Here is a 140507-nt window from a genome sequence, read left to right as displayed (position 1 = left end):
AATTCATTACAAGGGTTTTCATTGGGTTCTATTTTAGGGACTTCGCTTCCCTCTGTTCTTTCTAAATTGTATAAACAAATGGATAACCCAATAGTTAAACGTACTTTACGTATATGGTTTCAATTTCGAAAATTTTTGGGTTGAATCACTTTATTTTGGCAAGTCTTATTATATCTAATTAATTTTTTCAACCCTCTATAATGGATCAAGCATATATGGTTTGGAAAACTAAATGTATAGTATGATTTTGTGATCTCATTTTGGATAATTATTTCATGTCCTTTGAACAATTATCTAATAAATATAATTTGCCTAGATCTCATTTTATTAGATATTTACAGGTTAGAAATTTTTTAAATACTGTTTCTCCTACCTTCCCGAATTTATATTCAATGGATATTTTGGAAAAATTTTTAGATTTAAATCCTTTTCAGAAAGGTGTAATAGCAATTATTTAAAATGTAATTATGAAAATATGTCCAGACATATCTAATAAAGTTAAGACTGATTGGGAAAGGGAACTTAAGATTACTGTGCCGATTGAAAAATGGGAAAAAATTCTTCAATTAGTTAACTCATCCTCTGTATGTGCTAAACATGCGTTGATACAGTTTAAAGTAGTGCTTAGGGCTCATATGTCTAAGGATAAACTAGCTCATTATTATTCTGGTATAAATTCTATATGCAATAGATGTCACTCTGAGATAGCTTCTTTAACTCATATGTTTTGGTCATGTCCTTTTTTGGAAAAATACAGGAAAGGTATTTTTGATAATATCTCAACTGTTTAGAATATTGATTTACAACTCACCTTATTATTGCAATTTTTGGGTTACCAATGATAGAATCAAGTCATTTAACCTTTTCAGCTCGTCAGATGATGGCATTTCTTACATTAATGGCTAGAAGATCCATTTTGCTGAACTGGAAAGAGATTAACCCTCCCACAACATTTCATTGGTTCTCTCAAACTATGTTGTGTTTAAACTTAGAAAAAATTAGAAGTGTTATTTATGATCCCTCTAGTAAATTCGAAAAGACTTGGAGGCCATTTATTCAACATTTCCATATGATGTAATTTGACCTTTTCCAAACTTATTCTATTTCTTTTTTATATGTCGAGAGGAGCGGAGTCGACGACACTAATGGTTCTTCTTTCTTTGATATTACATAACAGCCCATGTCTTTTTTTTCTTAGTTTAGTTGATTAACACTGTTTAGGTTAGTATTTTGGGGGTATTTTTTTTTTCCTTTTTCATGATTTTTTTTGTTTTGTATATTACATCTGTATCCTGTATGATTGGGAGATTTAACACTCATAGAAACATAGAAAATAGGTGCAGGAGTAGGCCATTCGTCCCTTCGAGCCTGCACCACCATTTATTATGATCATGGCTGATCATCCAACTCAGAACCCTGCACCAGAAAATAGGTGCAGGAGTAGGCCATTCGTCCCTTTGAGCCTGCACCACCATTTATTATGATCATGGCTGATCATCCAACTCAGAACCCTCCATACCCCCTGATCCCCGTAGCCACAAGGGCCATATCTAACTCCCTCTTAAATATAGCCAATGAACCGGCCTCAACTGTTTCCTGTGGCAGAGAATTCCACAGATTCACCACTCTCTGTGTGAAGAAGTTTTTCCTAATCTCGGTCCTAAAAGGCTTCCCCTTTATCCTCAAACTGTGACCCCTCGTTCTGGACTGCCCCAACATCAGGAACAATCTTCCTGCATCTAGCCTGTCCAATCCCTTTAGGATTTTATACGCTTCAATCAGATCCCCCCTCAATCTTCTAAATTCCAACGAGTACAAGCCTAGTTCATCCAGTCTTTCTTCATATGAAAGTCCTGCCATCCCAGGAATCAATCTGGTGAACCTTCTTTGTACTCCCTCTATGGCAAGGATGTCTTTCCCCAGATTAGCGGACCAAAACTGCACACAATACTCCAGGTGTGGTCTCACCAAGGCCTTGTACAACTGCAGTAGTACCTCCCTGCTCCAGTACTCGAATCCTCTCGCTATAAATGCCAGCATACTACTCACCTTTTTCACCGCCTGCTGTACCTGCATGCCCACTTTCAATGACTGGTGTATAATGACACCCAGGTCTCGTTGCACCTCCCCTTTTCCTAATCGACCACCATTCAGATAATAATCTGTTTTCCTATTTTTGCCACCAAAGTGGATAACTTCACATTTATCCACATTAAATTGCATCTGCCATGAATTTGCCCACTCACCTAACCTATCCAAGTCACCCTGCATCCTCTTAGCATCCTCCTCACAGCTGATGTGTCAATTGGGCTTATATTTAACAATGTTAACTATTACAATGTATTCCCAATAACTTTGTATCAATCTTATGGTATGTTTATTATTATGAAATTAATAAAAAAGATTGAAAAAGATTTGAGAGAGAGAGGGAGATTAGGAGGCTGTGTGATTTGAGTGAGAGAGAGAGAGGAAGGAGGCTGTGTGTGATTTGAGTGAGAGAGAGAGAGGAAGGAGGCTGTGTGTTATTTGAGTGAGAGAGAGAGAGAGGAAGGAGGCTGTGTGTGATTTGAGTGTGAGAGAGAGGGAGAGGGAGATAAGGAGGCTGTGTGTGATTTGAGAGAGAGAGAGGGAGAGGGAGATAAGGAGGCTGTGTGTGATTTGAGTGAGAGAGGGACAGGGAGATAAGGAGGCTGTGTGTGATTTGAGTGTGAGAGAGAGAGGCAGAGAGAGATAAGGAGGCTGTGTGTGATTTCAGTGTGAGAGAGCGAGAGAGGAATGAGGCTGTGTGTGATTTGAGAGAGAGAGAGGGAGAGGGAGATAAGGAGGCTGTGTGTGATTTGAGTGACAGAGAGAGAGGGAGAGGGAGATAAGGAGACTGTGTGTGATTTGAGTGTGAGAGAGAGAGGGAGATAAGGAGGCTGTGTGTGATTTGAGTGTGAGAGAGAGAGGGAGAGGGAGATAAGGAGGCTGTGTGTGATTTGAGTGTGAGAGAGAGAGGGAGATAAGGAAGCTGTGTGTGATTTGAGTGAGAGAGGGAGAGGGAGATAAGGAAGCTGTGTGTGATTTGAGTGACAGAGAGAGAAGGAGAGGGAGATAAGGAGGCTGTGTGTGATTTGAGTGACAGAGAGAGAGGGAGAGGGAGATAAGGAGGCTGTGTGTGATTTGAGTGTGAGAGAGGGAGAAGGAGATAAGGAGGCTGTGTGTGATTTGAGTGTGAGAGAGAGAGGGAGAGGGAGATAAGGAGGCTGTGTGTGATTTGAGTGACAGAGAGAGAGGGAGAGGGAGATAAGGAGGCTGTGTGTGATTTGAGTGAGAGAGGGAAAGGGAGATAAGGAAGCTGTGTGTGATTTGAGTGACAGAGAGAGAAGGAGAGGGAGATAAGGAGGCTGTGTGTGATTTGAGTGACAGAGAGAGAGGGAGAGGGAGATAAGGAGGCTGTGTGTGATTTGAGTGTGAGAGAGGGAGAGGGAGATAAGGAAGCTGTGTGTGATTTGAGTGTGAGAGAGAGAGGGAGAGGGAGATAAGGAGGCTGTGTGTGATTTGAGTGACAGAGAGAGAGGGAGAGGGAGATAAGGAGGCTGTGTGTGATTTGAGTGTGAGAGAGAGAGGGAGAGGGAGATAAGGAGGCTGTGTGTGATTTGAGTGTGAGAGAGGGAGAGAGGAATGAGGCTGTGTGTGATTTGAGTGACAGAGAGAGAGGGAGAGGGAGATAAGGAGGCTGTGTGTGATTTGAGTGTGAGAGAGAGAGGGAGAGGGAGATAAGGAAGCTGTGTGTGATTTGAGTGTGAGAGAGGGAGAGGGAGATAAGGAGGCTGTGTGTGATTTGAGTGTGAGAGAGAGAGGGAGATAAGGAGGCTGTGTGTGATTTGAGTGTGAGAGAGAGAGGGAGAGGGAGATAAGGAGGCTGTGTGTGATTTGAGTGAGAGGGAGAGAAGAAGGAAGCTGTGTGTGATTTGAGTGAGAGAGAGAGAGAGAGAGGGAGATAAGGAGGCTGTGTGTGATTTGAGTGTGAGAGAGAGAGGGAGAGGGAGATAAGGAGGCTGTGTGTGATTTGAGTGAGAGAGAGAGAAGAAGGAAGCTGTGTGTGATTTGAGTGAGAGAGAGAGAGAGAGGGAGATAAGGAGGCTGTGTGTGATTTGAGTGTGAGAGAGAGAGGGAGAGGGAGATAAGGAGGCTGTGTGTGATTTGAGTGTGAGAGAGAGAGGGAGATAAGGAAGCTGTGTGTGATTTGAGTGACAGAGAGAGAGGGAGAGGGAGATAAGGAGGCTGTGTGTGATTTGAGTGACAGAGAGAGAGGGAGAGGGAGATAAGGAGGCTGTGTGTGATTTGAGTGTGAGAGAGAGAGGGAGAGGGAGAGGGAGATAAGGAGGCTGTGTGTGATTTGAGTGTGAGAGAGGGAGAGAGGAATGAGGCTGTGTGTGATTTGAGAGAGAGGGAGGGAGAGGGAGATAAGGAGGCTGTGTGTGATTTGAGTGTGAGAGAGAGAGGGAGAGGGAGATAAGGAAGTTGTGTGTGATTTGAGTGTGAGAGAGAGAGAGGGAGATAAGGAGGCTGTGTGTGATTTGAGTGTGAGAGAGAGGGAGAGGGAGATAATGAGGCTGTGTGTGATTTGAGTGTGAGAGAGAGAGGGAGATAAGGAAGCTGTGTGTGATTTGAGTGAGAGAGGGAGAGGGAGATAAGGAAGCTGTGTGTGATTTGAGTGACAGAGAGAGAGGGAGAGGGAGATAAGGAGGCTGTGTGTGATTTGAGTGTGAGAGAGGGAGAGGGAGATAAGGAGGCTGTGTGTGATTTGAGAGAGAGAGAGGGAGAGGGAGATAAGGAGGCTGTGTGTGATTTGAGTGACAGAGAGAGAGGGAGAGGGAGATAAGGAGACTGTGTGTGATTTGAGTGTGAGAGAGAGAGGGAGATAAGGAGGCTGTGTGTGATTTGAGTGTGAGAGAGAGAGGGAGAGGGAGATAAGGAGGCTGTGTGTGATTTGAGTGTGAGAGAGAGAGGGAGATAAGGAAGCTGTGTGTGATTTGAGTGAGAGAGGGAGAGGGAGATAAGGAAGCTGTGTGTGATTTGAGTGACAGAGAGAGAAGGAGAGGGAGATAAGGAGGCTGTGTGTGATTTGAGTGACAGAGAGAGAGGGAGAGGGAGATAAGGAGGCTGTGTGTGATTTGAGTGTGAGAGAGGGAGAGGGAGATAAGGAGGCTGTGTGTGATTTGAGTGTGAGAGAGAGAGGGAGAGGGAGATAAGGAGGCTGTGTGTGATTTGAGTGAGAGAGAGAGAGGGAGAGGGAGATAAGGAGGCTGTGTGTGATTTGAGTGTGAGAGAGAGAGGGAGAGGGAGATAAGGAGGCTGTGTGTGATTTGAGTGAGAGAGGGAAAGGGAGATAAGGAAGCTGTGTGTGATTTGAGTGACAGAGAGAGAAGGAGAGGGAGATAAGGAGGCTGTGTGTGATTTGAGTGACAGAGAGAGAGGGAGAGGGAGATAAGGAGGCTGTGTGTGATTTGAGTGTGAGAGAGGGAGAGGGAGATAAGGAAGCTGTGTGTGATTTGAGTGTGAGAGAGAGAGGGAGAGGGAGATAAGGAGGCTGTGTGTGATTTGAGTGACAGAGAGAGAGGGAGAGGGAGATAAGGAGGCTGTGTGTGATTTGAGTGTGAGAGAGAGAGGGAGAGGGAGATAAGGAGGCTGTGTGTGATTTGAGTGTGAGAGAGGGAGAGAGGAATGAGGCTGTGTGTGATTTGAGTGACAGAGAGAGAGGGAGAAGGAGATAAGGAGGCTGTGTGTGATTTGAGTGTGAGAGAGAGAGGGAGAGGGAGATAAGGAAGCTGTGTGTGATTTGAGTGTGAGAGAGGGAGAGGGAGATAAGGAGGCTGTGTGTGATTTGAGTGTGAGAGAGAGAGGGAGATAAGGAGGCTGTGTGTGATTTGAGTGTGAGAGAGAGAGGGAGAGGGAGATAAGGAGGCTGTGTGTGATTTCAGTGAGAGAGAGAGAAGAAGGAAGCTGTGTGTGATTTGAGTGAGAGAGAGAGAGAGAGGGAGATAAGGAGGCTGTGTGTGATTTGAGTGTGAGAGAGAGAGGGAGAGGGAGATAAGGAGGCTGTGTGTGATTTGAGTGTGAGAGAGAGAGGGAGATAAGGAAGCTGTGTGTGATTTGAGTGACAGAGAGAGAGGGAGAGGGAGATAAGGAGGCTGTGTGTGATTTGAGTGACAGAGAGAGAGGGAGAGGGAGATAAGGAGGCTGTGTGTGATTTGAGTGTGAGAGAGAGAGGGAGAGGGAGAGGGAGATAAGGAGGCTGTGTGTGATTTGAGTGTGAGAGAGGGAGAGAGGAATGAGGCTGTGTGTGATTTGAGAGAGAGGGAGGGAGAGGGAGATAAGGAGGCAGTGTGTGATTTGAGTGTGAGAGAGAGAGGGAGAGGGAGATAAGGAAGTTGTGTGTGATTTGAGTGTGAGAGAGAGAGAGGGAGATAAGGAGGCTGTGTGTGATTTGAGTGAGAGAGGGAGAGGGAGATAAGGAAGCTGTGTGTGATTTGAGTGAGAGAGGGAGAGGGAGATAAGGAAGCTGTGTGTGATTTGAGTGACAGAGAGAGAGGGAGAGGGAGATAAGGAGGCTGTGTGTGATTTGAGTGTGAGAGAGGGAGAGGGAGATAAGGAGGCTGTGTGTGATTTGAGTGTGAGAGAGGGAGAGAGGAATGAGGCTGTGTGTGATTTGAGTGACAGAGAGAGAGGGAGAGGGAGATAAGGAGGCTGTGTGTGATTTGAGTGTGAGAGAGAGAGGGAGAGGGAGATAAGGAAGCTGTGTGTGATTTGAGTGTGAGAGAGGGAGAGGGAGATAAGGAGGCTGTGTGTGATTTGAGTGTGAGAGAGAGAGGGAGATAAGGAGGCTGTGTGTGATTTGAGTGTGCGAGAGAGAGGGAGAGGGAGATAAGGAAGTTGTGTGTGATTTGAGTGTGTGAGAGAGAGAGAGAGGGAGATAAGGAGGCTGTGTGTGATTTGAGTGTGAGAGAGAGAGGGAGAGGGAGATAAGGAGGCTGTGTGTGATTTGAGTGTGAGAGAGAGAGGGAGATAAGGAAGCTGTGTGTGATTTGAGTGACAGAGAGAGAGGGAGAGGGAGAGGAAGATAAGGAGGCTGTGTGTGATTTGAGTGTGAGAGACGGAGAGAGGAATGAGGCTGTGTGTGATTTGAGAGAGAGAGAGGGAGAGGGAGATAAGGAGGCTGTGTGTGATTTGAGAGAGAGAGAGGGAGAGGGAGATAAGGAGGCTGTGTGTGATTTGAGTGACAGAGAGAGAGGGAGAGGGAGATAAGGAGGCTGTGTGTGATTTGAGTGTGAGAGAGAGGGAGAGGGAGATAAGGAGGCTGTGTGTGATTTGAGTGTGAGAGAGAGAGGGAGAGGGAGATAAGGAAGTTGTGTGTGATTTCAGTGTGAGAGAGAGAGAGAGGGAGATAAAGAGGCTGTGTGTGATTTGAGTGTGAGAGAGAGAGGGAGATAAGGAAGCTGTGTGTGATTTGAGTGAGAGAGGGAGAGGGAGATAAGGAAGCTGTGTGTGATTTGAGTGACAGAGAGAGAGGGAGAGGGAGATAAGGAGGCTGTGTGTGATTTGAGTGTGAGAGAGCGAGAGGGAGATAAGGAGGCTGTGTGTGATTTGAGTCTGAGAGAGAGAGGGAGAGGGAGATAAGGAGGCTGTGTGTGATTTGAGTGTGAGAGAGAGAGGGAGAGGGAGATAAGGAAGCTGTGTGTGATTTGAGTGTGAGAGAGGGAGAGGGAGATAAGGAGGCTGTGTGTGATTTGAGTGTGAGAGAGGGAGAGAGGAATGAGGCTGTGTGTGATTTGAGAGAGAGAGAGGGAGAGGGAGATAAGGAGGCTCTGTGTGATTTGAGTGACAGAGAGAGAGGGAGAGGGAGATAAGGAGGCTGTGTGTGATTTGAGTGTGAGAGAGAGAGGGAGAGGGAGATAAGGAAGCTGTGTGTGATTTGAGTGTGAGAGAGGGAGAGGGAGATAAGGAGGCTGTGTGTGATTTGAGTGTGAGAGAGAGAGGGAGATAAGGAGGCTGTGTGTGATTTGAGTGTGAGAGAGAGAGGGAGAGCGAGATAAGGAAGCTGTGTGTGATTTGAGTGTGAGAGAGAGAGGGAGAGGGAGATAAGGAGGCTGTGTGTGATTTGAGTGAAAGAGAGAGAGGGAAAGGGAGATAAGGAGGCTGTGTGTGATTTGAGTGAGATAGAGAGGGAGAGGGAGATAAGGAAGCTGTGTGTGATTTGAGTGAGAGAGAGAGGGAGAGGGAGATAAGGAAGCTGTGTGTGATTTGAGTGTGAGAGAGGGAGAGGGAGATAAGGAGGCTGTGTGTGATTTGAGTGACAGAAAGAGAGAGGGAGAGGGAGATAAGGAAGCTGTGTGTGATTTGAGTGTGAGAGAGAGAGGGAGAGGGAGATAAGGAGGCTGTGTGTGATTTGAGTGAGAGAGAGAGAGAGGGAGAGAGGAATGAGGCTGTGTGTGATTTGAGAGTGGGAGAGGGAGATAAGGAAGCTGTGTGTGATTTGAGTGAGAGACTGAGAGGAAGGAGGCTGTGTATGATTTGAGTGAGAGAGAGAGGGAGAGGGAGATAAGGAGGCTGTGTGTGATTTGAGTGAGAGAGAGAGAAGAAGGAAGCTGTGTGTGATTTGAGTGAGAGAGAGAGAGAGAGGGAGATAAGGAGGCTGTGTGTGATTTGAGTGTGAGAGAGAGAGGGAGAGGAGATAAGGAGGCTGTGTGTGATTTGAGTGTGAGAGAGAGAGGGAGATAAGGAAGCTGTGTGTGATTTGAGTGACAGAGGGAGAGGGAGATAAGGAGGCTGTGTGTGATTTGAGTGACAGAGAGAGAGGGAGAGGGAGATAAGGAGGCTGTGTGTGATTTGAGTGTGAGAGAGAGAGGGAGAGGGAGATAAGGAGGCTGTGTGTGATTTGAGTGTGAGAGAGGGAGAGAGGAATGAGGGCTGTGTGTGATTTGAGAGAGAGAGAGAGGGAGAGGGAGATAAGGAGGCTGTGTGTGATTTGAGTGACAGAGAGAGAGGGAGAGGGAGATAAGGAGGTTGTGTGTGATTTGAGTGTGAGAGAGAGAGGGAGAGGGAGATAAGGAGGCTGTGTGTGATTTGAGTGAGAGAGAGAGAGAGGAGAGAGGAATGAGGCTGTGTGTGATTTGAGAGTGGGAGAGGGAGATAAGGAAGCTGTGTGTGATTTGAGTGAGAGACTGAGAGGAAGGAGGCTGTGTATGATTTGAGTGAGAGAGAGAGGGAGAGGGAGATAAGGAGGCTGTGTGTGATTTGAGTGAGAGAGAGAGAAGAAGGAAGCTGTGTGTGATTTGAGTGAGAGAGAGAGAGAGAGGGAGATAAGGAGGCTGTGTGTGATTTGAGTGTGAGAGAGAGAGGGAGAGGGAGATAAGGAGGCTGTGTGTGATTTGAGTGTGAGAGAGAGAGGGAGATAAGGAAGCTGTGTGTGATTTGAGTGACAGAGGGAGAGGGAGATAAGGAGGCTGTGTGTGATTTGAGTGACAGAGAGAGAGGGAGAGGGAGATAAGGAGGCTGTGTGTGATTTGAGTGTGAGAGAGAGAGGGAGAGGGAGATAAGGAGGCTGTGTGTGATTTGAGTGTGAGAGAGGGAGAGAGGAATGAGGCTGTGTGTGATTTGAGAGAGAGAGAGAGGGAGAGGGAGATAAGGAGGCTGTGTGTGATTTGAGTGACAGAGAGAGAGGGAGAGGGAGATAAGGAGGTTGTGTGTGATTTGAGTGTGAGAGAGAGAGGGAGAGGGAGAGGGAGATAAGGAGGCTGTGTGTGATTTGAGTGTGAGAGAGGGAGAGAGGAATGAGGCTGTGTGTGATTTGAGAGAGAGAGAGGGAGAGGGAGATAAGGAGGCTGTGTGTGATTTGAGTGTGAGAGAGAGAGAGGGAGATAAGGAGGCTGTGTGTGATTTGAGTGTGAGAGAGAGGGAGAGGGAGATAATGAGGCTGTGTGATTTGAGTGTGAGAGAGAGAGGGAGATAAGGAAGCTGTGTGTGATTTGAGTGAGAGAGGGAGAGGGAGATAAGGAAGCGGTGTGTGATTTGAGTGACAGAGAGAGAGGGAGAGGGAGATAAGGAGGCTGTGTGTGATTTGAGTGTGAGAGCGGGAGAGGGAGATAAGGAGGCTGTGTGTGATTTGAGTGTGAGAGAGGGAGAGAGGAATGAGGCTGTGTGTGATTTGAGTGACAGAGAGAGAGGGAGAGGGAGATAAGGAGGCTGTGTGTGATTTGAGTGTGAGAGAGAGAGGGAGAGGGAGATAAGGAAGCTGTGTGTGATTTGAGTGTGAGAGAGGGAGAGGGAGATAAGGAGGCTGTGTGTGATTTGAGTGTGAGAGAGAGAGGGAGATAAGGAGGCTGTGTGTGATTTGAGTGTGAGAGAGAGAGGGAGAGGGAGATAAGGAGGCTGTGTGTGATTTGAGTGTGAGAGAGAGAGGGAGAGGGAGATAAGGAGGCTGTGTGTGATTTGAGTGTGAGAGAGAGAGGGAGATAAGGAGGCTGTGTGTGATTTGAGTGTGAGAGAGAGGGAGAGGGAGATAATGAGGCTGTGTGTGATTTGAGTGTGAGAGAGAGAGGGAGATAAGGAAGCTGTGTGTGATTTGAGTGAGAGAGGGAGAGGGAGATAAGGAAGCTGTGTGTGATTTGAGTGACAGAGAGAGAGGGAGAGGGAGATAAGGAGGCTGTGTGTGATTTGAGTGTGAGAGAGGGAGAAGGAGATAAGGAGGCTGTGTGTGATTTGAGTGTGAGAGAGGGAGAGAGGAATGAGGCTGTGTGTGATTTGAGTGACAGAGAGAGAGGGAGAGGGAGATAAGGAGGCTGTGTGTGATTTGAGTATGAGAGAGAGAGGGAGAGGGAGATAAGGAAGCTGTGTGTGATTTGAGTGAGAGAGGGAGAGGGAGATAAGGAAGCTGTGTGTGATTTGAGTGACAGAGAGAGAGGGAGAGGGAGATAAGGAGGCTGTGTGTGATTTGAGTGTGAGAGAGGGAGAGGGAGATAAGGAGGCTGTGTGTGATTTGAGTGTGAGAGAGGGAGAGAGGAATGAGGCTGTGTGTGATTTGAGTGACAGAGAGAGAGGGAGAGGGAGATAAGGAGGCTGTGTGTGATTTGAGTGTGAGAGAGAGAGGGAGAGGGAGATAAGGAAGCTGTGTGTGATTTTAGTGTGAGAGAGGGAGAGGGAGATAAGGAGGCTGTGTGTGATTTGAGTGTGAGAGAGAGAGGGAGATAAGGAGGCTGTGTGTGATTTGAGTGTGCGAGAGAGAGGGAGAGGGAGATAAGGAAGTTGTGTGTGATTTGAGTGTGAGAGAGAGAGAGAGGGAGATAAGGAGGCTGTGTGTGATTTGAGTGTGAGAGAGAGAGGGAGAGGGAGATAAGGAGGCTGTGTGTGATTTGAGTGTGAGAGAGAGAGGGAGATAAGGAAGCTGTGTGTGATTTGAGTGACAGAGAGAGAGGGAGAGGGAGAGGAAGATAAGGAGGCTGTGTGTGATTTGAGTGTGAGAGACGGAGAGAGGAATGAGGCTGTGTGTGATTTGAGAGAGAGAGAGGAGAGGGAGATAAGGAGGCTGTGTGTGATTTGAGTGACAGAGAGAGAGGGAGAGGGAGATAAGGAGGCTGTGTGTGATTTGAGTGTGAGAGAGAGGGAGAGGGAGATAAGGAGGCTGTGTGTGATTTGAGTGTGAGAGAGAGAGGGAGAGGGAGATAAGGAAGTTGTGTGTGATTTCAGTGTGAGAGAGAGAGAGAGGGAGATAAAGAGGCTGTGTGTGATTTGAGTGTGAGAGAGAGAGGGAGATAAGGAAGCTGTGTGTGATTTGAGTGAGAGAGGGAGAGGGAGATAAGGAAGCTGTGTGTGATTTGAGTGACAGAGAGAGAGGGAGAGGGAGATAAGGAGGCTGTGTGTGATTTGAGTGTGAGAGAGCGAGAGGGAGATAAGGAGGCTGTGTGTGATTTGAGTCTGAGAGAGAGAGGGAGAGGGAGATAAGGAGGCTGTGTGTGATTTGAGTGTGAGAGAGAGAGGGAGAGGGAGATAAGGAAGCTGTGTGTGATTTGAGTGTGAGAGAGGGAGAGGGAGATAAGGAGGCTGTGTGTGATTTGAGTGTGAGAGAGGGAGAGAGGAATGAGGCTGTGTGTGATTTGAGAGAGAGAGAGGGAAAGGGAGATAAGGAGGCTCTGTGTGATTTGAGTGACAGAGAGAGAGGGAGAGGGAGATAAGGAGGCTGTGTGTGATTTGAGTGTGAGAGAGAGAGGGAGAGGGAGATAAGGAAGCTGTGTGTGATTTGAGTGTGAGAGAGGGAGAGGGAGATAAGGAGGCTGTGTGTGATTTGAGTGTGAGACAGAGAGGGAGATAAGGAGGCTGTGTGTGATTTGAGTGTGAGAGAGAGAGGGAGAGCGAGATAAGGAAGCTGTGTGTGATTTGAGTGTGAGAGAGAGAGGGAGAGGGAGATAAGGAGGCTGTGTGTGATTTGAGTGAAAGAGAGAGAGGGAAAGGGAGATAAGGAGGCTGTGTGTGATTTGAGTGAGATAGAGAGGGAGAGGGAGATAAGGAAGCTGTGTGTGATTTGAGTGAGAGAGAGAGGGAGAGGGAGATAAGGAAGCTGTGTGTGATTTGAGTGTGAGAGAGGGAGAGGGAGATAAGGAGGCTGTGTGTGATTTGAGTGACAGAAAGAGAGAGGGAGAGGGAGATAAGGAAGCTGTGTGTGATTTGAGTGTGAGAGAGAGGGAGAGGGAGATAAGGAGGCTGTGTGTGATTTGAGTGAGAGAGAGAGAGAGGGAGAGAGGAATGAGGCTGTGTGTGATTTGAGAGTGGGAGAGGGAGATAAGGAAGCTGTGTGTGATTTGAGTGAGAGAGTGAGAGGAAGGAGGCTGTGTATGATTTGAGTGAGAGAGAGAGGGAGAGGGAGATAAGGAGGCTGTGTGTGATTTGAGTGAGAGAGAGAGAAGAAGGAAGCTGTGTGTGATTTGAGTGAGAGAGAGAGAGAGAGGGAGATAAGGAGGCTGTGTGTGATTTGAGTGTGAGAGAGAGAGGGAGAGGGAGATAAGGAGGGCTGTGTGTGATTTGAGTGTGAGAGAGAGAGGGAGATAAGGAAGCTGTGTGTGATTTGAGTGACAGAGGGAGAGGGAGATAAGGAGGCTGTGTGTGATTTGAGTGACAGAGAGAGAGGGAGAGGGAGATAAGGAGGCTGTGTGTGATTTGAGTGTGAGAGAGAGAGGGTGAGGGAGATAAGGAGGCTGTGTGTGATTTGAGTGTGAGAGAGGGAGAGAGGAATGAGGCTGTGTGTGATTTGAGAGAGAGAGAGGGAGAGGGAGATAAGGAGGCTGTGTGTGATTTGAGTGACAGAGAGAGAGGGAGAGGGAGATAAGGAGGTTGTGTGTGATTTGAGTGTGAGAGAGAGAGGGAGAGGGAGAGGGAGATAAGGAGGCTGTGTGTGATTTGAGTGTGAGAGAGGGAGAGAGGAATGAGGCTGTGTGTGATTTGAGAGAGAGAGAGGGAGAGGGAGATAAGGAGGCTGTGTGTGATTTGAGTGTGAGAGAGAGAGAGGGAGATAAGGAGGCTGTGTGTGATTTGAGTGTGAGAGCGGGAGAGGGAGATAAGGAGGCTGTGTGTGATTTGAGTGTGAGAGAGAGAGGGAGATAAGGAGGCTGTGTGTGATTTGAGTGTGAGAGAGAGAGGGAGAGGGAGATAAGGAGGCTGTGTGTGATTTGAGTGTGAGAGAGAGAGGGAGAGGGAGATAAGGAGGCTGTGTGTGATTTGAGTGTGAGAGAGAGAGGGAGGCTGTGTGTGATTTGAGTGTGAGAGAGAGGGAGAGGGAGATAATGAGGCTGTGTGTGATTTGAGTGTGAGAGAGAGAGGGAGATAAGGAAGCTGTGTGTGATTTGAGTGAGAGAGGGAGAGGGAGATAAGGAAGCTGTGTGTGATTTGAGTGACAGAGAGAGAGGGAGAGGGAGATAAGGAGGCTGTGTGTGATTTGAGTGTGAGAGAGGGAGAAGGAGATAAGGAGGCTGTGTGTGATTTGAGTGTGAGAGAGGGAGAGAGGAATGAGGCTGTGTGTGATTTGAGTGACAGAGAGAGAGGGAGAGGGAGATAAGGAGGCTGTGTGTGATTTGAGTATGAGAGAGAGAGGGAGAGGGAGATAAGGAAGCTGTGTGTGATTTGAGTGTGAGAGAGGGAGAGGGAGATAAGGAGGCTGTGTGTGATTTGAGTGTGAGAGAGAGAGGGAGATAAGGAGGCTGTGTGTGATTTGAGTGTGAGAGAGAGAGGGAGAGGGAGATAAGGAGGCTGTGTGTGATTTGAGTGTGAGAGAGAGAGGGAGAGGGAGATAAGGAGGCTGTGTGTGATTTGAGTGTGAGAGAGAGAGGGAGATAAGGAAGCTGTGTGTGATTTGAGTGACAGAGAGAGAGGGAGAGGGGAGGGAGATAAGGAGGCTGTGTGTGATTTGAGTGTGAGAGAGGGAGAGAGGAATGAGGCTGTGTGTGATTTGAGAGAGAGAGAGGGAGAGGGAGATAAGGAGGCTGTGTGTGATTTGAGTGACAGAGAGAGAGGGAGAGGGAGATAAGGAGGCTGTGTGTGATTTGAGTGTGAGAGAGAGAGGGAGAGGGAGATAAGGAAGTTGTGTGTGATTTGAGTGTGAGAGAGAGAGAGGGAGATAAGGAGGCTGTGTGTGATTTGAGTGTGAGAGAGAGGGAGAGGGAGATAAGGAAGCTGTGTGTGATTTGAGTGTGAGTGAGAGAGGGAGATAAGGAAGCTGTGTGTGATTTGAGTGAGAGAGGGAGAGGGAGATAAGGAAGCTGTGTGTGATTTGAGTGACAGAGAGAGAGGGAGAGGGAGATAAGGAGGCTGTGTGTGATTTGAGTGTGAGAGAGGGAGAGGGAGATAAGGAGGCTGTGTGTGATTTGATTGTGAGAGAGAGAGGGAGAGGGAGATAAGGAGGCTGTGTGTGATTTGAGTGTGAGAGAGAGAGGGAGAGGGAGATAAGGAAGCTGTGTGTGATTTGAGTGTGAGAGAGGGAGAGGGAGATAAGGAGGCTGTGTGTGATTTGAGTGTGAGAGAGGGAGAGAGGAATGAGGCTGTGTGTGATTTGAGAGAGAGAGAGGGAGAGGGAGATAAGGAGGCTGTGTGTGATTTGAGTGACAGAGAGAGACGGAGAGGGAGATAAGGAGGCTGTGTGTGATTTGAGTGTGAGAGAGAGAGGGAGAGGGAGATAAGGAAGCTGTGTGTGATTTGAGTGTGAGAGAGGGAGAGGGAGATAAGGAGGCTGTGTGTGATTTGAGTGTGAGAGAGAGAGGGAGATAAGGAGGCTGTATGTGATTTGAGTGTGAGAGAGTGAGGGAGAGCGAGATAAGGAAGTTGTGTGTGATTTGAGTGTGAGAGAGAGAGGGAGAGGGAGATAAGGAGGCTGTGTGTGATTTGAGTGAAAGAGAGAGAGGGAAAGGGAGATAAGGAGGCTGTGTGTGATTTGAGTGAGATAGAGAGGGAGAGGGAGATAAGGAAGCTGTGTGTGATTTGAGTGAGAGAGAGAGGGAGAGGGAGATAAGGAAGCTGTGTGTGATTTGAGTGTGAGAGAGGGAGAGGGAGATAAGGAGGCTGTGTGTGATTTGAGTGACAGAAAGAGAGAGGGAGAGGGAGATAAGGAAGCTGTGTGTGATTTGAGTGTGAGAGAGAGAGGGAGAGGGAGATAACGAGGCTGTGTGTGATTTGAGTGAGAGAGAGAGAGAGGGAGAGAGGAATGAGACTGTGTGTGATTTGAGAGTGGGAGAGGGAGATAAGGAAGCTGTGTGTGATTTGAGTGAGAGAGTGAGAGGAAGGAGGCTGTGTATGATTTGAGTGAGAGAGAGAGGGAGAGGGAGATAAGGAGGCTGTGTGTGATTTGAGTGAGAGAGAGAGGGAGAGGGAGATAAGGAGGCTGTGTGTGATTTGAGTGAGAGAGAGAGAGGGAGAGGGAGATAAGGAGGCTGTGTGTGATTTGAGTGAGAGAGAGAGGGAGAGGGAGATAAGGAGGCTGTGTGTGATTTGAGTGAGAGAGAGAGAGGGAGAGAGGAACGAGGCTGTGTGTGATTTGAGAGAGAGAGAGGGAGAGGGTGATAAGGAGGCTGTGTGTGATTTGAGTGACAGAGAGAGAGAGGGAGAGGGAGATAAGGAGGCTGTGTGTGATTTGAGTGAGAGAGAGAGAGGGAGAGGGAGATAAGGAGGCTGTGTGTGATTTGAGTGAGAGAGAGAGAAGAAGGAAGCTGTGTCTGATTTGAGTGAGAGAGAGAGAAGGAGAGGATGGAGGTTATGTGTGATTTGAGAGAGAGAGAGAGAGAGAGAGAGGACACAATGGGTTCTTAACTGAGTAATAAGCCTCATGTGTGGCACTTTGTCAAAGGCTTTCTGAAAGTCCAAATATACAACATCCACTACATTCCTTTTACCTATCTTTGAGGTAATCTCCTCAAAGAATTCCAACAGGTTTGTCAGGCAAGATTTTCGTCAGGACTAACTGAAAGAAGAGCTAGTAAGAGATTTGAAAGTGGGAGGAGGAGGGGGAGATCCAAACTGATAGGAGAAGACAGGAGGGGGAGGGATGGAGCCAAGAGCTGGACAGGTGATTGGCAAAAGGGATATGAGAGGATCATGGGACAGGAGGCCCAGGGAGAAGGAAAAGGGGGATGGGGGGAGAAAAGCCCAGAGGATGGGCAAGGGGTATAGTGAGAGGGTCAGAGGGAGAAAAAGGAGAGAGAGAGAAAGAATGTGTGTATATAAATAAATAACGGATGGGGTACGAGGGGGAGGTGGGGCACTAGCAGAAGTTAGAGAAGTCAATGTTCATGCCATCAGGTTGGAGGCTACCCAGGCGGAATATAAGGTGTTGTTCCTCCAACCTGAGTGTGGCTTCATCTTTACAGTAGAGGAGGCCGTGGACAGACATATCAGAATGGGAATGGGATGTGGAATTAAAATGTGTGGCCACTGGGAGATTCTGCTTTCTCTGGTGGACAGAGCGTAGGTGTTCAGCAAAGCGATCTCCCAGTCTGCATTGGTGCCCAGGACCCCAGACAGTCCTTCCAGGTGAGGCGACACTTCACCTGTGAGTCGGCTGGGGTGATATACTGCATCCAGTGCTCCCGATGTGGCCTTCTATATATTGGCAAGACCCGACGCAGACTGGGAGATCGTTTTGCTGAATACCTACGCTCTGTCCGCCAGAGAAAGCAGGATCTCCCAGTGGCCACACATTTTAATTCCACATCCCATTCCCATGCTGACATGTCTATCCACAGCCTCCTCTACTGTAAAGATGAAGCCACACTCAGGTTGGAGGAACAACACCTTACATTCCGTCTGGGTAGCCTCCAACCTGATGGCATGAACATTGACTTCTCTAACTTCCGCTAATGCCCCACCTCCCCCTCGTACCCCATCCGTTATTTATTTATATACACACATTCTTTCTCTCTCTCTCCTTTTTCTTCCTCTGTCTCTCTGACTATACCCCTTGCCCATCCTCTGGTTTTTTTTTCTCCCCATCCCCCTTTTCTTTCTCCCTGGGCCCCCCATCCCATGATCTTCTCATATCCCTTTTGCCAATCACCTGTCCAGCTCTTGGCTCCATCCCTCCCCCTCCTGTCTTCTCCTATCAGTTTGGATCTCCCCCTCCTCCTCCCACTTTCAAATCTCTTACTAGCTCTTCTTTCAGTTAGTCCTGACGAAGGGTCTCGGCCCGAAACGTCGACAATATCTTCTGCTACCTCTTTCAGAACCCTAGGGTGCAGTTCATCAGGTCCAGGTGACTTACGTACCCTTATGTCTTTCAGCTTTTTGAGCACCTTCTCCCCTGTAATAGTAACCACACTCACTTCTCTTCCCTCACACCCTTCAACCCCTGGCACACTGCTAGTGTCTTCCGTTGTGAAGACTAATGCAAAATACTCATTTAGATCATCTGCCATCTGCTTGTCTCCAGTTATTGTTTCCCTGGCCTCATTTTCTAGTGGTCCGATATCCAATCTTCTCTTTTTTTTTATATACTTGAAAAATCTTTTATTATCCACCGTGATATTGCTTGCTAGCTTGCTTTCTTATTTCATCTTTTCTCTCCTAATGATTCTTTTAGTTGCTCTCTGTCGGGTTTTATAAGCCTCCCAATCTTCTGTCTTCCTGCTCTGTTTTATGCTCTGTCTTTTGTTTTGTAATGGGAGATAATACTGTATATCCTTCTTTGTCCTCTCTCTCTCTCTGTCCTCTCTCCCTACTCTTCTTTCTCTTTTGCTGCATCTCTCTCTCTCTCTCTCTCTCTCTCTCCCCACCCCCTCTCTTTCTCTGTTTGGAAAATAGTCTGTGCTTTTATTCCATCTACCAGAGTGCACGATTATACACTTCCTAACATTGTATTCCATCTGCCACTTCTTTTCCCATTCTCCTAATCTGCCCAATTCCTTCTGCAGCCTCTCTACTTCCTCAAGACCACCTGCCCCTCCACCTATCTCCGTATCATTGCAAATGTGGCGACAAAGACATCAATTCTATCATCCAAATCATTGACATATAATGTAAAAAGAATCGATGCCAACACAGACACCTGCAGAACACCACTAGTCACCGGCAGCCAAACAGAAAAGGCTCCCTGTATTCCCACACTTTGACTCCTGCCAATCAGCGAATGCTCTATTCATGCTAGATATTCTTCCTGTAATACCATAGGCTTTTATCTTGTTAAGCAGCCTCACATGCAGCACCTTGTCAGAGGTATTCTGAAAAGTCATACGCGATAGCCACTGATTTTCCTTTATCTATCCTGCTTGTCATCTACTGAAAGATTGCTAACAGATTTGCCAGGCAAGATTTTCCATGCTGACCAACCTATTTTATCATTTCCTCTAAGTATCCCAAAATCACATCCTTAATAATTGACTCCAACATCTTTCTAACCACTGAAGTCAGGCTAACTGGCCTATAATTTACTTTCAACACACATCAAAGTTGCTGGTGAATGCAGCAGGCCAGGCAGCATCTCTAGGAGGAGGTACAGTCGACGTTTCAGGCCTAGACCCTTCGTCAGGACTAATTTACTTTCTTCTGCCTCCCTCCTTGAAGAGTGGAGTGACATTTGCAATATTTCAGTTCTCTGGAACCATTCCAGAATCAATTGATGTAACTTGAAAGATCATTACTAATGCCTTCACAATCTCTTCATCAACCTCTTTCAGAACCCTGGGTGTAGTCCATCTAGCCCAGGAGACTTATGTACCTTCAGACCTTTCAGATTCTCAAACATCTTTTCCATAGTAGTAACAACTGCACTCACTTCTGTCCCCTGACACTTTCAAACTTCCACAGTGAAGATTGAAGCAAAATCCTAATCAGTTCATCTTGCACTTCCTCGTTCCCATTATGAGCTCTCCAGCATCATTTTCCAGCGGTCCAATATCTACTCTCGCCACTCTTTGATATTGATGGCTAACTTACTTTCCCCCACCCCGTGTTTTTTTTCTGTTGCCATCTGTTGGTTTTTAAAGTTTTCCCAATCCCCTAACTTCCCACTAACTTTATAACTATTATATGCCCTCTCGTTTGTCTTTATGTTGGCTTTGATTTCCCTTGGCAGCTACAGTTCTGTCATCCTGCCCTTCAAATACTTCTTCTTTTTCTTTGAGATGTATCTTTCCTGTGCCTTCTGAATTGCTCACAGGAACTCCAGCCATTGCCGCTCCGCCGTCATCCCTACTGGTGTCCCTTTCCAATCAATTCTGGCCAGCTCTTCTCTCATGCCTCTGTAATTCCCTTCACTCCACTGTAATACTGATACATCTGACTTTAGCTTCTCCCTCTCAAATTGCAGGATGAATTCTACCATATTATAGAAAAAATAGAAACTACAGCACAGAAACAAGCCTTTTGGCCCTTATGATTACTGTCTCCAAAGGGTTCCCTTACCTTAAGCTCCTGAATCAAATCCAGTTCATTAAACAATTCCCAATCCAGAATAGCTGATCCCCTGGTGGGCTCAACCACAAGCTGCTCTAAAATGCCATTTTGTATGTTTTCCACAAATTCTCTCTCGGGATCAAACAACAACCTGATTTTCCCAATCTAGCTGCATGATGAAATCCCCCATGACTATTGTAACATTGCCCTTTTCACATGCTTTTTCTATGACTCACTGTAATTTGTAGTCCACATCCTGGCTACTGCTCAGTCTGTAAATAACTCCCATCTGGGTATTTTTACCCTCGTTGTTCCTTAACTCTACCTACTCTCATCCTCTACCCCCCGTTTCTTCCCACAGCACCCCATCCCTCCCATCTCCTTTCACCTTTGACCATTTCTGCCAGTGATCACATCTGTTCTCTCTCTCTCTCCCGCAGACAGTGGCTCAGGAACGTTGTTGATCAGGAATGGTACGGACCCATCGTTGTTCGGGACCTACCGATGTCTGGTCCGCAACCTGGTGGGGTTGGAGGACTGTGAGCTCACCTTAGCTGCCCCTGCAGGTCAGTCTGAAGGGACAAGGGTAGGGGAGGCCTGAGACAGAGGGCCAGTAGGCTGGAGGATGAATTTGGAGGTGAGACAGGGAGGGTATTGAAGGTGGATGTGGCGGACAGTGGGCTGGACTGCGGGGGAAAAGGTTGAGGGGTGTGGAGGAAGGTGATAGGGAACAGAGGGGAAGATGCAAAGGAGAAATGGAAGTTAACAAAGGCTTGAAGGGGAGGTGTTAGGAGCAGAGGGAGGCACAGAAAGAGTGTGGTTGAGTGTGAGAAGGAAGGAGTCACAGTTCCCAGCTCAGGCTCTGACCGACCACAGGAGCAACCCCTGCACAGGCTGACCCCACCAGCCCTGCACAAGCTGACTGTGACCCCTCTCCCCGACCCCACCATCCCTGCTCAGGCTGACCCCTCTCCCCCAACCCCACCAACCCTGCACGGGCTGACCCCTCTCCCCAACCCCACCAGCCCTGCACGGGCTGACCCCTCTCCCCGACCCCACCATCTCTGCACAGGCTGACCCCTCTGCCCGACCCCACCATCCCTGCACAGGCTGACCGTGACCCCGACCCCACCATCCCTGTACGGGCTGACCGTGACCCCGACCCCACCATCCCTGTACGGGCTGACCGTGACCCCGACCCCACCATCCTTGCACAGGCTGACCGTGACCCCGACCCCACCATCCCTGTACGGGCTGACCGTGACCCCTCTCCCCGACCCCACCATCCCTGCATGGGCTGATACCTCTCCCTGGCCCCACCATCCCTGCACAGGCTGACCCCTCTGCCCGACCCCACCATCTCTGCACAGACTGACCCCTCTGCCTGACCCCACCATCCCTGCACAGGCTGACCGTGACCCCTCTGCCCGACCCCACCAGCCCTGCACAGGCTGACCATGACCCCGACCCCACCATCCCTGCACGGGCTGATCGTGACCCCTCTCCCCGACCCCACCATCCCTGCATGGGCTCACCCCTCTCCCTGACCCCACCAGCCCTGCTCAGGCTGACCCCTCTCCCCAACCCCACCAGCCCTGCACGGGCTGACCCCTCTCCCCAACCCCACCATCTCTGCACAGTCTGACCCCTCTGCCCGACCCCACCATCCCTGCACAGGTTGACCATGACCCCGACCCCACCATCCCTGTACGGGCTGACCATGACCCCTCTCCCCGACCCCACCATCCCTGCATGGGCTGATACCTCTCCCTGGCCCCACCATCTCTGCACAGGCTGACCCCTCTGCCCGACCCCACCATCTCTGCACAGACTGACCCCTCTGCCCAACCCCACCATCCCTGCACAGGCTGACCCCTCTCCCCAACCCACCAACCCTGCACAGGCTGACCGCGACCCCTCTGCCCGACCCCACCATCCCTGTATGAGCTGATCCCTCTCCCCGACCCCACCAGCCCTGCACAGGCTGACCCCTCTCCCCAACCCCACCATCCCTGCACGGGCTGATCCCTCTCCCTGACCCCACCAGCCCCGCTCAGGCTGATCCCTCTCCCCAACCCCACCAGCCCTGCACGGGCTGACCCCTCTCCCCAACCCCACCAGCCCTGCACAGGCTGACTGTAACCCCTCTCCCCGACCACACCATCCCTGCACGGGCTGACCCCTCTGCCCAACCCCACCAGCCCTGCACAGGCTGACCACCAGCCCCTGATTCTCTCTCTTTCTCTACCCCTCTTTCTCTCTCCTTCCTGGCTTGCCTCTCACTCTCACTGTTTCTCTCTCCACTCATTTCTTCCCTTTGAGATTTCTTCCGTCTTTCTTATTAATCCTTTCTCATTTCCTCTCACTACCTCTCTCTGACACACACTGACTCTCTCTCTCCCCCGTTATATTTCTCTCCCTCCCTCCCTCCTCTCCTCTCTCTCCGTCTCCTTCTCTCTTTTATTCTCTCTCTTTCTCCCTCTCCTTGTCTCTCCCCCTCCTTCTCTCTCTCTCTCCCTTCTTTCTCTTTCCTTCTTTCTCTCTCTCTCCCCCCTCCTCTCTTTCTCTCTCCCCTGTCATTCTCTCTCACTCCCTTTGTTTCCCCTCTGTTTCTTCACTGCACAGCTCGTACAAAGGCACATGGATGATAGAAACGCGGAGTGGTGCATGGGAGGGAAGGTTAGATTGATCTTAGAGTAGGTGAAAGGGTCGGCACAACATTGTGGGCCTGTACTGTTCTGAATGTTTTATGTTCTTTGTTCTCTGTTCGTTCTCACTGTCCCAGAGAGAAGTGAGGCAGGGGTGATAGTTGGAGCAGTTCTCGGTGCTCTCCTCCTCCTGGTCCTCCTCTTCCTCCTCCTGTACTGCTGTTGCCGAAAACGTCACCAGAAGGACCGGCCTCATGATATCAGGTAAATGCCCAAACCTCCACCATCCCCCATCTCACACCAGCGGACGGGTCAGACGCAGAGTGAAACCCCCTCTACACTGTCCCATCACACACTCCCAGGGGTTAGACACAGAGTGAAACTCTCTCCACACTGTCCCATCACACACTCCCAGGGATAGACTCATAGTGAAACCCCCTCCACACCGTCCCATCTCACACTCCCAGGGATCAGACTCATAGTGAAACTCCCTCTTCACTGTCCCATCACACACTCCCAGGGTTAGGCACAGAGTGAAACTCCCTCTACACTGTCCCATCACACAATCCCAGATTTAGACACAGAGTGAAACTCCCTCTACACTGTCCCATCACACACTCCCAGGGTCAGACACAGAGTGAAACTCCCTCTACACTGTCCCATCACACACTCCCAGGGTTAGACACAGAGTGAAACTCCCTCTACACCGTCCCATCACACACTCCCAGGGTTAGACACAGAGTGAAGCTCCCTCCACACTGTCCCATCACACACTCCCGGGGTCAGACACAGAGAGGAGCTGTGCTGACTGAGCTGGGAGAAATCGAGGCAAAACTACTGGATAAAGTTCGTGGAATACTTTGGAGGTGGCTCTAAAAGTCTCTTGAACAATCGAGTGAGTGACGGCGCTGGTGAAGAAACTCGGTGTGCAGTTTTACTGCCGGTTTGGGCTGGGTTTGTTGGCGGCTGCTAACTGCATAGCTCCCAGCTGCGGCCGCTGGCAACTCGCCAGGAAGCCGGTTCGCTCCAAAACCGGAGGCAAACGCCGTCGTTCCCCCCCATTGACAGCGGGGTAACGTTCCTCCTCCATTGTTTTTCCTGATTTTCGTCCGGTGTTGGTGCCGAAGCATCTGGAAGGACGTTTCGGCCTCTCCCGGCCTGGGTCTCTGCAAGTCCGACGGAGCCTTTCCTGGCGTCGAGCCAGCGAGGAACTGTCGACTGCAAACTTTCCCGGCCAGTTATTCGACTCGTTCCAGGACTTCTAACCGGCACCGCTGTAGGATTCTCGGACTGGAAAGAGCGCCAGCATGCCGGACCGGTCTCCAGGGAGTCGCGGGCCTTCGGGGAGTTACGCAAGGGCGGCTGCCTCCCCGGCCTCGGACAACGCCCTTTTTCGGTCGGTGAAGGTGGAACGTGGGGTGCAATGTATTTTGCGCCCTGGAATGACACTAGAAAAGTGTACGGAGGCAATGGAGGACCTTGTGGGGAGAGGTGGTATTCTGGCCACCGAGAAGGAGTTTGGAAAGGCGGTGTTTTATCTGGTGAATGAAGAGCTAGTGCACCGGGCCCTAAGCAGGGGAGTCACGGTAGACAACATCTTTTTACCGATGGAGCTGGTGACGGCCCCCACGCAACGTATCGTGCTTGGGCATGTTAAGCCTTTCATTCCAAATGAGGACTTGCTACCCCCACTGGCCCGTTTAGGGCAAGTAAGGTCGGAGATCACTGCCATCCGACACAAATTTAAGAGACGCACCCTCCGCACCGTAATCTCTTTCCGGCGTCAGGTATTCATGCAGCTGGAAAGGGAGGACGATGTTGAGGGCCGGTTTACTGTCCGGCATGAGGGAGTGGATTATCAGGTGTACTGGAGCTCCGAGCGCCCGCGGTGCCATGCGTGCAGGGGGGTGGGGCACTTTCGGAGGGACTGTCCTGCCGGCCGGAACCCGAGGGAGCCCATTTCGGGCACCAGTGCCCCAGCTACCTCTGCCCCTGATCCTACTCCTGCACGTGCATCTGCGCCTGCATCTGACCCTGCCCCCGCCCGTAATCCTGCCCCAGCCCCTCACCCTGCCCCTGCCCCAACCCCTACCTCTACTCCTACGGTTGGGTCGGTCCCTGCTCCTCTCCCTGTGGTTCGGGTGGGGGACGGGGTGGAGTCTGTGCGGAGTAAGAAGGCAAAGGGGAAATCCAAACACAGTAAGAAGCGGGCCTTTGAGGCTGCAGAGCTCACGCCCATTTCGCCTGAAGTGGAGCGTGGGGCTCGGGGAGGTGCGCTAGCAGACGGGGCGATGGAAACAGAGAGCGCCGCCCCATCGGTGAAGCCTGCACCTGTGTGCTCCTCCGGTGTGAAGAGGAGAAGGGAACGTTCCCGCAAGAGGGCAGGGGATGTAGATGCGGAGGAGTCCCAGGAAGGGGTGGGAATCCGGGTAGGGGTTGGTTCTAAACCTGAGTCCCCAGATGTAGCCACCAGTCCTGGGGAAGATGGTGTGGTTGTGCAAATAGCTTGTGATAGCCCTGTTTGCACCAATGAGGCAGCCCTGGAGGCCTCCACCCAGGACCTACAAGTCAGCGCCTCTCTGGAGGCCAGTGTACCGAATAATGTAAGAGGAGACGAGACAAAGCGCTCTCATTCTCAGCACCAGGCTGCTTGTGAATCCCTTGGACCAAAGGTGCCGGGTTCCCCTCTATGCCTGCCCCCTGGGGAGGGCGTTTTTCTGTGCACGTCGACCCCAGCAATTAATGACTTGCAGGGAGTCCCTGGGGATTGTCCCTCCACTGTCGCAAATGTGGATGAGGCTGATGCGACGGTGGAGCGGGCAGGTAAGAGCGAGGTGCCCGCTGCGCGGTATGGGTCACAAGCGCAGCCATCTTTTGGAACATGCGGGGAGGCCGATGGGGATTCTGTCTGCAGTGACGGGTTGGAGGGGGACTCTTTCGATAGTGAAATAATGGACATCCTCACCCCTCCTGAGAAGTCCCCATTGATACCTGTAGAGGAAATTAAGCATTTTATTCTTACCTCTGAGGGTGCCAAGCACCGGCCTCAACTAGCCTCGCTACGCTGGCCCAGCATGCCGAGGCTGGTGAGGTCCCTGCGAGTCATCCTCGGACGAAAGGGAAAGGGAAAGAGGAATGCGGTGGCGGGGAACGACAGACGGCAACTAAAATCCTTCCTAGATGACCTAGTAAGGGACATTAGAGGGAGAAGCAGCCTCGCTCCTACGGGGGATGGTGGGTCACAGGGTGTCGCTGGTACCGCTCGAGCCCGGAAGGCAAAAAGTAACCTTGCTTTCTTTCCGGACAGTGTGGTGGAGGGCGCCTCCGCTCTCACCGAAATGGGCACAGCTGCTGAGACCTAGTGTGCTCCCGCCATGAAGCTTACCATAGCTAGTCTCAATGTAAACGGCAGCAGGGGTCCTCTTCGCAGGCATAACAATCTCTCAGCCCTCAGGGATGGGCGGTATACGGTGAGTTTCCTGCAGGAAACCCATACCATCCCTGGGGACGAGTCTGCTTGGCTCCTGGAGTGGCGGGGCGGGGTCTACATGAGTCACCTCAGCTCCATTTCTAGCGGGGTGGCGATCCTGTTGGCCCCGACCTTCCAGCCAGTAATTGAAAGAGTCCAGGACGTTGTGCCCGGCCGTCTGCTCCACCTGGTTGTGCGCCTGGATGGCGTACCATTGCATTTTATCAATGTGTATGCTCCCAGGCGCGGTGTGATGCAGACGCGCCTATTCTGCCAGCTGTCCACCCTGCTGAGCTCCGTCGATCCTGGGGATTGCGTCATCCTCGGGGGAGATTTCAATTGTACCCTCGAGGCGGAGGACCGTTCGGGCCTCCAACGCGACCCAGCATCTGCAAAAAAGTTAAAGGAGCTAGTCGGCTCTTTTGACTTGGTGGACAGCTGGCGGAATCTTCACCCCAACTCTAGCGCCTTCTCGAGAAGGTCTAGAGAAGGAGGTTCCAGGATAGACCGCATTTACATCTCTCGGGCCTACGTCTCCCGCGTGTCGGCGTCCTCCATGCAGCCGGTGTCGTGCTCGGATCATCACCTTGTGTGGATGGAATTTATTCCACTACACCCTCGGGTGGGATCCGGGTACTGGCATTTTAACAACCGGCTGCTGGAGGACAGCCGATTCCAGGATTCGTTCCGAGCTTTCTGGGTCTCCTGGAAGGAGAGGCGAAGAGATTTCTGCTCCCTACGGCTATGGTGGGATGTGGGCAAAGCCCACATCCGGTTTTTATGTCGGGAGTACACTAGGGGGTCGACAAAGAGGCGGAGCTCTGAGGTTGAGCGGCTTGAGAGAGCGTTGCTTGACCTGGAGTCCCGCCTCGGTCCAACCGCTGGAGACCAACAGCTGTGGCAGGAATACCAGGAGAAGAAGGACGCACTAAGGAACCTGCAGCTTCAGCAGTCCCGAGGTGCGTACGTGAGGTCACGGATCCAAATGCTGCAGGATTTGGACCGTGGCTCACCCTTCTTCTACTCGTTGGAAAGGTGGCGGGGAGTTCAAAAGCAGCTAGTGGAGCTGCTGGCTGCCGATGGCTCCTCCATCACGGACCCTGATGGAATTAACAACGAGGTCCGTTCATTCTATCGGTCCTTATTCTCGCCTGATCCGTCAAATGCGGAGGCGTGTAATGAGGTCTGGGAGGATTTGCCGAAGGTCAGCCCAGAGGACGCAGTGCGTCTGGATGCCCCCCTGACTCGGGAGGAGCTGTCCACTGCCCTTCGGCAACTCCGGAGGGGCAAGTCCCCTGGTTTGGATGGACTGAGTGTTGAGTTTTATCAGGCTTTTTGGGATGTCCTGGGGGATGATTACAGCCTTGTCCTAGGGGAGAGCCTAGCCACTGGAGAAATGCCCCTCTCATGGCGGAGAGCTGTTGTGGTCCTACTGCCCAAGAAGGGAGACCTCCGCCTGCTAAAGAACTGGCGGCCGGTCTCCCTCTTGTGCGTGGACTACAAGATCTTCGCCCGGGCAATGGCCAACCGTCTGGGTTCGGTAATTGGACAGGTGGTCCATCCTGACCAATCTTATACAGTCCCGGGCCGCTCCATCCAGGACAATGTCCACCTAGTACGGGACCTGATCCACCTACTCCAGGAGACTGGGACCCCGGCAGCGTTTCTTTCTCTTGACCAGGAGAAGGCTTTTGACCGGGTGGACCACAGTTTCCTGGTGGGCACCCTGCAGGCTTTTGGGCTCGGACCACACTTTGTGGCCCGAGTTCGGCTCCTGTACTCTGCCGCAGAGTGCCTAGTTAAAATTAATGGATCATTGACAGGACCTATCCACTTCCGAAGAGGAGTGCGTCAAGGGTGCCCCATGTCCGGTCAACTGTATGCGATCTGTGTCGAGCCATTCCTCGGCCTTCTTCGGCGACGGCTGACAGGTCTGGTTCTGCGCGAACCGGACATGGGGGTCGTCCTCTCGGCCTACGCCGATGACGTACTCCTCATGATGACAGACCCCTGTGACCTGCGGAGGATGCGCGAGTGCCAAGATGTTTTCTCGGCGGCATCCTCCGCCAGGATCAACTGGGCGAAATGTTCCGGACTCTTAGTAGGCCAGTGGCAGGTGGACTCCCTGCCGGAGGAGATGAGAGCTTTTGAGTGGAGCACCAGACGTCTTCTCTATCTGGGAGTCTACCTGAGTCCTTCTGGGGAGACCTGGCTGGCGAACTGGCAGGACCTGGAGACAAAGGTCATGGCCCGGCTAGGGCGCTGGTCAGGCCTTCTCAGGGTGCTTTCCTATCGAGGCAGGGTGGTGGTCATAAACCAGCTGGTGGCCTCCATGTTGTGGTACCGGATGGTCACCTTGGCCCCCCCTGCCCCTTTTGTCGCAAGAATGCAGAGGAAGCTAGTGGACTTCTTCTGGGGAAACAGGAAGCACTGGGTCTCTGCAGCGGTTCTGAGTCTCCCAGAAGGAGAGGGCGGACAGTCGCTGGTGTGTGTACGCACACGACTGGCGGCTCTCCGCCTCAGGACGCTGCAGAGATTCCTGTACGCCGAGCACCCTCCCAGGTGGCACGTGTTGGCGACTTTCTTCCTCCGGAGGGGCTGCTGTCTTGCCGAAGATATGCAGCTACCACCGGCGGGCGTCAGCCGTGCTGCTTTGCAGAGGCTGCCCGGCTTCTATCAGGACCTACTGAGAGTCTGGAACATGGTTGCCTCAGGCCGGGAATCCCCTCCTCTGGCAGAGGGCGGGGTCCTGGCCGACCCTTGCCCTGTCTCAACGGATGTCAGTGCGGCTCAGGTGTGTGGAACGACTCGGGCTGAGCTGCTCGTCGGGCCCAGGCCCCGCAGCCTTACCCGAGAGACGAATCCACACAACTTGAGCCGTCTTTCATCAACACCCACAATCCCATTTAGGGATGCAGGCAGGAGGTACCTTTATGGGCTGCTGCTCCACACCCTCCACTTCCTAGCATTTGTCCACCGTCCCGACACGCCATGGCGGTCGGTCTTTCCACCTGGAGGTGAGGGGGGTCCCCAGTGGAAGTCCCTCTACAAGGGAGTCCTTCCCATGCACCTTGGGGATCTCGGCTGGAGGGTGCTGCATAAAGCGGTGCCCTGCAATAAGTTCTTTAGTTTGTACACGGATCTCCCAGCCGCGTGTCACTTCTGCGGGCTGGAGGAGACCGTGTACCATATGTACGTGGAGTGTGTGAGGCTGCAGCCCCTTTTCGCGTATTTGCGTGGGCTGCTTCTCGCCTTCTGGTTGCATTTCAGTCCCACCCTATTCATATATGGTCATCCAGTAAGGAGGGGGGCACAGAGGGATGAGGATGTCCTTGTCAACTTGCTCCTGGGGCTGGCGAAAATTGCCATCCGTGGCTCCTGGAAAAGGGTGGCAGGAGGTTCTCCCCGGGCGGACTGCCTGGCTATGTTTAGGGGGTATGTTCGAGCCCGGGTGAACATTGAAAAGGAATACGCACAGTCCACGGCGACCGTCGAGATGTTCCGGGACCGTTGGGCTCCGCGGGGTGTAAATGCCATCATTGACGAGGATGGCAATATATTGGTTTAACATGTATTGTCTGTTTGTAGTGTAGTAAATGTGTTATTCACTGGGTTTGTAAATATTGTATGGCACCGACATTTGTAATAAAGAATTTTGTTTTAAAAAAAAAAAAAAAAAAAAAAGGGTTAGACACAGAGTGAAGCTCCCTCCACACTGTCCCATCACACACTCCCGGGGTCAGACACAGAGAGGAGCTGTGCTGACTGAGCTGGGAGAAATCGAGGCAAAACTACTGGATAAAGTTCGTGGAATACTTTGGAGGTGGCTCTAAAAGTCTCTTGGACAACCGAGTGAGTGACGGCGCTGGTGTGGAAACTCGGTGTGGAGTTTTACTGCCGGTTTGGGCTGGGTTTGTTGGCGGCTGCTAACTGCGTAGCTCCCAGCTGCGGCCGCTGGCAACTCGCCAGGAAGCCGGTTCGCTCCAAAACCGGAGGCAAACGCCGTCGTTCCCCCCCCCCCCATTGACAGCGGGGCAACGTTCCTCCTCCATTGTCTTCCTGATCTTCGTTCGGTGTCGGAGCCGGAGCATCTGAAAGGACGTTTTGGCGTCTCCCGGCCTGGGTATCTGCAAGTCCGATGGAGCCTTTCCTGGCGCCGAGCCAGCGAGGAACTGTCGACTGCAAACTTTCCCGGCCAGTTATTCGACTCGTTCCAGGACTTCTAACCGGCACCGCTGTAGGATTCTCGGACTGGAAAGAGCGCCAGCATGCCGGACCGGTCTCCAGGGAGTCGCGGGCCTTCGGGGAGTTACGCAAGGGCGGCTGCCTCCCCGGCCTCGGACAACGCCCTTTTTCGGTCGGTGAAGGTGGAACGTGGGGTGCAATATATTTTGCGCCCTGGAATGACACTAGAAAAGTGTACGGAGGCAATGGAGGACCTTGTTGGGAAAGGTGGTATTCTGGCCACCGAGAAGGAGTTCGGAAAGGCGGTGTCCAGCACGAGGGAGTGGATTATCAGGTGTACTGGAGCTCCGAGCGCCCGCGGTGCCATGCGTGCAGGGGGGTGGGGCACTTTCGGAGGGACTGTCCTGCCGCCCGGAACCCGAGGGAGCCCATTTCGGGCACCAGTGCCCCAGCTACCTCTGCCCCTGATCCTACTCCTGCGCGTGCGTCTGCGCCTGCATCTGACCCTGCCCCCGCCCGTGATCCTGCCCCAGCCCCTCACCCTGCCCCTGCCCCTACCCCTACTCCTACGGTTGGGTCGGTCCCTGCTCCTCTCCCTGTGGTTCAGGTGGGGGACGGGGTGGAGTCTGTGCGGAGTAAGAAGGCAAAGGGGAAATCCAAACACAGTAAGCAGCGGGCCTTTGAGGCTGCAGAGCTCACGCCCATTTCGCCTGAAGTGGAGCGTGGGGCTCGGGGAGGTGCGCAAGCAGACGGGGCGATGGAAACAGAGAGCGCCGCCCCATCGGTGAAGCCTGCACCTGTGTGCTCCTCCGGTGTGAAGAGGAGAAGGGAACGTTCCCGCAAGAGGGCAGGGGATGTAGATGCGGAGAAGTCCCAGGAAGGGGTGGGAATCCGGGTAGGGGTTGGTTCTAAACCTGAGTCCCCAGATGTAGCCACCAGTCCTGGGGAAGATGGTGTGGTTGTGCAAATAGCTTGTGATAGCCCTGTTTGCACAAATGAGGCAGCCCTGGAGGCCTCCACCCAGGACCTACAAGTCAGCGCCTCTCTGGAGGCCAGTGTACCGAATAATGTAAGAGGAGACGAGACAAAGCTCTCTCATTCTCAGCACCAGGCTGCTTGTGAATCCCTTGGACCAAAGGTGCCGGGCTCCCCTCTATGCCTGCCCCCTGGGGAGGGCGTTTTTCTGTGCACGTCGACCCCAGCAATTAATGACTTGCAGGGAGTCCCTGGGGATTGTCCCTCCACTGTCGCAAATGTGGATGAGGCTGATGCGACGGTGGAGCGGGCAGGTAAGAGCGAGGTGCCCGCTGCGCGGTATGGGTCACAAGCGCAGCCATCTTTTGGAACATGCGGGGAGGCCGATGGGGATTCTGTCTGCAGTGACGGGTTGGAGGGGGACTCTTTCGATAGTGAAATAATGGACATCCTCACCCCTCCTGAGAAGTCCCCATTGATACCTGTAGAGGAAATTAAGCATTTTATTCTTACCTCTGAGGGTGCCAAGCACCGGCCTCAACTAGCCTCGCTACGCTGGCCCAGCATGCCGAGGCTGGTGTGGTCCCTGCGAGTCATCCTCGGACGAAAGGGAAAGGGAAAGAGGAATGCGGTGGCGGGGAACGACAGACGGCAACTAAAATCTTTCCTAGATGACCTAGTAAGGGACATTAGAGGGAGAAGCAGCCTCGCTCCTACGGGGGATGGTGGGTCACAGGGTGTCGCTGGTACCGCTCGAGCCCGGAAGGCAAAAAGTAACCTTGCTTTCTTTCCGGACAGTGTGGTGGAGGGCGCCTCCGCTCTCACCGAAATGGGCACAGCTGCTGAGCCCTAGTGTGCTCCCGCCATGAAGCTTACCATAGCTAGTCTCAATGTAAACGGCAGCAGGGGTCCTCTTCGCAGGCATAACAATCTCTCAGCCCTCAGGGATGGGCGGTATACGGTGAGTTTCCTGCAGGAAACCCATACCATCCCTGGGGACGAGTCTGCTTGGCTCCTGGAGTGGCGGGGCGGGGTCCACATGAGCCACCTCAGCTCCATTTCTAGCGGGGTGGCGATCCTGTTGGCCCCGACCTTCCAGCCAGTAATTGAAAGAGTCCAGGACGTTGTGCCCGGCCGTCTGCTCCACCTGGTTGTGCGCCTGGATGGCGTACCATTGCATTTTATCAATGTGTATGCTCCCAGGCGCGGTGTGATGCAGACGCGCCTATTCTGCCAGCTGTCCACCCTGCTGAGCTCCGTCGATCCTGGGGATTGCGTCATCCTCGGGGGAGATTTCAATTGTACCCTCGAGGCGGAGGACCGTTCGGGCCTCCAACGCGACCCAGCATCTGCAAAAAAGTTAAAGGAGCTAGTCGGCTCTTTTGACTTGGTGGACAGCTGGCGGAATCTTCACCCCAACTCTAGCGCCTTCTCGAGAAGGTCTAGAGAAGGAGGTTCCAGGATAGACCGCATTTACATCTCTCGGGCCTACGTCTCCCGCGTGTCGGCGTCCTCCATGCAGCCGGTGTCGTGCTCGGATCATCACCTTGTGTGGATGGAATTTATTCCACTACACCCTCGGGTGGGATCCGGGTACTGGCATTTTAACAACCGGCTGCTGGAGGACAGCCGATTCCAGGATTCGTTCCGAGCTTTCTGGGTCTCCTGGAAGGAGAGGCGAAGAGATTTCTGCTCCCTACGGCTATGGTGGGATGTGGGCAAAGCCCACATCCGGTTTTTATGTCGGGAGTACACTAGGGGGTCGACAAAGAGGCGGAGCTCTGAGGTTGAGCGGCTTGAGAGAGCGTTGCTTGACCTGGAGTCCCGCCTCGGTCCAACCGCTGGAGACCAACAGCTGTGGCAGGAATACCAGGAGAAGAAGGACGCACTAAGGAACCTGCAGCTTCAGCAGTCCCGAGGTGCGTACGTGAGGTCACGGATCCAAATGCTGCAGGATTTGGACCGTGGCTCACCCTTCTTCTACTCGTTGGAAAGGTGGCGGGGAGTTCAAAAGCAGCTAGTGGAGCTGCTGGCTGCCGATGGCTCCTCCATCACGGACCCTGATGGAATTAACAACGAGGTCCGTTCATTCTATCGGTCCTTATTCTCGCCTGATCCGTCAAATGCGGAGGCGTGTAATGAGGTCTGGGAGGATTTGCCGAAGGTCAGCCCAGAGGACGCAGTGCGTCTGGATGCCCCCCTGACTCGGGAGGAGCTGTCCACTGCCCTTCGGCAACTCCGGAGGGGCAAGTCCCCTGGTTTGGATGGACTGAGTGTTGAGTTTTATCAGGCTTTTTGGGATGTCCTGGGGGATGATTACAGCCTTGTCCTAGGGGAGAGCCTAGCCACTGGAGAAATGCCCCTCTCATGGCGGAGAGCTGTTGTGGTCCTACTGCCCAAGAAGGGAGACCTCCGCCTGCTAAAGAACTGGCGGCCGGTCTCCCTCTTGTGCGTGGACTACAAGATCTTCGCCCGGGCAATGGCCAACCGTCTGGGTTCGGTAATTGGACAGGTGGTCCATCCTGACCAATCTTATACAGTCCCGGGCCGCTCCATCCAGGACAATGTCCACCTAGTACGGGACCTGATCCACCTACTCCAGGAGACTGGGACCCCGGCAGCGTTTCTTTCTCTTGACCAGGAGAAGGCTTTTGACCGGGTGGACCACAGTTTCCTGGTGGGCACCCTGCAGGCTTTTGGGCTCGGACCACACTTTGTGGCCCGAGTTCGGCTCCTGTACTCTGCCGCAGAGTGCCTAGTTAAAATTAATGGATCATTGACAGGACCTATCCACTTCCGAAGAGGAGTGCGTCAAGGGTGCCCCATGTCCGGTCAACTGTATGCGATCTGTGTCGAGCCATTCCTCGGCCTTCTTCGGCGACGGCTGACAGGTCTGGTTCTGCGCGAACCGGACATGGGGGTCGTCCTCTCGGCCTACGCCGATGACGTACTCCTCATGATGACAGACCCCTGTGACCTGCGGAGGATGCGCGAGTGCCAAGGTGTTTTCTCGGCGGCATCCTCCGCCAGGATCAACTGGGCGAAATGTTCCGGACTCTTAGTAGGCCAGTGGCAGGTGGACTCCCTGCCGGAGGAGATGAGAGCTTTTGAGTGGAGCACCAGACGTCTTCTCTATCTGGGAGTCTACCTGAGTCCTTCTGGGGAGACCTGGCTGGCGAACTGGCAGGACCTGGAGACAAAGGTCATGGCCCGGCTAGGGCGCTGGTCAGGCCTTCTCAGGGTGCTTTCCTATCGAGGCAGGGTGGTGGTCATAAACCAGCTGGTGGCCTCCATGTTGTGGTACCGGATGGTCACCTTGGCCCCCCCTGCCCCTTTTGTCGCAAGAATGCAGAGGAAGCTAGTGGACTTCTTCTGGGGAAACAGGAAGCACTGGGTCTCTGCAGCGGTTCTGAGTCTCCCAGAAGGAGAGGGCGGACAGTCGCTGGTGTGTGTACGCACACGACTGGCGGCTCTCCGCCTCAGGACGCTGCAGAGATTCCTGTACGCCGAGCACCCTCCCAGGTGGCACGTGTTGGCGACTTTCTTCCTCCGGAGGGGCTGCTGTCTTGCCGAAGATATGCAGCTACCACCGGCGGGCGTCAGCCGTGCTGCTTTGCAGAGGCTGCCCGGCTTCTATCAGGACCTACTGAGAGTCTGGAACATGGTTGCCTCAGGCCGGGAATCCCCTCCTCTGGCAGAGGGCGGGGTCCTGGCCGACCCTTGCCCTGTCTCAACGGATGTCAGTGCGGCTCAGGTGTGTGGAACGACTCGGGCTGAGCTGCTCGTCGGGCCCAGGCCCCGCAGCCTTACCCGAGAGACGAATCCACACAACTTGAGCCGTCTTTCATCAACACCCACAATCCCATTTAGGGATGCAGGCAGGAGGTACCTTTATGGGCTGCTGCTCCACACCCTCCACTTCCTAGCATTTGTCCACCGTCCCGACACGCCATGGCGGTCGGTCTTTCCACCTGGAGGTGAGGGGGGTCCCCAGTGGAAGTCCCTCTACAAGGGAGTCCTTCCCATGCACCTTGGGGATCTCGGCTGGAGGGTGCTGCATAAAGCGGTGCCCTGCAATAAGTTCTTTAGTTTGTACACGGATCTCCCAGCCGCGTGTCACTTCTGCGGGCTGGAGGAGACCGTGTACCATATGTACGTGGAGTGTGTGAGGCTGCAGCCCCTTTTCGCGTATTTGCGTGGGCTGCTTCTCGCCTTCTGGTTGCATTTCAGTCCCACCCTATTCATATATGGTCATCCAGTAAGGAGGGGGGCACAGAGGGATGAGGATGTCCTTGTCAACTTGCTCCTGGGGCTGGCGAAAATTGCCATCCGTGGCTCCTGGAAAAGGGTGGCAGGAGGTTCTCCCCGGGCGGACTGCCTGGCTATGTTTAGGGGGTATGTTCGAGCCCGGGTGAACATTGAAAAGGAATACGCACAGTCCACGGCGACCGTCGAGATGTTCCGGGACCGTTGGGCTCCGCGGGGTGTAAATGCCATCATTGACGAGGATGGCAATATATTGGTTTAACATGTATTGTCTGTTTGTAGTGTAGTAAATGTGTTATTCACTGGGTTTGTAAATATTGTATGGCACCGACATTTGTAATAAAGAATTTTGTTTTAAAAAAAAAAAAAAAAAAAAAAAAAAAGGGTTAGACACAGAGTGAAGCTCCCTCCACACTGTCCCATCACACACTCCCGGGGTCAGACACAGAGAGGAGCTGTGCTGACTGAGCTGGGAGAAATCGAGGCAAAACTACTGGATAAAGTTCGTGGAATACTTTGGAGGTGGCTCTAAAAGTCTCTTGGACAACCGAGTGAGTGACGGCGCTGGTGTGGAAACTCGGTGTGGAGTTTTACTGCCGGTTTGGGCTGGGTTTGTTGGCGGCTGCTAACTGCGTAGCTCCCAGCTGCGGCCGCTGGCAACTCGCCAGGAAGCCGGTTCGCTCCAAAACCGGAGGCAAACGCCGTCGTTCCCCCCCCCCCCATTGACAGCGGGGCAACGTTCCTCCTCCATTGTCTTCCTGATCTTCGTTCGGTGTCGGAGCCGGAGCATCTGAAAGGACGTTTTGGCGTCTCCCGGCCTGGGTATCTGCAAGTCCGATGGAGCCTTTCCTGGCGCCGAGCCAGCGAGGAACTGTCGACTGCAAACTTTCCCGGCCAGTTATTCGACTCGTTCCAGGACTTCTAACCAGCACCGCTGTAGGATTCTCGGACTGGAAAGAGCGCCAGCATGCCGGACCGGTCTCCAGGGAGTCGCGGGCCTTCGGGGAGTTACGCAAGGGCGGCTGCCTCCCCGGCCTCGGACAACGCCCTTTTTCGGTCGGTGAAGGTGGAACGTGGGGTGCAATATATTTTGCGCCCTGGAATGACACTAGAAAAGTGTACGGAGGCAATGGAGGACCTTGTTGGGAAAGGTGGTATTCTGGCCACCGAGAAGGAGTTCGGAAAGGCGGTGTCCAGCACGAGGGAGTGGATTATCAGGTGTACTGGAGCTCCGAGCGCCCGCGGTGCCATGCGTGCAGGGGGGTGGGGCACTTTCGGAGGGACTGTCCTGCCGCCCGGAACCCGAGGGAGCCCATTTCGGGCACCAGTGCCCCAGCTACCTCTGCCCCTGATCCTACTCCTGCGCGTGCGTCTGCGCCTGCATCTGACCCTGCCCCCGCCCGTGATCCTGCCCCAGCCCCTCACCCTGCCCCTGCCCCTACCCCTACTCCTACGGTTGGGTCGGTCCCTGCTCCTCTCCCTGTGGTTCAGGTGGGGGACGGGGTGGAGTCTGTGCGGAGTAAGAAGGCAAAGGGGAAATCCAAACACAGTAAGAAGCGGGCCTTTGAGGCTGCAGAGCTCACGCCCATTTCGCCTGAAGTGGAGCGTGGGGCTCGGGGAGGTGCGCAAGCAGACGGGGCGATGGAAACAGAGAGCGCCGCCCCATCGGTGAAGCCTGCACCTGTGTGCTCCTCCGGTGTGAAGAGGAGAAGGGAACGTTCCCGCAAGAGGGCAGGGGATGTAGATGCGGAGAAGTCCCAGGAAGGGGTGGGAATCCGGGTAGGGGTTGGTTCTAAACCTGAGTCCCCAGATGTAGCCACCAGTCCTGGGGAAGATGGTGTGGTTGTGCAAATAGCTTGTGATAGCCCTGTTTGCACAAATGAGGCAGCCCTGGAGGCCTCCACCCAGGACCTACAAGTCAGCGCCTCTCTGGAGGCCAGTGTACCGAATAATGTAAGAGGAGACGAGACAAAGCTCTCTCATTCTCAGCACCAGGCTGCTTGTGAATCCCTTGGACCAAAGGTGCCGGGCTCCCCTCTATGCCTGCCCCCTGGGGAGGGCGTTTTTCTGTGCACGTCGACCCCAGCAATTAATGACTTGCAGGGAGTCCCTGGGGATTGTCCCTCCACTGTCGCAAATGTGGATGAGGCTGATGCGACGGTGGAGCAGGCAGGTAAGAGCGAGGTGCCCGCTGCGCGGTATGGGTCACAAGCGCAGCCATCTTTTGGAACATGCGGGGAGGCCGATGGGGATTCTGTCTGCAGTGACGGGTTGGAGGGGGACTCTTTCGATAGTGAAATAATGGACATCCTCACCCCTCCTGAGAAGTCCCCATTGATACCTGTAGAGGAAATTAAGCATTTTATTCTTACCTCTGAGGGTGCCAAGCACCGGCCTCAACTAGCCTCGCTACGCTGGCCCAGCATGCCGAGGCTGGTGTGGTCCCTGCGAGTCATCCTCGGACGAAAGGGAAAGGGAAAGAGGAATGCGGTGGCGGGGAACGACAGACGGCAACTAAAATCTTTCCTAGATGACCTAGTAAGGGACATTAGAGGGAGAAGCAGCCTCGCTCCTACGGGGGATGGTGGGTCACAGGGTGTCGCTGGTACCGCTCGAGCCCGGAAGGCAAAAAGTAACCTTGCTTTCTTTCCGGACAGTGTGGTGGAGGGCGCCTCCGCTCTCACCGAAATGGGCACAGCTGCTGAGCCCTAGTGTGCTCCCGCCATGAAGCTTACCATAGCTAGTCTCAATGTAAACGGCAGCAGGGGTCCTCTTCGCAGGCATAACAATCTCTCAGCCCTCAGGGATGGGCGGTATACGGTGAGTTTCCTGCAGGAAACCCATACCATCCCTGGGGACGAGTCTGCTTGGCTCCTGGAGTGGCGGGGCGGGGTCCACATGAGCCACCTCAGCTCCATTTCTAGCGGGGTGGCGATCCTGTTGGCCCCGACCTTCCAGCCAGTAATTGAAAGAGTCCAGGACGTTGTGCCCGGCCGTCTGCTCCACCTGGTTGTGCGCCTGGATGGCGTACCATTGCATTTTATCAATGTGTATGCTCCCAGGCGCGGTGTGATGCAGACGCGCCTATTCTGCCAGCTGTCCACCCTGCTGAGCTCCGTCGATCCTGGGGACTGCGTCATCCTCGGGGGAGATTTCAATTGTACCCTCGAGGCGGAGGACCGTTCGGGCCTCCAACGCGACCCAGCATCTGCAAAAAAGTTAAAGGAGCTAGTCGGCTCTTTTGACTTGGTGGACAGCTGGCGGAATCTTCACCCCAACTCTAGCGCCTTCTCGAGAAGGTCTAGAGAAGGAGGTTCCAGGATAGACCGCATTTACATCTCTCGGGCCTACGTCTCCCGCGTGTCGGCATCCTCCATGCGGCCGGTGTCGTGCTCGGATCATCACCTTGTGTGGATGGAATTTATTCCACTACACCCTCGGGTGGGATCCGGGTATTGGCATTTTAACAACCGGCTGCTGGAGGACAGCCGATTCCGGGATTCGTTCCGAGCTTTCTGGGTCTCTTGGAAGAAGAGGCGGAGAGATTTCTGCTCCCTACGGCTATGGTGGGATGTGGGCAAAGCCCACATGCGGTTTTTATGTCGGGAGTACACTAGGGGGTCGACAAAGAGGCGGAGCTCTGAGGTTGAGCGGCTTGAGAGAGCGTTGCTTGACCTGGAGTCCCGCCTCGGTCCGACCGCTGGAGACCAACAGCTGTGGCAGGAATACCAGGAGAAGAAGGACGCACTAAGGAACCTGCAGCTCCAGCAGTCCCGAGGTGCGTACGTGAGGTCACGGATCCAAATGCTGCAGGATTTGGACCGTGGCTCACCCTTCTTCTACTCGTTGGAAAGGTGGCGGGGAGTTCAAAAGCAGCTAGTGGAGCTGCTGGCTGCCGATGGCTCCTCCATCACGGACCCTGATGGAATTAACAACGAGGTCCGTTCATTCTATCGGTCCTTATTCTCGCCTGATCCGTCAAATGCGGAGGCGTGTAATGAGGTCCGGGAGGATTTGCCGAAGGTCAGCCCAGAGGACGCAGTGCGTCTGGATGCCCCCCTGACTCGGGAGGAGCTGTCCACTGCCCTTCGGCAACTCCGGAGGGGCAAGTCCCCTGGTTTGGATGGACTGAGTGTTGAGTTTTATCAGGCTTTTTGGGATGTCCTGGGGGTTGATTACAGCCTTGTCCTAGGGGAGAGCCTAGCCACCGGAGAAATGCCCCTCTCATGGCGGAGAGCTGTTGTGGTCCTACTGCCCAAGAAGGGAGACCTCCGCCTGCTAAAGAACTGGCGGCCGGTCTCCCTCTTGTGCGCGGACTACAAGATCTTCGCCTGGGCAATGGCCAACCGTCTGGGTTCGGTAATTGGACAGGTGGTCCATCCTGACCAATCTTACACAGTCCCGGGCCGCTCCATCCAGGACAATGTCCACCTAGTACGGGACCTGATCCACCTACTCCAGGAGACTGGGACCCCGGCAGCGTTTCTTTCTCTTGACCAGGAGAAGGCTTTTGACCGGGTGGACCACAGTTTCCTGGTGGGCACCCTGCAGGCTTTTGGGCTCGGACCACACTTTGTGGCCCGAGTTCGGCTCCTGTACTCTGCCGCAGAGTGCCTAGTTAAAATTAATGGATCATTGACAGGACCTATCCACTTCCGAAGAGGAGTGCGTCAAGAGTGCCCCATGTCCGGTCAACTGTATGCGATCTGTGTCGAGCCATTCCTCGGCCTTCTTCGGCGAAGGCTGACAGGTCTGGTTCTGCGCGAACCGGACATGGGGGTCGTCCTCTCGGCCTACGCCGATGACGTACTCCTCATGATGACAGACCCCTGTGACCTGCGGAGGATGCGCGAGTGCCAAGATGTTTTCTCGGCGGCATCCTCCGCCAGGATCAACTGGGTGAAATGTTCCGGACTATTAGTAAGCCAGTGGCAGGTGGACTCCCTGCCGGAGGAGATGAGAGCTTTTGAGTGGTGCACCAGACGTCTTCTCTATCTGGGAGTCTACCTGAGTCCTTCTGGGGAGACCTGGCTGGCAAACTGGCAGGACCTGGAGACAAAGGTCATGGCCCGGCTAGGGCGCTGGTCAGGCCTTCTCAGGGTGCTTTCCTATGGAGGCAGGGTGGTGGTCATAAACCAGCTGGTGGCCTCCATGTTGTGGTACCGGATGGTCACCTTGGCCCCCCCCCCCTGCCCCTTTTGTCGCAAGAATGCAGAGGAAGCTAGTGGACTTCTTCTGGGGAAACAGGGAGCACTGGGTCTCTGCAGCGGTTCTGAGTCTCCCAGAAGGAGAGGGCGGACAGTCGCTGGTGTGTGTATGCACACGACTGGCGGCTCTCCGCCTCGGGACGCTGCAGAGATTCCTGTACGCCGAGCACCCTCCCAGGTGGCACGTGTTGGCGACTTTCTTCCTCCGGAGGGGCTGCTGTCTTGCCGAAGATATGCAGCTACAATCGGCGGGCGTCAGCCGTGCTGCTTTGCAGAGGCTGCCCGGCTTCTATCAGGACCTACTGAGAGTCTGGAACATGGTTGCCTCAGGCCAGGAATCCCCTCCTCTGGCAGAGAGCGGGGTCCTGGCCGACCCTTGCCCTGTCTCAACGGATGTCAGTGCGGCTCAGGTGTGTGGAACGACTTGGGCTGAGCTGCTCGTCGGGCCCAGGCCCTGCAGCCTTACCCGAGAGACGAATCCACACAACTTGAGCCGTCTTTCATCAACACCCACAATCCCATTCAGGGATGCAGGCAGGAGGTACCTTTATGGGCTGCTGCTCCACACCCTCCACTTCCTAGCATTTGTCCACCGTTCCGACACGCCATGGCGGTCGGTCTTTCCACCTGGAGGTGAGGGGGGTCCCCAGTGGAAGTCCCTCTACAAGGGAGTCCTTCCCATGCACCTTGGGGATCTCGGCTGGAGGGTGCTGCATAAAGCGGTGCCCTGCAATAAGTTCTTTAGTTTGTACACGGATCTCCCAGCCGCGTGTCACTTCTGCGGGCTGGAGGAGACCGTGTACCATATGTACGTGGAGTGTGTGAGGCTGCAGCCCCTTTTCGCGTATTTGCGTGGGCTGCTTCTCGCCTTCTGGTTGCATTTCAGTCCCACCCTATTCATATATGGTCATCCAGTAAGGAGGGGGGCACAGAGGGATGAGGATGTCCTTGTCAACTTGCTCCTGGGGCTGGCGAAAATTGCCATCCGTGGCTCCTGGAAAAGGGTGGCAGGAGGTTCTCCCCGGGCGGACTTCCTGGCTATGTTTAGGGGGTATGTTCGAGCCCGGGTGAACATTGAAAAGGAATACGCACAGTCCACGGCGACCGTCGAGATGTTCCGGGACCGTTGGGCTCCGCGGGGTGTAAATGCCATCATTGATGAGGATGGCAATATATTGGTTTAACAAGTATTGTCTGTTTGTAGTGTAGTAAATGTGTTATTCACTGGGTTTGTAAATATTGTATAGCACCGACATTTGTAATAAAGAATTTTGTTATATAAAAAAAAAAGGGTCAGACACAGAGTGAAGCTCCCTCTACACTGTCCCATCACACACTCCCAGGGGTTAGACACAGAGTGAAACTCCCTCTACACTGTCCCATCACACACTCCCAGGGTTAGACACAGAGTGAAACTCCCTCTACACTGTCCCATCACACACTCCCAGAGACAGGTTAGGCACAGAGTGAAACTCCCTCTACACGTCCCATCACATACTCCCAGGGTCAGGCACAGAGTGAAACTCCCTCTACACTGTCCCATCACACACTCCCAGGTTTAGACACAGATTGAAACCCCCTCTACACTGTCCCATCACACACTCCCAGAGACAGGTTAGGCACAGAGTGAAACTCCCTATACACTGTCCCATCACATACTCCCAGGGGACCAGATAGGCACAGAGTGAAACTCATTCCACGCTGTCGCGTCACACATTCCCAGACCTCTGCCTGCTAAAGAACTGGCACCCAGTCTCCCTCTTGTACGCGGACTACAAGATCTTCGCCCGGGCAATGGCCAACCATCTTGGTTCAGTAATGAGACAGGTGATCCGTCCTGACCAATCTTACACAGTCCCGGCCACTCCATCCAGGATAATGTCCACTTATTACGGGACCTGATCCACCTGCTCCAGGAGACTGGGTCCCCAGCAGCGTTTCTTTCTCTTGACCAGGAGAAGGTGTTTGACCAGGTAGACCACAGTTTCCTGCTGGGCACTCTGCAGGCTTTTGGGCTCGGACCACACTTTGTGGCCCAAGTTCAGCTCCTATACTCTGCCGCAGAGTGCCTTGTTAAGATCAATGGATCACTGACCGCGCCCATTCCCTTCAGAAGAGGAGTATGTCAGGGGTGCCCCATGTCCGGTCAGTTGTATGCGATCTGTGTCGAGCCATTCCTGAGCTGCCTTCGGCAAAGGCTGACAGGTCTGGTTCTGCATGAACCGGATATGGAGGTTGTCCTCTCGGCCTATGGCGACGACGTACTCCTCATGGTGACAGATCCCAGTGACCTGCAGAGGATGCGCAAGTGCCAAGAAGTTTTCTCGGCGGCATCCTCCGCAAGGATCAACTGGGTGAAATGTTCTGGACTCTTAGTAGGTCAGTGGCAGGTGGACTCCCTGCCGGAGGAGATGAGAGCTTTTGAGTGGAGCACCAGATGCCTTCTCTATCTGGGAGTCTACCTGAGTCCTTCTGGGGAGACCTGGCTGGCGAACTGGCAGGACCTGGAGACAAAGGTCATGGCCCGGCTAGGGCGCTGGTCAGGCCTTCTCAGGGTGCTTTCCTATGGAGGCAGGGTGGTGGTCATAAACCAGCTGGTGGCCTCCATGTTGTGGTACCGGATGGTCACCTTGACCCTCCTGCCCCTTTGTTGCGAGAATGCAGAGGAAGTTCGTGGACTTCTTCTGGGGTAACAGGAAACACTGTGTCTCTGCAGCGGTCTTGAGTTTCCCAGTGGGAGAGTGCAGACAGTCACTGGTGTGTGTACGTATGCGACTGGCGGCTCTCTGCCTCAGGACTCTGCAGAGATTCCTGTACGCCGAGCACCCTCCTGGGTGGCACGTGTTGGCAACATTCTTCCTCCAGGGGGGCTGCTGTCTTCACAAAGAGATGCAGCTACCACCGGTGGGCGTCAGCCGTGCTGCTTTGTGGAGCCTGTCCGGCTTCTACCAGGACCTACTGAGAGTCTGGAACATGGTTGCCTCCGGCAGAGGGCGGGGTCCTGGCCGACCCTTGCCCTGCCTCAACGGATGTCGGTGCGGCTCAGGTGTGTGGAACGACTCAGGCTGAGCTGGTTGTCGGGCCCAGGCCCCTCAATCTTATCCAAGAGCTGAGCCCACACAACCTGAGCCGTCTCTCCTCGACACCCACAATCCCATTCATGGATGCAAGTAGGAGGTACCTCCGTGGGCTGCTGCTCCACACCCTCCACTTCCTTTCCTTTATCCACCGTCCCAAACCGCCATGGCGGTCCGTCCTTCCACCTGGAGGTGAGGGGGGTCCCCAATGGAAGTCCCTTTACGAGGGGTTCTTCCCATGCACCTTGGGGATCTGGGGTGGAGGCTGCTGCATAGAGTGGTGCCTTGTAATAAATTCATTAGCTTGTACACGGATCTCCCAGCCGCATGTCACTTCTGCGGGCTGGAGACCATGTACCACATGTACATCGACTGTGTGAGGCTGCAGCCCCTTTTCACGTATTTGCGTGGGCTGCTTCTCGCCTGCTGGTTGCATTTTAGCCCCACCCTATTTATATATGACCTTCATGTCTGGTATATTTTTATATATTTGAGAGGGAGAAGGGAGAATTGGAAGTGTTAGTGTTACAGTTGAACAAAGGGGACTATGGAGCCATGAGGGAGGAGCTGGCCAAAGTTGGAAAGATACCGTAGCAGGGATGACAGTGGAACAACAATGACAGGTATTTCTGGGAATAATACAGAAGGTGCCGGATCAGTTCATTCTAAAGAGGAAGAAAGTTTCTAAGGGGAGTAAGGGGAGGCCGTGGCTGACAAGGGAAGTCAAGGACAGTATAAAAACAAAAGAGAAGAAGTATAACATAGCAAAGATGAGCGGGAAGCCAGAGGATTGGGAAACTATTAAAGAGCAACAGAAGATAAATGAAAAGGCAATTCAGGGAGAAAAAATGAGGTACGAAGGTAAGCTAGCCAAGAATATAAAGGAGCATAGTAAAAGCTTCTTTAGGTATGTGAAGAGGAAAAAAATAGTTAAGACCAAAGTTGGGCCCTTGTAGACAGAAGCGGGTGAATTTATTATGGGGAACAAGGAAATGGCAGACGAGTTGAACAGGTACTTTGGATCTGTCTTCACTAGGGAAGACACAAACAATCTCCCAGATGTAATAGTGGCCGGAGGACCTAGGGTAACGGAGGAACTGAAGGGAATTCACATTAGGCAGAAAATGGTGTTGGATAGACTGATGGGACTGAAGGCTGATAAATCCCCAGGGCCTGATGGTCTGCGTCCCAGGGTACTTAAGGAGGTGGTTCTAGAAATCGTGGACACATTGGTAATCATTTTCCAATGTTCTATAAATTCAGGATCAGTTCCTGTGGATTGGAGGGTAGCTAATGTTATCCCACTTTTTAAGAAAGGAGGGAGAGAGAAAACAGGGAATTATAGACCAGTTAGCCTGACATCAGTGGTGGGGAAGATGCTGGAGTCAATTATAAAAGATGAAATAGCAGCATGTTTGGATAGCAGTAATAAGATCAGTCCAAGGCAGCGTGGATTTACGAAAGGGAAATCATGCTTGACTAATCTTCTGGAATTTTTTAAGGTTGTAACTATGAAAATGGACAAGGGAGAGCCAGTGGATGTAGTGTACCTGGACTTTCAGAAAGCCTTTGATAAGGTCCCACATAGGAGATTAGTGGGCAAAATTGGAGCACATGGTATTGGGGGTAGGGTACTGACATGGATAGAAAATTGGTTGGCAGACAGGAAACAAAGAGTAGGGATTAATGGGTCCCTGTCAGAATGGCAGGCAGTGACTAGTGAGGTACCACAAGGCTCGGTGCTGGGACCGCAGCTATTTACAATATACATTAATGATTTAGATGAAGGGATTAAAAGTAACATTAGCAAATTTGCAGATGACACAAAGCTGGGTGGCAGTGTGAAATGTGCGGAGGATGTTATGATAATGCAGGGTGACTTGGTCAGGTTGGGTGAGTGGGCAGATGCATGGCAGATACAGTTTAATGTGGATAGATGTGAGGTTATCCACTTTGGTGGTAAGAACAGGAAGGCAGATTACTATCTGAATGGTGTCAAGTTAGGAAAAGGGGAAGTACAACGAGATCTAGGTGTTCTTGTACATCAGTCACTGAAAGTAAGCATGCAAGTACAGCAGGCAGTGAAGAAAGCTAATGGCATGTGGGCCTTCATAACAAGGGGAGTTGAGTATAGGAGCAAAGGGGTCCTTCTGCAGTTGTACAGAGCCCTGGTGAGACCACATCTGGAGTATTGTGTGCAGTTTTGGTCTCCAAATTTGAGGAAGGACATTCTTGCCGTAGAGAGAGTGCAGCGTAGGTTCATGAGGTTAATTCCCGGGATGGCGGGACTGTCATATGTTGAAAGATTGGAGTGACTGGGGTTGTATACACTAGAATTTAGAAGGATGAGAGGGGATCTGATTGAAACATATAAAATTATTAAGGGATTGGACATGCTAGAGGCAGGAAACATGTTTCCGATGTTGGGTGAGTCCAGAACCAGAGGCCACAGTTTAAGAATAAGGGGTAGGCCATTTAGAACAGAGTTGAGGAAAAACTTTTTCACCCAGAGAGTTGTGGATCTGTAGAATGCTCTGCCTCAGAAGGCAGCGGAGGCCAATTCTCTGGATGCTTTCAAGAAAGAGTTAGACAGAGCTCTTAAAGATAGTGGAGTGAAGGGATATGGGGAGAAGGCAGGAACTGGATACTAATTGTGGATGATCAGCCATGATCACAGTGAATGGCGGTGCTGGCTCGAAGGGCCGAATGGCCTACTCCTGCGCCTATTGTCTGTTGTCTATTGTCTATTGTCTATTATATGGTCACCCAGTAAGGAGGGGGGCATGGAGGGATGAGGATGTGCTTGTCAACTTGCTCCTGGGTCTTGGAAACGGGTGGCGGGAGGATCTGCCCGGACAGACCACCTGGCAATGTTCAAGGGGTATGTTCGTGCCTGGGTAAATATAGAAAAGGAACACCCGCTGTCCACAGCGAACTTAGAGGCGTTCCGGGACCGTTGGGCTCTATGTGGTGTAATTGCCATCATAGATAGAGATGGGAATATTTCAGTTTAATATGTACCGTCTATTTGTACTGAATTAAGTGTGTTAGTCACTGTTTTGTATGTACTGTATAGCAGTGGTCCCCAACCACTGGGCCATGGACTGGTACCCAGCCGCAAAGCATTTGCTACCGGGCCGCAAGGAAACGATGTGAGTCAACTGCATCTTTCCTCATTCTCTGTCATGCCCACTGTTGAAATTGAGGTCATTACCCACACGAGGACATCAGTCGGTCATAAACCTGCAACTACTCGATGAGTAAAAAAAACGTCACTTGAGAGGTTTGGAAGAGATGGTAGGGGACATAAAAGGCCTAACGATGATGATAACGGAGGGACAGCTGAGGCCGAGACTGCAAAAAGAAAGAAAGCTTCCTTCAACAGAAAATATGACGAGTCGTACATAAACTATGACTTTATTGCGACTGGTGACTCGCACGCTCCAAGCCCCCTGTGTGTGATATGTGGAGACAAGCTGTCTAATAATACCATAAGACCATAAGACAAAGGAGCAGAAGTCGGCCATTCGGCCCATCAAGTCTGCTCCGCTATTTTATCATGAGCTGATCCATTCTCCCATTTAGTCCCACTCCCCCATCCTCTCACCATAACCTTTGATGCCCTGGCTACTCAGATACCTATCAATCTCTGCCTTAAATACACCCAATGACTTGGCCTCCACTGTTGCCCATGCAACAAATTCCATAGATTCACCACCCTCTGACTAAAAAAATTTCTTCGCATTTCTGTTCTGAAAGGGCGCCCTTCAATCCTTAAGTCATGCCCTCTCGTACTAGACTCCCCCATCATGGGAAATAACTTTACCACATCCACTCTGTCCATGCCTTTCAACATTCAAAATGTTCCTATGAGGTCTCCCCTCATTCTTCTAAACGTCAAGGAATACAGTCCAAGAGCGGACAAACGTTCCTCATATGTTAACCCTCTCATTCCAGGAATCATTCTAGTGAATCTTCTCTGTACCCTCTCTAACGTCAGCACATCCTTTCTTAAATAAGGAGACCAAGTGAAGCCCTCAAAACTGCTTTGGCACCTTGAGCCCAAGCTCCCTGCACTTAAAGACAAACCCATTGAGTTTTTTGAGCAGAAAAAACATGAGTAAGCGGGACTGAAGCAAGTGCTGAGAGCCACCATCTCCACAAATGCTGCTGCTCTGAGAGCATCATACTTAGTGGCCAGCCTTATTGCTAAGCTGTTGTTGAAGTTATCAATCACATCAAAGCAAAAGCCCTTAGCTCACGTCTGTTTGAGCAGCTTTGCGAGGAAATGGATGCAGAGCACAAATGGCCAGGGTTTTTGTGTTAATAGAGCAGCTACAGAGATTTCTTTCAGGAAAAAAAGTCACCACTGGCAGCACACTTCAGTGACGAGGAGTGGATGGCAAAACTCGCTTATCTGTGTGACATCTTCAACCTGCTCAATGAACTCAATTTATCACTTCAGAGGAAAATGACAACTGTCTTCAAGTTGGCAGATAAAGTGTCTGCTTTCACAGCCAAACTGGAACCTTGGGGACAGCGAGTGGACAGGGGCATATTTGACATGTTCCCAACATTAGCTGGGAATTTGGGAGAGACTGAGGCTCACAGATGGTGCGCAAACACCTTATTCATGCGAGGAAAATATGCGCTGTGTGTTTAATATTAAATTCGTTAGGTAAACTCTTTTAGAAACAAAATTGAGTGTATTAGCCATTGATAAGTGACTTATAGTTGACTTATCACCTGTGTGATGAGGTCCTACAAGGTGAATTTAGGGATTTGGGAGATAAACTAAAAAGTAGGACCACAAAGGTAATAATCTCTGGATTACTACCAGTGCCATGTGCTAGTCAGAGTAGAAATAGGAGGATATTTCAGACGAATACGTGGCTTGAAAAATGGTGCAAGGTGGAGGGATTCAAATTTCTGGGGCATTGGAACCAGTTCTGGAGGAGGTGGGACTGGTACAAGCAGGACGGTCTGCACCTGGGCTGGACTGGAACCAATGTCCTAGGGGGAGCGTTTGCTACTATTGTTCAGGAGGATTTAAACTAATGTGGCAGGGGGATGGGAACAAGTGCAGAGAGACAGAGGGGTGTAAGATGAGGGTAGAAGCAAAAAGTAGTAAGGTGAAAAGTAAAAGTGGCAGGCTGGCAAATCTAAAGCAAAAATCAAAAAAGGCCACTTTTCAACATAATTGTAGAAGGTCTAAAAGTGTTGTAAAGGCAAGCCTGAAGGCTTTGTGTGTCAATGCAAGGAGCATTTGTAACAAGGTGGATGAATTGAAAGTGCAGATAGTTATTAATGAACATGATATAGTTGGGATCACAGAGACATGGCTCCAGGGTGACCAGGGATGGGAGCTCAACATTCAGGGATATTCAATATTCAGGAGGGATAGACATGAAAGAAAAGGAGGTGGGGTGGCATTGCTGGTTAGAGAGGAGATTAACGCAATAGAAAGGAAGGACATTAGCCAGGAAGATGTGGAATTGACATGGGTAGAGCTGCATAACACTGAGGGGCACAAAACACTGGTGAGAGTTGTGTACAGGCCACCAAACAGTAGTAGTGAGGTTGGGAATTGCATTAAACAGGAAATTAGAAATGCGTGCAATAAAGGAATAGCAGTTATAATGGGTGACTTCAATCTACATATAGATTGGGTGAACCAAATTGGTAAGGGTGCTGAGGAAGAGGATTTCTTGGAATGTATGCGGGATGGTTTTCTGAACCGAAATGTCGAGGAACCAACTAGAGAGCAGGCCATTCTAGACTGGGTATTGAGCAATGAGGAAGAGTTAACAATCTTGTCATGCGAGGCTCCTTGCATAAGAGTGACCATAATTTGGTGGAATTCTTCATCAAGATGGAGAGTGACATAGTTAATTCAGAAACAAAGGTTCTGAACTTAAAGAGGGGTAACTTTGAAGGTATGAGACGTAAATTAGCTAAGATAGACTGGCAAATGATACTTCAAGGATTGACGGTGGATATGCAATGGCAAGCATTTAAGGATCGCATGGATGAACTACAACAATTGTTCATCCCAGTTTGGCAAAAGAATAAACCAGGGAAGGTAGTGCACCTGTGGCTGACAAGGGAAATTAGGGATAGTATCAATTCCAAAGAAGAAACACACAAATTAGCCAGAAAAAGCGGCACACCTGAGGACTGGGAGAAATTCAGAGTCCAGCAGAGGAGGACGAAGGGCTTAATTAGGAAAGGGAAAAAAGATTATGAGAGAAAGCTGGCAGGGAACATAAAAACTGACTGTAAAAACTTACATAGATATGTGAAAAGAAAAACATTGGTTAAGACAAATGTCAGAAACAGGTGAATTGATCATAGGGAGCAAGGACATGGCAGACCAATTGAATAATTACTTTGGTTCTGTCTTCACTAAGGAGGACATAAATAATCTTCTGGAAATAGTAGGGGACCAAGGGTCTAGTGAGATGGAAGAACTGAGGGAAATACATGTGAGTAAGGAAGTGGTGTTAGGTAAATTGAAGGGATTAAAGGCAGATAAATCCCTAGTGCCAGATGGTCTGCATTCCAGAGTGCTTAAATAAGTAGCCCAAGAAATAGTGGATGCATTATTAATCAGAGCATTGAGTATAGGAGTTAGGATGTAATGTTGAAATTGTATAAGGCATTGGTGAGGCCAAATTTGGAGTATTGTGTACAGTTCTGGTCACTGAATTATAGGAAAGATGTCAATAAAATTGAGAGAGTGCAGAGAAGGTTTACTAAAATGTTGCTTGGGTTTCATCTCCTAAGTTACAGAGAAAGGTTGAACAGGTTGGGTCTTTATTCTTTGAAGCGTAGAAGGTTGAGGGGGGACTTGATAGAGGTGTTTAAAATTGAGGGGGATAGAGAGAGTTGACGTGGATAGGCTTTTTCCATTGAGAGTAGGGGAGATTCAAACAAGAGGACATGAGTTGAAAGTTAAAGGGCAAAAGTTTAGGGGTAACATGCGGGGGAACTTCTTTACTCAGAGAGTGGTAGCTGTGTGGAACGAGCTTCCAGCAGAAGGTGTTGAGGCAGGTTCGATGTTGTCGTTTAAAGTTAAATTGGATAGATATATGGACAGGAAAGGAATGGAGGGTTATGGGCTGAGTGCAGGTCGGTGGGACTAGGTGAGAGTAAGAGTTCGGCACGGATTACAAGGGCCGAGATGGCCTGTTTCCGTGCTGTAATTGTTATATGGTTATTATATGGTTATTAGTGATAATTTTTCAAAACTCTTTAGATTCTGGATTAGATCCTGAGGATTGGAGGGTGGCAAATGTAACCCTGCCTTTTAAAAAAGGAGCGAGAGAGAAACCGGGGAATTATAGACTGGTTAGCCTGACATTGGTGGTGGGGAAAATGCTGGAGTCAGTTATCAAAGATCTGATAATAGCACATTTGGAAAGCGGTGAAATCATCGGACAAAGTCAGCGTGGATTTATGAAAGGAAAATCATGTCTGACAAATCTCATAGAATTTTTTGAGGATGTAACTAGTAGAGTGGATAGGGGAGAACCAGTGGATGCGGTATATTTGGATTTTCAAAAGGCTTTTGACAAGGTCCCACACAGGAGATTAGTGTGCAAACTTAAAGCACACTGTCTTGGGGGTAAGGTATTGATGTGGATAGAGAATTGGTTGGCAGGCAGGAAGCAAAGAGTGGGAATAAACGGGACCTTTTCGGAATGGCAGGCAGTGACTAGTGGGGTACCACAAGGCTCAGTGCTGGGACCACAGTTGTTTACAATATATACTAATGACTTAAATGAGAGAATTAAATGCAGCGTCTCCAAGTTTGTGGATGACACGAAGCTGGGTGGCAGTGTTAACTGTGAGGAGGATGCTAAGAGGATGCAGGGTGACTTGGATAGGTTAGGTGAGTGGGCAAATTCATGGCAGATGCAATTTAATGTGGATAAATATGAGGTTATCCACTTTGGTGGCAAAAACAGGAAAACAGATTATTATCTGAATGGTGGCCGATTAGGAAAAGGGGAGGTGCAACGAGACCTGGGTGTCATTGTACACCAGTCATTGAAAATGGGCATGCAGGTACAGCAGGCGGTGAAAAAGGCGAATGTATGCTGGCACTTATAGCGAGAGGATTCGAATACAGGAACAGGGAGGTACTACTGCTGTTGTACAAGGCCTTGGTGAGACCACACCTGGAGTATTGTGTGCAGTTTTGGTCCCCTAATCTGAGGAAAGACATTCTTGCCATAGAGGGAGTACAAGAAAGTTCACCAGATTGATTCCTGGGATGGCAGGACTTTCATATGATGAAAGACTGGATTGACTAGGTTTATACTCGTTGGAATTTAGAAGATTGAGGGGGGATCTTATTGAAACATATAAATCCTAAAGGGATTGGACAGGCTAGATGCAGGAAGATTGTTCCCGATGTTGGGGAAGTCCAGAACGAGGGGTCACAGTTTGAGGATAAAGGGGAAGCCTTTTAGGACCGAGATTAGGAAAAACTTCTTCACACAGAGAGTGGTGAATCTGTGGAATTCTCTGCCACAGGAAACAGTTGAGGCCAGTTCATTGGCTATATTTAAGAGGGAGTTAGATATGGCCCTTGTGGCTAAAGGGATCAGGGGGTATGCAGGGGAAAGCCGGTACAGGGTTCTGAGTTGGATGATCAGCCATGATCATAATAAATGGCGGTGCGGGCTCGAAGGGCCGAATGGTCTACTCGTGAACCTATTTTCTATGTTTCTATGTTTCTATATTCTAGTCATGATTAACCCCCACACCCGTCAGCCGGTCCGCAAGAATATTGTCAATATTAATCCGGTCCATGGTGCAAAAAAGGTTGGGGACCCCTGCTATATAGCACCGAATTTGTAATAAAGAAAGTTTTGTATTTAAAAAAAAGACCTCTGCCTGCTAAAGAACTGGCACCCGGTCTCCGTCTTGTGCGCGGACTACAAGATCTTCGCCTGGGCAATGGCCAACCATTTTGGTTCGGTAATGAGACAGGTGATCCGTCCTGACCAATTTTACACAGTCCCGGGCCGCTCCATCCAGGACAATGTCCACTTAGTACGGGACCTGATCCACCTGCTCCAGGAGACTGGGTCCCCGGCAGCGTTTCTTTCTCTTGACCAGGAGAAGGTGTTTGACCAAGTAGACCACAGTTTCCTGATGGGCACTCTGCAGGCTTTTGGGCTCGGTCCACACTTTGTGGCCCAAGTTCAGCTCCCATACTGTGCCGCAGAGTGCCTTGTTAAGATCAATGGATCACTGACCGCGCCCATTCCCTTCAGAAGAGGAGTATATCAGGGGTGCCCATGTCCGGTCAGTTGTATGTGATCTGTGTCGAGCCATTCCTGAGCTGCCTTCGGCAAAGGCTGACAGGTCTGGTTCTGCATGAACCGGACATGGAGGTTGTCCTCTTGGCCTACAGCGACGACGTACTCCTCATGGTGACAGATCCCAGTGACCTGCAGAGGATGCGCGAGTGCCAAGAAGTTTTCTTGGCGGCATCCTCCGCAAGGATCAACTGGGTGAAATGTTCTGGACTCTTAGTAGGCCAGTGGCAGGTGGACTCCCTGCCGGAGGAGATGAGAGCTTTTGGGTGGAGCACCAGACGTCATCTCTATCTGGGAGTCTACCTGAGTCCTTCTGGGGAGACCTGGCTGGCGAACTGGCTGGACCTGGAGACGAAAGTCATGGCCTGGCTGGGGTGCTTTCCTATCGAGGCAGGGTGGTGGTCATAAACCAGCTGGTGGCCTCCATGTTGTGGTACTGGATGTTCACCTTGGCCCCTCCTGCCCCTTCTGTTGCAAGAATGTGGACTTCTTCTAGGGTAACAGGAAACACTGGGTCTCTGCAGCGGTCTTGAGTCTCCCAGTGGGAGAGTGCGGACAGTCACTGGTGTGTGTACGTACGCGACTGGTGGCTCTCTGCCTCAGGGCTCTGCAGAGATTCCTGTATGTGTATTGTCTATTTGTAGTGGAGTAATTGTGTTAGTCACTGTTTTGTATACATAACACTGAACTTGTAATGAAGATATTTTGTATATTAAAAAAAAGGGTTAGACACAGAATGAAACTCCCTCCACACTGTCCCATCACACACTCCCAGGAGATGGGTTAGACACAGAGTGAATCTCCCTCCACACTGTCCCATCACACATGCCCACAGTGCAAATGGACCCCACAGTGGAGGTAATCCCTACAGTTGCCAGGAGTTGCCTTGTGTCAGTCTAACACCCTGTCTCTCTCTCTCTCTCTCAGGGAAGATGCCACACCGCCTCTCAGCACTGCTCCGAGTGTTCGTTCTGTTAAAAGTTACAAGGCTCACCAGACACGTAAATCAGAGAGTGTATATTTCCATAATACTCTCCCAGCTGTTGACAGCACACAGCCTCTGATGTCGGACCAGCCTGTGCCACCTCACCGTTTGCCAGTAATCTTGGATGAGGGGTCAAGGCTGGACTTTGTGGTGTGAGAGCTTTGTCCACACTACCATGGAGAGGTACCTGGCAGAGGGTGTCTCCATGGTGCAATAGTTACTCTCCACAACAGAGGAGGGCACTTTCACAGCACAGCCGTGTATCTCCATGGTGAGGAGGGTATCTCCGCACGGAGGGTAACTCCACAGCAGAGGGGGTGTCCCCCTTGCGGAGGGGTGTTTTCATGGTGGAGGAAGGTTTCCGTGTGGTAGACTTTTGTCTCCATTGAGGTAGTGGTCTCCACAGTGATGGAGGGTATGAGTGTCTCCATTGTACAGGGGGGAACTGTGTACACTGAGGTGAATTGGATATCTCCATAATGGGGGGGGGATGGTAATTGGCATAGTGTGAATGGGGGGGTCCAGGTGAAATAAGAGATCTCAGTCATTGGTCTGGTTTCTCCATTCATGGCTGCTGGCTGAATCCCTGTGATGGCTACATCAGGGAGGGGCACAGGGTGGAAGAGGTCCAATGCAAGAGGTGTTTCCCCATGACCAGGAAGTCTCCTTGGTACTGGATAGCCCCCACAGTGGAGGTAATCCCACAGTGCAAATAGTCCCCACAGTGGAGGTAATCCCTGCAGTGCGAGTAGTCCCCACAGTGGAGGTAATCCCTGCAGTGCAAATAGTCCCCACAATGGAGGTAATCCCTACAGTGCAAATAGTCCCCACAGTGGAGGTAATCCCTGCAGTGCAAATAGTCCCAACAGTGGAGGTAATCCACAGTGCAAATAGTTCCCACAATGGAGGTAATCCCTACAGTGCAAATGGTCCCCACAGTGGAGGAGGGACCAATGCTCAGTGAGGCTCATTGGCACATGGTCCCCACAATGGAAAGAGCACCCAGAGGAGGGCCAACAGTGGGGAAAGATCCCATGGGCTGGAAGGCCCTCACAGGCATGGAGTGTGCCCTATGGCTGGGCAAGCTCCTTGACAGTAAATGCCAGTGGGTGGAGGATTGCCCTCAGAGTGCAGAAGGGATCCATAATGGAAAGATGGTCTTATGATAGAATGCCATTCACACACTGCAGTTAGGCGCAGGCCAGAGGGCAGTCTAGTGGATCTTGATTTAAGAGTGTGGCTGGGGGGGGGGGGGGGGGGGGGGGGGGGTTGCAAGGATTTGCAGTGAAAACAGATCTCCACAACAGAGAAGGGCCCATGGTGGAGGAGGCCTAACAATGGATAATGTTCCACTGCAGAGACAGCCCCACGGTGGAGTGAGGTCTAATAGTGGTTTGACCCTGTGTGGAGACAGCCCCACGGTGGAGTGAGGTCTAATAGTGGTTTGACCCTGTGTGGAGACAGCCCCACGGTGGAGTGAGGTCTAATAGTGGTTTGACCCTGTGTGGAGACAGCCCCACGGTGGAGTGAGGTCTAATAGTGGTTTGACCCTGTGTGGAGACAGCCCCATGGTGGAGTGAGGTCTAAGAGTGGTTTGACCCTGTGTGGAGACAGCCCCATGGTGGAGTGAGGTCTAAGAGTGGTTTGACCCTGTGTGGAGACAGCCCCACGGTGGAGTGAGGTGTAATAGTGGTTTGACCCTGTGTGGAGACAGCCCCACGGTGGAGTGAGGTCTAAGAGTGGTTTGACCCTGTGTGGAGACAGCCCCACGGTGGAGTGAGGTCTAATAGTGGTTTGACCCTGTGTGGAGACAGCCCCATGGTGGAGTGAGGTCTAAGAGTGGTTTGACCCTGTGTGGAGACAGCCCCATGGTGGAGTGAGGTCTAATAGTGGTTTGACCCTGTGTGGAGACAGCCCCACGGTGGAGTGAGGTCTAAGAGTGGTTTGACCCTGTGTGGAGACAGCCCCATGGTGGAGTGAGGTCTAAGAGTGGTTTGACCCTGTGTGGAGACAGCCCCACAGTGGAGAGATCAAATGTTGGATGATGTTCCCTCTGCAGGAAGAGTCCCACTGCAGAGGGAGGTGACTGTGCTGTATCTCTGAAATAAGTAAAAGTCTAACGATGGATAAAGTTCCAACACCAGGGAAAGCCCCATGGTGGAGGGAGATAATCATACTGTTTACCTGAAATAAATAAATAACCTAAATTGGTCCTCTGTAAGGTTACTGTGGTCACCTATGCATGGAGCCAAAAGACATGGAGAAGATCTTAAATGGATCTGTATTCACTCTCAGGGGATGGACACGGAGTTTACAGAAGTGAGGCAAAGCAGCAGAGAGGTCATGGATTGTACAGAGATTACAGAGGAACAGGAGGTGTTTACCGTCCAGGCAAATTAGGCAAACCGATGGTTCAACTTAATTTCAGTGACTGTATACAATATACAATCTGGAATTCTTACTCTTCACAGACATCCACCAAACAGAAAAAAAACATAAAGAATGAATGACAGAAAACATTAGAACCCCAAAAGCCTCCTCCCCCTCCCAAGCACAAGCTGCAGCCAAAGCATCACCCCCTCCCCTCCCACACTTGCTCCAGAAAAAGCATCAACCCCCACCACCCAATTAATAGCAAAGCCCTCAGAGACCGTGATCTAGAGTCCATTCCAACACTTTGATGTCTCAGACAGACTCTCTCTCACTAATGAGGGAGAGGGGGGTATCGATCCTGCAACAGACGAGAGGGGAGAGTAACAGCTCACTGCAATCTGCAGCGTCGAGGACCAGCGGCCTCTCGCTCACCATCAGGACAGAGAGAGACTGCTCGAGGGCAGGGACTGTCTTTCAACTGCAGCATCCTCTGCTATTCTGATGTTTCAGTCTCCCATGATGCTCCAGTTGGCGATATCAGTGAGGATCTGGGACGTCCGCGAGATCACACCCTGAAGCTGCACAGCCTCCAGCCCAGGCTGGAGATTTCAAAATGCCAGGTTGCTCGGCAGGTTCGGTAGGGTTGCTAAATACCCAAAGCCTGACAAGGTGTTCCCTCGGACCCTGTGGGAGGCTAGTGCAAAAATTGCAGGGGTCTAGCAGAGATATTTCAAACTTCCTTAACCACAGGTGAGGTGCTAATGGCTAATATTGCTCCCTTGTTTAAGAAAGGCTCCAAGAATAAACCAGGTAGTTCCAGGCCGGTCAGCCTGACATCAGTTATTGCAAGGTATTCTAAGGGTCTGGATATGTAAGTATTCGGACAGACAGGGTCTGATTAGAAATAGTCAAGATGGCTTTGTGCATGGTAGATTATGTCTAACCAATCTTATAGAGTATTTTGAGGATGTTACCTGGAAAGCTGATGTAGGCAAGGCAGTGGATGTTGTCTACGTGGACCTTAACAGGGCTTTTAACAAAATCCTGTATGAGAGGTTGCTCAAGAAAGTACAATTGTTTGGCATTCAAGATAAGGAAGTAAATTGGTTTTGACATTGGCTTGATGGGAGAAGCCAGAGGGTGGTAGTAGATGATTGCCTCTCTGACTGGAAGCCTGTGACTAGTGGAGTGCCGCAGGGATCGGTGCCACATCTATTGTTGGTTGTCATCTCAGTCAACAATCTGGATGATAGTCTGGTTAACCGGATCAGCAAATTTGCAGTTGACACCAAGGTTGGGGGTGTAGTGGATAGCGAGACAGGCTATCATGGCTTGCAACAGGATCTGGACAAGCTGGAAAAAAGGGCTGAATAATGGCAGATGGAATTTAATGCAGACAAGGGCGAGGTGATGCACTTTGGGAGGACCAACCAGGGTAGGTCTTACACAGTGAAAGGTAGGGTTCTGAGGAGTGTGGTAGAACAGAGGAATCCGGGAATTAAATTCCATAATTAGCAAGTATGATGTTGTAGACATAACTGACTCATGGTTGAAAGAAGATCACTGTTGGGGGCCTAGCCTGCAAGGATATACTTTGTGTCAAAGGACAGGCAAGTAGACAGAGGATATAGGCATCCATTAGTCTCATGAGACCATGGATTTGCGCCTCCGAAAGTTTCCAGGCTCAGGCCTCAGCAAGGTTGTATGGAACACCAGCAGTTGCCCATGCTGCAAGTCTCCCCTCTCCACGCCACTGATGTTGTGCAAGGGAAGGGCATTAGGACCCATACAGCAAGTCGGCAGAGGATATACTTTGTGTCAAAGGACAGGCAAGTAGACAGAGAATACACATTATATCAAAGAACAGGCAAGTAGGCAGAGGGGCAGTGTGGCTCTGCTGGTAAGACATGAAAATTAAATCAAATTCTTAGAAACAGGTGACACAGGATGGGAAGATGTGGAGTCCTTGTGGGTAGAATTAAGACACTGCAAGGGTAAAAAGACCCTGATGGGAGCTATATCCAGGACAGTGGCCAGGATATGGGCTACAAGTTACAACGGGAGTTAGAAAGGATGTAAAAAGGGCAATGTTATGATAGTGATGGGGAATTTCAATACGCAGGTAGATTGGGAAAATTAGATTGGTGCTGAATCTCAAGAGAGGGGACTTGGAGAACGTCTATGAGATGGGATTTTACAGCAGCTTGTGGCTGAGTCCACTAGGGAAAGGCAACTCTGCATTGGGTGTGATTGAATGAATCCCTGCACGGTAAAGGAACCCTGAAAATACAGTGATCATACATGGTAGAATTCACCCTGCAGTTTGAGAGGGAGAAGCTAAAATTAGGTGTATCAGTATTACATTGTAGTAAAGGGAATTACAGAGGCAAGAGAAGGGAGCAGGCCAAAGTTGATTGGAAGAGAACACTAGCTGGGATATTGGCAGAAAAGCAATGGCTAGAGTTTCCAGGAGCAACTTGGAAGCCACGGGATATATACATCGCAAAAGAGAAGCATTCTGAAGGATGACAAAACTAAGGCTGGCAAGGGAAGTCAAAGACAGCATAAAAGGAAGAGAGAGGCTATCATGTCACAAAATTCATGGGAAGTTGGTGTTTTCAAAAACCAAGAGAGGCAACTAAAAAGCCATAAGGAGAGAAAAGATTAAATAATATTAGCCAATAATATCAAAGAGGAGACCAAAGGTTTTTTCCAGATATTTAAAAAAGACAAGAGTGGATATCAGACCATTGGAAAATGAAGCTGGAGAGATAGTAATGGGGGACAAGGAAATGGCAGACAATTTTAATAAATATTTTGTGTCATTCTTCACTGTGGAAGACACTAGCAGTGTGCTAGAAAATGGAGACATCAGGGGGCAGGAATGAGTGTAGCTGCTATTACTAGGGAGAAGGTGGCGGGGAAGCCGAAAAATCTGAAGGTGGATAAGTCACCTGGACCAGATGGACTACAACCCCGGTGTTCTGAAAAAGGTAGCTGAAGAGATTAACTTATGAGAATTGTTTGATGGCTCTGGGCCTGTAATTGTTTGAGTTTAGAAGATTGAGGTGGGGGGAGATCTCATTGAAGCCTATTGAATATTGAAAGGCCTAAATAGAGGATGTTTGCTATAGTGGGGGAGTCTAGGATCAGAGGGCACAGATAGAGTGGATGTGGAGAGGATGTTTCCTATAGTGGGGGAGTCTAGGACCAGAGGGCACAGATAGAGTGGATATGGAGAGGGTAATTCCTATAGTGGGGAGGCTAGGACCAGAGGACACAGCCCTTGGTTGTCCAAGATGAAGAAGAATTTCTTTCTTGACTTTCCAGGTGACTTTCTTGACGGCTCCTCCATAGAGATTGTTAAGAGCACCAAATTTCTTGGTGTTCATCTGGTGGAGAAGCTCACCTGGTCCCTCAACACCAGCTCCATAGCCAAGAAAGCCCAGCAGTGTCTCTACTTTCTGTGAAGGCTGAGAAAAGTCCATCTTCCACCCCCCATCCTCATACATTCTACAGAGGTTGTATTGAGAGCATCCTGAGCAGCTGCATCACTGCCTGGTATAGGAATTGCACTGTCTCGGATTACAAGACCCTGCAGTGGATAGTGATGTCAGCTGAAGGGATCACCGGGATCTCTCTTCCCACCACTACAGACATTTACACCACATGCTGCATCCACAAAGCAAACAGCATTGTGAAGGATCCCATGCACCCCTCATACAGACTCTTCTCCCTCCTGCCATCTGGCAAAAGTTACCGAAGCATTCAGGCTCTCACGACCTTACTGTGTAACAGTTTCTTCCCCCAAGCCATTAGACTCCTCAATTCCCAGAGTTTAGTCTGACACCAGCCTACACACACACACACACACACACACACACACACACACACACACACACTCTCTCTCTCAACTGAACACCACTCCACTCCCTTTGAAATTTTTGCTCATTTCTTTCTCAATTCCTGCTAAAACATTGTTTACATTTACATCATTTATTATTATATTGTAATTTGTCCTTAACTGTGCCTATTGTCTTGTTTATTAATTATTGTACTGTCTTGCACTGTTTTGTGCACTTTATGTAGTCCTGTGTAGGCCTGAAGTCTAATGTAGTTTTGTGTTGTTTCACGTAGTCTAGTGTAGTTTTGTATTGTTTCATATAGCACGATGGTCCTGGAGGAACGTTGTTTCGTTTTTACTGTGAACTGTACCAGCAGTTATGGTTGAAATGACAATAAAAATGACTTGACTTGACTGGAGGATGGTGAATGTGAATTTATTGCCACAAATGGCTGTTTTGGCCAAATCCTTGGTTATACAGTGGATTCTGGTTAATTAGGATATATCAGGACCAGCACATTTTGGCCCAAATTAGCCAAAGTTTTATAGAAATAGTTAATAAGTTGCAAAAAAGACAATCTACTGCTTAAATAAGTAATAGATAATGTATTTAAGTAAAATACTGAACAAATTGGAACACCAGCTACACTACTATTGTACTCTAAAACTGTGTAAATGATCAAAATCAGCGCAGACACTTAGTGCAGACAATGGACTGCCTTCATACAATGCTGTTGACAATTGCATCCTCCAATCTTCAGTTTCATTCTAACATTCAAGATGACTGTCGATACCTTCAAACTCTAGCCACAGGGTAGAGTCTAACGGCCACACAAGTGCACACAATTGATGCTATTTAGAAACTGTTTGGCAACAGACTGCTGTCCCAATTAAGTGACATACTGTCCCAAATGAAGGTAGGGAGTCCTGCCTATTTTCTCAATTAGCTTTTGTTCTTTAAGAGTTGTCCCAAATAAGTGTCTGCCCTGATTAACTAATGGCCCGATTAACCAGAATCCATTGTATTATGTGCGGTTCTGGTCACCTACCTACAGGAAAGATGTCAATAAGATTGAAAGAGCACACAGAAGATTTACAAGGATGTTGCTGGGACTTGAGGACCCGCATTACAGAGAAATGTGGAATAGGTTAGGACTTTATCCCCTGGAGCGTAGGAGAGAGTGCAGACTTGATAGAGCTATCCAAAATTATCAGTGGAATAGTTAAAGTAAATGCAAATAGGCTTTTCCCACTGAGGCAGACTAAGAATAGAACTAGAAGTCATGGGTTAAGGGTGAAAGGTGAATAATTTAAGGGGAACATGAGGGGAAGCTTCTTCACTCAGAGGGTGGTGATAATGTGGAACGAGCTGCCAGTGGAAGTGGTGGATATGGGTTCGATTTCAGCATTCAAGAGCAATTTGGAATGAAGGGTTATGGAGGGCTATGGCCCAGCTGCAGGTCCATGTGAGTAGGCAGATTAACAGTCCAGATGGGCTGAAGAGCCTGTTTCTGCACTGTGCTGTTCTATGACTAACAGTGGGTAAAGTCCCCTCAGCTAACAGAGCAACAAGGCGGAGGAGGAACTGCATTTACGGGAAAGTATTATGACTTAAATAAAGCAAATGTACGGCAAACATTAACCCTTCAGTGTCTGAAACATTGCCTCCTTTTCCCTTTGCAAACTCCGTCTGCACTTTGCTCCGTGCTTTCCAGACTTTGATGGTCAGCTTCAGAAAACTTTCCTCACACATGGACTCTGTGAGGTGACTTTTCTCTCACGCAGCCGAAAGCTTTCTCGCCGCCCGTATTCCAGTGATTCGCAACAGGAAGTGATTGACAGCAGCTTGGCACAGCATCACTGCTTTCTGTACTTCCTGATGTCAGCCTCTGTACATCCTGTGTCACCCTAGAGCGAGAGAGACACTCATTCACATCCAACCAAGGACGCAACATCACTAGGGGGGCTTTCGTCCGTCTGCTCCCATAGACCTGCTTCCACCTGATATTCGCTCTGAGGTTTAGCTGCATTCCATTAAGCAAGGTAGGCTTGTGGTGCCTGGGACAATGCTGGACAGGGACTTTAAACAGCCTGCTGAGCAAACAGCAGGAGGGAAGGCAGCTCCCGACCGAATCAGCCTGGCTTTGGGAATACCAGCCTTCTCTGCATCCTCTTCCTCTCCCTGGGACGTACAGGCCTGACCACCTCTTGCAGGAGGAGGCCTTACTTCTTGAAGGAGGGGGGCGTTTTCCCCTGGCTGGGGATGTTCTCAAACCTGAGGTCATTCGGCGTTTGGAACAGAGCACTTCTGGGGGTGGGGGGAGGGTGAATCTCTGGAATTTCCAATCGTGATTCACTCATGACAGTACTCGGTAGATTTGCGGGTGTGAGATGATTCGAGCAAGCTGGGGGCAGTACAGAAACAATGGTAGTGAGTCAGAATATAAGGTCAGAATTCCGGGCATATATTGTGAAATGTCTTGTTTTGTGGCAGCAGCACATTGTGATACAGAATAATAAAAACTGAATTACTGTAAGTGTATGTATGTTAAGGACACCAACAGTGGAAACAGGGAAAATAAAAGTAATAAGGCTCATGGTTCACTGTCCATTCAGAAATCAGATGGTGGAGGGGAAGGAGCCGTTCATGAATTACTGAGTGTCTGTCTTCAGACTGCGCCTTCTCCCGAGTCTGATGTGGTCAGACTGAAAGAGGCAGCAGGTACGTGGGGCCGATTGCCCTTCGAGCTCCCGACCGGTGGTATCGAGGGTATGTGTTAGGATGTTCAGCATCAGGCCAGTTCTGGGGAGTGAAGGAAGAGAGGGAGGGCGGATGTTTTGCTAAGAGGACAGGCCCGGGCCTATCCCCTCGCGGAGCTGAGCTCTGAGTGCTGTGCAGGCGAGGCAAGCAGTTGGAAGCCAACCACCCCTCGCCTGTTGCCACGATGAGGTCACTGGCCGGGGTGGGGGTGGGAGTGGGGACAGGGGCAAGTAGATGTAAGGTTGGGAGTGGGATTGATATGAGGTGCCTAACTCTCAGTGGACGTGGAGGGTGGGTTTGAAGCCGGGGACAGATGGGGTGGTGAGGGTATATTCAGGAGTGTTGATGTAAAGGAAAGAAGCTACTCGTGGGTCGACGTGGTCCATGAGGTTGTTTCATGCTATTCAATCCATTTAGAGTCGTAACAAAGACGTACCAGATGGAGTGTCATTGGAGCTTGTGCTGTGGTTTAACCCTAGTCTAGTCTGTGATTAGGCTTGGGTTTAACGGGTGGGATGCTGGGCACAGCTCGGTGGTCTGCGTGCATCTCTAAATGAACCACATTAAAAGAACGATGTGAGAGTTGGGGTGGGTGGTCACCGGCCTTCGACAGGGTCACTGCTCCTTCTGTCACGGCACGGGATGGGACAGTGTGAGCTCCTGCATCCCAAACCTCGGGACAGCTAGTCACAGAGGCTGCAAGACAACAAGATATAGGAGCAGTATTAGGCATTTGGCCCATCGAGTCTGCTTCGACTTTCCAATCTCCTGCCTTCTCCCCATATACTTTCATGCCCTGACCAATCAGCAGACACTCAGGATTAGAAGGTGAAGAGTTGTCAAACCCAATTTTTCTGCTTTGGCTGTGGGAGGAGGCTACGATGCAACAGAACAGCAGCAATCAGAAGCAACATTGTTCTTCAGTACACTGCAACCTCCAAATACCAACCAACAGATTTCGCTGGCCCATCTTTGAATTTCAAATTTAAATTATATTGAAACTGTTCAATATCAGCTCCCCCCACCCCGTATGGTAGCGTAGTGGTCAGCATAACACTGTTTCAGCGTCAGCAAACGGGTTCAGATCCGCCTCTGTCTGTGGACCGGGGGCTGCCATTCTTTTTAACGCCATGTACCCCTACCATTAACTGTGGATCCCAGGCTGGGGCACCCCTGCCAAAGGAGTTTGTGTAACCCTCCTGTGACCATGTGGGTTTCCTCCAGTCCCTCATACATCCTACACACCAAAGACAAACAGGTTAATGTTAATTAGTCACACGCATGTAATCCAGGGCGCTGGCCTGTTACCGTGCTGAATCTCCAAATCATACGAATAACTTCCCTCACCTTCTCCAGCTGATCATACGAATAACTTCCCTCACCTTCTCCAGCTGAAGATGCTTCTGAACCACCATCCCTCAAGCAGCCAAAAGAAATCCCCTCTGAAGAGTGTGCACCGGTTCAGCTTTGAAGTTACTCATTTGTGGGTGGGTCCTAGTTTTTATTCAGATAAAATACCATTGGATGATTATAAAGCACAAGGCAAAGAGTCAGAAAATTGGATTGGAATCACAAAAACATGCTGGGATTAACGGTGAATCGAGACCATGCACAGGGTCAGCAGCTCTGATGTGAAATCATCGTGTTATGGAATCTGCTTCAGAGTTGGAGTCAGGTTTATTACAGCTTGTGAAACTTGTTCTTTTCTGGTTGCACAACATTGCAACACATAAAAACATTCTATAAGGAATATAGAAATTATATGGACCATTGAGAACTTTTTTATTTCACTGTGGTACAGCATAGAATAGACTCTGCTGGTCCAAGCTGCACTGCCCAGCAATCCCTCAATGACCCTCACTAATCACAGGATTATTCACACTGACCAACCACTACGTCCTTGGACACTGGGCGGAAACCGAAGCACTCGAAGTCCACACAAACTCCCTATGGGCAGTGGCTGGAACTGAACTGAACTCATCTGTACTGAAAAGCATTGTGCTGACTGCTATGGTACTCTGCCACTCTTGACAAAAGAGAGGGCACACATGCTGCCTCAGCTGATGGGGTCCAGGCACATTCTGGGAATTGATACCAAACACATAACCACAGCATGGGTGGAGGACATTCCTGGTGCCTCCCTTCACTACCGCAGTCCAGAAAGGAGCAGTCTGCTGTCACTAACAATGTAGGGATCTTGGTACCACATGTCCCAGAGAGAGACAGCACTCTGGATGTCTGAGAAATGTCTCGGTCGTATTGATCAAGCAGTTGTGAATGACCCCTCTGACCTCTACACTCCACTTGTTGTAAACACCTCCAGCCACTACACACCTCTGCCTCTCTGTAAACCCCGTCTAGACAATACACACCATCATGTCTCCATAACCCCCTTCATCCCCATAACCCCATCACCCCCATAACCCTGTCAAGCCAATACACACCATCGTGTCTCCATAACCTCCTTCATCCCCATAACCCCATCTAGCCAATACACACCATCATGTCTCCATAACCTCCATCACCCCCATAACCCCGTCAAGCCAATAAATATCATCCTGTCTCCATAAACCCCTTCATCAACATACACCCCATCAACCCCATAACCCCTCCATCCCCGAAAACCCATCAGCCCCCGTAAACCATCGAGTCTCCGTACTCCCTCCATCCCATACACACCACTGCATCTGCGTCTCTGTAAACAGCCGAACTAAGTTCCCACACCCCTCCCTGTCTGCAGAAGCCCCTCTCTTTACTACACGTTGCAGTCTCTATGTATACCACCCCGCCCCCCCCGCCACATTACTACAGTCCTTCCTGCCTCTGTAACTCCCTCTGGCCCCATCATATCACTGAATCCCTGTAACCCCCTCCATTACTGTCTCTGTTATCACCCCCACCCAGCTTCTACACCCCTCCCTGACTCCGTAATCCCCCCCACCCAGCTCCTACAGCCAACCTTCTCTCTGTAATCTCTCCACTGAGCTCCTACACCCATCCCTGTCTCTGCAACCCCCCCCTCCACCCCACCCCAAACCTAAACCTTGTCTCCATAATCCTGTCCGCACCACCCCAATACTACACCCATCCCTGTCTCTGCAACCCCCCCCTCCACCCCACCCCAAACCTAAACCTTGTCTCCATAATCCTGTCCGCACCACCCCAATACTACACCCATCCCTGTCTCTGCAACCCCCCCCTCCACCCCACCCCAAACCTAAACCTTGTCTCCATAATCCTGTCCGCACCACCCCAATACTACACCCATCCCTGTCTCTGCAACCCCCCCCTCCACCCCACCCCAAACCTAAACCTTGTCTCCATAATCCTGTCCGCACCACCCCAATACTACACCCATCCCTGTCTCTGCAACCCCCCCCTCCACCCCACCCCAAACCTAAACCTTGTCTCCATAATCCTGTCCGCACCACCCCAATACTACACCCATCCCTGTCTCTGCAACCCCCCCCCTCCACCCCACCCCAAACCTAAACCTTGTCTCCATAATCCTGTCCGCACCACCCCAATACTACACCCATCCCTGTCTCTGCAACCCCCCCCTCCACCCCACCCCAAACCTAAACCTTGTCTCCATAATCCTGTCCGCACCACCCCAATACTACACCCATCCCTGTCTCTGCAACCCCCCCTCCACCCCACCCCAAACCTAAACCTTGTCTCCATAATCCTGTCCGCACCACCCCAATACTACACCCATCCCTGTCTCTGCAACCCCCCCCTCCACCCCACCCCAAACCTAAACCTTGTCTCCATAATCCTGTCCGCACCACCCCAATACTACACCCATCCCTGTCTCTGCAACCCCCCCCTCCACCCCACCCCAAACCTAAACCTTGTCTCCATAATCCTGTCCGCACCACCCCAATACTACACCCATCCCTGTCTCTGCAACCCCCCCCTCCACCCCACCCCAAACCTAAACCTTGTCTCCATAATCCTGTCCGCACCACCCCAATACTACACCCATCCCTGTCTCTGCAACCCCCCCTCCACCCCACCCCAAACCTAAACCTTGTCTCCATAATCCTGTCCGCACCACCCCAATACTACACCCATCCCTGTCTCTGCAACCCCCCCCTCCACCCCACCCCAAACCTAAACCTTGTCTCCATAATCCTGTCCGCACCACCCCAATACTACACCCATCCCTGTCTCTGCAACCCCCCCCTCCACCCCACCCCAAACCTAAACCTTGTCTCCATAATCCTGTCCGCACCACCCCAATACTACACCCATCCCTGTCTCTGCAACCCCCCCCCTCCACCCCACCCCAAACCTAAACCTTGTCTCCATAATCCTGTCCGCACCACCCCAATACTACACCCATCCCTGTCTCTGCAACCCCCCCCTCCACCCCACCCCAAACCTAAACCTTGTCTCCATAATCCTGTCCGCACCACCCCAATACTACACCCATCCCTGTCTCTGCAACCCCCCCCTCCACCCCACCCCAAACCTAAACCTTGTCTCCATAATCCTGTCCGCACCACCCCAATACTACACCCATCCCTGTCTCTGCAACCCCCCCCTCCACCCCACCCCAAACCTAAACCTTGTCTCCATAATCCTGTCCGCACCACCCCAATACTACACCCATCCCTGTCTCTGCAACCCCCCCTCCACCCCACCCCAAACCTAAACCTTGTCTCCATAATCCTGTCCGCACCACCCCAATACTACACCCATCCCTGTCTCTGCAACCCCCCCTCCACCCCACCCCAAACCTAAACCTTGTCTCCATAATCCTGTCCGCACCACCCCAATACTACACCCATCCCTGTCTCTGCAACCCCCCCGTCCACCCCACCCCAAACCTAAACCTTGTCTCCATAATCCTGTCCGCACCACCCCAATACTACACCCATCCCTGTCTCTGCAACCCCCCCCTCCACCCCACCCCAAACCTAAACCTTGTCTCCATAATCCTGTCCGCACCACCCCAATACTACACCCATCCCTGTCTCTGCAACCCCCCCCTCCACCCCACCCCAAACCTAAACCTTGTCTCCATAATCCTGTCCGCACCACCCCAATACTACACCCATCCCTGTCTCTGCAACCCCCCCCTCCACCCCACCCCAAACCTAAACCTTGTCTCCATAATCCTGTCCGCACCACCCCAATACTACACCCATCCCTGTCTCTGCAACCCCCCCCCTCCACCCCACCCCAAACCTAAACCTTGTCTCCATAATCCTGTCCGCACCACCCCAATACTACACCCATCCCTGTCTCTGCAACCCCCCCTCCACCCCACCCCAAACCTAAACCTTGTCTCCATAATCCTGTCCGCACCACCCCAATACTACACCCATCCCTGTCTCTGCAACCCCCCCCCTCCACCCCACCCCAAACCTAAACCTTGTCTCCATAATCCTGTCCGCACCACCCCAATACTACACCCATTCCTGTCTCTGTAACACCCTCTACACCCCACCCCAATCCTACACCCCATCCTGTCTCCGTAACACCCTCTCCACCCCCACCCCAATCCGAGACACCTTCCTGTTTCTGTAACCCCCTCTCCACCCCAATCCTACACCCCATCCTGTCTCCGTAACACCCTCTCCACCCCCACCCCAATCCGAGACACCTTCCTGTTTCTGTAACCCCCTCTCCACCCCAATCCTACACCCCTTCCTGTCTCTGTAACCCCCTCTCCACCCCAATCCTACACCCATTCCTGTCTCTGTAACCCCCTCTCCACCCCAATCCTACACCCCTTCCTGTCTCTGTAACCCCTCTCCACCCCAATCCTACACACGTTCCTGTCTCTGTAACCCCCTCTCCACCCCAATCCTACACACGTTCCTGTCTCTGTAACCCCCTCTCCACCCCAATCCTACACCCATTCCTGTCTCTGTAATCCTCTCCACTCTCCACCCCAATATTATACACCTTCCTTTCACTGTAACCCCCTCTCCACCCCAATCCTACACCCCTTCCTGTCTCTGTAACCCCCTCTCCACCCCAATCCTACACCCATTCCTGTCTCTGTAACCCCCTCTCCACCCCAATCCTACACACGTTCCTGTCTCTGTAACCCCCTCTCCACCCCAATCCTACACACGTTCCTGTCTCTGTAACCCCCTCTCCACCCCAATCCTACACCCATTCCTGTCTCTGTAATCCTCTCCACTCTCCACCCCAATATTATACACCTTCCTTTCACTGTAACCTCCTCTCCACCCCAATTCTACACCCCATCCTGTCTCTGTAGCCCCCTCACCACAAACCCCAATCCTACACCCTTTCTTGTCTCTGTAAACCCCTCTCCACCCACCTCAATCCTACACTCGTTCCTGTCTCTGCAATGCCCCATCCCAATCCTACACCCCTTCATGTCTCTGTAACCCTGACTCCACCCCAAACATACACCCCTTCCTATCTCTGTAACACCCTGTCCACACCAATCCTACACCCCATCCTGTCTCTGTAACCCCCTGTCCACCCGAATCATACATCACTTCCTGTCCCTGTAACTCCCTCTCCACCCGAATCATACATCACTTCCTGTCCCTGTAACTCCCTCTCCACCCACCACAATCCTACACCCCTTCGTTTCGCTATAACCCCCTCTCCATCCACGCCAATCCTACACCCGTTCCTGCCTCTGTAACCCCCTCTCTGCCTCACCCCAACCCTACACCCGCTCCTGTCTCTGTAACCCCCTCTCCGCCCCACCCCAATCCTAAAATCCCTCCTGTCTCTGTAACGCCCTCTCCACGACAATCCTACACACCTTCCTGTCTCTGTAACTCCTCTCCACCCCAAACCTACAGCCCTTTCTCTCTCTGCAATGCCCCACCTCAATCCTACACCCCTTCCTGTCTCTGTAACACCCTCTCCACCCCAAACCAAACCAAACATGCACTCCTTCCTGTCTCCGTAACCCGCTCTCCACCCACCTCAATCCTACACTCGTTCCTGTCTCTGTAACGTCCCCATCCCAATCCTACACAGCTTCCTATCTCTGTAACATCCTCTCCAACCCATTCCTACACCCCTTCCAGTCTCTTTAACCCCCTCTCCACCCATCCCAACCCTACACCCCTTCCTGTCTCTGTAACCCCCTCTCCACCCACCACAATCCTGCATCCCATCCTGTCTATGTAACCCCCTCTCCAACCCACCCCGATCTTACTCCCATTCTTGTCTCTGTAACCCCCTCTCCACACCACCCCAATCTCACACCCCTTCCTGTCTCTGTAACCCCCTCTCCACCCCAATCTCACACCCCTTCCTGTCTCTGTAATCCTCACCCTCTGCACTCCAATTCTACACCCCTTCCAGTCACTATAACCCCCCTTCACCCCACCCCAATCTCACACCCCTTCCTGTCTCTGTAACCCCCCTCCACCCCACCCCAATCTCACACCCCTTCCTGTCTCTGTAACCCCTCTCCATCCCAACCCTACACCCCTTCCTGTCTCTGTAACCCCCTCTCCACCCACCACAATCCTGCATCCCATCCTGTCTATGTAACCCCCTCTCCAACCCACCCCGATCTTACTCCCATTCTTGTCTCTGTAACCCCCTCTCCACACCACCCCAATCTCACACCCCTTCCTGTCTCTGTAACCCCCTCTCCACCCCAATCTCACACCCCTTCCTGTCTCTGTAATCCTCACCCTCTGCACTCCAATTCTACACCCCTTCCAGTCACTATAACCCCCCTTCACCCCACCCCAATCTCACACCCCTTCCTGTCTCTGTAACCCCCCTCCACCCCACCCCAATCTCACACCCCTTCCTGTCTCTGTAACCCCTCTCCACCCCAATCCTACACCCCTTCCTGTCTCTGTAACCCCCTCTCCACTCCAATCCTACACACGTTCCTATCTCTGTAAACCCCTCTCCACCCCACCCCAATCGTACACCCCTTCCTGTGTCTGTAACCCCCTCTCCACCCCAATCCTACACACGTTCCTATCTCTGTAAACCCCTCTCCACCCCACCCCAATCCTACACTCCTTCCTGTCTCTGTAACCCCCTCTCCACCCCACCCCAATCTTACACCCATTCCTGTCTCTGTAACCCCCTCTCCATCCCAGCCCAATCGTACACCCCTTCCTGTCTCCGTTACCCCGTCTCCACCCCAATCCTATACCCCTTCCTGTCTCTGTATGTCCCTTTCTACCCCATCCCAATCCTACAACCCTTCCTGTCTCTGTAACGCCCCCTCCAACTCAATCCTACACCCGATCCTGTCTCTGTAAACCCCTCTCCACCCCACCCCAATCATACACCCTTTCCTGTCCGCGTAACCCCCCTCCACTCACCTGAATCCTACACCTGTTCCTGTTTCTGTAACCCCCTCTCCACCCCAACCCTACACCCGTTCCTATCTCCATAACCCCATTTTCACCCCTCCGCAATCCTACTCTCCTTCCTGTCTCTGTAACCCCCTCTCCACCCCAATCCTACACACGTTCCTATCTCTGTAACCTCCTCTCCAACCCAATCCCACACCCTTCCTGTCTCTGTAACCCCCTCTCCACCCCCCCAATCCTACACCCCTTCCTGTCTCTATAACCCCCTCTCCGCCCCACCCCAGTCCTACACCCCTTGCTGTCTCTGTAACCCTCTCCCCTTCGCACCCCAATTCTACACCCCTTCCTGTCACTTTAACCCCCTCTCCACCCCACCCCAATCTTACAACCCTTCCTGTCTCTGTAATCCCCTCTCCACCACAATCCTACACCTCTTCCTGTCTCTGTAACCCCCTTCTCCACCCCACCCCAATCCTACACCCCTTCCTGTCTCTGTAACCCCCACTCCTCCCACCCCAGTCTTACACCTCTTCCTGTCTCTGTAACCCCCTTCTCCACCCCACTCCAATCCTACACCCGTTCCTGTCTTGTAACCCCCTCTCCACCCCACCCCAATCCTACACCCTTCCTGTCTCTGTAACCCCCTCTCCACCCCACCACAATCCTACACCCCTTCCTGTCTCTGTAACCCCCTCTCCACCCACCACAATCCTGCATCCCATCCTGTCTATGTAACCCCCTCTCCACCCCACCCCGATCCTACTCCCATTCTTGTCTCTTTAACCCCCTCTCCACCCCACCCCAATCCTACACCCTTCCTGTCTCTGTAACCCCCTCTCCACCCCACCCCAATCCTACACCCCTTCCTGTCTCTGTAACCCCCTCTCCACCCACCACAATCCTGCATCCCATCCTGTCTATGTAACCCCCTCTCCATCCACGCCAATCCTACACCCGTTCCTGCCTCTGTAACCCCCTCCCTGCCCCACTCCAATCTTACAACCGTTCCTGTTTTTGTAACACCCTCTCCACACATCCCAATCCTACACTCCTTGCTGTCTCTAAAACCCACTCCCCACCCCAGTCTTACACCACTTCCTGTCTCTGTAAGCCCCTCTCCACCCCACCCCAATCCTACACCTGTTCCTGTCTCTGTAACCCACTCTCCACCCCAATCCTACACCAGTTCCTATCTCCGTACCCCATCTCCACACACCCCAATCCTACACCCCATCCTGTCTCTGTAACCCCTTCTCCACACCCACCCCAATCCTACACCTGTTCCTGTCTCTGTAACCCTCTCTCCAACTCACCACAATCCTACACTCATTCCTGTCTTTGTAACACCCTCCCCACTGACCCCAATCCTACAATGCTTCCCGTCTCTGTAACCACCTCTCCACCCCAATCCTTCACTCCTTCCTGTCTCTGAAAATGCCTCTCCACCCCACCTCAAAACTACACCCCTTCCTGTCTCTGTAACCCCCTCTCCATCCCAATCCTACACCCCTTCCTGTCTCTGTAACCCCCACTCCACCCACCACAATCCTGCATCCCATCCTGTCTATGTAACCCCCTCTCCACCCCACCCCGATCCTATTCTCATTCTTGTCTCTGTAACCCCCTCTCCACACCACCCCTATCCTACACACCTTCTTGTCCCTGTAATCCCCTCTCCACCCCAGACCAATCCTACACCCATTCCTGTCTCTGTAACCTACCTCTCCAACTCAATCCTACACCCGTTCCTAGCTCAGTAACCCCCTCTCCACCCCAAACCCACACTCACTCCTGTCTCTGTAACCCCCCCTCCACCCCAATCTCACACCCCTTCCTGTCTCTGTAACCCTCACCCTCTGCACTCCAATTCTACACCCCTTCCAGTCACTATAACCCCCCCTCCACCCCACCCCAATCTCACACCCCTTCCTGTCTCTGTAACCCCTCTCCACCCCAATCCTACACCCCTTCCTGTCTCTGTATCCCCCTCTCCACCCAATCCTACACACGTTCCTATCTCTGTAAACCCCTCTCCACCCCACCCCAATCCTACACCCCTTCTTGTCTCTGTAACACCCTCTCTACCCCAAACCTACACCCCTTCCTGTCTCTGTAACCCCCTCTCCACCCCACCCCAATCTTACACCCATTCCTGTCTCTGTAACCCCCTCTCCACCCCACCCCAATCTCACACCCCTTCCTGTCTCTGTAACCCCTCTCCACCCCAATCCTACACCCCTTCCTGTCTCTGTAATCCCCTCTCCACTCCAATCCTACACACGTTCCTTTCTCTGTAAACCCCTCTCCACCCCACCCCAATCGTACACCCCTTCCTGTCTCTGTAACCCCCTCTCCACCCCACCCCAATCTTACACCCATTCCTGTCTCTGTAACCCCCTCTCCATCCCAGCCCAATCCTACACACCTTCCTGTCTCCGTTACCCTGTCTCCACCCCAATCCTACACCCCTTCCTGTTTCTGTATGTCCCTTTCTACCCCATCCCAATCCTACAACCCTTCCTGTCTCTGTAACCCCCCTCCAACTCAATCCTACACCCGATCCTGTCTCTGTAAACCCCTCTCCACCCCACCCCAATCGTACACCCTTTCCTGTCCACGTAACCCCCTCTCCACTCACCTGAATCCTACACCTGTTCCTGTTTCTGTAACCCCCTCTCCACCCCACCCCAATCCTACACCCCTTCCTGTCCATGTAACCCCCTCTCCACCCCACCCTAATCTCACACCCCTTCCTGTCTCTGTAACCCCTCTCCACCCCAATCCTACACCCCTTCCTGTCTCTGTAACCCCCTCTCCACTCCAATCCTCCACACGTTCCTGTCTATGTAACCCCCTCTCCACCCCACCCCGATCCTACTCCCATTCTTGTCTCTTTAACCCCCTCTCCACCCACCCCAATCCTACACCCCTTCCTGTCTCTGTAACCCCCTCTCCACCCACCACAATCCTGCATCCCATCCTGTCTATGTAACCCCCTCTCCATCCACGCCAATCCTACACCCGTTCCTGCCTCTGTAACCCCCTCCCTGCCCCACTCCAATCTTACAACCGTTCCTGTCTTTGTAACACCCTCTCCACACATCCCAATCCTACACTCCTTCCTGTCTCTAAAACCCACTCTCCACCCCAGTCTTACACCACTTCCTGTCTCTGTAAGCCCCTCTCCACCCCACCCCAATCCTACACCTGTTCCTGTCTCTGTAACCCACTCTCCACCCCAATCCTACACCAGTTCCTATCTCCGTACCCCATCTCCACACACCCCAATCCTACACCCCATCCTGTCTCTGTAACCCCTTCTCCACACCCACCCCAATCCTACACCTGTTCCTGTCTCTGTAACCCACTCTCCACTCCAATCCTACACCAGTTCCTATCTCCGTACCCCATCTCCACACACCCCAATCCTACACCCCATCCTGTCTCTGTAACCCCTTCTCCACACCCACCCCAATCCTACACCCCTTCCTGTCTCTGTAACCCTCTCTCCAACTCACCACAATCCTACACTCATTCCTGTCTTTGTAACACCCTCCCCACTGACCCCAATCCTACAATGCTTCCCGTCTCTGTAACCACCTCTCCACCCCAATCCTTCACTCCTTCCTGTCTCTGAAAATGCCTCTCCACCCCACCCCAAAACTACACCCCTTCCTGTCTCTGTAACCCCCTCTCCATCCCAATCCTACACCCCTTCCTGTCTCTGTAACCCCCACTCCACCCACCACAATCCTGCATCCCATCCTGTCTATGTAACCCCCTCTCCACCCCACCCCGATCCTATTCTCATTCTTGTCTCTGTAACCCCCTCTCCACACCACCCCTATCCTACACACCTTCTTGTCCCTGTAATCCCCTCTCCACCCCAGACCAATCCTACACCCATTCCTGTCTCTGTAACCCACCTCTCCAACTCAATCCTACACCCGTTCCTGGCTCAGTAACCCCCTCTCCACCCCAAACCCACACCCACTCCTGTCTCTGTAACCCCCCCTCCACTCCAATCTCACACCCCTTCCTGTCTCTGTAACCCTCACCCTCTGCACTCCAATTCTACACCCCTTCCAGTCACTATAACTCCCCCTCCACCCCACCCCAATCTCACACCCCTTCCTGTCTCTGTAACCCCTCTCCACCCCAATCCTACACCCCTTCCTGTCTCTGTATCCCCCTCTCCACCCAATCCTACACACGTTCCTATCTCTGTAAACCCCTCTCCACCCCACCCCAATCCTACACCCCTTCTTGTCTCTGTAACACCCTCTCTACCCCAAACCTACACCCCTTCCTGTCTCTGTAACCCCCTCTCCACCCCACCCCAATCTTACACCCATTCCTGTCTCTGTAACCCCCTCTCCACCCCACCCCAATCTCACACCCCTTCCTGTCTCTGTAACCCCTCTCCACCCCAATCCTACACCCCTTCCTGTCTCTGTAACCCCCTCTCCACTCCAATCCTACACACGTTCCTATCTCTGTAAACCCCTCTCCACCCCACCCCAATCGTACACCCCTTCCTGTCTCTGTAACCCCCTCTCCACCCCACCCCAATCTTACACCCATTCCTGTCTCTGTAACCCCCTCTCCATCCCAGCCCAATCCTACACACCTTCCTGTCTCCGTTACCCTGTCTCCACCCCAATCCTACACCCCTTCCTGTTTCTGTATCTCCCTTTCTACCCCATCCCAATCCTACAACCCTTCCTGTCTCTGTAACCCCCCTCCAACTCAATCCTACACCCGATCCTGTCTCTGTAAACCCCTCTCCACCCCACCCCAATCGTACACCCTTTCCTGTCCACGTAACCCCCTCTCCACTCACCCGAATCCTACACCTGTTCCTGTTTCTGTAACTCCCTCTCCAGCCCACCCCAATCCTACACCCCTTCTTGTCTCTGTAACACCCTCTCTACCCCAAACCTACACCCCTTCCTGTCTCTGTAACCCCCTCTCCACCCCACCCCAATCTCACACCCCTTCCTGTCTCTGTAACCCCTCTCCACCCCAATCCTACACCCCTTCCTGTCTCTGTAACCCCCTCTCCACCCCAATCCTACACACGTTCCTATCTCTGTAAACCCCTCTCCACCCCACCCCAATCCTACACTCCTTCCTGTCTCTGTAACCCCCTCTCCACCCCACCCCAATCTTACACCCATTCCTGTCTCTTTAACCCCCTCTCCATCCCAGCCCAATCGTACACCCCTTCCTGTCTCCGTTACCCCGTCTCCACCCCAATCCTACACCCCTTCCTGTCTCTGTATGTCCCTTTCTACCCCATCCCAATCCTACAACCCTTCCTGTTTCTGTAACCCCCCCCTCCAACTCAATCCTACACCCGATCCTGTCTCTGTAAACCCCTCTCCACCCCACCCCAATCGTACACCCTTTCCTGTCCACGTAACCCCCTCTCCACTCACCTGAATCCTACACCTGTTCCTGTTTCTGTAACCCCCTCTCCACCCCAACCCTACACCCGTTCCTATCTCCATAACCCCATTTTCACCCCTCCCCAATCCTACTCTCCTTCCTGTCTCTGTAACCCCCTCTCCACCCCAATCCTACACACGTTCCTATCTCTGTAACCCCCTCTCCAACCCAATCCCACACCCTTCCTGTCTCTGTAACCCCCTCTCCACCCCCCCAATCCTACACCCCTTCCTGTCTCTATAACCCCCTCTCCGCCCCACCCCAGTCCTACACCCCTTGCTGTCTCTGTAACCCTCTCCCCTTTGCACCCCAATTCTACACCCCTTCCTGTCACTTTAACCCCCTCTCCACCCCACCCCAATCTTACAACCCTTCCTGTCTCTGTAACCCCCTCTCCACCACAATCCTACACCTCTTCCTGTCTCTGTAACCCCCTTCTCCACCCCACTCCAATCCTACACCCGTTCCTGTCTTGTAACCCCCTCTCCACCCCACCCCAATCCTACACCCTTCCTGTCTCTGTAACCCCCTCTCCACCCCACCACAATCCTACACCCCTTCCTGTCTCTGTAACCCCCTCACCCCCCAATCCTACACCCCTTCCAGTCTCTGTAATCCTCCTCTTCACCCCAATCCTACACCCGTTCCTGTCTCTGTAAACCGCTCTCCTACCCTACCCAACCCACATCCGTTCCTGTCTCTGTAACCCCCCCTCTCCACCCCAACCCAGTCCTACACCCCTTCATGTCTCTGTAACCCCCTCTCCACCCCACCCCAGTCCTACACCCTTTCCTGTCTCTGTAACGCTGTCCCCTCTGCACCCCAATTCTACACCCCTTCCTGTCACTTTAACACCCTCTCCACCCCCCCAATCCTACAACCCTTCCTGTCTCTGTAACCCCCTCTCCACCCACCCCAATCCTACACCTGTTCCTGTCTCTGTAACTCCCTAAAGACCCTACACCTTTCTTCAGCACCTACATCCCTCCGTTTCTCTGCAATCCACTCAGCCCCTACACTTCTCCCTGTCTCTGTAACCCCATCCAGACCCTAAAACACTCCCCGTCTCTGTTGCCCTCTCCTCTGTTAACCCATCCGTAACCCTCTTCTATGATCCGGTGGGCTGCAAGCAGCTTCAGAGGTGGTTTGGTGGGGGGTGACGCAGTGCAAGCTGATAAAGGGTGTCTGGTGCTTTTGGCTCTTTTAGTGCAGGGCCAATATTAAGAAGGGACAAGTAAGTGGAGTGGAGAGTGTTAGAGTGGCTAGGCTTTGGCTCAAAAGGCTTCGATGGGGATAGGTTTCGGCCAGCTCAGGTGGAGGTTTTAAAGAAGTAAGTTTCTGGTATGTTTTCATTTTGTTATTATGTAGCTAGAATAGGTCCAGATTTTGTGGTGTGTTCCTTGCGTGATGCGTGGGAACTCTGGGAGACGTCTAGTCTCATTGATAACTACAGCTGCATGAAGTGTATCAAGCTGCAGCCTCTGTGTGAGGGAACCGAAGCTGCCGCTCGATGACCTTTGGCTCATTCCAGAAAACGAGGAGGTGATGGACGGGGTGGCTACCTCCTTGTAGCTCCTAAGTTGCAGGAGGCAGGTATGTGGGTGGTTGCCAGAAGTTTCGTTCATTATGTACCGTGTCGTACGACATGGGCTGTCACAGTCTTCCATCTGTCTTCAACCTGAGAAGTTCTAATGAGCTCTTCACAGCTTTTGCCTGCCATCCCTCGAGGTAATTCACCAGTGTCGCGCACTTTCTTCCATCAGTTTTCCCCGACACTGCAAGACGTTTGAGGTTCTCTTTCCTTAGTACCTGTCCCAGAAACTCCGACTGCTGTTTCTTGATTGATGATGCCAGTTCTCTTCTTATTCCGGCTTTTGTTATTCTGTCCTTCCACATATTTTCATCGTTCTTCTCAAAAACCATATTTCTGCAGCTTCGAGTCTTCCCTCGATACCGTCCAACATTCAGTTCCATACGTTAACGTGGAATGAACGTAGAACCACAACAGTCGGAGTTTCGTACTGTGCATTTATTGATCTCATCCCTTCTAATTTCAGCATCAGCTCTACTGCCAGATGTTATCGTGCTCCCTAACTAACTGAACTTCCCTGTACCTTTAAATGTTTGGTTGCCCTCTCTCAGTTCGCACTTTGTGACAACCACACATTTGGTCTGCTTGTGAGTGACGGTCAATCCTCTCGGCACTTTCTTTGACAACTTCATCTGGTATTTCTTGAAGCTTCTCGTTAGAAGTAGCGATCAGCACTGTATTGGAAGTTGTTCAGATTATATCCACCTGTGATCTTGCCTGGAATACTGCTAGTTTCTCTTTTAACCTTCTTGCTATAAACGTTGAATAGTTCATTCCAGGTGCTGAAGGATTAAGCTCTTGATATCTCAGCTCATCAAAAGCTTTGATATGATCGATGAAACATCGGTATTGGTCATTTTGAACCTCTATGGCACGCTCACAAATCAATTGAGGGATAAAGATTGCATCTTGTATTCCACCCCCTTCGGTGAAGCCACACTGCTCTTGGTTTCATCTTGACTCATCCACCTGATTGTGGGCGTAACACATTCAAGTTGCTCTGGGTTCTTTTGGCAATAAACCCTGACTTGCTCATTTCATTCCACAAAATATCAACCTTTCAATCCAAACCCTTCCAGTGCTTGAATCATTTCTATCACAATGCCATCTGGCCCTGATACCTTATTCTTTATCATTTTCTTCTACTTTCATAGTCAGTGGGCTGTCCATGTTCCTAGTTATTGGCTTCTCTCCTCTGGTATGGCTCAAAAGGTTCATGTCATGTGCCACACATGAGGTTGCTTACCAAGCTAGGAGTCCATGGCATTACAGGAAGATTACTAACATGATTAGAGCATTGTCTGATTGACAGGAGGCAGCGAGTGGGAATAAAAGGATACTTTTCTAGTTACAGTTGACGTTTCGGGTGGAAACCCTTCGACGGTCCTGCCAAGAGTTTCAGCCCAAAATATCAACTGTAGTCTTTTCCTAGATGCTGCTTGGCCTGCTGAGTTCCTCCAGCATTTTGTGTGTGTTGCCTGGATTTCCAGCATCTGCAGATTTTCTCTTGTCCTTGTCTGGTTGGCTGCCAGTGACCAGTGGTGTTCCGCAGGAGTCGGTGTTGGGACCGCTTCTTTTTATGCTGTATGTAAATTATTTAGATGATGGAATAGATGACTTTGTTTGCAAGTTTGCAGATGATACAAAGATTGGTGGAGTGTTGAGGAAACAGGTAAGATGCAGAAAGACTTAAGCAGATTAGGAGAATGGGCAAGAAAGTGGCAAATGAATTACAATGTTGGAAAATGTATGGTCATGCACTTTGGTAGTAGAAATAAATGTGCGGACTATTTTCAAAACGGAGAAAATCAAAAAATCTGAGTTGCAAAGGGACTTGGGAGACCTTGTGCAGAAAAACCAAAAGGTTAACTTGCAGGTCGAGTCAATGGTGAGGAAGACAAATACACTGTTAGCATTCATTTCAAGAGGTCTAGAATACAAGAGCAGGGATGTGATGCTGAGGCTTTATACGGCACTGGTGAGGCCTCACCTTGAGTATTGTTTTTTTGTAATTTATTTTTTATTGAATTTCATCATCAAACAAACATTTCCATAAGATGTATTTCAGATACTGTACATATATATCATATAATCATATTTGTCACAAATCTCCACATAACATTTACCTGAGGTATACACTTATAGAAAGGAGAGGAAAGAAAGAACAATCGAAAGACGAAAACTATGTACAGAGTAGGGAGTGATCTCTTTTTTTACGACCTATTCATTCACTTATGAGAATAAAATCAGGCCTATGAGGTGTTATGTAGCTAAACCATTTTTTCCAGTATGAATAAAATTGTTCCAACTTATGCTTAATAGATGCTGTTATCTTCTTCATTTTGTAAATGTCCATTGTAATTTCTATCGATACGTTTAGAGTTGGGCTCTCCTGTGATAACCATTTCCTGGTAAGAGTCTTTTTACCAGCCACCAGCAGTACATTCATTAAATGTTTATCTCTTTTCAACCATTCTTGAGGTATATATCCAATATATATGGTCTTACTCTCTAAGGGTATTCCACATTTAAAGATGTCTTGTAGGGCATTATGTATCCTACTCCAATAATCTTCGATAACGGGGCATTCCCAGAAAATATGATAATAGTTTGCATTTTGATTTCCACAATTTCTCCAGCAAACAGTGGGGTTGTTATCACAATGGGATTTCTGAGAGGGTGCAATAAAATATCTTATCAAGGTTTTCCACACGAACTCCCTCCATTTCTGTGAACTGGTACACTTCCATTGATACCTCCATATTATTGTCCAGTCTTCCTCAGATATTATTATCCCTCCTCCTTCTCCCATTTTGTTTTAATGTATGAAGCTGAATATGTTTTAAGATTTCACAAACCCTTATACACGCTTGAAATGATCTTACTACCGTTGTCTGAATTATATGCTTTTCTAAACAGCTCTATCAGACATGCACTTGCCTTGGTTACATTTTTAACCATCTTATTTACATACTGTCACATCTGTAAATACCGGTAAAAGTCTTGTTTCTCTTTGAGTATTTCAAAACTGAACAGTGTTCCTTCTTTCTTATATTGCAAATAGCTGTTATTCCTTTAGCTGTCCAGTCCTTAAATCGAGCATCCAGTTTATTTGGCGTAAAATCCAAGCCATATGCACACCATTTAAGAATTGCAATGTCTCTCTCCAGTTTATATTTTTTTATAATAGTTTTCCATATTTTAAGAGTCCATTTCACCCACGAGTTGTCAATATTATTTATGTAACTTTGTAGGTTGTTATCAGCCAAAATTTCCTGTATGGGGAAGGAAAGTATCCTCTCCTCAATGTTTTTCCATTGAGCGCCATATGATGGATTGCACCAGCATATCACGGCTCTCAACTGTGCTGCAAAATAATAATTTCTAAGAGAAGGTAGGCCCCATCCCCTCTTTTCCTTGGCTAATTGCAAAGTTTTGAGACGAACCCTAGGCCTTTTACCTTGCCATATATATCTTGATAGCATCTTGTTCCATTCATTGAATTGATTTTGGTTAATCTCTATTGGTAAGGTCTGAAAGAGATATAGTAGTCTGGGCAGTATATTCATTTTAATAGATTCAATCCTTGAACTGAGACCAACAAAAGGATTAGGTTCCACCCTGTTATATCTTCCTTAATTTTTTTATATATTGGCTGATAATTGCAATCCGATAATTTTGCCAAATCTTTCGGCATAATGATGCCAAATATTTGACGAACTCTGTTTACCATACCCAAGTATATCTACTTTCAATTTCTCTTGGTAGGCTATAGTTATATGAAAGTAGTTGGGTTTTATCTATGTTGATCTTGTATCCTGATAATTGACCATATTGTTCAAAGGATTGCATCAATTTAGGTAAAGAGTATGTTGGTTGCCCTAGATAGATCAAAATGTCATCCGCATAACAGGCCAATTTATGCTCTGTCTCTTTAATAGTAATTCCCCTGATATGTTCATTTTGTCTGATGTATTGAGCTAATGGTTCCAGATATAATGCGAGGAGTAATGGTGATCATGCACAACCCTGTCTCGTGCCCCTTTCTAGGGTAAAACTATTAGATAAATATCCTTTGAGTTTAAACCTGGCAGTAGGATTGTCGTATAGTGCCTGTATAGTTTTAATAATTGTGTCATGTAGACCAAATCTATGTAAAACTCTATAGAGAAAATTCCAATTAACCGAATCAAATGCCTTTTCAGCATCCACGCTTATCACTATTGTTTCAATCTCATTTTTTTATATGATCCATAATGTGAAGTGTCCTTCGTATATTGTCTTGTGTTTGGAGTTGTTGTATGAAACCTGTCTGATCATTATGTATCAGTGTGGGTAGAAACTCTTCTAATCGTTTGGCCATGATGGAGGTAAATATTCTATAATCCACATTAAGAACAGATATTGGTCTAAATGACCCACAATCCATTTTATCCTTGCCTTCTTTTGGTATGGTTGAGATTATCGCCTTCTTCCAGCTGGGTGGCATTTGTGCCTTTCTCAGGGCCCAGTTCAGTGTGGGGAATAAATCAGGGATTAACTCACTTCTAAACTCTTTATACCGCTCTGCTGTATATCCATCTGATCCCGGTGACTTGTTTAATTTAGGCCTACCAATTACAGTTTTTAGTTCAGCTTCAGTTATGTCAGCAGTCATCTTTCTATTTTGTTCTTTGCTTAAACTGGGTAACTCTAAAGAATTCAGGAAGGTGTCAATTTGGGTTAAGTTTCCCCCTGTAATTTTGGAATATAGTTTTGTAAAACATTTCAAAAGCTTCATGAATTTCACTTAGCTTATTTTTTTATCACTTTTGTTCTTGGATCCCTAATTCTATGAATTGTATTTTCTGCTATTTTTTTTTTCAGTTTCCACGCCAGTATTTTTTTATAGATTTAGCTCCACTTTCGTAGTGTCTCTGTTTCAGAAACATTAATTTTTTTCTAATTTCTTGTGCAGCCAAATTATTAATTTCATTCCTAATTTTTTAAATTTCCTCTAGTATATCCTGTGCCAAACTCAATTTGTGTTTTTTTTTGTTCCTTCAGCTTATTTTGTAATTCCTCTAATGTTCTATTCCTTATTTTCTTCTTATATGAAGATATTGTTATAGTTTTCCCTCTTAAGACAGCCTTCAGAGTATCCCATAGAAAACTCTCCATTATCATTAAATTCTAAGACCAATTTATTTTTTAATTTGTTCCTTAAAATAGGGATCATTGAGTAGACTTGAATTTAGTTTCCAAATAGTATTCTTTGGTTGTAGGTCAAAATCAACAGATAAATATATAGGTGCATGGTCACTTACATTTATTGTCCCAATTCCACAGGTGATTATTTTGTATCTATCTTTTCCAAATGTTACAAAATAGTCTATTCTTATATATACAGAATGGGGGGTAGAATAATGAGTACAATCCCTTCTATCGAGGAAAAGGTCCCTCCATATATCAATTAGTCCAACATCCTCAAAAAGAGTGTTAACTTTCTTATGTAAGGACTTTGTTTCATAAGTTTTCCTACTGGAAGAGTCTAGCTTTGGTTGTAACTGTAAATTTAAATCTCCCCCACATATCAAGAGACCTTCTGTTTCTGTTACCATAATATTAGTAATTTTCTGGAAGAAACTAATATCACTTCCTAGGGGTGCGTATATATTCAATAAAGTAACTGGATTTCCATCTATATTCCCCCTTACCAGAATATATCTGCCCTCCTTATCTCCCATTTCGAATACTTTTTCAAAATTTAGCTTACTTGAGATGAGAATAGCAACTCCTCTTCTATGTCCTGATTTATATGAGGAGAAAAACAAATTAGTGAAGCCCATTCTCTTTAATTTTCCATGCTCATTATCACTTAAGTGAGTTTCCTGTAAATGTACTACAGGGGCTTGTTCTTTTTTCATTCTTGATAGAATTTTAGAACATAGAACAGCACAGTACAGGCCCTTTGGCCCACAATGTGTGCCAACCCTTAAACCCTACCTCCCATATAAGCCCCCACCTCAGATTCCTCCATATACCTGTCTAGTAGCCTCTTAAACTTCACTGGTGTACCTGCCTCCACCACTGACTCAGGCAGTGTATTCCACGCACCAACCACTCTCTGAGTAAAAAACCTTCCTCTAATATCCCCCTTGAACTTCCCACCCCTTATCTTAAAGCCATGTCCTCTTGTATTGAGCAGTGGTACCCTGGGGAAGAGGCGCTGGCTATCCATTCTATCTATTCCTCTTATTATCTTGTACACCTCTATCATGTCTCCTCTCATCCTCCTTCTCTCCAAAGAGTAAAGCCCTAGCTCCCTTAATCGCTGATCATAATCCATACTTTCTAAAGCAGGCAGCATCCTGGTAAATCTCCTCTGTACCCTTTCCAATGCTTCCACATCCTTCCTACAGTGAGGTGACCAGAACTGGACACAGTACTCCAAGTGTGGCCTAACCAGAGTTTTAGAGAGCTGCATCATTACATCGCGACTCTTAAAGTCTATCCCTTGACACCCCATAAGCTTTCTTAACTACCCTATCCACCTGTGAGGCAACTTTCAGGGATCTGTGGACATGTACTCCGAGATCCCTCTGCTCCTCCACACTACCAAGTATCCTGCCATTTACTTTGTACTCTGCCTTGGAGTTTGTCCTTCCAAAGTGTACCACCTCACACTTCTCCGGGTTGAACTCCATCTGCCACTTCTCAGCCCACTTCTGCATCCTATCAATGTCTCTCTGCAATCTTTGACAATCCTCTACACTATCTATGACACCACCAACCTTTGTGTCGTCTGCAAACTTGCCAACCCACCCTTCTACCCCCATATCCAGGTCATTAATAAAAATCATGAAAAGTAGAGGTCCCAGAACAGATCCTTATGGGACACCACTAGTCACAATACTCCAATCTGAATGTACTCCCTCCACCACCACCCTCTGCCTTCTGCAGACAAGCCAATTCTGAATCCACCTGGCCAAACTTCCCTGGATCCCATGCCTTCTAACTTTCTGAATAAGCCTACCGTGTGGAACCTTGTCACATGCCTTACTAAGATCCATATAGATCACATCCACTGCACTACCCTCATCTATATGCCTGGTCACCTCCTCAAAGAACTCTATCAGGCTTGTTAGACACGATCTGCCCTTCACAAAGCCATGCTGACTGTCCCTGATCAGACCATGATTCTCTAAATGCCTATAGATCCTATCTCTAAGAATCTTTTCCAACAGCTTTCCCACCACAGACGTAGGGCTCACTGGTCTATAATTACCCGGACTATCCCTACTACCTTTTTTGAACAAGGGAACAACATTCGCCTCCCTCCAATCCTCCGGTACCATTCCCGTGGACAACAAGGACATAAAGATCCTAGCCAGAGGCTCAGCAATCTCTCCTCTCACCTCGTGGAGCAGCCTGGGGAATATTCCGTCAGGCCCTGGGGACTTACCTGTCCTAATGTATTTTAACAACTCCAACATCTCCTCTCCCTTAATATCAACATGCTCCAGAACATCAACTTCACTCATATTGTCCTCACCATCATCAATTTCCCTCTCATTGGTGAATACCGAAGAGAAGTATTCATTGAGGACCTCGCTCACTTCCAGAGCCTCCAGGCACATCTTCTCACCGTTATCTCTAATCAGTCCTACCTTCACTCCTGTCATCCTTTTTTTCTTCACGTAATTGAAGAATGCCTTGGGGTTTTCCTTTACCCTACTCGCCAAGGCCTTCTCAGCCCCTTCTTAAGCTCCTTTCTTGCTTCCCTATATTCCTCAATAGACCCATCTGATCCTTGCTTCCTAAACCTCATGTATGCTGCCTTCTTCCACCTGACTAGATTTTCCACCTCACTTGTCACCCATGGTTCCTGCACCCTACCATTCTTTATCTTCCTCACCGGGACGAAGCAAGAGATCTCTAAACATCGACCACATGTCCATAGTACATTTCCCTGCAAAAACATCATCCCAATTCACATCCGCAAGTTCTAGCCTTATAGCCTCATAATTTGCCTTTCCCCAAATTAAAAATTTTCCTGTCCTCTTTGATTCTATCCTTTTCTATGATAATTATATTATTGCACTTGACTGGATTCAACAGCCCATTGACATTAAAAGAAATTAATTTTACGTTGTCCTTAGCCATGTGTATTTATCTGTTAGTATATCCTTGAAATTTGCAGAATATAACTTAATCGATCTACTCCCTGAACAAATAAGAGCCAAGAAACACGAATAATAAAAAAAGGTAAAGAAGGTGTGATTCCAAGGCTGGGGTCTCTAGATGACCCTGGGTTGAGCTAGAAGAAACATCTAACCGTGGGGGATAGCCTCTCCTACCTAAACACAGAATAATCTGCAGAAGCAACACTTCGTCATCAGGTTCCGGCCCGAAATGTCGACCGATCTTTTCCACGGATGCTGCCCGACCTGCTGAGTTCCTCCAGCGTGTTGTGAGCCCTTCCTACCTTTGAGTTGAGGGTCCCCGCTGCCCAACCTATAAAAGTAAGTAAAAAAATCTATGTCCATTACACAGAAATGGTTTCCCTGTATACTCCTCCCATGTATATATTCTCATTTAGGTGGTGAAAAAGGAATGAATAAATAAATTTTTAAAAATTGAGTAATACAAAATCCACATTTCTTGAGATAGGTATATCACCGTCTATTTTTGCTTCTGCTTAGTTTATCAGCACTTCTAAAGTTAGCCAAACCTTATGGCTCTTCTGGAGGAGGTGAGGGCTGTCCTCGGAGAACTCTCTTCCTAAAATCCTTCTCTCGTCCTTTTCCGGTCCCCTGCTTTCTCGGTTCTCTTACTATTTCCCAAGCAGATCAGGATAACTGCTCAGCCAGAGTTTCCCTTGGTTTGACCACGCGAATGGGCAGTCCTCTGTTGTTCATGTCTGTGGTCGACTCTTCCATCATCTAATGGAGTCGTATCCCTTCTTGGTAAAATATCCTCAGTTTAGCAGGGTACGGGGTTTGGAATTTAATTTTTTCTTGCTTTAATATTCGTTTCGCTTCGGAATATTCCTTCCGTTTCTGTAGGACCGCCGGGGGGTAATCATGATCGAAGTATATTAACGTCCCGTTCCAAAAAATCCTCTTCTTACCCCAGGCCCTTCGCAGAATCTCCGCCTTGCTCTTGAATCGGAGAAATTTAAGTACAATAAATCGTGGTTTACTTTATGTCTCTGGCATGCCGCTGGGCGAGCGAACGATGTGCCCGTTCTATTGCCATCTCCATATTCGGGGGAATCTCCAGCGCTTCCCGCAGCAGCTTGTCTATAAAGTCTATCATCGACAATCCCTCCGCGCCTTCGGGAACATTATAAATCCTGATATTTTTCCGTCGCGATCTTCCCTCCTGGTCAAGCAATTTACTTTCCTGTTGATTTAGTATTTTTATCGTCTTACTTAGTATCTGTTCCACGTTTTGCACGCCATCTTCCACCTTCTCAATTCGAGTCTCCGCCGTCACTACTTTCTGTCAGTCTGTCTGTCTGTATCTTGTTCTACGGCGGTCGGCATCCAGCTTAATGGTGCATTGCCGCCACTCTCTGCTCCGGAATGTGCACTAGACATATATTCTAAATCCCTATTTCTGATTGACGTTGGCGACCTCTGACTTTATATCATTGAGTTGTTGTTTTATGTCACTTTGGACTTCCCTTATTCTTATCATATTTAAAGTATAAAGTATGTGAAGTATCGTATTTGCCGCTTCGCCTGCACGAGGCCCCGCGTACGTGTAGGAGAGCCGTGTGCTGCACCTCTCTCTTCCGTAGGCTCCGCAGTGGTGCTTTTTTAATCTCCCTTCTTTTTCCCAATTCTTGCCCCCCCCCTTATCAATTCAGACATGTTCGAAAGATCTTAGATTTGATGGATTAACGAGGCAAAATATCAGTTTTTCCAGAGGAGCACTTATTCTTGTAAGCGGAACAAGTGCTACACATGCCCTCACACGTCCTTCCTCACCACCATTCAGGGCCCCAGATAGTCCTTCCAGGTGAGGTGACTCTTCACCTGTCAGTCGGCTGGGGTGATACTGAGTCCGGTGCTCCCGATGCGGCCTTCTATATATTGGCAAGACCCAACGCAGACTGGGAGATTGTTTCGCTGAACACCAGAGAAAGCAGGATCTCCCAGTGGCCACACATTTTAATTCCACGTCCCATTCCCATTCTGATATGTCTATCCACAGCCTCCTCTGCTGTAAAGATGAAGCCCCAGTCAGGTTGGAGGAACAACACCTTATATTCCGTTTGGGTAGCCTCCAACCTGATGGCATGAACATTGACTTCTCAAATTTCCGCTAATGCCCCACCTCCCCCTCGTACCCCATCCATTATTTATTTATATACACACATTCTTTCTCTCTCTCTCCTTTTTCTCCCTCTGTCCCTCTCACTATACCCCTTACCATTCTCTGGGCTCATCCCCTCCCCCTTTTCTTTCTCCCTGGGCCTCCTGTCCCGTGATCCTCTCATATCCCTTTTGCTAATCAACTGTCCAGCTCTTGGCTCCATCCCTCCCCCTCCTGTCTTCTCCTATCATTTTGGATCTCCCCCTCCCCCTCCCACTTTCAATTCTCTTACTAGCTCTTCTTTCAGTTAGTCCTGACGAAGGGTCTCGGCCCGAAACATCGACTGTACCTCTTCCTAGAGATGCTGCCTGGCCTGCTGCGTTCACCAGCAACTTTGACGTGTGTTGCTTGAATTTCCAGCATCTGCAGAATTCCTTGTGTTCATGTGGAGCTGTTGATTTAAGCTGCCATTCTGAACGATGACGTCACCGGAACCTCACCTTGAGTATTGTGAACAGTTTTGGGCTCCTCATGTTAGAAAAGATGTGCTGAGATTGGACAGGGTCCAGAGGAGGTTCACAAGGATGATTCCAGGAATGAAAGGGTTATGATACAGTGGTTTTGGGTCTGTACTCACTGGAGGTCAGAAGGATGCAGGGTGATCTCATTGAAACCTTTCGAATGTTGAAAGGCCTTGACAGAGTAGATGTGGAAAGGATGTTTCCCATGGTGGGGGAGTTTAGGACAAGAGAGCACAGGCTCAGGATAGAAGGGCATCCATTTAAAACAGAGACGTGGAGAAATTTCTTTAGCCAGAAGGCGGTGAATTTGTGGAATTTATTACTACGTGCAGCTGTGGCGGCCAGGTCGTTGCTGTATTTACGGCGGAGCTTGATCAGTTCTTGATTGGACACAGCATCACAGGTTCTGGGGAGAAGGTTGAGGAGTGGAGCATATGAGGAAGACCCTCTTCACGTGTTTTTTTCTGTCATGAGCCCTGCAGCTTGCCAGAGAGCATTGAAATTCATGGGCACCTGTATTCATTGGTTCATGTGCACCTGTATTTACTAATCAATATCTGAAATACTGTTGTTGTTGAGCCCTTGCATTCTTGGTTTAACCATGTTAAGTTAATTGTGGCTGGCACGTGCTTCCCAGATTCTATGAACACCAACAGACGTCTCCCATTCGGTGCCTTTGGTGGGAAGTGGCAGGTGGCGGGTGGCAGGTGGTCAGATCGTGTCTGAGGGGATGAATTACCTCATGGTGTTGCTCGGTCTCCCCTCTGATGCTGTTTTCCGATGTTTAACCTTTGGTTTCGGTCTCTTCATGGGGACCCTCCTGTTCCTCCGCACCGGGACCCAGACCTTCCGGAGCACACCATGACACTTTCCTCTAATCATGCCCATGACTGTTCTTGCAGATTTTTCTACAGCAGGGGTGTGCCATTGATTTCTTTTGGGCAGTGTCTTTACAAGATGGGGGATCCCAGCCATTATCAATATTCTTCAGAGATTGTTTGCCTGGTATCAGTGACCGCATAACCATGTCTTATGTTGTGCACCTGCTGCCTGTACAACCATTCCCCATCTGCTCCCATGGTTCATGTGACCCTGATTTGGAGGAAGGGGGGCTAAGAAGGGGCTACACCCCTCTCCAATTGTGACCAACAGGCTAGTGGAGGGGTGGATGTTCCCCTCAATACTTTGGATACTTTTGTGGGGGAGCGACCTACCAGAGGAAGCCACAGAGACCAGCTCCCTGTGGCCCAGAAGGGCAGGGAGAGGGGTAAGAAGAGGGGTGCAGTAGTGATAGGGGATTCCATAATTAGAGGAGCAGAAAGCAGATTCTGTGGACGTGAAAGAGGCACCAGATGGTATGCTGCCCCCAGACTCCAGGGTCAAGAATGTCTTGGATTGGGCCCACAGTCTTCTAAAGGGGGAGGGTGAACAGCTGGAAGTTGTGGTACATATTGGGAAAAGCAAGGAGATCGTGAAGAAAGAATATAGGGATTTAGGCAGAAAGCTGAAAAGTAGGACCTCCAGGGTAGTTATCTCTGGATTGCTGCCTGTCCCACGTGCCACAGAGAGTAAGAATAGGATGAATGTGTGGCTGAGGAACTGATGCAGGGGGCAGGAGTTCAGATTTATGGATCATTGGGATCTCTTCAGAACAACCCGAGGGGAATCAATAGCCTTGCGGGCAGGTTTGCTAGATTTGTGGGTGAGGGTTTAAACTAATTTGCAGGGGATGGGAAACAGAGTGATAGGGCTGAGGACGGACCAGGTGATAGACAAGTAAATACAGTGTACAGGGAAACTGCGAGGAAGGACAGGCAGGTGACAGGGCAAAATTACAGTCCGTGGAATGACTTGAAGTGATCAAAAAGGGTGATGAATACAGGACTATTTGACTATTTATACAGAGTTATATTTGAAAACACACAGAATTTGGAATAAGGTAGATGATCTTGCTGTACAGTTAGAGATTGACAGGTGTGATGTTATGGGCATCACTAAGTCGTGGCTGAAATAAGATCATAGTTGGGAGCTTACATCCAAGGATACACATTCCATCAAAAGGACAGACAAGTGGGCAGAGAGGGTGGGGTGGGTCTGTCAGTAAAAAAAAAAGGCCATTTGGCCCCTCGAGTCACCTTACCCATTTCATCGTGACTGTTCTATTTTCCACTCAAACTCATTCTCCTGCCTTCTCCCCGTAACCTTTAACATGCTGGCTAATCATAACACCCTTTCCTGTCTGTGTAACACCTTTAGCCCTTGCACCATCCCCGTCTCTGTAATAGCCACACCCCTTCCTGTCTAACACCTTTAACCTTTGCACCATCTCCATCTCTGCACCACCCCCCCAATCAGCCCCTCCTACATTCTCGGTCTCTGTACACCACACTTGACCCTACGTCCCTTTCTGCCTCGAGGCCCAACCTTCTCCTCATCTCTGTAACCCCTCCAGTCCCTACACTTGCCCTCATCTATGTAAACCCTTCATTTCTCCCTGATTCTGTTAACCCCTCTGGCCCTTACACAGCTCCCCTTCTCTATAGACCCCTCCAAATCCGACATACCGGGCTATTACTGTGTCAACCTCTGACCCCTACACCCCTTTCAGTCTGTAAACTGCTCATTGTCTCTGTAACCCCTGCTGCACCACAAACCTCTTCCTGCCCCATACAACATCCCCATCTATAACTCCCTCTGGATCCCTACACCCCTCTCTGGCTCTGTAACCCTATCTGGCCCCTACACATCTCCCCACCTCTGTAACCCCATTCGGCTCCTACACATCTCCCCACCTCTGTAACCCCACTAGCACCTACACATCTCCCCACCTCTGTAACACCCACTAGCACCTACAGCCTTCCAAATGTCTGTAACCCCATCTGGCCCCTACACCCCTCCCCATCTCGGTAACCCCCACCAGCCCCTACACCTCTCCCCACTCTGTAACCCACCTAGCACCTACACCCTTCCAAATGTCTGTAACGTCCACTAGCCCCTACACCCCTCCCCATCTCTGTAGCCCCCACTAGCCCCTGCACCACTCCCAATGTCTGTAACCCCCACTGGCTCCTACACCCCTCCCAGTGTCTGTAACCTCCACTAGATCCTACACCCCTCCCAGTCTCTGTAACCCCCACTAGATCCTACACCCCTCCCAGTGTCTGTAACCCCACTAGATCCTACACCCCTCCCAGTGTCTGTAACCCCCACTAGATCCTACACCCCTCCCAGTGTCTGTAACCCCACTAGATCCTACACCCCTCCCAGTCTCTGTAACCCCCACTAGATCCTACACCCCTCCCAGTCTCTGTAACCCCCACTAGATCCTACACCCCTCCCAGTGTCTGTAGCCCCCACTAGATCCTACACCCCTCCCTGTCTCTGTAACACCCACTGGCCCCTACACCCCTCCCAGTGTCTGTAACCCCCACTAGATCCTACACCCCTCCCAGTCTCTGTAACCCCCACTAGATCCTACACCCCTCCCAGTCTCTGTAACCCCCACTAGATCCTACACCCCTCCCAGTCTCTGTAACCCCCACTGGCCCCTACACCCCTCCCAGTCTCTGTAACCCCCACTGGCTCCTACACCCCTCCCAGTGTCTGTAACCCCCACTGGCCCCTACACCCCTCCCAGTCTCTGTAACCCCCACTGGCTCCTACACCCCTCCCAGTGTCTGTAACCCCCACTGGCCCCTACACCCCTCCCAGTCTCTGTAACCCCCACTAGCCCCTACACCCCTCCCAGTCTCTGTAATCCCCACTGGCCCCTACACCCCTCCCAGTCTCTCTAACCCCCACTGGCCCCTACACCCCTCCCAGTCTCTGTAACCCCCACTAGCCCCTACACCCCTCCCAGTGTCTGTAACCCCCACTAGATCCTACACCCCTCCCAGTGTCTGTAACCCCCACTAGATCCTACACCCCTCCCAGTCTCTGTAACCCCCACTAGATCCTACACCCCTCCCAATGTCTGTAACCCCCACTAGATCCTACACCCCTCCCAGTCTCTGTAACCCCCACTAGATCCTACACCCCTCCCAGTCTCTGTAACCCCCACTAGCTCCTACACCCCTCCCAGTCTCTGTAACCCCCACTAGATCCTACACCCCTCCCAGTGTCTGTAACCCCCACTAGCTCCTACACCCCTCCCAGTGTCTGTAACCCCCACTAGCCCCAACACCCCTCCCAGACCCTGTAACCCCCACTAGCTCCTACACCCCTCCCAGTCTCTGTAACCCCCACTGGCCCCTACACCCCTCCCAGTCTCTCTAACCCCCACTGGCCCCTACACCCCTCCCAGTCTCTGTAACCCCCACTAGCCCCTACACCCCTCCCAGTGTCTGTAACCCCCACTAGATCCTACACCCCTCCCAGTGTCTGTAACCCCCACTGGCTCCTACACCCCTCCCAGTCTCTGTAACCCCCACTAGATCCTACACCCCTCCCAGTCTCTGTAACCCCCACTAGATCCTACACCCCTCCCAGTGTCTGTAACCCCCACTAGCCCCTACACCCCTCCCAGTGTCTGTAACCCCCACTAGATCCTACACCCCTCCCAGTCTCTGTAACCCCCACTAGATCCTACACCCCTCCCAGTCTCTGTAACCCCCACTAGCTCCTACACCCCTCCCAGTCTCTGTAACCCCCACTAGATCCTACACCCCTCCCAGTCTCTGTAACCCCCACTAGATCCTACACCCCTCCCAGTCTCTGTAACCCCCACTAGATCCTACACCCCTCCCAGTCTCTGTAACCCCCACTGGATCCTACACCCCTCCCAGTCTCTGTAACCCCCACTAGATCCTACACCCCTCCCAGTGTCTGTAACCCCCACTAGCTCCTACACCCCTTCCAGTGTCTGTAACCCCCACTAGCCCCTGCACCCCTCCCAGTCTCTGTAACACCCACTAGATCCAACACCCCTCCCAGTCTCTGTAAACCCCACTAGATCCTACACCCCTCCCAGTCTCTGTAACCCCCACCAGCTCTGCACCCCTCCCAGTCTCTGTAACCCCCACTAGCTCCTACATCCCTCCCAGTCTCTGTAACCGCCACTAGCCCCAACACCCCTCCCAGTGTCTGTAACCCCCACTGGCTCCTACACCCCTCCCAGTCTCTGTAACCCCCACTGGCCCCAACACCCCTCCCAGTCTCTGTAACCCCCACTAGCCCCTACACCCCTCCCAGTGTCTGTAACCCCCACTAGCTCCTACACCCCTCCCAGTGTCTGTAACCCCCACTAGATCCTACACCCCTCCCAGTGTCTGTAACCCCCACTAGATCCTACACCCCTCCCAGTGTCTGTAACCCCCACTAGATCCTACACCCCTCCCAGTCTCTGTAACCCCCACTAGCCCCTACACCCCTCCCAGTCTCTGTAACCCCCAACAGCTCCTACACCCCTCCCAGTCTCTGTAACCCCCACTAGCTCCTACACCCCTCCCAGTGTCTGTAACCCCCACTAGCCCCAACACCCCTCCCAGTCTCTGTAACCCCCAACAGCTCCTACACCCCTCCCAGTCTCTGTAACCCCCACTAGCCCCTACACCCCCCCAGTCTCTGTAACCCCCACTAGCTCCTACACCCCTCCCAGTCTCTGTAACCCCCACTGGCCCCTACACCCCTCCCAGTCTCTGTAACCCCCACTAGATCCTACACCCCTCCCAGTCTCTGTAACCCCCACTAGATCCTACACCCCTCCCAGTCTCTGTAACCCCACTAGATCCTACACCCCTCCCAGTGTCTGTAACCCCCACTAGCCCCAACACCCCTCCCAGTGTCTGTAACCCCCACTAGCTCCTACACCCCTCCCAGTCTCTGTAACCCCCACTAGATCCTACACCCCTCCCAGTCTCTGTAACCCCCACTAGCTCCTGCACCCCTCCCAGACCCTGTAACCCCCACTAGCTCCTACACCCCTCCCAGTGTCTGTAACCCCCAACAGCCCCAACACCCCTCCCAGTGTCTGTAACCCCCACTAGATCCTACACCCCTCCCAGTCTCTGTAACCCCCACTAGATCCTACACCCCTCCCAGTCTCTGTAACCCCCACTAGATCCTACACCCCTCACAGTCTCTGTAACACCCACTAGATCCTACACCCCTCCCAGTGTCTGTAACCCCCACTAGCTCCTACACCCCTCCCAGTCTCTGTAACCCCCACTAGATCCTACACCCCCCCCAGTCTCTGTAACCCCCACTAGATCCTACACCCCTCACAGTCTCTGTAACACCCACTAGATCCTACACCCCTCCCAGTCTCTGTAACCCCCACTAGATCCTACACCCCTCCCAGTCTCTGTAACCCCCACTAGCTCCTACACCCCTCCCAGTCTCTGTAACCCCCACTAGATCCTACACCCCTCCCAGTCTCTGTAACCCCCACTAGATCCTACACCCCTCCCAGTCTCTGTAACCCCCACTAGCTCCTACACCCCTCCCAGTGTCTGTAACCCCCACTAGCCCCAACACCCCTCCCAGTCTCTGTAACCCCCACTAGATCCTACACCCCTCCCAGTGTCTGTAACCCCCACTAGATCCTACACCCCTCCCAGTGTCTGTAACCCCCACTAGCTCCTACACCCCTCCCAGTGTCTGTAACCCCCACTAGATCCTACACCCCTCCCAGTCTCTGTAACCCCCACTAGATACTACACCCCTCCCAATGTCTGTAACCCCCACTAGCCCCTACACCCCTCCCAGTCTCTGTAACCCCCACTAGATCCTACACCCCTCCCAGTCTCTGTAACCCCCACTAGCTCCTACACCCCTCCCAGTCTCTGTAACCCCCACTAGATCCTACACCCCCCCCAGTCTCTGTAACCCCCACTAGATCCTACACCCCTCACAGTCTCTGTAACACCCACTAGATCCTACACCCCTCCCAGTCTCTGTAACCCCCACTAGATCCTACACCCCTCCCATTCTCTGTAACCCCCACTAGCTCCTACACCCCTCCCAGTCTCTGTAACCCCCACTAGATCCTACACCCCTCCCAGTCTCTGTAACCCCCACTAGATCCTACACCCCTCCCAGTCTCTGTAACCCCCACTAGCTCCTACACCCCTCCCAGTGTCTGTAACCCCCACTAGCCCCAACACCCCTCCCAGTCTCTGTAACCCCCACTAGATCCTACACCCCTCCCAGTCTCTGTAACCCCCACTAGCCCCTACACCCCTCACAGTCTCTGTAACCCCCACTAGATCCTACACCCCTCCCAGTGTCTGTAACCCCCACTGGATCCTACACCCCTCCCAGTGTCTGTAACCCCCACTGGCTCCTACACCCCTCCCAGTCTCTGTAACCCCCACTGGCCCCTGCACCCCTCCCAGTCTCTGTAACCCCCACTAGATCCTACACCCCTCCCAGTCTCTGTAACCCCCACTAGATCCTACAACCCTCCCAGTCTCTGTAACCCCCACTAGCTCCTACACCCCTCCCAGTGTCTGTAACCCCCACTAGATCCTACACCCCTCCCAGTCTCTGTAACCCCCACTAGCCCCTACACCCCTCCCAGTCTCTGTAACCCCCACTAGCCCCAACACCCCTCCCAGTCTCTGTAACCCCAACTAGATCCTACACCCCTCCCAGTGTCTGTAACCCCCACTAGCCCCAACACCCCTCCCAGTGTCTGTAACCCCCACTAGATCCTACACCCCTCCCAATGTCTGTAACCCCCACTAGATCCTACACCCCTCCCAATGTCTGTAACCCCCACTGGCTCCTACACCCCTCCCAGTCTCTGTAACCCCCACTAGCTCCTACACCCCTCCCAGTGTCTGTAACCCCCACTAGATCCTACACCCCTCCCAGTCTCTGTAACCCCCACTAGATCCTACACCCCTCCCAGACTCTGTAACCCCACTAGATCCTACACCCCTCCCAGTCTCTGTAACCCCCACTGGCCCCTACACCCCTCCCAGTCTCTGTAACCCCCACTAGATCCTACACCCCTCCCAGTGTCTGTAACCCCCACTAGATCCTACACCCCTCCCAGTCTCTGTAACCCCACTAGATCCTACACCCCTCCCAGACCCTGTAACCCCCACTAGATCCTACACCCCTCCCAGTCTCTGTAACCCCCACTAGATCCTACACCCCTCCCAGTCTCTGTAACCCCCACTGGCCCCTACACCCCTCCCAGTCTCTGTAACCCCACTAGATCCTACACCCCTCACAGTCTCTGTAACCCCCACTAGATCCTACACCCCTCCCAGTGTCTGTAACCCCCACTAGATCCTACACCCCTCCCAGTGTCAGTAACCCCCAACAGCCCCAACACCCCTCCCAGTGTCTGTAACCCCCACTAGCCCCTACACCCCTCCCAGTCTCTGTAACCCCCACTAGCTCCTACACCCCTCCCAGTGTCTGTAACCCCCACTAGCTCCTACACCCCTCCCAGTGTCTGTAACCCCCACTAGATCCTACACCCCTCCCAGTCTCTGTAACCCCCACTAGCCCCTACACCCCTCCCAGTGTCTGTAACCCCACTAGATCCTACACCCCTCCCAGTCTCTGTAACCCCCACTAGCCCCTACACCCCTCCCAGTCTCTGTAACACCCACTAGATCCTACACCCCTCCCAGTCTCTGTAACCCCCACTAGATCCTACACCCCTCCCAGTCTCTGTAACCCCCACTAGATCCTACACCCCTCACAGTGTCTGTAACCCCCACTAGATCCTACACCCCTCCCAGTCTCTGTAACCCCCACTGGCTCCTACACCCCTCCCAGTCTCTGTAACCCCCAACAGCCCCTACACCCCTCTCAGTCTCTGTAAAACCCACTAGATCCTACACCCCTCCCAGTCTCTGTAACCCCCAACAGCCCCTACACCCCTCCCAGTGTCTGTAACCCCCACTAGATCCTACACCCCTCCCAGTGTCTGTAACCCCCACTAGATCCTACACCCCTCCCAGTCTCTGTAACCCCCACTAGCTCCTACACCCCTCCCAGTCTCTGTAACCCCCACTAGCCCCTACACCCCTCCCAGTCTCTGTAACCCCCACTAGCTCCTACACCCCTCCCAGTGTCTGTAACCCCCACTATCCCCTACACCCCTCCCAGTCTCTGTAACCCCCACTAGCTCCTACACCCCTCCCAGTCTCTGTAACCCCCACTAGCCCCTACACCCCTCCCAGTCTCTGTAACCCCCACTAGCCCCTGCACCCCTCCCAGTGTCTGTAACCCCCACTAGATCCTACACCCCCCCAGTCTCTGTAACCCCCACTAGATCCTACACCCCTTCCAGTCTCTGTAACCCCCAACAGCCCCTGCACCCCTCCCTGTCTCTGTAACCCCAACAGCCCCTGCACCCCTCCCAGTCTCTGTAACCCCCACTGGCTCCTACACCCCTCCCAGTCTCTGTAACCCCCACTAGCCCCTACACCCCTCCCAGTCTCTGTAACCCCCAACAGCCCCTGCACCCCTCCCAGTCTCTGTAACCCCAACTAGATCCTACACCCCCCCCAGTCTCTGTAACCCCCACTAGATCCTACACCCCTCCCAATGTCTGTAACCCCCACTAGATCCTACACCCCTCCCAGTGTCTGTAACCCCACTAGATCCTACACCCCTCCCAGTCTCTGTAACCCCCACTAGATCCTACACGCCTCCCAGTCTCTGTAACCCCCACTAGCTCCTACACCCCTCCCAGTCTCTGTAACCCCCACTAGATCCTACACCCCTCCCAGTCTCTGTAACCCCCACTAGATCCTACACCCCTCCCAGTCTCTGTAACCCCCACTAGATCCTACACCCCTCCCAGTCTCTGTAACCCCCACTAGCCCCTACACCCCTCCCAGTCTCTGTAACCCCCACTAGATCCTACACCCCTCCCAGTGTCTGTAACCCCCACTAGCTCCTGCACCCCTCCCAGTCTCTGTAACACCCACTAGATCCAACACCCCTCCCAGTCTCTGTAACCCCCACTAGATCCTACACCCCTCCCAGTCTCTGTAACCCCCACCAGCTCTGCACCCCTCCCAGTCTCTGTAACCCCCACTAGCTCCTACACCCCTCCCAGTCTCTGTAACCGCCACTAGCCCCAACACCCCTCCCAGTGTCTGTAACCCCCACTGGCTCCTACACCCCTCCCAGTCTCTGTAACCCCCACTGGCCCCAACACCCCTCCCAGTCTCTGTAACCCCCACTAGCCCCTACACCCCTCCCAGTGTCTGTAACCCCCACTAGCTCCTACACCCCTCCCAGTGTCTGTAACCCCCACTAGATCCTACACCCCTCCCAGTGTCTGTAACCCCCACTAGATCCTACACCCCTCCCAGTCTCTGTAACCCCCACTAGATCCTACACCCCTCCCAGTCTCTGTAACCCCCACTAGCCCCTACACCCCTCCCAGTCTCTGTAACCCCCAACAGCTCCTACACCCCTCCCAGTCTCTGTAACCCCCACTAGCTCCTACACCCCTCCCAGTGTCTGTAACCCCCACTAGCCCCAACACCCCTCCCAGTCTCTGTAACCCCCAACAGCTCCTACACCCCTCCCAGTCTCTGTAACCCCCACTAGCCCCTACACCCCCCCCAGTCTCTGTAACCCCCACTAGCTCCTACACCCCTCCCAGTCTCTGTAACCCCCACTGGCCCCTACACCCCTCCCAGTCTCTGTAACCCCCACTAGATCCTACACCCCTCCCAGTCTCTGTAACCCCCACTAGATCCTACACCCCTCCCAGTCTCTGTAACCCCACTAGATCCTACACCCCTCCCACTGTCTGTAACCCCCACTAGCCCCAACACCCCTCCCAGTGTCTGTAACCCCCACTAGCTCCTACACCCCTCCCAGTCTCTGTAACCCCCACTAGATCCTACACCCCTCCCAGTCTCTGTAACCCCCACTAGCTCCTGCACCCCTCCCAGACCCTGTAACCCCCACTAGCTCCTACACCCCTCCCAGTGTCTGTAACCCCCAACAGCCCCAACACCCCTCCCAGTGTCTGTAACCCCCACTAGATCCTACACCCCTCCCAGTCTCTGTAACCCCCACTAGATCCTACACCCCTCCCAGTCTCTGTAACCCCCACTAGATCCTACACCCCTCACAGTCTCTGTAACACCCACTAGATCCTACACCCCTCCCAGTGTCTGTAACCCCCACTAGCTCCTACACCCCTCCCAGTCTCTGTAACCCCCACTAGATCCTACACCCCCCCCAGTCTCTGTAACCCCCACTAGATCCTACACCCCTCACAGTCTCTGTAACACCCACTAGATCCTACACCCCTCCCAGTCTCTGTAACCCCCACTAGATCCTACACCCCTCCCAGTCTCTGTAACCCCCACTAGCTCCTACACCCCTCCCAGTCTCTGTAACCCCCACTAGATCCTACACCCCTCCCAGTCTCTGTAACCCCCACTAGATCCTACACCCCTCCCAGTCTCTGTAACCCCCACTAGCTCCTACACCCCTCCCAGTGTCTGTAACCCCCACTAGCCCCAACACCCCTCCCAGTCTCTGTAACCCCCACTAGATCCTACACCCCTCCCAGTGTCTGTAACCCCCACTAGATCCTACACCCCTCCCAGTGTCTGTAACCCCCACTAGCTCCTACACCCCTCCCAGTGTCTGTAACCCCCACTAGATCCTACACCCCTCCCAGTCTCTGTAACCCCCACTAGATACTACACCCCTCCCAATGTCTGTAACCCCCACTAGATCCTACACCCCTCCCAGTCTCTGTAACCCCCACTAGCCCCAACACCCCTCCCAGTCTCTGTAACCCCCACTAGCTCCTACACCCCTCCCAGACTCTGTAACCCCCACTAGATCCTACACCCCCCCCAGTCTCTGTAACCCCCACTAGATCCTACACCCCTCACAGTCTCTGTAACACCCACTAGATCCTACACCCCTCCCAGTCTCTGTAACCCCCACTAGATCCTACACCCCTCCCAGTCTCTGTAACCCCCACTAGCTCCTACACCCCTCCCAGTCTCTGTAACCCCCACTAGATCCTACACCCCTCCCAGTCTCTGTAACCCCCACTAGATCCTACACCCCTCCCAGTCTCTGTAACCCCCACTAGCTCCTACACCCCTCCCAGTGTCTGTAACCCCCACTAGCCCCAACACCCCTCCCAGTCTCTGTAACCCCCACTAGATCCTACACCCCTCCCAGTCTCTGTAACCCCCACTGGCCCCTACACCCCTCACAGTCTCTGTAACCCCCACTAGATCCTACACCCCTCCCAGTGTCTGTAACCCCCACTGGATCCTACACCCCTCCCAGTGTCTGTAACCCCCACTGGCTCCTACACCCCTCCCAGTCTCTGTAACCCCCACTGGCCCCTGCACCCCTCCCAGTCTCTGTAACCCCCACTAGATCCTACACCCCTCCCAGTCTCTGTAACCCCCACTAGATCCTACAACCCTCCCAGTCTCTGTAACCCCCACTAGCTCCTACACCCCTCCCAGTGTCTGTAACCCCCACTAGATCCTACACCCCTCCCAGTCTCTGTAACCCCCACTAGCCCCTACACCCCTCCCAGTCTCTGTAACCCCCACTAGCCCCAACACCCCTCCCAGTCTCTGTAACCCCAACTAGATCCTACACCCCTCCCAGTGTCTGTAACCCCCACTAGCCCCAACACCCCTCCCAGTGTCTGTAACCCCCACTAGATCCTACACCCCTCCCAATGTCTGTAACCCCCACTAGATCCTACACCCCTCCCAATGTCTGTAACCCCCACTGGCTCCTACACCCCTCCCAGTCTCTGTAACCCCCACTAGCTCCTACACCCCTCCCAGTGTCTGTAACCCCCACTAGATCCTACACCCCTCCCAGTCTCTGTAACCCCCACTAGATCCTACACCCCTCCCAGACTCTGTAACCCCACTAGATCCTACACCCCTCCCAGTCTCTGTAACCCCCACTGGCCCCTACACCCCTCCCAGTCTCTGTAACCCCCACTAGATCCTACACCCCTCCCAGTGTCTGTAACCCCCACTAGATCCTACACCCCTCCCAGTCTCTGTAACCCCACTAGATCCTACACCCCTCCCAGACCCTGTAACCCCCACTAGATCCTACACCCCTCCCAGTCTCTGTAACCCCCACTAGATCCTACACCCCTCCCAGTCTCTGTAACCCCCACTGGCCCCTACACCCCTCCCAGTCTCTGTAACCCCACTAGATCCTACACCCCTCACAGTCTCTGTAACCCCCACTAGATCCTACACCCCTCCCAGTGTCTGTAACCCCCACTAGATCCTACACCCCTCCCAGTGTCTGTAACCCCCAACAGCCCCAACACCCCTCCCAGTGTCTGTAACCCCCACTAGCCCCTACATCCCTCCCAGTCTCTGTAACCCCCACTAGCTCCTACACCCCTCCCAGTGTCTGTAACCCCCACTAGCTCCTACACCCCTCCCAGTGTCTGTAACCCCCACTAGATCCTACACCCCTCCCAGTCTCTGTAACCCCCACTAGCCCCTACACCCCTCCCAGTGTCTGTAACCCCACTAGATCCTACACCCCTCCCAGTCTCTGTAACCCCCACTAGCCCCTACACCCCTCCCAGTCTCTGTAACACCCACTAGATCCTACACCCCTCCCAGTCTCTGTAACCCCCACTAGATCCTACACCCCTCCCAGTCTCTGTAACCCCCACTAGATCCTACACCCCTCACAGTGTCTGTAACCCCCACTAGATCCTACACCCCTCCCAGTCTCTGTAACCCCCACTGGCTCCTACACCCCTCCCAGTCTCTGTAACCCCCAACAGCCCCTACACCCCTCTCAGTCTCTGTAAAACCCACTAGATCCTACACCCCTCCCAGTCTCTGTAACCCCCAACAGCCCCTACACCCCTCCCAGTGTCTGTAACCCCCACTAGATCCTACACCCCTCCCAGTGTCTGTAACCCCCACTAGATCCTACACCCCTCCCAGTCTCTGTAACCCCCACTAGCTCCTACACCCCTCCCAGTCTCTGTAACCCCCACTAGCCCCTACACCCCTCCCAGTCTCTGTAACCCCCACTAGCTCCTACACCCCTCCCAGTGTCTGTAACCCCCACTATCCCCTACACCCCTCCCAGTCTCTGTAACCCCCACTAGCTCCTACACCCCTCCCAGTCTCTGTAACCCCCACTAGCCCCTACACCCCTCCCAGTCTCTGTAACCCCCACTAGCCCCTGCACCCCTCCCAGTGTCTGTAACCCCCACTAGATCCTACACCCCCCCAGTCTCTGTAACCCCCACTAGATCCTACACCCCTCCCAGTCTCTGTAACCCCCAACAGCCCCTGCACCCCTCCCTGTCTCTGTAACCCCAACAGCCCCTGCACCCCTCCCAGTCTCTGTAACCCCCACTGGCTCCTACACCCCTCCCAGTCTCTGTAACCCCCACTAGCCCCTACACCCCTCCCAGTCTCTGTAACCCCCAACAGCCCCTGCACCCCTCCCAGTCTCTGTAACCCCAACTAGATCCTACACCCCCCCCAGTCTCTGTAACCCCCACTAGATCCTACACCCCTCCCAATGTCTGTAACCCCCACTAGATCCTACACCCCTCCCAGTGTCTGTAACCCCACTAGATCCTACACCCCTCCCAGTCTCTGTAACCCCCACTGGCCCCAACACCCCTCCCAGTCTCTGTAACCCCCACTAGCCCCTGCACCCCTCCCAGTCTCTGTAACCCCCACTAGCTCCTACACCCCTCCCAGTCTCTGTAACCCCCACTAGCTCCTGCACCCCTCCCAGTCTCTGTAACCCCCACTAGATCCTACACCCCTCCCAGTCTCTGTAACCCCCAACAGCCCCAACACCCCTCCCAGTGTCTGTAACCCCCACTAGATCCTACACCCCTCCCAGTCTCTGTAACCCCCACTAGCCCCTACACCCCTCCCAGTCTCTGTAACCCCCACTAGCTCCTACACCCCTCCCAGTCTCTGTAACCCCCACTAGCTCCTGCACCCCTCCCAGTCTCTGTAACCCCCACTAGATCCTACACCCCTCCCAGTCTCTGTAACCCCCACTAGCCCCTACACCCCTCCCAGTCTCTGTAACCCCCACTAGATCCTACACCCCTCCCAGTGTCTGTAACCCCCACTAGATCCTACACCCCTCCCAGTGTCTGTAACCCCCACTAGCCCCAACACCCCTCCCAGTCTCTGTAACCCCCACTAGATCCTACACCCCTCCCAGTGTCTGTAACCCCCACTAGATCCTACACCCCTCCCAGTGTCTGTAACCCCCACTAGCTCCTACACCCCTCCCAGTGTCTGTAACCCCCACTAGATCCTACACCCCTCCCAGTCTCTGTAACCCCCACTAGATACTACACCCCTCCCAATGTCTGTAACCCCCACTAGATCCTACACCCCTCCCAGTCTCTGTAACCCCCACTAGCCCCAACACCCCTCCCAGTCTCTGTAACCCCCACTAGCTCCTACACCCCTCCCAGTCTCTGTAACCCCCACTAGATCCTACACCCCCCCCAGTCTCTGTAACCCCCACTAGATCCTACACCCCTCACAGTCTCTGTAACACCCACTAGATCCTACACCCCTCCCAGTCTCTGTAACCCCCACTAGATCCTACACCCCTCCCAGTCTCTGTAACCCCCACTAGCTCCTACACCCCTCCCAGTCTCTGTAACCCCCACTAGATCCTACACCCCTCCCAGTCTCTGTAACCCCCACTAGATCCTACACCCCTCCCAGTCTCTGTAACCCCCACTAGCTCCTACACCCCTCCCAGTGTCTGTAACCCCCACTAGCCCCAACACCCCTCCCAGTCTCTGTAACCCCCACTAGATCCTACACCCCTCCCAGTCTCTGTAACCCCCACTGGCCCCTACACCCCTCACAGTCTCTGTAACCCCCACTAGATCCTACACCCCTCCCAGTGTCTGTAACCCCCACTGGATCCTACACCCCTCCCAGTGTCTGTAACCCCCACTGGCTCCTACACCCCTCCCAGTCTCTGTAACCCCCACTGGCCCCTGCACCCCTCCCAGTCTCTGTAACCCCCACTAGATCCTACACCCCTCCCAGTCTCTGTAACCCCCACTAGATCCTACAACCCTCCCAGTCTCTGTAACCCCCACTAGCTCCTACACCCCTCCCAGTGTCTGTAACCCCCACTAGATCCTACACCCTTCCCAGTCTCTGTAACCCCCACTAGCCCCTATACCCCTCCCAGTCTCTGTAACCCCCACTAGCCCCAACACCCCTCCCAGTCTCTGTAACCCCCACTAGATCCTACACCCCTCCCAGTGTCTGTAACCCCCACTAGCCCCAACACCCCTCCCAGTGTCTGTAACCCCCACTAGATCCTACACCCCTCCCAATGTCTGTAACCCCCACTAGATCCTACACCCCTCCCAATGTCTGTAACCCCCACTGGCTCCTACACCCCTCCCAGTCTCTGTAACCCCCACTAGCTCCTACACCCCTCCCAGTGTCTGTAACCCCCACTAGATCCTACACCCCTCCCAGTCTCTGTAACCCCCACTAGATCCTACACCCCTCCCAGACTCTGTAACCCCACTAGATCCTACACCCCTCCCAGTCTCTGTAACCCCCACTGGCCCCTACACCCCTCCCAGTCTCTGTAACCCCCACTAGATCCTACACCCCTCCCAGTGTCTGTAACCCCCACTAGATCCTACACCCCTCCCAGTCTCTGTAACCCCACTAGATCCTACACCCCTCCCAGACCCTGTAACCCCCACTAGATCCTACACCCCTCCCAGTCTCTGTAACTCCCACTAGATCCTACACCCCTCCCAGTCTCTGTAACCCCCACTGGCCCCTACACCCCTCCCAGTCTCTGTAACCCCACTAGATCCTACACCCCTCACAGTCTCTGTAACCCCCACTAGATCCTACACCCCTCCCAGTGTCTGTAACCCCCACTAGATCCTGCACCCCTCCCAGTGTCTGTAACCCCCAACAGCCCCAACACCCCTCCCAGTGTCTGTAACCCCCACTAGCCCCTACACCCCTCCCAGTCTCTGTAACCCCCACTAGCTCCTACACCCCTCCCAGTGTCTGTAACCCCCACTAGCTCCTACACCCCTCCCAGTGTCTGTAACCCCCACTAGATCCTACACCCCTCCCAGTCTCTGTAACCCCCACTAGCCCCTACACCCCTCCCAGTGTCTGTAACCCCACTAGATCCTACACCCCTCCCAGTCTCTGTAACCCCCACTAGCCCCTACACCCCTCCCAGTCTCTGTAACACCCACTAGATCCTACACCCCTCCCAGTCTCTGTAACCCCCACTAGATCCTACACCCCTCCAGTCTCTGTAACCCCCACTAGATCCTACACCCCTCACAGTGTCTGTAACCCCCACTAGATCCTACACCCCTCCCAGTCTCTGTAACCCCCACTGGCTCCTACACCCCTCCCAGTCTCTGTAACCCCCAACAGCCCCTACACCCCTCTCAGTCTCTGTAAAACCCACTAGATCCTACACCCCTCCCAGTCTCTGTAACCCCCAACAGCCCCTACACCCCTCCCAGTGTCTGTAACCCCCACTAGATCCTACACCCCTCCCAGTGTCTGTAACCCCCACTAGATCCTACACCCCTCCCAGTCTCTGTAACCCCCACTAGCTCCTACACCCCTCCCAGTCTCTGTAACCCCCACTAGCCCCTACACCCCTCCCAGTCTCTGTAACCCCCACTAGCTCCTACACCCCTCCCAGTGTCTGTAACCCCCACTATCCCCTACACCCCTCCCAGTCTCTGTAACCCCCACTAGCTCCTACACCCCTCCCAGTCTCTGTAACCCCCACTAGCCCCTACACCCCTCCCAGTCTCTGTAACCCCCACTAGCCCCTGCACCCCTCCCAGTGTCTGTAACCCCCACTAGATCCTACACCCCCCCAGTCTCTGTAACCCCCACTAGATCCTACACCCCTCCCAGTCTCTGTAACCCCCAACAGCCCCTGCACCCCTCCCTGTCTCTGTAACCCCAACAGCCCCTGCACCCCTCCCAGTCTCTGTAACCCCCACTGGCTCCTACACCCCTCCCAGTCTCTGTAACCCCCACTAGCCCCTACACCCCTCCCAGTCTCTGTAACCCCCAACAGCCCCTGCACCCCTCCCAGTCTCTGTAACCCCAACTAGATCCTACACCCCCCCCAGTCTCTGTAACCCCCACTAGATCCTACACCCCTCCCAATGTCTGTAACCCCCACTAGATCCTACACCCCTCCCAGTGTCTGTAACCCCACTAGATCCTACACCCCTCCCAGTCTCTGTAACCCCCACTGGCCCCAACACCCCTCCCAGTCTCTGTAACCCCCACTAGCCCCTGCACCCCTCCCAGTCTCTGTAACCCCCACTAGCTCCTACACCCCTCCCAGTCTCTGTAACCCCCACTAGCTCCTGCACCCCTCCCAGTCTCTGTAACCCCCACTAGATCCTACACCCCTCCCAGTCTCTGTAACCCCCAACAGCCCCAACACCCCTCCCAGTGTCTGTAACCCCCACTAGATCCTACACCCCTCCCAGTCTCTGTAACCCCCACTAGCCCCTACACCCCTCCCAGTCTCTGTAACCCCCACTAGCTCCTACACCCCTCCCAGTCTCTGTAACCCCCACTAGCTCCTGCACCCCTCCCAGTCTCTGTAACCCCCACTAGATCCTACACCCCTCCCAGTCTCTGTAACCCCCACTAGCCCCTACACCCCTCCCAGTCTCTGTAACCCCCACTAGATCCTACACCCCTCCCAGTGTCTGTAACCCCCACTAGATCCTACACCCCTCCCAGTGTCTGTAACCCCCACTAGCTCCTACACCCCTCACAGTCTCTGTAACCCCCACTAGATCCTACACCCCTCCCAGTCTCTGTAACCCCACTAGATCCTACACCCCTCACAGTCTCTGTAACCCCCACTAGATCCTACATCCCTCCCAGTGTCTGTAACCCCCACTAGCTCCTACACCCCTCCCAGTCTCTGTAACCCCCACTAGCCCCTACACCCCTCCCAGTCTCTGTAACCCCCACTAGCCCCTACACCCCTCCCAGTCTCTGTAACCCCCACTAGCTCCTACACCCCTCCCAGTCTCTGTAACCCCCACTAGCCCCTACACCCCTCCCAGTCTCTGTAACCCCCACTAGCCCCTACACCCCTCACAGTCTCTGTAACCCCCACTAGATCCTACACCCCTCCCAGTGTCTGTAACCCCCACTAGCTCCTACACCCCTCCCAGTGTCTGTAACCCCCACTAGATCCTACACCCCTCCCAGTCTCTGTAACCCCCACTAGCCCCTACACCCCTCCCAGTCTCTGTAACCCCCACTAGCTCCTACACCCCTCCCAGTCTCTGTAACCCCCACTAGATCCTACACCCCTCCCAGTCTCTGTAACCCCCACTAGATCCTACACCCCTCCCAGTGTCTGTAACCCCCACTAGATCCTACACCCCTCACAGTCTCTGTAACCCCCACTAGCTCCTGCACAAAACCCAGTCTCTGTAACCCCCACTAGATCCTACACCCCCCCAGTCTCTGTAACCCCCACTAGATCCTACACCCCCCCCAGTCTCTGTAACCCCCACTAGCCCCTACACCCATCCCAGTGTCTGTAACCCCACTAGATCCTACACCCCTCCCAGTCTCTGTAACCCCCACTAGATCCTACACCCCTCCCAGTGTCTGTAACCCCCACTGGCTCCTACACCCCTCCCAGTCTCTGTAACCCCCACTAGCCCCAACACCCCTCCCAGTCTCTGTAACCCCCACTAGCCCCTACACCCCTCCCAGTCTCTGTAACACCCACTAGATCCTACACCCCTCCCAGTGTCTGTAACCCCCACTAGCTCCTACACCCCTCCCAGTGTCTGTAACCCCCACTAGATCCTACACCCCTCCCAGTCTCTGTAACCCCCACTGGCCCCTGCACCCCTCCCAGTGTCTGTAACCCCCACTAGATCCTACACCCCTCCCAGTGTCTGTAACCCCCACTAGATCCTACACCCCTCCCAGTGTCTGTAACCCCCACTAGCCCCAACACCCCTCCCAGTGTCTGTAACCCCCACTAGCTCCTACACCCCTCCCAGTCTCTGTAACCCCCAACAGCCCCAACACCCCTCCCAGTGTCTGTAACCCCCAACAGCCCCTACACCCCTCCCAGTCTCTGTAACCCCCACTAGCCCCTACACCCCTCCCAGTCTCTGTAACCCCCACTAAATCCTACACCCCTCCCAATCTCTGTAACCCCCACTAGCCCCTACACCCCTCACAGTCTCTGTAACCCCCACTAGCCCCTACACCCCTCCCAGTCTCTGTAACCCCCACTAGCCCCTACACCCCTCCCAGTCTCTGTAACCCCCACTGGCCCCTACACCCCTCCCAGTGTCTGTAACCCCCACTAGCACCTACACCCCTCACAGTCTCTGTAACCCCCACTAGATCCTACACCCCTCCCAGTGTCTGTAACCCCCACTAGCCCCTACACCCCTCACAGTCTCTGTAACCCCCACTAGATCCTACACCCCTCCCAATGTCTGTAGCCCCCACTAGCTCCTACACCCCTCCCAGTCTCTGTAACCCCCACTAGATCCTACACCCCTCCCAGTCTCTGTAACCCCAACTAGATCCTACACTCCTCCCAGTGTCTGTAACCCCCACTAGATCCTACACCCCTCCCAGTCTCTGTAACCCCCACTAGCCCCAACACCCCTCCCAGTCTCTGTAACCCCCACTAGATCCTACACCCCTCCCAGTCTCTGTAACCCCCACTAGATCCTACACCCCTCCCAGTGTCTGTAACCCCCACTAGATCCTACACCCCTCCCAGTCTCTGTAACCCCAACTAGATCCTACACCCCTCCCAGTCTCTGTAACCCCCACTAGCTCTAACACCCCTCCCAATGTCTGTAACCCCCACTGGCTCCTACACCCCTCACAGTCTCTGTAACCCCCACTAGATCCTACACCCCTCCCAGTGTCTGTAACCCCCACTAGCCCCTACACCCCTCCCAGTGTCTGTAACCCCACTAGATCCTACACCCCTCCCAGTGTCTGTAACCCCCACTAGCCCCTACACCCCTCCCAGTGTCTGTAACCCCACTAGCCCCTACACCCCTCCCAGTCTCTGTAACCCCCACTAGATCCTACACCCCTCCCAGTGTCTGTAACCTCCACTAGCCCCTACACCCCTCCCAGTCTCTGTAACCCCCACTAGATCCTACACCCCTCCCAGTGTCTGTAACCCCACTAGATCCTACACCCCTCCCAGTGTCTGTAACCCCACTAGATCCTACACCCCTCCCAGTCTCTGTAACCCCCACTGGCCCCTACACCCCTCCCAGTCTCTGTAACCCCCACTAGATCCTACACCCCTCCCAGTCTCTGTAACCCCCACTAGATCCTACACCCCTCCCAGTGTCTGTAACCCCCACTGGCTCCTACACCCCTCCCAGTCTCTGTAACACCCACTAGATCCTACACCCCTCCCAGTCTCTGTAACCCCCCACTAGCCCCAACACCCCTCCCTGTCTCTGTAACCCCAACAGCCCCTGCACCCCTCCCAGTCTCTGTAACCCCCACTGGCCCCTACACCCCTCCCAGTCTCTGTAACCCCCACTGGCCCCTACACCCCTCCCAGTGTCTGTAACCCCCACTGGCTCCTACACCCCTCCCAGTTTCTGTAACCCCCACTAGCCCCAACACCCCTCCCAGTGTCTGTAACCCCACTAGATCCTACACTCCTCCCAGTCTCTGTAACCCCCACTAGATCCTACACCCCCTCCCAGTCTCTGTAACCCCCACTAGATCCTACACTCCTCCCAGTCTCTGTAACCCCCACTGGATCCTACACCCCTCCCAGTCTCTGTAACCCCCACTAGATCCTACACCCCTCCCAGTCTCTGTAACCCCCACTAGATCCTACACCCCTCCCAGTGTCTGTAACCCCCACTAGCCCCTACACCCCTCCCAGTCTCTGAAACCCCCACTGGATCCTACACCCCTCCCAGTCTCTGTAACCCCCACTAGCCCCTACACCCCTCCCAGTGTCTGTAACCCCCACTAGATCCTACACCCCTCCCAGTCTCTGTAACCCCCACTAGCCCCAACACCCCTCCCAGTCTCTGTAACCCCCACTAGATCCTACACCCCTCCCAGTGTCTGTAACCCCCACTAGATCCTACACCCCTCCCAGTCTCTGTAATCCCCACTAGCTCCTACACCCCTCCCAGTCTCTGTAACCCCCACTAGATCCTACACCCCTCCCAGTGTCTGTAACCCCCACTAGATCCTACACCCCTCCCTGTCTCTGTAACCCCCAACAGCCCCTACACCCCTCCCAGTGTCTGTAACCCCCACTAGATCCTACACCCCTCCCAGTCTCTGTAACCCCCACTAGATCCTACACCCCTCCCAGTGTCTGTAACCCCCACTAGATCCTACACCCCTCCCAGTCTCTGTAACCCCCACTAGATCCTACACCCCTCCCAGTGTCTGTAACCCCCACTAGCTCCTACACCCCTCCCAGTGTCTGTAACCCCCACTGGCTCCTACACCCCTCCCAGTGTCTGTAACCCCACTAGATCCTACACCCCTCCCAGTCTCTGTAACCCCCACTAGATCCTACACCCCTCCCAGTCTCTGTAACCCCCACTAGCCCCAACACCCCTCCCAGTCTCTGTAACCCCCACTAGATCCTACACCCCTCCCAGTCTCTGTAACCCCCACTAGCTCCTGCACCCCTCCCAATGTCTGTAACCCCCACTAGATCCTACACCCCTCCCAGTGTCTGTAACCCCCACTAGATCCTACACCCCTCACAGTCTCTGTAACCTCCACTAGATCCTACACCCCTCCCAGTCTCTGTAACCCCCACTAGCCCCTACACCCCTCCCAGTGTCTGTAACCCCCACTAGATCCTACACCCCTCCCAGTCTCTGTAACCCCCACTAGCCCCTACACCCCTCCCAGTGTCTGTAACCCCCACTAGATCCTAAATCCCTCCCAGTCTCTGTAACCCCCACTAGCCCCTGCACCCCTCCCAGTCTCTGTAACCCCCACTAGCCCCTGCACCCCTTCCAGTCTCTGTAACCCCCACTAGATCCTACATCCCTCCCAGTCCCAGTAACCCCCACTAGATCCTACACCCCTCCCAGACCCTGTAACCCCCACTAGATCCTACACCCCTCCCAGTCTCTGTAACCCCCACTAGCCCCTACACCCCCTCCCAGTGTCTGTAACCCCCACTAGATCCTACATCCCTCCCAGTCTCTGTAACCCCCACTAGCCCCAACACCCCTCCCAGTCTCTGTAACCCCCACTAGATCCTACACCCCTCCCAGTCTCTGTAACCCCCACTAGATCCTACACCCCTCCCAGTGTCTGTAACCCCCACTAGCCCCAACACCCCTCCCAGTGTCTGTAACCCCCACTAGCCCCTACACCCCTCCCAGTCTCTGTAACCCCCACTAGCTCCTACACCCCTCCCAGTGTCTGTAACCCCCACTAGATCCTACACCCCTCCCAGTCTCTGTAATCCCCACTAGATCCTACACCCCTCCCAGTGTCTGTAACCCCCACTAGATCCTACACCCCTCCCAGTGTCTGTAACCCCCACTAGATCCTACACCCCTCCCAGTCTCTGTAACCCCCACTAGCTCCTACACCCCTCCCAGTCTCTGTAACCCCCACTAGCCCCAACACCCCTCCCAGTCTCTGTAACCCCCAACAGCTCCTACACCCCTCCCAGTCTCTGTAACCTCCAACAGCCCCTGCACCCCTCCCAGTCTCTGTAACCCCCACTAGATCGAACACCCCTCCCAGTCTCTGTAACCCCCACTAGATCCTACACCCCTCCCAGTCTCTGTAACCCCCACTAGCCCCTGCACCCCTCCCAGTCTCTGTAACCCCCACTAGCCCCTACACCCCTCCCAGTGTCTGTAACCCCCACTAGCCCCTACACCCCTCCCAGTGTCTGTAACCCCCACTAGCTCCTACACCCCCTCCCAGTCTCTGTAACCCCCACTAGCTCCTACACCCCTCCCAGTCTCTGTAACCCCCACTAGCCCCTACACCCCTCCCAGTCTCTGTAACCCCCACTAGATCCTACACCCCTCCCAGTCTCTGTAACCCCCAACAGCCCCTGCACCCCTCCCAGTCTCTGTAACCCCCACTAGATCCTACACCCCTCCCAGTCTCTGTAACCCCCACTAGATCCTACACCCCTCCCAGTCTCTGTAACCCCCACTAGCTCCTACACCCCTCCCAGTCTCTGTAACCCCCACTAGCCCCTACACCCCTCACAGTCTCTGTAACACCCACTAGATCCTACACCCCTCCCAGTGTCTGTAACCCCCACTAGATCCTACACCCCTCACAGTCTCTGTAACCCCCACTAGATCCTACATCCCTCCCAGTCTCTGTAACCCCCACTAGATCCTACACCCCTCCCAGTCTCTGTAACCCCCACTAGCCCCTACACCCCTCCCAGTCTCTGTAACCCCCACTAGCCCCTGCACCCCTCCCAGTCTCTGTAACCCCCACTAGATCCTACACCCCTCCCAGTCGCTGTAACCCCCCCAGCCCCAACACCCCTCCCAGTCTCTGTAACCCCCACTAGCCCCAACACCCCTCCCAGTGTCTGTAACCCCCACTAGATCCTACACCCCTCACAGTCTCTGTAACACCCACTAGATCCTACACCCCTCCCAGTGTCTGTAACCCCCACTGGCTCCTACACCCCTCCCAGTCTCTGTAACCCCCACTAGCCCCTGCACCCCTCCCAGTCTCTGTAACCCCCACTAGATCCTACACCCCTCCCAGTCTCTGTAACCCCCACTAGCCCCTACACCCCTCACAGTCTCTGTAACACCCACTAGATCCTACACCCCTCCCAGTGTCTGTAACCCCCACTAGATCCTACACCCCTCCCAGTCTCTGTAACCCCCACTAGCCCCTACACCCCTCCCAGTCTCTGTAACCCCCACTAGCTCCTACACCCCTCCCAGTGTCTGTAACCCCCACTAGATCCTACACCCCTCCCAGTCTCTGTAACCCCCACTAGATCCTACACCCCTCCCAGTGTCTGTAACCCCCACTAGCTCCTACACCCCTCCCAGTCTCTGTAACCCCCAACAGCCCCAACACCCCTCCCAGTGTCTGTAACCCCCACTGGCTCCTACACCCCTCCCAGTCTCTGTAACCCCCAACAGCCCCTACACCCCTCCCAGTCTCTGTAACCCCCACTAGCCCCTGCACCCCTCCCAGTCTCTGTAACCCCCACTAGATCCTACACCCCTCCCAGTGTCTGTAACCCCCACTAGCTCCTACACCCCTCCCAGTCTCTGTAACCCCCACTAGCCCCTACACCCCTCCCAGTCTCTGTAACCCCCACTAGCCCCTACACCCCTCCCAGTCTCTGTAACCCCACTGGCCCTACACCCCTCCCAGTGTCTGTAACCCCCACTAGCCCTACACCCCGCACAGTCTCTGTAACCCCCACTAGATCCTACACCCCTCCCAGTGTCTGTAACCCCCACTAGCCCCTACACCCCTCACAGTCTCTGTAACCCCCACTAGATCCTACACCCCTCCCAATGTCTGTAGCCCCCACTAGCTCCTACACCCCTCCCAGTCTCTGTAACCCCCACTAGATCCTACACCCCTCCCAGTCTCTGTAACCCCAACTAGATCCTACACCCCTCCCAGTGTCTGTAACCCCCACTAGATCCTACACACCCCTCCCAGTCTCTGTAACCCCCACTAGATCCTACACCCCTCCCAGTGTCTGTAACCCCCACTAGCCCCAACACCCCTCCCAATGTCTGTAACCCCCACTAGCCCCAACACCCCTCCCAGTCTCTGTAACCCCAACTAGATCCTACACCCCTCCCAGTGTCTGTAACCCCCACTAGATCCTACACCCCTCCCAGTCTCTGTAACCCCCACTAGATCCTACACCCCTCCCAGTCTCTGTAACCCCCACTAGCCCCAACACCCCTCCCAGTCTCTGTAACCCCCACTAGATCCTACACCCCTCCCAGTCTCTGTAACCCCCACTAGATCCTACACCCCTCCCAGTCTCTGTAACCCCCACTAGATCCTACACCCCTCCCAGTGTCTGTAACCCCCACTAGATCCTACACCCCTCCCAGTCTCTGTAACCCCAACTAGATCCTACACCCCTCCCAGTCTCTGTAACCCCCACTAGCTCCAACACCCCTCCCAATGTCTGTAACCCCCACTGGCTCCTACACCCCTCCCAGTGTCTGTAACCTCCACTAGCCCCTACACCCCTCCCAGTCTCTGTAACCCCCACTAGATCCTACACCCCTCCCAGTGTCTGTAACCCCACTAGATCCTACACCCCTCCCAGTGTCTGTAACCCCACTAGATCCTACACCCCTCCCAGTGTCTGTAACCCCCACTGGCTCCTACACCCCTCCCAGTCTCTGTAACCCCCACTAGCCCCAACACCCCTCCCTGTCTCTGTAACCCCAACAGCCCCTGCACCCCTCCGAGTCTCTGTAACCCCCACTGGCCCCTACACCCATCCCAGTCTCTGTAACCCCCACTGGCCCCTACACCCCTCCCAGTGTCTGTAACCCCCACTGGCTCCTACACCCCTCCCAGTGTCTGTAACCCCCACTAGATCCTACACCCCTCCCAGTCTCTGTAAGCCCACTAGCCCCTACACCCCTCCCAGTCTCTGTAACCCCCACTAGATCCTACACCCCTCCCAGTCTCTGTAACCCCCACTAGCTCCTACACCCCTCCCAGTCTCTGTAACCCCCACTAGATCCTACACCCCTCCCAGTGTCTGTAACCCCCACTAGATCCTACACCCCTCCCAGTCTCTGTAACCCCCACTGGCTCCTACACCCCTCCCAGTCTCTGTAACCCCCACTACCCCAACACCCCTCCCAGTGTCTGTAACCCCACTAGATCCTACACTCCTCCCAGTCTCTGTAACCCCCACTGGATCCTACACCCCTCCCAGTCTCTGTAACCCCCACTAGATCCTACACTCCTCCCAGTCTCTGTAACCCCCACTAGATCCTACACCCCTCCCAGTCTCTGTAACCCCCACTAGCCCCTGCACCCCTCCCAGTCTCTGTAACCCCACTAGATCCTACACCCCTCCCAGTCTCTGTAACCCCCACTAGCTCCTACACCCCTCACAGTCTCTGTAACACCCACTAGATCCTACACCCCTCCCAGTGTCTGTAACACCCACTAGATCCTACACCCCTCCCAGTGTCTGTAACCCCCACTAGCTCCTACACCCCTCCCAGTGTCTGTAACCCCCACTAGATCCTACACCCCTCCCAGTCTCTGAAACCCCAACTAGATCCTACACCCCTCCCAGTCTCTGTAACCCCCACTAGATCCTACACCCCTCCCAGTGTCTGTAACCCCCACTAGATCCTACACCCCTCCCAGTCTCTGTAACCCCCACTAGATCCTACACCCCTCCCAGTCTCTGTAACACCCACTAGATCCTACACCCCTCCCAGTGTCTGTAACCCCCACTAGCCCCTACACCCCTCCCAGTCTCTGTAACCCCCACTGGATCCTACACCCCTCCCAGTCTCTGTAACCCCCACTAGCCCCTACACCCCTCCCAGTGTCTGTAACCCCCACTAGATCCTACACCCCTCCCAGTCTCTGTAACCCCCACTAGCCCCAACACGCCTCCCAGTCTCTGTAACCCCCACTAGATCCTACACCCCTCCCAGTGTCTGTAACCCCCACTAGATCCTACACCCCTCCCAGTCTCTGTAACCCCCACTAGCTCCTACACCCCTCCCAGTCTCTGTAACCCCCACTAGATCCTACACCCCTCCCAGTGTCTGTAACCCCCACTAGATCCTACACCCCTCCCTGTCTCTGTAACCCCCAACAGCCCCTACACCCCTCCCAGTGTCTGTAACCCCCACTAGATCCTACACCCCTCCCAGTCTCTGTAACCCCCACTAGATCCTACACCCCTCCCAGTGTCTGTATCCCCCACTAGCTCCTACACCCCTCCCAGTCTCTGTAACCCCCACTAGATCCTACACCCCTCCCAGTGTCTGTAACCCCACTAGATCCTACACCCCTCCCAGTCTGTATCCCCCACTAGATCCTACACCCCTCCCAGTGTCTGTAACCCCCACTGGCTCCTACACCCCTCCCAGTCTCTGTAACCCCCACTAGCCCCAACACCCCTCCCTGTCTCTGTAACCCCAACAGCCCCTGCACCCCTCCCAGTCTCTGTAACCCCCACTGGCCCCTACACCCCTCCCAGTCTCTGTAACCCCCACTGGCCCCTACACCCCTCCCAGTGTCTGTAACCCCCACTGGCTCCTACACCCCTCCCAGTGTCTGTAACCCCCACTAGATCCTACACCCCTCCCAGTCTCTGTAACCCCCACTAGCCCCTACACCCCTCCCAGTCTCTGTAACCCCCACTAGATCCTACACCCCTCCCAGTCTCTGTAACCCCCACTAGCTCCTACACCCCTCCCAGTCTCTGTAACCCCCACTAGATCCTACACCCCTCCCAGTGTCTGTAACCCCCACTAGATCCTACACCCCTCCCAGTCTCTGTAACCCCCACTGGCTCCTACACCCCTCCCAGTCTCTGTAACCCCCACTAGCCCCAACACCCCTCCCAGTGTCTGTAACCCCACTAGATCCTACACTCCTCCCAGTCTCTGTAACCCCCACTGGATCCTACACCCCTCCCAGTCTCTGTAACCCCCACTAGATCCTACACTCCTCCCAGTCTCTGTAACCCCCACTAGATCCTACACCCCTCCCAGTCTCTATAACCCCCACTAGCCCCTGCACCCCTCCCAGTCTCTGTAACCGCACTAGATCCTACACCCCTCCCAGTCTCTGTAACCCCGACTAGCTCCTACACCCCTCACAGTCTCTGTAACACCCACTAGATCCTACACCCCTCCCAGTGTCTGTAACACCCACTAGATCCTACACTCCTCCCAGTGTCTGTAACCCCCACTAGCTCCTACACCCCTCCCAGTGTCTGTAAACCCCACTAGATCCTACACCCCTCCCAGTCTCTGTAACCCCCACTAGATCCTACACCCCTCCCAGTGTCTGTAACCCCCACTAGATCCTACACCCCTCCCAGTCTCTGTAACCCCCACTAGATCCTACACCCCTCCCAGTCTCTGTAACCCCCACTAGATCCTACACCCCTCCCAGTGTCTGTAACCCCCACTAGCCCCTACACCCCTCCCAGTCTCTGTAACCCCCACTGGATCCTACACCCCTCCCAGTCTCTGTAACCCCCACTAGCCCCTACACCCCTCCCAGTGTCTGTAACCCCCACTAGATCCTACACCCCTCCCAGTCTCTGTAACCCCCACTAGCCCCAACACCCCTCCCAGTCTCTGTAACCCCCACTAGATCCTACACCCCTCCCAGTGTCTGTAACCCCCACTAGATCCTACACCCCTCCCAGTCTCTGTAACCCCCACTAGCTCCTACACCCCTCCCAGTCTCTGTAACCCCCACTAGATCCTACACCCCTCCCAGTGTCTGTAACCCCCACTAGATCCTACACCCCTCCCAGTGTCTGTAACCCCCACTGGCTCCTACACCCCTCCCAGTGTCTGTAACCCCACTAGATCCTACACCCCTCCCAGTCTCTGTAACCCCCACTAGATCCTACACCCCTCCCAGTCTCTGTAACCCCCACTAGCCCCAACACCCCTCCCAGTCTCTGTAACCCCCACTAGATCCTACACCCCTCCCAGTCTCTGTAACCCCCACTAGCTCCTGCACCCCTCCCAATGTCTGTAACCCCCACTAGATCCTACACCCCTCCCAGTGTCTGTAACCCCCACTAGATCCTACACCCCTCACAGTCTCTGTAACCTCCACTAGATCCTACACCCCTCCCAGTCTCTGTAACCCCCACTAGCCCCTACACCCCTCCCAGTGTCTGTAACCCCCACTAGATCCTACACCCCTCCCAGTCTCTGTAACCCCCACTAGCCCCTACACCCCTCCCAGTCTCTGTAACCCCACTAGATCCTACACCCCTCCCAGTGTCTGTAACCCCCACTAGATCCTACACCCCTCCCAGTGTCTGTAACCCCCACTGGCTCCTACACCCCTCCCAGTCTCTGTAACCCCCACTAGCCCCAACACCCCTCCCAGTCTCTGTAACCCCCACTAGATCCTATACCCCTCACAGTCTCTGTAACCCCCACTAGATCCTACACCCCTCCCAGTCTCTGTAACCCCCACTGGCCCCTACATCCCTCCCAGTCTCTGTAACCCCCACTAGCCCCTGCACCCCTCCCAGTCTCTGTAACCCCCACTAGCCCCTGCACCCCTCCCAGTCTCTGTAACCCCCACTAGATCCTACATCCCTCCCAGTCCCAGTAACCCCCACTAGATCCTACACCCCTCCCAGTCTCTGTAACCCACACTAGATCCTACACCCCTCCCAGTGTCTGTAACCCCCGCTAGATCCTACACCCCTCCCAGTGTCTGTAACCCCCACTAGATCCTACACCCCTCCCAGTCTCTGTAACCCCCACTAGCTCCTACACCCCTCCCAGTCTCTTTAACCCCCACTAGCCCCTACACCCCTCCCAGTGTCTGTAACCCCCACTAGATCCTACACCCCTCCCAGTCTCTGTAACCCCCACTACCTCCTACACCCCTCCCAGTCTCTGTAACCCCCACTAGATCCTACACCCCTCCCAGTCTCTGTAACCCCCACTAGCTCCTACACCCCTCCCAGTGTCTGTAACCCCCACTAGATCCTACACCCCTCCCAGTCTCTGTAACCCCCACTAGCTCCTACACCCCTCCCAGTCTCTGTAACCCCCACTAGCCCCTGCACCCCTCCCAGTCTCTGTAACCCCCACTAGATCCTACACCCCTCCCAGTCTCTGTAACCCCCAACAGCCCCTGCACCCCTCCCAGTCTCTGTAACCCCCACTAGATCCTACACCCCTCCCAGTCTCTGTAACCCCCACTAGATCCTACACCCCTCCCAGTCTCTGTAACCCCCACTAGCTCCTACACCCCTCCCAGTCTCTGTAACCCCCACTAGCCCCTACACCCCTCACAGTCTCTGTAACACCCACTAGATCCTACACCCCTCCCAGTGTCTGTAACCCCCACTAGATCCTACACCCCTCACAGTCTCTGTAACCCCCACTAGATCCTACACCCCTCCCAGTCTCTGTAACCCCCACTAGCCCCTACACCCCTCCCAGTCTCTGTAACCCCCACTAGCCCCTACACCCCTCCCAGTCTCTGTAACCCCCACTAGATCCTACACCCCTCCCAGTGTCTGTAACCCCCACTAGATCCTACACCCCTCCCAGTCTCTGTAACCCCCACTAGCTCCTACACCCCTCCCAATGTCTGTAACCCCCACTAGCCCCAACACCCCTCCCAGTCTCTGTAACCCCCAACAGCTCCTACACCCCTCCCAGTCTCTGTAACCCCCAACAGCCCCTGCACCCCTCCCAGTCTCTGTAACCCCCACTAGATCCTACACCCCTCCCAGTCTCTGTAACCCCCACTAGATCCTACACCCCTCCCAGTGTCTGTAACCCCCACTAGCCCCAACACCCCTCCCAGTGTCTGTAACCCCCACTAGCCCCTACACCCCTCCCAGTCTCTGTAACCCCCACTAGATCCTACATCCCTCCCAGTCTCTGTAACCCCCACTAGCCCCAACACCCCTCCCAGTCTCTGTAACCCCCAACAGCTCCTACACCCCTCCCAGTCTCTGTAACCCCCAACAGCCCCTGCACCCCTCCCAGTCTCTGTAACCCCCACTAGATCCTACACCCCTCCCAGTCTCTGTAACCCCCACTAGATCCTACACCCCTCCCAGTCTCTGTAACCCCCACTAGCCCCTGCACCCCTCCCAGTCTCTGTAACCCCCACTAGCTCCTACACCCCTCCCAGTCTCTGTAACCCCCACTAGCCCCTGCACCCCTCCCAGTCTCTGTAACCCCCACTAGATCCTACACCCCTCCCAGTCTCTGTAACCCCCAACAGCCCCTGCACCCCTCCCAGTCTCTGTAACCCCCACTGGCCCCTGCACCCCTCCCAGTCTCTGTAACCCCCACTAGCTCCTACACCCCTCCCAGTCTCTGTAACCCCCACTAGATCCTACACCCCTCCCAGTCTCTGTAACCCCCACTAGATCCTACACCCCTCCCAGTGTCTGTAACCCCCACTAGCCCCTACACCCCTCACAGTCTCTGTAACCCCCACTAGATCCTACACCCCTCCCAGTGTCTGTAACCCCCACTGGCTCCTACACCCCTCCCAGTCTCTGTAACCCCCACTAGATCCTACACCCCTCACAGTCTCTGTAACCCCCACTAGATCCTACACCCCTCCCAGTGTCTGTAACCCCCACTGGCTCCTACACCCCTCCCAGTCTCTGTAACCCCCACTAGCCCCTACACCCCTCACAGTCTCTGTAACCCCCACTAGCCCCTACACCCCTCCCAGTCTCTGTAACCCCCACTAGATCCTACACCCCTCCCAGTCTCTGTAACCCCCACTAGCCCCTACACCCCTCCCAGTCTCTGTAACCCCCACTAGATCCTACACCCCTCCCAGTGTCTGTAACCCCCACTAGATCCTACACCCCTCCCAGTCTCTGTAACCCCCACTAGATCCTACACCCCTCCCAGTGTCTGTAACCCCCACTAGCCCCTACACCCCTCCCAGTCTCTGTAACACCCACTAGATCCTACACCCCTCCCAGTGTCTGTAACCCCCACTAGATCCTACACCCCTCCCAGTCTCTGTAACCCCCACTAGATCCTACACCCCTCCCAGTCTCTGTAACCCCCACTAGCCCCTACACCCCTCCCAGTCTCTGTAACCCCCACCAGCTCTGCACTCCTCCCAGTCTCTGTAACCCCCACTAGCTCCTACACCCCTCCCAGTCTTTGTAACCCCCACTAGATCCTGCACCCCTCACAGTCTCTGTAACCCCCACTAGCCCCTACACCCCTCACAGTCTCTGTAACCCCACTAGATCCTACACCCCTCCCAGTCTCTGTAACCCCCACTAGATCCTACACCCCTCCCAGTCTCTGTAACCCCCACTAGATCCCACACCCCTCCCAGTCTCTGTAACCCCCACCAGCTCTGCACTCCTCCCAGTCTCTGTAACCCCCACTAGCTCCTACACCCCTCCCAGTCTCTGTAACCCCCACTAGCCCCTACACCCCTCACAGTCTCTGTAACACCCTCTAGCCCCTACACCCCTCCCCATCTCTGTCACCCCCACTAGCCCCTGCACCCCTCCCTGTCTCTGTAACCCCAACTAGCCCCTGCAACCCATTTGGCCCCGACACCCCTCCCCAGCACCCCACTGTCTCTACAATGCTCACGGTTTATGTTACTCCTTCTGCCCCATTCAACTCTCCCATATCTGATTCCCTCCAGCCCCTGCACTCCTTCCCAGTGTTGTAAAACCCCTCCCCATCTCTGTAACCCCCTCTGGCCCCTACACCCCTACCTATCGCTGTAACATCCTCTGGCCCCTACACCCCTCCCCATATCCGTAACCCCCTCATGCCCACTCCCCTCCCTATTACTGCTAACCTCCTCTGGCCCTTACACACCTCCCTACTGCTGTAATCCACTCTGTTCCCTACATCTCTCCCCATTGCTGTAGTCCACTCTGTTCCCTATGTCTCTCCCCATTGCTGTAGTCCACTCTGTTCCCTACGTCTCTCCCCATTGCTGTAGTCCACTCTGTTCCCTACGTCTCTCCCCATTGCTGTAGTCCACTCTGTTCCCTACGTCTCTCCCCATTGCTGTAGTCCACTCTGTTCCCTACATCTCTCCCCATTGCTGTAATCCACTCTGTTCCCTACATCTCTCCCCATTGCTGTAGTCCACTCTGTTCCCTACACCCCTCCCTATCGCTGTAACCTCCTCTGTCCCATACACCCCTCCCCATTGCTGTAGTCCACTCTGTTCCCTACAGGCCTATGTCTCTGTAAATTGCTTCAGCCCCTAGCTCTCTCCTCATCTTTCTAAACCCACCTGTCCCCGGGCCCTACACAATTTCCCATTCCTGTAAACCCCTTCAACCATTTCGCTCCTCCTGGGCTCTGTTAAAACCTCTGGTCCCAATACCCATTCTGCCTCCATTACCCCATCTGTCCCCTACAGCTGTCCCCATCTCTGTAACACCCTCCAGCTCTCTACATCTCTACCGTGGGAAGCATCATGCCCTAAACTCACTCCTCACCCTCTGCCTCTCTGAAACAGTGGGACACCTTACCACCCAGACGAAATATTCCTCACACCACACGGGCTGGGATGAGAGCCCCACCCCCACTCTCGCTCAGCCTGGGCCTGATGGCTGTTTGTTTTTGCAGATGGAGGATGTCAGGATGTTCTTCACGTTTCTGCGGCAGGCTGTCGCTTCTACCCTGAAAGGATGCCAGGTGAGTGCTCAGCAGAATTTGCCTTTGCTTTGGTCGGGATAGAGACACGTGGGGCACTCTTCCCGAAGGGATCCACCCTCCCCGAGCAAGAGCCACTGCCAGCGGCTCCAGCCCAAAGAGACACAGCCAGTCCAACCCTTGGAGTCGTCACAGGCACAGCAAGATCCAACCTCCGCCCAGTGCAGCCATGGATCAGACAGACAGGCACAGCAAGATCCAACCTCCCCCCAGTGCAGCCATGGATCAGACAGGCACAGCAAGATCCAACCTCCGCCCAGTGCAGCCATGGATCAGACAGACAGGCACAGCAAGATCCAACCTCCCCCCAGTGCAGCCATGGATCAGACAGGCACAGCAAGATCCAATTACCTATCATGAAGGCCCCACCACCCACAGGCACAGCAAGATCCAATTACACATCATGCAGGCCCCATCCCCTCAAGCACAGCAAGATCCAATTACCTACAGTAGGTCCACCCCCACAGGCAGAGCAAGATCCAATTACCGGCAGTGTAGGCCTCCACAGGCATAGCAAGATCCAATTACCTGTAGTGTTGGCCCCCACAGGCACAGCAAGATCCAATTACCTACATTAGGTCGGACCCCCACGGGCACAGCAAGATCCAATTACCTGTAGTGTAGGCCCCACCCCACGGGCACAGCGATCCAATTACCTGTAGTGTAGGCCCCACCCCCACAGGCACAGCGATCCAATTACCTGTAGTGTAGGCCCCACCCCCACAGGCACAGCGATCCAATTACCTGTAGTGTAGGCCCCACCCCCACAGGCACAGCAAGATCCAATTACCTGTAGTGTAGGCCCCACCCCCACAGGCACAGCAAGATCCAATTACCTGTAGTGTAGGCCCCACCCCCACAGGCACAGCAAGATCCAATTACCTGTAGTGTAGGCCCCACCCCCACAGGCACAGCAAGATCCAATTACCTGTAGTGTAGGCCCCACCCCCACGGGCACAGCAAGAACCATTTGCCTGTAGTGTAGGCCCCACCCCCACAGGCACAGCAAGATCCAATTACCTGTACTGTAGGCCCCACCCCCAGAGGCAGAGCAAGATCCAATTACCTGTACTGTAGGCCCCACCCCCATAGGCATAGCAAGATCCAATTACCTATTGTTTAGGCCCCACCCCCACAGGCACAGCAAGATCCAATTACCTATAGTGTAGGCCCCACCCCCAGCGGCATAGCAAGATCCAATTACCTATACTGTAGGCCCCACCCCACAGGCATAGCAAGATCCAATTACCTATAGTGTAGGCCCCACCCTCAGCGGCAGAGCAAGATCGAATTACCTGTACTGTAGGCCCCACCCCCACAGGCATAGCAAGATCCAATTACCTACAGTGTAGGACCCACCCCACAGGCATAGCAAGATCCAATTACCTATAGTGTAGGCCCCACCCCCAGAGGCAGAGCAAGATCCAATTACCTGTACTGTAGGCCCCACCCCCATAGGCATAGCAAGATCCAATTACCTATTGTTTAGGCCCCACCCCCACAGGCACAGCAAAATCCAATTACCTATAGTGTAGGCCCCACCCCCAGCGGCAGAGCAAGATCCAACTACCTGTACTGTAGGCTCCACCCCCACAGGCATAGCAAGATCCAATTACCTATACTGTAGGCCCCACCCCACAGGCATAGCAAGATCCAATTACCTATAGTGTAGGTCCCACCCTCAGCGGCAGAGCAAGATCGAATTACCTGTACTGTAGGCCCCACCCCCACAGGCATAGCAAGATCCAATTACCTACAGTGTAGGACCCACCCCACAGGCATAGCAAGATCCAATTACCTATAGTGTAGGCCCCACCCCCACAGGCACAGCAAGATCCAATTACCTATCGTGTAGGCCCCACCACAGGCACAGCAAGATTCAATTACTTGCAATAGGCCCCACCACCCACAGGCAAAGCAAGATCCAATTACCTATAGTGTAGGCCCCACCCTCAGCGGCAGAGCAAGATCGAATTACCTGTACTGTAGGCCCCACCCCCACAGGCATAGCAAGATCCAATTACCTACAGTGTAGGACCCACCCCACAGGCATAGCAAGATCCAATTACCTATAGTGTAGGCCCCACCCCCACAGGCACAGCAAGATCCAATTACCTATCGTGTAGGCCCCACCACAGGCACAGCAAGATTCAATTACTTGCAATAGGCCCCACCACCACAGGCACAGCAAGATCCAATTACCCAGAATAGCTATCGTACTTAGGATAGGACGGATGGTAAAAAAGCAAAGATAGCATTCAGTTAGACGGTCAGGAAGGGCAGGCAGATGATAGGACAAATGTGCAGCCAGCAGGTTGAGTATCAGTACATTAGGGATACAGAATTAAAAAGATAGCAAATGCAGCACTCAGAGTGTTCTATCTCAATGCACGGAGTATAAGAGATAAGGTGGATGAACTTGTTACACTATTACTGATTGCCAGGTACAATGTTGTAGCCATCACTGAATCGTGGCTGAAAGATGGTTGTACTTGGGAGTTGAATGTAACATGTTATATCAGGGGGATAGGAAAGTAGGCAGAGGGGGTGGTATGGCTCTGCTGGTAAAGAATGGCATCAAATCAGAAAAAAGATGTGATATAGGATCGGAAGATCATATATATAATCATATAACTATTACAGCACGGAAACAGGCCATCTTGGCCCTTCTAATCCGTGCCGAACTCTTACTCTCACCTAGTCCCACCGACCTGCACTCAGCCCATAACCCTCCATTCCTTTCCTGTCCATATATCTATCCAATTTAACTTTAAACGACATTGAACCTGCCTCAACCACTTCTGCTGGAAGCTTGTTCCACACAGCTACCACTCTCTGAGTAAAGAAGTTCCCCCTCATGTTCCCCCAACTCTCAATGGAAAAAGTCTAACCACATCAACTCTATCAATCCCCCTCATAATTTTAAACACCTCTATCAAGTCCCCCCTCAACCTTCTATGCTCAAAAGAATAAAGACCTAACTTGTTAAACCTTTCTCTGTAACTTCGGAGATGAAACCCAGGTAACATTTTAGTAAATCTCCTCTGTACTCTCTCAATTTTATTGACATCTTTCCCATAATTCGGTGACCAGAACTGTACACAATACTCCAAATTTGGCCTTACCAATGCCTTATACAATTTCAACATTACATCCCAACTCCTATACTCAATGCTCTGATTAATAAAGGCCAGCATACCAAAAGCTTTCTTCACCACCCTATCCACATGAAATTCCACCTTCAGGGAACTATGCACCAGTATTCCTAGATAGTCATTGTCATAGTCATACTTTATTGATCCCGAGGGAAATTGGTTTTCGTTACAGTTGCACCATAAATAGTTAAATAGTAATAAAACCATAAATAATTAAATAGTAATATGTAAATTATGCCAGGAAATAAGTCCAGGACCAGCCTATCAGCCCAGGGCGATGTTGAATCCCTGTGGGTTGAGTTAAGAAATTGCAAGGGTTGAAGGACCCAGATGGCAGTTATATACAGGCCTCCAAATAGCGGCTGGGAGGTGGACTACAGATGACAGTGGGAAATAGAAAAGGCGAGTCAAAAAGGCAGTGTTATGATAGTCATGGGAGATTTTAACATGCAGGTCAATAGGGAAAATCAGGTAGGTAATGGATCTCAAGAGAGTGAGTTTGTTGAATGCCTACGAGATGGCTTTTTAGAACAGTTCCTAAAGGATCAGCTATACTGGATTTGATGTTGTGTGATGAACCAGAGGCGATTAGGGAGCTTAAGGCAAAGGAACCCTTAAGAATCAGTAATCAGAATATGACTGAGTTCAACTTGAGACTTGATAGAGAGAGAGTGAAGTCTGATGTAGCAGTACAGTTGGCCCTCCTTATCTGCGGGGGATTGGTTCCAGGACCCCCGCGGACATCAAAATTATATAAAATGGCATAGTATTTGCATATAACCTACGCACATCCTCCCATATACTTTAAACCATCTCTAGATTACTTATAATACCTAATACAATGTAAATGCTTTGTAAATAGTTGTTTTACTGTATTGTTTAGGGAATAATGACAAGAAAAATACTCAAACAATGAGTGCTGGAGAGAGAACTTCTGAGTTTTCCCAATCCGCGGTTGGTTGAATCCACGCATGCAGAGCCTGTGGATAAGGAGGGCCGACTGTATTTCAGTGGAGTAAGGGAAATTTTACAGTGGTATGAGAGAGGCATTGGCCAAAGTAAATTGGAAGGAGATGCTGGCAGGGATGTCAGCAGAGCAGCAATGGTGCGTGTTTCCGGGAATAATGAGGAAAGTGCAGGGCAGATGTATTCCAAAATTGAAGTAATCCTCAAATGGTAGAATAATACAACCGTGGCTGACAAGGGAATTCAAAGCTAATGTAAAAGCATAAGAGAGGGTATACAACAAAGCAAAAATTAGTGGGAAGATAGAGGATTGGGAAGCTTTTAAAACCCGACAGAGAATAACCAAAAGAATCATCAGGAGGTAAAAGATGAAAGATGAGAGCAAGCTAGTAAACAATATCAAAGTGGATAGTAAAAGTTTTTCCAAGTTTGTTAAAATTAAAAGAGAAATGAGAGTGGAAATAGGACTGCTAGAAACTGAGGCCGGAGAAATAATAACGTGGAACAAGGAGATGGCTGATGAACTAAATGTGTAGTTTGCATCAGTCTTCACTGTGGAAGACACTGGCAGTATGTCAGGTGTTGAAGGGCATGAGGGAAGAGAAGTGGGTGCAGTTACTATTACAAGAGAGAAGGTGCTCAAAAAGTTGAAAGACCTAAATGTACGTAAGTCACTCGGACCAGATGAACTGCTCCCTAGGATTCTGAAGGAGGTAGCAGTAGAAATTGTGGAGGCATTAGTAATGATCTTTCAAAACCATTGGACTCTGGCATAGTGCCAGCAGGCTGGAAAATTGCAAATGTCACTCCACTCTTTAAGAAATGAGGAAGGCAGCAGGAAGGAAATTATGGACCAGTTAGCCTGACCTCAGTGGTTGGGAAGATGTTGGAGTCAATTGTTAAGGATGAGGTGATGGAGTACTTGGTGACACAGGACAAGATAGAACAAAGTCAGCATGGTTTCCTTAAGGGAAAATATTGCCTGACAAACCTGTTGGAATTCTTTGAGGAGGTCACAAGTAGGATAGATAAAAGGGATGCAGTGTATATTTGGATTTTGACAAGGCCTTTGACAAAGTGCCACACTTGGGGCTGCTTACTAAGTTCAGAGGCAATAACAGGAAAGTTACTAACATGGTTAGAGCATTGGCTGGTTGGAAGGAGGCAGTGAGTGGAAATAAAAGGATCCTTTTCTGGTTGGCAGCCAGTGACTAGTGGTGTTCCACTGGGGTTGGTGTTGGGACCATTTCTTTTTACGCTGTATATAAATGATTTAGATGATGGAATAGGTGGCATTGTTGCCAAGTTTGCAGATGATAGGAAAATTGGTGGAGGGGCAGGTAGTGTTGAGGAAACAGGAAGGCTGCAGAAAGACTTGCACAGATTAGGAGAATGGGCAAGAAAGTGGCAAATTAAATACAGTGTTGGAAAATGCGTGGTCGCGCACTTTGGTAGTAGAAATAAATGTGCGGACTGTTTTCTAAATGGGGGGATATTCCGGAATCTGAGATGCAGAGGGACTTGGGAGTCCTTGTGCAGAAAAAGGGATGTGATGCTGAGTCTTTTTCAGGCACTGATGAGGCCTCACCTTGAGTATTGTGAACAGTTTTGGGCTCCTCACCTAAGAAAAGATGTACTGACAATGGAGAGGGTTCAGAGGTGATGCACAAGGATGATTCTGGGAATGAAAAGGTTATCATACGAGGAATGTATGATGGCTCTGGGTCTGTAAACTCTGGAATTTAAAAGGATGACTAGGATCTCACTGAACCCTTTCAAATGTTGAAAGGCCTAGACAGAGTAGATGTGGAAAGGATGTTTCACTTGTAGGGGGAAACTAGGACAAGGGGGCACTGCCTCAGGGTAGAGGGGCATCCATTTAAAACAGAGATGTGGAGAAATTTCTTCAGCCAGAAGGTGGTGAATTTGTGGAATTTGTTGCCACAGGCAGCTGTGGAGGTCAGGTCGTTGGGTGTATTTAAGGCAGAGATTGATAGGTTCTTGATTGGACATGGCATCAAAGGTTACGGGGAGAAAGCCGGGGAATGGAGTTGAGGAGGGGAAGAAAGAATCAGCCATGATTGAATGCTGGAGTAGAGTCGATGGGCCAAATGGTCTAATTTTGCTCCTATGTCGTACGATCATGGGTTCACCCCGCACCACCCTCATCCACTTCCCCAGTGTAGCTGTGGGTTTAGCACACAGCCCTGACATAGGCACATCAAGATCCAACTCTCCAGAGTAGCCACAGGCTCATCCCCACCACCCCCACCCTTCAGGCACAGCAAGATCCAATTACCCGGAGTAGCCATAGGCACCAACCCCCAAGGGCACAACAAGATCCCATGAGCAAATATAGATGTGGATGTCCCCCAGTCAGGGACAGCAAGATCCAACTCCCCAGTGTGGCCGTGGGTCACCCCCCAGTCACGGACAGCAAGGTCCAACTCCACAGTGTAGCCGTGGGTCACCCCCCAGTCAGGGACAGCAAGATCCAACTCCCCAGTGTAGCCGTGGGTCACCCCCCAGTCACGGACAGCAAGGTCCAACTCCACAGTGTAGCCGTGGGTCACCCCCCAGTCAGGGACAGCAAGATCCAACTCCCCAGTGTGGCCGTGGGTCACCCCCCAGTCACGGACAGCAAGATCCAACTCCACAGTGTAGCCGTGGGTCACCCCCCAGTCACGGACAGCAAGGTCCAACTCCACAGTGTAGCCGTGGGTCACCCCCCAGTCACGGACAGCAAGATCCAACTCCCCAGTGTGGCCGTGGGTCACCCCCCAGTCACGGACAGCAAGATCCAACTCCACAGTGTAGCCGTGGGTCACCCCCCAGTCAGGGACAGCAAGATCCAACTCCCTAGTGTGGCCGTGGGTCACCCCCCAGTCACGGACAGCAAGATCCAACTCCCCAGTGTGGCCGTGGGTCACCCCCCAGTCAGGGACAGCAAGGTCCAACTCCCCAGTGTGGCCGTGGGTCACCCCCCAGTCACGGACAGCAAGATCCAACTCCCCAGTGTGGCCGTGGGTCACCCCCCAGTCACGGACAGCAAGGTCCAACTCCACAGTGTGGCCGTGGGTCACCCCCCAGTCACGGACAGCAAGATCCAACTCCCCAGTGTAGCCGTGGGTCACCCCCCAGTCACGGACAGCAAGGTCCAACTCCACAGTGTGGCCGTGGGTCACCCCCCAGTCACGGACAGCAAGGTCCAACTCCACAGTGTGGCCGTGGGTCACCCCCCAGTCACGGACAGCAAGGTCCAACTCCACAGTGTAGCCGTGGGTCACCCCCCAGTCACGGACAGCAAGGTCCAACTCCCCAGTGTGGCCGTGGGTCACCCCCCACCCCAGTCACAGACAGCAAGGTCCAACTCCACAGTGTGGCCGTGGGTCACCCCCCAGTCAGGGACAGCAAGATCCAACTCCCCAGTGTAGCCGTGGGTCACCCCCCAGTCACGGACAGCAAGATCCAACTCCCTAGTGTGGCCGTGGGTCACCCCCCAGTCAGGGACAGCAAGGTCCAACTCCCCAGTGTGGCCGTGGGTCACCCCCCAGTCAGGGACAGCAAGATCCAACTCCCCAGTGTGGCCGTGGGTCACCCCCCAGTCACGGACAGCAAGATCCAACTCCCTAGTGTGGCCGTGGGTCACCCCCCAGTCAGGGACAGCAAGGTCCAACTCCCCAGTGTGGCCGTGGGTCACCCCCCAGTCAGGGACAGCAAGATCCAACTCCCCAGTGTGGCCGTGGGTCACCCCCCAGTCACGGACAGCAAGATCCAACTCCCTAGTGTGGCCGTGGGTCACCCCCCACCCCAGTCACGGACAGCAAGGTCCAACTCCCCAGTGTGGCCGTGGGTCACCCCCCAGTCACGGACAGCAAGGTCCAACTCCACAGTGTGGCCGTGGGTCACCCCCCACCCCAGTCACGGACAGCAAGGTCCAACTCCCCAGTGTGGCCGTGGGTCACCCCCCAGTCACGGACAGCAAGGTCCAACTCCACAGTGTGGCCGTGGGTCACCCCCCAGTCACGGACAGCAAGATCCAACTCCCTAGTGTGGCCGTGGGTCACCCCCCACCCCAGTCACGGACAGCAAGGTCCAACTCCACAGTGTGGCCGTGGGTCACCCCCCAGTCACGGACAGCAAGATCCAACTCCACAGTGTAGCCGTGGGTCACCCCCCAGTCAGGGACAGCAAGATCCAACTCCCTAGTGTGGCCGTGGGTCACCCCCCACCCCAGTCACAGACAGCAAGGTCCAACTCCACAGTGTGGCCGTGGGTCACCCCCCAGTCACGGACAGCAAGATCCAACTCCACAGTGTAGCCGTGGGTCACCCCCCAGTCAGGGACAGCAAGATCCAACTCCCCAGTGTAGCCGTGGGTCACCCCCCAGTCAGGGACAGCAAGATCCAACTCCCCAGTGTGGCCGTGGGTCACCCCCCAGTCACGGACAGCAAGGTCCAACTCCACAGTGTGGCCGTGGGTCACCCCCCAGTCAGGGACAGCAAGATCCAACTCCCCAGTGTGGCCGTGGGTCACCCCCCAGTCACGGACAGCAAGATCCAACTCCCCAGTGTAGCCGTGGGTCACCCCCCAGTCACGGACAGCAAGATCCAACTCCCCAGTGTGGCCGTGGGTCACCCCCCAGTCACGGACAGCAAGATCCAACTCCCCAGTGTGGCCGTGGGTCACCCCCCAGTCACGGACAGCAAGGTCCAACTCCCTAGTGTGGCCGTGGGTCACCCCCCAGTCACGGACAGCAAGGTCCAACTCCACAGTGTGGCCGTGGGTCACCCCCCAGTCAGGGACAGCAAGGTCCAACTCCCCAGTGTGGCCGTGGGTCACCCCCCAGTCACGGACAGCAAGGTCCAACTCCCCAGTGTGGCCGTGGGTCACCCACCAGTCAGGGACAGCAAGGTCCAACTCCACAGTGTAGCCGTGGGTCACCCCCCAGTCACGGACAGCAAGGTCCAACTCCACAGTGTGGCCGTGGGTCACCCCCCAGTCAGGGACAGCAAGATCCAACTCCCCAGTGTGGCCGTGGGTCACCCCCCAGTCACGGACAGCAAGGTCCAACTCCACAGTGTAGCCGTGGGTCACCCCCCAGTCACGGACAGCAAGATCCAACTCCCCAGTGTGGCCGTGGGTCACCCCCCAGTCACGGACAGCAAGGTCCAACTCCACAGTGTAGCCGTGGGTCACCCCCCAGTCACGGACAGCAAGGTCCAACTCCCCAGTGTGGCCGTGGGTCACCCCCCACCCCAGTCACAGACAGCAAGGTCCAACTCCACAGTGTAGCCGTGGGTCACCCCCCAGTCACGGACAGCAAGGTCCAACTCCCCAGTGTGGCCGTGGGTCACCCCCCACCCCAGTCACAGACAGCAAGGTCCAACTCCACAGTGTAGCCGTGGGTCACCCCCCAGTCACGGACAGCAAGGTCCAACTCCACAGTGTGGCCGTGGGTCACCCCCCAGTCACGGACAGCAAGATCCAACTCCACAGTCTAGCTGTAGGTCACCCCCCAGTCACGGACAGCAAGATCCAACTCCCTAGTGTGGCCGTGGGTCACCCCCCACCCCAGTCACAGACAGCAAGGTCCAACTCCACAGTGTGGCCGTGGGTCACCCCCCAGTCAGGGACAGCAAGATCCAACTCCACAGTCTAGCTGTAGGTCAAACAACACCCCCCCCCCCATGCAGGTACAATTACCCAGAGTTACTGTGGGTTTCCCCCACCTCACCTCGGCCAACTCCCAGTCAGGCACAACAAGAGACAAATCCCTGGAATCAGCAGGGGCCAACAAGGTCAAATTACCCAGACTAGCACAGGGAAACCCCCCCCCACCTGACAGACACAGCAAAATCCAACACTGGGACACCCCCCCACCTGACAGACACAGCAAAATCCAACACTGGGACCCCCACCCACCCGACAGACACAGGAAAATCCAACACTGGGAACCTCCTCCTCCACCTGAAAGAGCAAAATCCAACACTGGGACCCCCCCCCCACCTCACAGACACAGCAAAATCCAACACTCCGGAGTTGTCACACATCACCACAAGACAGGCATAACAATATCCAACTCCACAGAATGGCCATGAGCCCCCAAGGGGTACAGAAGGATCCACCTGCTGTGAATAGCCGTGAGTTCCTTACCCTTGTCAGGTACAGCAAGATCCAACCCCCCCCCCCCCCAAGTGTAGCTGTGGGTTCAGCCCCACCCCAGACAGGCACTGCAAGATCCAACCCCACCCCAGGGTATCTGTGTGCCATACCCAGTCAGGCAGGCATCACAGTTACACCTGACCCACACTGTCTGTCAGCTGCCCCCCCCCCGCCCAGCCGCCTCAGCCTGCAGTTGTGTTTGCCTGTGGCAGTGTTGCTACGGGGGGAGAGCCCCATCTGAGCGTCAGGACCCCCGCTGCAGGGCCCCCCAGAAGGCATGATAGGAACAGGAAGTAGTTCTCCTCAGTGGTCCCGTGGGAGTGCGGGGGGTAGCTATAGAATAGCATGGGACCAGGAATAATGTTGTGTCAGACAATTAAATTCGTAATCTAATGGCCAACTAAACTAATCCCATCTACTGACATAATGTCCCTATCCTTCTATTTTTCTCACCCATGTCCCTCATGTACCTGCCTGTACCACCACCCCAGACAGCAGCACATTCCAGTTACCCACCGTTGGTGTATAAATAAAAAAAACTTGCCCCTAATGCCCCCTCTCCTCTCTGATATTAGACATTTCAACCCCCTGAGAAAGGTACTACGCCTCTCATGATCTTATAAACCTCTGTCAGATCTCTCCTCAGCCGCCCCTGCTCCAGAGAAAATAAGCCAAGTTTGTCCAGCCTCTCATGATAGCACATGCCCTCTAATCAAGGCAGTATCCTGGTAAACCTCTTCTGCACCCTCTCCAAATCCCAACATCCTTCCTATAATGGGGTGATCAGAACTGTATGCAATACTCCGGATGCAGCCTACCTGGAATTTTACAAAACTGCAGCATAACTTCCTGACCTTTGAACTCAGTACCTCGACTCATAAAGGCTAGCTTGCCATGTTCCAGCCTGTCAACCTATTCGCTAGTTCACTTTCAGGGAACTATGAACTTGGTCCCCAAGATCTCTTTGCTCATCAACACCATTATGATTATGGCCTTTACAGTTTACTGTCTCATTACACCTCAGTTCTCCGGGTTCGGGGGGCGGGGGGGGAGGTATGGTTGTAATGTATGGATCTATTTTACAGCAATGACACTCCTTCCCCTTAGCACAACGTATTGATCTGTTGTCTATGTGTGCACATTGTCCTCTCCCTCTTGCTGCAATGTGAATACACCAGTTAAAACCATCTCCCATTTCTGTACTTTTCATTTAATATATATGTAGTTGTGCACAGACACAACAAATTGGTGACAAATACAAACCTGAATACCAGGAAGTATCACGAACTGCAATAGCAGTTACGGGACGAAACAGCGAGAGTTAAATAGTCATAGTCATACTTTATTGATCCTGGGGGAAATTGGTTTTCGTTACAGTTTCACCATAGATAATAAATAGTAATAAAACCATAAATAGTTAAATAGTAATATATAAATTATGCCAGTAAATTATGAAATAAGTCCAGGACCAGCCTATTGGCTCAGGGTGTCTGACTCTCCAAGGGAGGAGTTGTAAAGTTTGATGGCCACAGGCAGGAATGACTTCCTATGACGCTCTGTGTTGCATCTTGGAGGAATGAGTCTCTGGCTGAATGTACTCCTGTGCCCAACCAGTACATTATGTAGTGGATGGGAGACATTGTCCAAGATGGCATGCGACTTAGACAGCATCCTCTTTTCAGACACCACCGTCAGAGAGTCCAGTCCCAGTTCCATCCCCACAACATCACTGGCCTTACGAATAAGTTTGTTGATTCTGTTGGTGTCTGCTACCCTCAGCCTGCTGCCCCAGCACACAACAGCAAACATGATAGCCCAGGCCACCACAGACTCGTAGAACATCCTCAGCATCGTCCAGCAGATGTTAAAGGAAAAACAAGCAACACACATAAAAGTTGCTGGTGAACGCAGCAGGCCAGGCAGCATCTCTAGGAAGAGGTGCAGTCGACGTTTCAGGCCGAGACCCTTCGTCAGGACTAACTGAAGGAAGAGTGAGTAAGGGATGTTAAAGGACCTTAGTCTCCTCAGGAAATAGAGACGGCTCTAACCCTTCTTGTAGACAGCCTCAGTGTTCTTTGACCAATCCAGTTTATTGTCAATTTGTACCTCCAGGTATTTGTAATCCTCCACCATGTCCACACTGACCCCCTGGATGGAAACAGGGGTCACCGGTACCTTAGCTCTCCTCAGGTCTACCACCAGCTCCTTAGTCTTTTTCACATTAAGCTGCAGATAATTCTGCTCACACCATGTGACAAAGTTTCCTACCGTAGCCCTGTACTCAGCCTCAACTCCCTTGCTGATGTTGGCAGAGTCATCTGAAAACTCCTGAAGATGACAAGACTCTGTGTAGTAGTTGAAGTCCGAGGTGTAAATGGTGAAGAGAAAGGGAGACAAGACAGTCCCCTGTGGAGCCCCAGTGCTGCTGATCACTCTGTCGGACACACAGTATTGCAAGCACACGTACTGTGGTCTGCCAGTCAGGTAATCAAGAATCCATGACACCAGGGGAGCATCCACCTGCATCGCTGTCAGCTTCTCCCCCAGCAGAGCATGGCGGATGGTGTTGAACGCACTGGAGAAGTCAAAAAACATGACCCTCACGGTGCTCGCTGGCCTGTCCAGGTGGGCGTAGACACGGTTCAGCAGGTAGACGATGGCACCCTCAACTCCTAGTCGGGGCTGGTAGGCGAACTGGAGGGGACCCAAGTGTGGCCTGACCATAGGCCGGAGCAGCTCCAGAACAAGTCTCTCCAGGGTCTTCATGATGTGGGAGGTCAATGCCACCGGTCTGTAGTCATTGAGGCTGCTGGGGCGCGGTGTCTTTGGCACAGGGACGAGGCAGGATGTCTTCCAGAGCCTCGGGCTCATGTTGAATACATGGCGAAATACTCCACATAGCTGAGGGGCACAGGCTTTGAGCACCCTGGTACTGACACCATCCGGTCCTGCAGCCTTGTTTGGGTTGAGACATTTCAACTGTCTTCTCACCTGTTCAGCTGTGAAGCCCACCATGGTGGTTTCGTGTGGGGAAAGGGTGTAGTCATGACAGCAGGGTGAGGGACTGTGAGGAGGGGTAGGAGGGGAGGGTGGAATATGCGGTGGTTGGGGGCCGACAACAGATGGCTCATGTGGGGGATGAGCAGGGGCCACAATGTCAAATCTGTTAAAGAACAGGTTAAGTTCATTGGCCCTGTCCACACTGCCTTCCGCTCCTCTGTTGCTAGTTTGCCAGAACAGCACAAGAAAGCTGAAGTACCTGTGAATAACAGTGAAAGACGCAATGAACTTAAAGTGAAAATAATGTGACGATGGCTTCAGTTGGGAATGTTGACAAATTTGATAGTGCTAATGAAGGCTTGGATTTGCATATCAAGAGGGTGGAACTGTATTGTAATGGGAACAATGTGGAGGACCAAAAGAAAGCCCCTATGCTTCTTGGCTTAATGGGACATTAAGGACATGCAGACTCTTACACAGTCTAGTAACCCCTGAAAAGCCAGCAAGGCATAAGATTAAATTGTTACAATTTTACAAAATCACTTTGGCCCAAAACTGCTGGTAATAGCTGATTTAGATTTCACAAAAGGAGCCAGTCAAAGGATGAAAGCATTTCTGAATAGACTGCAGAACTGCGCAAACTTTCCCAGCACTGTAATTTTAGAGATGGACATTCTGGTGTACTAAGGGACAGGCTTGTATGTGGCATGCGTAGTCAAAGCACTTAAAAGAGGGTACTGTCAGAGAGAGACCTAACCTTAGAATAAGCATTGACCATCGCATTATCATTGGAGAATGCAGCAGAACTACAGAAAAAGGTTAGAGATGCACAAAATGTCCCTGAATGCTGCAAAAAGCAAAAAATGTTATTGATGTGGCAAATCCTCCCATGATGCAAATGAAAATGTTGGTTCAAAGAAAAAGTCTGCGGAAAGTGTCACTGACAAGGTCACATAGAGAGAAAGTGCAAGACAGACAAAAACCACAACTGAGTGAAATGTTTCAAACACAAAACTAAGCAAATGCATAAAGTTACTGAATGTAAAACAGAATCAGACAGCATAGAGTCTGACAAAGGTGAACTGTCATGCTTAGAACTGTATAGTACTACTGAAACGGGTTGTAATATAATGTAGATCACAATAGATGTGTCCGATGTAAAACTGAAAATGGAGCTGGATACAGGGCCAGCTCTGTCCATAATTCCAGAAGCTGACTACAACAGACTGTTTTCTAAGATACCATTGGAAAAGACCTCAGTGATGCTAAAGACTTACACAGGCAGAAAAGTGTCTCCGAAAGGCAAACTGAAAGTAAATATGACATATGGAGGCCAAACACAGCAGTTAAAGTTTTATGTGTTGAAAAGTGGAGGGCCAGCGCTTCTCATGGTTGAGAAAAATCCAACTAGACTGGCACACAATCAAAGCTCTCAATGTGTCATCAACAGGCAATTGCAGCCCAATTGGTAGCACTAACCAAAGACTATCACAATTGCTTAATGCTAATAAGAAGGTGATTGGTAAACTCAAAGGCATGAAGACCAGAATTGAACTGGACGAAACAACACCAAGATTCCACAAAGCGCGTCCAGTGCCTTACGCACTACATCCTAATGTGGGTGCTGAGCTGCAGAGCTTGAAGGCATCTGGAATTCTCTCCAAGGTTGAATGGAGCAAGTGAGCCTCATCCATTGTTCTGGTCATGAAGAAAGGGAAGACTGGAACCGTTCGCATATGTGGGGATTTCAAGGTGAGCATCAACCCAGTGCTGCATACTGTGCAGTATCCCTTGCCATGAATAGAAGACATTTTTGCATCTTTGGCAGGCAGGGAGATGTTCCAGTATAATTGTCTCATCTTTGGCACCACATCAGGCCCAACAATTTAGCAAAGAGCAATGGGCCAAGTGCTCCAAGATGTCCCAGGAACACAATGTTACTTTAATGGCATCATCATGGCTGGCAAAAATGATGAAGAGCACCTCCAGAACCTTGCTAAAGTACTTACCAGGCTGAGTGAGTGTCATCTGCGTGCAAAGAGAGAGAAATGTGAGTTTTTCAAGAATTAAATCTTATACTCTGGACATGTCATAGACAAGTAGGGCTGACAAAAATCAGAAGAGAAGACTGAAGTAATGCTACAGGTACCCAGACCAGAAAATGAGTCAACTTTGCCGTCCAGTTTCTCCCAAATGTTGCTCCAGTGCTGCACTCATTGAACACACTGTTACCCACAGGAGCAAAGTGAGAATGGTCAGAATGATGTGAAAAAGCATTCAAGGAAACAAAGAGACTAGTAACACTGATGAACAGCTCACCCATTGACCCATCCCTGCCCATCAGACTGGCACGTGATGTGCCCCCTTACAGCATTGGTGCTGTTTTGTTGCACACTATGAAAGATGGATTTGAACGCCCGATTGTGTTTGCTTCAAGATCACTGACGAGCGCAGAACACAATTACACACAGATCGACCGAGAGGCCCTTTGTCCAGTATGGGAAATAAAGAAATTCCACCACTACCTCTACGGACAAAAGTTTACATTAGTGACAGACCACCAGCCTCTTGTGTCCATTTCCAATCCCAGGAAGTGATGACTGCTACAAGGTTACGTTGGGCCCACTCAAGGGTACCAAACAAATCAGCAATGCTGACGGCCTGTCACATCCTCCACTGTTTGCAGCTGAAGAAGAAATGTCTTCATTCTGTGACCCAGCAGAAGTGTTCCACACTGCATTGGTGGACCAGTTGCCGAAATACAAAGGCAAACAAGGGATGACCTGACATGACATAACCATGCAAGGATGGCCAGCTCATGGTAACCCTCTGTTCCAGAGTTCTCAGTGAGATGAGACCAGGTGTCGGTATGTCAAAGAACACTGATGTGTGGATCTCATGTTGTGGTTCCTCTAAATTGCTCACCAGAGTGTGAGAGAATCTGCATGAAGGACACCTGGGTACAGTCAGGATGAAGAGTCTCGACCAGAGCCACTATGTGTCATGGCAGGGATAGATAGTCGGACTGAAGACTTGACCAAAAGCTGTTCGGGATGCTCAAAAAGTTCAAAATGCATCCCCACAGGCACCGTTACACTTGTGGGATGGCCGTCTTGCGAATGGGAAAGAGTGCATATTGACTTCACTGGGCCATTCATGGACTCCATGTTTCTGATTTTTGTGGATGCTCATTCAGTGCGGTCGGAGGCTAAACCAATTAAATCAACCACCTCAGCAAAGACTGTCTGAGGGCTATCTTCGTCTGAAATGGCTTATCAGAACAAATTGTGAGTGACAACAGACCACGATACACGTCAGAAGAATTCCAACTGTTCATGAAGAAAAATGGCATCAAACATTTTAAGTCAGCCCCCCATCACCCAGCAAGAAGTTTGCTGAAAGGTTTATCCAAACGTTCAAGCAGTCCATTAAAGTGATGGACAAGGAGGACATTTCTCTACAGCACAAGGTGGACATCTCCTTTTTGTGTATCAGAACTCTGTTCGTGGGATGACAAATCAAACACCTGCAATGCTGTTCATGAACAGGAATCTGAGATCTCACATAGGCCTCCTGAAACCAGATCAATGGAAGGAAGTGCAGAATAAA

The 140507-nt window shown here is 52.2% G+C and overlaps 1 long non-coding RNA gene across 1 annotated transcript; it reads left to right on the top strand.

Moving 5' to 3' along the window:
• Positions 1–62202: 62202 nt before the first annotated feature.
• LOC140192278 (uncharacterized) lies at positions 62203–123595 on the top strand. The gene is made up of 3 exons (XR_011884193.1): positions 62203–62306; positions 86742–86864; positions 123526–123595. It is a non-coding gene; the product is annotated as an uncharacterized lncRNA (long non-coding RNA).
• Positions 123596–140507: the final 16912 nt, after the last annotated feature.

The sequence above is a fragment of the Mobula birostris genome, unplaced genomic scaffold, assembly GCF_030028105.1.
Source record: "Mobula birostris isolate sMobBir1 unplaced genomic scaffold, sMobBir1.hap1 scaffold_1013, whole genome shotgun sequence".
NCBI classification, from domain to species: domain Eukaryota; kingdom Metazoa; phylum Chordata; class Chondrichthyes; order Myliobatiformes; family Myliobatidae; genus Mobula; species Mobula birostris.
This window is presented reverse-complemented; position numbering and strand designations above follow the sequence as displayed.